The 143,430-nt window shown below is 48.8% G+C and overlaps 1 protein-coding gene across 2 annotated transcripts; it reads right to left on the reverse strand.

Moving 5' to 3' along the window:
* Window positions 1-40,955: 40,955 nt before the first annotated feature.
* On the reverse strand, window positions 40,956-116,100 carry GABRQ (gamma-aminobutyric acid type A receptor subunit theta). 2 transcript variants are annotated; one of them, XM_054214426.1, is made up of 9 exons: window positions 116,021-116,100; window positions 111,898-111,986; window positions 88,969-89,036; window positions 64,460-64,680; window positions 51,193-51,275; window positions 46,771-46,908; window positions 44,981-45,133; window positions 41,984-42,228; window positions 40,956-41,480 (listed from the first exon to the last, which is right to left on the reverse strand). In XM_054214426.1, exons 1-9 carry the CDS (start codon window positions 116,098-116,100, stop codon window positions 41,103-41,105), a joined length of 1,455 nt encoding a protein of 484 aa, XP_054070401.1. In that variant the 3' UTR covers window positions 40,956-41,102. The 2 variants fall into 2 exon arrangements, with proteins under 2 accessions (XP_054070401.1, XP_054070400.1); XM_054214425.1 differs by having other exon boundaries at window positions 41,972-42,228.
* Window positions 116,101-143,430: the final 27,330 nt, after the last annotated feature.

Here is a 143,430-nt window from a genome sequence, read left to right on the forward strand (position 1 = left end):
GGAGTGCCTGTCCTTCCCTTCTCCCAGCCCCCACTGAGGAGCCAACCCTCCCCAAAAACATCTGAAACCATCACACATTTGGCAGCTAGCAATAATTATTTTGGAGTCCCATGGCTGTAACTGAATAGAATCACCATGAGTTCTGTGAGCAGCTTAATTTGGTCATCTTGGATAATCTATTTGTTTTCTTAGTGTCATGTAGCTTAGATTGATTTTGCTATTATTTTCAGCTCCACGGGAAAGAAAATTGGTAAATAACTTTTTTTTATTTTAAAAATTGTGACAATCATTAACTGTCAACAGACCATCAGATAATCAAACTGCCACCAGCAGAGATCACTCTGTAGGAGGGAAAAGACCACAAGCTCCATAGGCACTCTCAGGCCAGGCTCAGGCAGAGCCCGTACTCAGTGAACACAGCAAAAACCAGACAGCTTTCCCACTTCTAGCCACACACAACCATGAAGAGCCAGTTTTCCTCTATGAAAAGAGGCATTACAGACGCATAAGGCTGCAACACATCCTTGCACCTCTGGGAGGGTGCAGGCACACACAAGACATAGTTCTGAGCCTGACCTTCCCTTGCGGAGCTCAAAACCTGCTTGGTCAAATCCTGTACCCAGGCATGCAGCAAACTGTCTGCCAATTTGTAGATCACCTGTTGGTACCACTCTGCATCCCCCCAGTATCACATCCCTGAGGGCTGGCGGGGAAAATTAAAGCCAACCCCAGCGCTGAGCTAAGACACAGCCAAAGCCAACTTTTCAGTTCCCCAAGCCACTGCTTACTTGCCTTTTCTTCTCTGATTTTTCTTGCTCCTTCTCTTCCTCACCACCTACCCAACATCTCAGGCAACTCTATAGCAGCAGCTCCACACCTTGACACCGAGCGCTCCTGCTTCAGCCAGCCCCTAGCTAATAACACAACACAGTACACCCCAAGGCTTACCTAAAAGCTTACATCAAAAAACTACTCTCCAACCTCCACCACCAGCCCAGCCCTCCTCCTAAAGCAGCCCCGTCCTGCTGGGCTTTGCCCTTTTTAGCTCTAACTCAGTACAGCTGTGGCAGGCAGGGCTGACTGAACAGGGCTGGTGAACAGCAGGCTGGTAGGCAGCGCTGTTGTATGTGAACAGCAGTTCTGAGATGAGGCACTCCATAAGCATAGAGGGTGCGCAACCAAATACTACCTCTTTTTCCCTTCCAAACTTAAGATTCCAGAAAGTCAGGGAGAAGTATACCTCCTGTTTAGAAAGCATTATTCACGTAGCAGTACGACAGGGCTTGATGCTCCTCTACAAAGTATCTGCAGGTACCATAAAACAAAGCTCCTACTGCTGCTTGCTCCCAGGATTAAAATCGTTTGGGGACTGGGACATAGTTCTCCTAGCAACAAAGATCCTTCTTCTTACAGTTCCTATTTCGTGAGATGTCAAAGCTGTCTATCTGCCACCTCCCAACCTTAAGAAGCACTCCACCCTCCATTTCACTCCAGCCAATCTGGCCAATTCATGGCTCAGAACAGCACACATCCCTTCACTTACTGTTGCCATCTGTAGCACTGCTGCACCAGGGGCAACACTCTTAGTTTCCCAGAAGATTATATAAGTCTTTAACCAGGCTAAATACTTTAAGTAAACATTTGAAGACATTTTCCCATTCTGGGAATTCTTTAACACAAACAGATGGATTGATAGATGCAGTAGATTAGTTTGGGTACAATATGATCCAACATGATACTCAAGTGATTCAAGCAGGGGAACCACATGCAATGCACTGCTTAAAGAAAAATAATGTGTTTTCTTATCAACAGCATCAAGATGTTCTGATACTAACCCTCTCCTGGCATACACTTCCCATACAACTATACCCTGCTAACATCTTGGCTAACTTGTGGCCAGATGGCCACAAGTCCCTCCATGTTTCTCTAAGTGAGCATCATAGGGCAAATTTTGTTCCCACACACCCTGGGTTACAACGACTCCAGGGGAGACTCTAGTAGAGCATTTCCAGTTGAGGCCAGGGCAAGGCTGATGGCACAACCAGCTTTGTCCAAGGAGAGATTTGGACACCAGGCAGGGAGGAGAAGCAGCAAACACAGGCTTAATTTTATATTCAGTCAGGCCTTCACATCTCCTTCTCATTTAGCTCCATATAATAGGCTACCCTTTTCCTAGATACTTTTTTAGACAACAGCTCCTGAGTTTATCCTGGAAGCTGGAAAGAGAAACTCGGAGGTTTCTGCGTCCAGCAAAGCTGCCTGTGCTACCCTAGCCTGGCTCTGCCTGAAGGCAGCATCTCTCTCCCTAGGCAGGCTTTTGAAGAGCTGTCATACCGTGACGTCTAAAGTCCAGCTCATGTGCCTCATTCTTGTATGCCAGCCTTTCACCCTTCGCACTCAGTTTCACTTCGCTGTCAGAGCAAGAATAGCTGCTGCAGAAACTGCAGCAGTTGCAGCTGCTAGGGCTGGGGGTGGTGTGACCTCCATGCAAAGGGGAATGATGGTATGGTGGCAGCCAGGTGACCACTGATGACTTTGATCTCTTTCTTCCTGGCATAAGGGTCACGTTTTGGCTGAGGGCTGACACTACCACCTCTTTTTACCTCCTTCACAGCCATTTCACCAAGCCTTCCCCTTACTGAGTGGTTCCTGGAGTGTTTTGGGGGAAGGGGTAGGGCATGCTTCACCCAAATGCCTGCATGGCTTTCCCCACCTGGGGCACTATCAGCATCCTCGCTTTTCCCTTGGAACTGCATCTTTTTTGTAGCACTTAGCTCCCTTGGGAAAGCGACTAGTGTACATGATGGTCAGACAGTTTGATAAAGGAAAAATTGCACGTATTGCACCAGAAAGGGAGATGAAAGATATTTTTCAGGCCTCTGGGTGTACTAATAGGCTTTAGTTGCCTGAACCAGCCTCATCTGGGACCCCCACCCATCACCCATGGGTATACTATATATTAAGCTGTACTTAATCTCTGACAGAGTTTCTAGCTTTGTCTTCAACTACTCCTGACAGAACGACTACATGGACAATACCTTCCCTTGCCTGATGGTGACCAACAGGCTCAGAGAGCCTCTTACTGTCACCAGTCTGCCTTGTTCAAGGTGGTGAGTTTGCACCCCGGCTGGTGAGGGTACTGCTGGTACCCTCTGCCCCCGGCTTGGTTTTCCTTTGCTTGGTTTTCCTTTCCTGCCAGATTTCATGGGTAGACAAGACGGTAAAGGAAAGATGGAAGGAGAAAAACATGCCCCTGTCCTCACACTGTCACTGGATAAACAGCAAAGGCTGAGCCAGGATGTGACGGTTGTTTGCAGCAGCCAAATCTAGAAATTAAAGAAATAAGTCACCTGGTGGGTTGGGAATACAATGAACCACACTTTCTACTGGTCTGTGCACAGCCCTTTTACTGACCTCAGAAAGATGGAGAGGATAAGACCACGGAGCTCACGTGCTTGACTGTGAGCATATGATCAGCTCGTGGAAAGCTCCATTTCCAGGGTGCAGCTCAGCTCTGGTGAAAGCCTCTGGCAAACTCCTACTACTTTCAATAGCATGCATGGAGAAATCCAGAAACACCAGGCGCTCTGTTGATGTAACTTGATGGATTTGTCAAACACATTTTTGCAATTTTACCGTGTTTTTATACGGTGCAGAATCATAAGCCTTTTCTGCATTTGGTACAGCTTAAATGCCTTGAATTGCTTATAATGGAAAGCTGACCTTTTGCGTGCTGGTGCTGTACCACATCATGTTGCGTTGGGGATTTTGGAGGCAGCATGTGCCAAGGTTAGGAAGACAGCAGTTTGCCATGGTGGGACTATACTATAGATATGAGTCTTGACTTAGGAAAGTGGGAGGTGAGCTGTAGAGGTGCTGTTGCCGCCTTTGGGAGGATGGGAGCGTGTCCCTGGGATCAGCAGAGCTCCCTTGCATCGAGTTTGCCAGATGGCAAAGGAGAAGTGTTCCCAACCCTTGTCAGATGGCGCAGGGCCCATGCAAAAGGCAGCAGGGAGGAGAGGACACCTGCGTGGTGGGGGGAGACTGTGGCAAGTAGATGGCTGCCTGCATACTGTAGGGGATAAATGTGCCTTGCTCTGCCAGGTGGTGTGGCCTTGGGGTCTGAAGAGAGGGTAAGTGTCCCAGAAGCTATGGGGAAGGAAGTGTCAGATCTTGCTAACTGTTGCGTGGGCAAGGGAAGGGAGAACAGCCATGCTCTGCAATATACAAATGCTCCTGTGAAGTCGGATGCATGCTGGGGCAGGAAGAGATGTATTTGCAGTTCCATAGGTGAGATGCTGACCTCTGGGGTCCATTAGTTAAGGCTTTTCACAGCCCAGCTCTGTCTCTAGCCCTCCCCATCCCTGCTGGTGAGGGTGGCCCTGCACAGATCAGGTCCTCAGGGCTCCATGGTTACTGCTGTACTTGATGACTTCCTTGAAGAAACTCACTTTCTTTAAGCCAATCTTCAGAAGAGTCCCTCTTGGAGCAATTAAAACTTTTTTTCCCTTAAGTAAGGCTTTCGTTGACAGCAGCTGTTCCACTGTCGGTGATGACAAGCAGATAGGAGTGTGGAGCTGAACATGAAGGAGGAGCAGAAGGAAGAGCAATGGAAAGCAGCAGCATTGCAGTGGCTCGTTAGTTTTGGCATCAGCCAAATTGGAAAGGAGGACATGTGGGAAGCAGGGTTAGGCGAAAGTGAACAGCAAAGAAGCTGCTGAACATCTCAGCAAAGACTTTGTACGGTTGCTCAGCACTAGCACCGCTGGTGCTGTTGTGAGGTTATTTCAAGCTGTTATTAGTCCCTGATCCTTGGAAGCCTGGCTGTATCAGCGGAAACAGGGTGGGAGCAGGGTCTCCCGAAACAAGAGTCAGAGCCTCTAACTGCTGCTTTCAGAAGCTGGTGGTGGGTGATGCTGGGGTTCACCATGCCTGTGACTGAGGTCAGAGCCTGACAGAGCTCCTTTACAGGCCACAGGTAAGACCAGCTATGCTGCATTGCATCTCTTGTCTCCACAGATGTGACAAGGATGTATAGGCTGATGGGGCATGGCGTTATTTTCTAAGCCATGCCTACAGTCCTCTTGGACAAAACAGTGCTCTGCCTTCTTGTTAGGGAACAAATGAGGACTCTTCTGAACACATGTGAGGTCCATACTTACCACACAAGCCGACCCTGTGAACTACAGGGAGATATTGCCCGTGTTCACATGGACAGGAACTGTTAACTGGGGACAGGCAGTGGCACTCCAGAAGACATTATGGAGACTCCTTCCCCATCACATACACATCGTCCTTGTTGGTCCCAGCCAGAGACCATCTGTGGCCTTGCTAATGCTCAGTGGAAAGCAGAAGAGGTGGAGGCGGCGTGGGTGCTCCTTGGACAGCAGCATAGGCGTTGCGTGCTGTAGGAGCTCACTCGTGCTCGTTTCCAAGACTAACCCTGGCTCTTGGACTCAGTGCAGCGAGCCTCCAACATCAGGTACATTAACAAGTAGGCTTTAATGGTCCTCAGCAGGCAACCTTGGGCCTGCCATGCTTCCTGCAGCACAGTTGGGAAGATCAAAGCTGTCATGCTTGAGTGCCAACCTGACTGACGGTGACATGGGGAACAAATACGATTAGGCAGGAGGGCTAAGGCTCTGCCCAGGTCCTCCCTGACAGCGGTGGGAAACTGGAGAGCAGACGGTGTTGATCTGATGTCCTGTCCTGGGTCGAGAAGGATGAGGTGCAGGTAGGGGAGGAACTGGTCCCCAGTCTGGTTTCACACAGTGCTATGTGGGAGTAATTCAGCTCCTGGCACTGCAGTTTTCAGCCCTTCCCTTTGCTCTGAGCACGTGGGGATGGTCTCTTCTCCTCCCTCCCAGACCTCCACTCCGTAATCGGAGAGGCTCTGTGGCACCCTGAGCTTGGTTCTTTTCAAACCCTTCACTGGGAGCCCAAGAGGAGGTTAGGGAATTCCCCTGCGGTGATCCCACTTCTGATGCTGACTTTGTAACAGACACTTACCATGAATTAATTATGCATTATTAGCATCCATTATTCATTCCTATTATGTGTACATACATGTGTGGCGCTGAATAAAAAGGGAATTATGCCAAACAATTAAATGGCCCTCCACCAAGAAACAGCCTTGAGAGGAGGGAGTATATCACAAACAGAGGTGGTTTAGTGAGAACTATCATCAAACTGGACGGGGGAAGGAGGAAAACAGACCATGCAGGAGGAAGGCCAGGGCAGAAAGCAAAAAACTGGAAGAGACGTATGAATTACAGCTGGCTGAACAGACTATTTTTCATGCGAGTGACTGAACCTAAAGCAAACAGAGGAAATTTGGGTCAACCGTTTTGGCAAAACAAAAAAAGACCCTTAAGATCATTAAAGTCAAGCCTAAGTGGTTCCTTCAACAGGAAGAGAAGAACTTCCTCTGTTGTCTAGTCTGGTTTTTAATGTTAGGGTAAACAAAATTTGCATCAGTTTTGAAATTTTAAAAAAGGCCATTTCAAAACATTTCAGTTTGATGTCAAAACAAAAATATTTCAATATGTCCTGCATGCTTTTGGCTGAAGCTCTTTGTGGAATTTGACCCAAATTTGCACATAGGTTGGGTCTACCTCAACAAGGAAATTTTTCAGTAATTTGGCATATTTGTTTTGATTATTCATGGCACGGTGGGAGGGGAGAGGAAGGAATCACCCAGTGCTCAGAGGAGAAAAAGCAGATCAACCAGCACGTCTCAGAGATGCAGGTTGTGTGCAAAACACCGGAGCTCCAGCAAAGCCAGAGAAGGGAAGCTCAGGTTTTCAGAATCCATCTCAATTGATGGAGATAATTAAAAGTGCCACATTCCCAATTTCTTCTTCCGGGAATTCTGTTCTTTAATAAACTCATTCTAACAAATTGATCACAGCCTCTCCGGTACTCAGCACATATCAAAGCCATTTTTAAGATTGAAGAGAACACTTTGGGTGAAAAATAGGAACCAGTGCCAGACTTTGTAGAGATCTAAATCTACCTCAGCTGTAATACAATTGAATTAACTTGCTCTCTTCACCTGCCCACTACTTAATACGTTCATGGATGTCTGCTTCTGAGCTCTGGTAAGTGGTGAAACCAGAGTCCAAAAACCTCAGGAGAGGCAAGGACCAGTGGGATTTGCCCATGGTGTTCCCTGTAGGCTGCCCCTGAGCTGGGGCGTCCCCGGCAAGCTCAGATGAGTAACACACTGCAGCCACCTATCCAGTGCAGCTTGGAAGCAACTTGTCGCTGTGCTGTTTTGGGATGACTTCAGGCTGAGCCCAGCAGGACAAATACATTCATGTAAACCTTCTGAATGTTCGGGTTCAGGTAGACGACTGCTTGGTTGGGTCTAATTACTTCTCTTGGTCCTTTCCAGTTCTTTTTTCTATATTCTCAGTGAAGTGTTTGTACTAGCATAATTCTAATGAAATAACTAGACAAAGAGCAACTTTTTCACAGGAGCATCCAACATGCCGAAGACCTTGTTTTCTAAACCGATATAATTAAACCAGCTCCAAAAAGAAAATCAGCAAATGCCTAGGTGAGCTTTAAAACTAGGCTTTTAAGTGCATTTCATTAGACCTATGCAGATGCTGGGAGGAGGCCCTAATTTCCTACTGCAATTTAGTCTGAGCCCACAAGGAAAACATTACAGTTAACTCCATTGCCTCCAAAATAAACACTTAACCCAAACTGAGAGCACCCAGATTGGCATTGTTCACTTGCATCAGCTACCAGTTCAGGCAGCTACCAGGTGAAGGCAGAACCTGAACTACGTGGAGATGGTTTCCTCTCCACAGAGAGCAATGACCCACCCAGTTCTTTCATCTGGCCCATATTCTTGCAACAGTCCAGGTTGTCAGCTGTTTACAGGAAGCAGAAATACAGGGATAGGGCTTATCCCGGACTATTTTCCTGGTGTCCAGTTTAAACAGCACTCAATTTAATGTGGGCTTCTCCTTCTGCTCTGTAAGTAAAGCTGGAGGTGAGAAAATGGTTTGATTTCCTCAAGGAGGCTGGGAAGGAGCAGCTGAGGTTTGCATTATGAGTAACACATCTCAAGGGAGAGAGAGGTCCAAGGCTCAGAATGGCACACTTTGCTGCAGCTACAGCTGGGCTTTGTCATAGTCAGGTCCTGTGGGTAGTTACAAGTGACTTTTCCCCAAGCTGCAGGAGGTTTTTTTGCAGCTGCTGAAATTCCCAGAGTGATGAGGGCTGAATCAGAGATCCCCACCCTCCCCTTTCTATTCCTTGTGCTCTCCCAAACTTGCATCTCTCATATAACCTTTCTACCCAAGAGAGGCTTCGTCTGCACAGAAAAACTGCATCAGTTTTATATAACACAGAGTTGAAGCCAAGACAGACACCTGCACAAACCCTCTTCTTGGCACCCCTTGTGCAAGCTTTCAGTGCCAGAAGCACCTCCTCCTGCTCCTCAGCGACAGCAATGCTAGTCTCAGGGCTTCATAGCCAGCCCCAAGAAAGGGAACGGCTGCTCCATATCTCTCCTTTGCACTCCTACCTCCCTTGGTCAGCAAGACTCAGGCACCGTCTGGCTTCCTTTCCTTTCAGACTCAGGAGAAGGGTGCCAAGGACATCCCCCAGTGTCCTCTGCTAGGTAGCTAAAACAGTGCTGCTGGCCTTGCAAGGGGCTGTGCAAACTCCCATCATGGCCACAACTGTGACAACAACGTTAATAGCCTCGAGAAGGATGCGGAGAGCAAGGCACAAAGCCAAGCGCCGGCACCACCTGCCTTTGGCTGGTGGGAGCTCAGCACTGCAGGCACGTGCAGGCAGACCAGGGGCATGGGAACAGCGTGCATGGAGCAGCCAACGGTGGCTTATCAGCAAGATGCTTCTTGGGGCATCCCACTGAGAGATGAAGCCTTTGTGGAAACAGCAGCAGCATTTTGCAGGCCTGGGACTGCAGAAATGAGCTGTTGGCAGACTGCTCGTGCCCAAAGGGACTTTGCAAAGAGCTGGGTGGGTGGCTGACAGCCCGGGAAAGGAGCCATTCAAAAGCAGAGGGAAATAATTTTTCCAGTTCAGGTGTGGTTTTGATGTTTCATATGCATTTTTTCAGCCTAAATGAGGATGAAAATTTCAAATGGAAAAATAAGTTCTAAAATGAACCAAATAAGCACATTTGAACTCCTGAAATATTGTCCTGGTAATTTTTGTGTTTCACTTCCTTGTTGATCTTTTAAATGCCATGGATTTTGAGCTATGAGTGGATATAAATTTATGGAAAAAAGATTGATCTTTTTGTTTAGAGCACGTTTATATTTTTTTGAAAATGTATAATTTATTGAGACCTTCTCTGTCCCACATCTACTTCTGTCTTTACAGAATTGTTCTTTGATTACTAAAAAAGAAAAGAATTCACGAAGATACCCACAACCCCTCCGTGGCTTCCTACAAGGACTATATAAGGCAAGGCCATGACTACATTCATACACTCGAGGAACTAGAGGACTAGGACTAGTTCCTCCAGACTCCCAGAGGAAACGAAAAAGTTTAGCCTGTGACCTGAGGCTCATCCTCGGTTAGTTCAAAAGCACTTGGTGAACTAAGGCTAAATAGCCTTAGTTCAAGACAGGGCTGGATGAGGCTTTGAGCAACCTGGTCTAGTAGGAGGTATCCCTGCCCATGGCAGGGGGGTTGGAAATAGATGATCTTTAAGGTTCCTTCCAACCTAAACCATTCTATGATTCTAAATTTCAGCTTCATAATAAAAAGTGAAGGAGGGCAGACATCATTTGCTCTGTGGGTTTTACCCAGTGGCAGGGATCAAAGGTAAGAAGAAAGCCACGAGTGGGTTAAAAGCAAAGTTCTGAAATTCAGGAAAGCATGGATTTGGCTTATAATAGCTGAGGAGGAAGCTGGTGGAAGACCAGACAACACATTTCCTACAGGGAACCAGTCTACTTTTACCTTCTTGCCCACCTGAAGCTCCACAAAACGCATTAGGGCAGCACCAAGAAATCATGACACAAACCCCAAACATTCTCAGTGTTGCACAAATACAAAGGAAGAGACTGCCTTGCTCCAAAAGGCTTGCAGCTGCACATCACCCATCTACAGCAGCCACTGCTGTGCTGGGCTGCCCTCTCGGGGACACCGCATCCCCCTGATCCAACCCCAACGTGGTGGCAGTCATCTCCCACTCCTGGTGAGGACACCAGGGGCAGGGCAGGCACCATGAGCAGTGCCACAGCAGTGTTTGGGGAGAAAAGGACTTTTCTGCTTTGCAGAGCAGTCTCCATCTTTAGTATTAGGTGCCTCCAGCAAGCTGGGGAACTGGGAGCTTTTTGCTGTGTATTTATGGAAATGCAATATGGCCATTGCTCTGGAGCCTTTCTTTGCTATTGACCTCATACAGGCTCTCAGCCCTCTGCTTATACTCCCTCCTCTGTGTCCTTGCCACTGCCCTGCTGCCAGTGCCCCCGTGACCACCAGCACCCCTTCCCAGCCTTGGGGCGTGGGGCTCGGCTGTCTGGGGAGGAACGCTTTTCTGAGAATATCCATGAGGTACGGGCAGCTCACGCCTCTGGTGAGGGTGAGCACACAGGACAACCAGCCGTGCCATCTCCCCTCCAACCTTGCTGTACTTTTCATTTTTGTCTGGGGAGGGGGGTCAGGGGGAATTTCGTTTTGCTGTTTTAAACACATGCAGGCTCACCTGCAATGAGAACATTGCTGTGGTCATTAAAAGCAAACAGAACACACTGACTCCCAGCATCAACACCGCCTTAGAGGCACAAGGTGAGAGCTGGCAGCCCTCCAGGGAGTCCATGACTTTTCTGAGGTGGGGAAAACTGGCCTATTTGACCGAGGTGAAGACACTCTCCAGACCAGCCTCCAGATAAGGAGCCCAGCCATCTGCTGGGGAAAGCCCAGCCATCACAGGGGAAAGACCAAACCATCTATCCCCAAGACATAAATAACCAGTGCAAGATCCTCAGCTGGAATAAAAGCACCGTTATTCCCTTGGCTTCACATCACCACTGCTGTTTCATCAGTTTTTCACAAGACAAAGCCACATTACCCTGGTCTAATGATGGTGGCAGCCCTATGTTGAGGTTGTCCTGGATGGCCCCTACCACCAGTACCTAAGGCCAACTGAAAGGGACCCCTCACCAGACCCCAGCACGACTGGCCAGGTGTCCTCAGCACTGCTAACAGCAGAGAGACAGAGCTGGAGCCGGTGGGCTCTTCTGCACCCCCCAGCTTGGCTCGCAACCCTTTTGGCAGAGGATTTGTTATGTCTGAGATACAATGAGGTTGGACTGGGGTGTGGTAAGGCCCCAGATTAGCAGTGTGTTAGCAAAAGAGCACCAGCACCGTGCAAGATCAAGCAAGAAAGGTCAAACCTATTACATCAACTTCCATTTTCACTGAAAATGCATTTACTTTTAGCATTAAAAAAGAGTTTCTCCTGGGGTTAGCATTTTTCTGGCATTTATAGGAAAAGCAGACCACTGCTGTCTTGCTTTTCAGGAATATTTTTGGATTTGTTAAGGCTCCTGGGGTGTCCAAAGCTAAAAATATTATTTGGGTTTTGGTTGTTACTGTTGCCAAAAATAAATCAAAACCAAAGCCCTAAACAGAATCTCATTAGGGGCTGTTTAAAGGTCAATTTAAAGAGTCCCTGCAAGGGCAACCTGGCCTGGAGTTTGGCACAGGTCTGGAGAGGTGCAAGTTCCCCTCCTCTTTGAAGGCACGTTCCCTTCCCTTGCCCTGGTGCCCACCAGAGCCAAGAGCCATTCATCACGGGGACAGAGCAGCAGTGACAGCAAATAACAAAATAACTAAGTCAAAAATCTTGGTCCCCCACAGGGTCTGAAGCTGCTGCACCCCCAGGGCGCGTGTCAGCGCTGGCATTTGGGAATAAGATGAGCACATGGGAGGGAGCTGGGGGAAGGGAGGGAAGAGACGCAACGGTGCAGATGAGCTGCAGAAGCCATGGTGGGACATCACAAGTTCCCCCGAACAATCTGGTGTATGCAAAGAAACTCATTATAATGGATTCCAAGTCCCGAATTTACATCTTTGAAACTATCATCGTGAGTGAAAAGGTTAGACTATTTTTTTGTTTGTTTGTTCGTTTTCTTAAGTGGCAGCTCAGATTAGAGCTGACACCAGAAGGATAAGCACTGAATTCTGGGCTAAATATTTCATTTCCACAGATGCTGGCATCAACTTGGTTACAAAGAAACTTTTTTTGCATTTTTTTTGTTGGTTTGTTTTGTGTTGTTTACAGGCCTTCACGGATTTTTTTTTTTTTTTAAATGCAACCTACTGCTAAATTTTGCGGTGTACAAGGGAAAAGATAATTGAGCTCAAAAAAAATCGACTTGGAACTGGAACGAGGCAAGTTACAAGAAAAAAAAATAGGCTGAAGAAGTAAAACCACATTACCTCTGCCTTTCTGGCAGTTTTCGTGTGCTCAGCTGATCTGCCTCGTGCAAAGATCAAGGAGGGCTTTGCCCTAATTCATGGCAAAGAAGAGATTTTTCTCGAGTATCACCAGAGATGGGGTTCAAATTTAGGTAGAAGAGACTGCAGCCAGGGTCACGGTAGGTCTTTCAGCTTGCTGTTCCCTGTGCCGTAACAGGCATCACTGACGTCAGGGAGCCCACCTGGGACATGCTTAGCTTTAACAGTCCCAAAGAAATGCTCCTCTGTGGCACCGTGCCTCGGACACGCAGGTAGCATATTGCTTCTGGTACAATCAGCAAAGGGCAGCTAAAGAAAGAAATGATGCTGAGGAGCCACAGCTTCCTTTTGTTTTATTTCAGAGAATCACTATAAAACTTCACAAGGGAAATTATGTTTATGCTTCAATGCAGTGAGCAAAAGCATCCCATTTCCCTCCTCTGCCATTCAGGCTAAATTTGGCTCTCCCTGACACTGGTGTCTTTGGAATACATCCACTGAACTTATTCTGGATTTCCACAGCAGCATCTGGGAGCAGAACATGGATCCTTATTTATTCATTAAGGCTATACGGGTTTGAGATTTGCTATTGCAGGAGGAAACTTGCTCAACATTTTTTATGCTCAGTTGTGCAGGATTCAGTGCTACATCCAGGGGAACAGAGCCAATTAGCAGAGACAGGGCTGCAGCCGTCTGCGCATTGCAATCCTCCCGTGCTGCTGCTGAGAGCGCCAGCTTCCAGGAGATCCGACCAGGGTCTTTCCTGGCTGAGGAGCCTTTGACGTCGGCGCTGATGCTGAGGCAAGGGAGACACGGATGGATTAAAATAGCACAGCTATTACCAGCTTCACTCAAAATTCTGGTTCAATTTAAATTCATTTGTCAGGAGAACAAGAAAACTGACTTTTTCTTTGAGCGGCTGTTCTCCCTGCTGGCTCCAGAAGCATCTCAGTGCCAGGAACAGCAGAGTCCAAGGCCTCATGACAGGCACCATTTGGGTCCCGGCGATGGTCCCAAATTCTTTCCAAAAAACCCCAAGTGCTGGTGGCTCAAGTTGCATGTCCCATTGGACAGCAGAGAGATACAAGAGGCCAACCCTGTCCTACTGCCCCAATTACTTTCGAGGTAAGGAACCAGCCCACACAAGGAGAAGTCCCATGGGCCTACTGTGGTCAGAAGACATTCTCTGAGTCAGGAACTGGAGTCCCAGTTTCACCACTTTGGGACAAGTGGCTCACTCTCTTCCACTCTGTTGGAATTAGAAAAAAGCCATTAACAGTACTTTCCACTTTGCAAAAAGTGTCATCTCTGAATGCAATTCTCTCTGCATTTGTGCAGGTTGGGACGTTCTCAGATTGATCTTTAGGAGCTGGTACTTCTTCCCTTACAAGCGCTTTTACATACTCAGTGCTTCAGAGCTTGGGGACATCCAGTAGAACAGCTCAGTTCATTGCTCTAGCCCATGAGAGTGACCCCAGTGTCTCCTCCTCATCCCAGCCTCTGCCCTCCTGCCTCCCCATGTTACATTACTGCAAGGAGACTATTTTGCTCCTTTCCTTTGCTGCTCAAAAAAAATGAGACTAGCATCAGTCCAGGCAGTCTCAATACAAAGAAGCTTCTGAGGAAGTGGTTGGCATTTTTATTGCTCCTTCTGAAGGGAAGATATCTCTACAGCACCCAGCGTGATCCTAGAACTGGGTGGGTTACCTAAGCTCCCTGTGGTTTTTGGAAAGTCCCTTTGCTACCCAAGGCTGCTCTCAAGCAGGGGACTTGGTAATGCTGCTGACATATCTTTCTGTGCTTCCACTTAGGTGTTTGAAGGGGGAAAAAGACAATTCCAGGACTTCTAGGCAAGGAGAGTTCGCTTCTCTATGTCTCTGAGTTTCCCTTCAAGAGGACAGGTTGAAAACCCTCATGCCCTTTAGTTTAGAGCTTGCCTCAGCAAAACTTGTTTTTGCAGCAATTTGACTTGGAACATTACAAAAAAAAATTCTTTCCCTGCCATTCCAGCACATTTCCATTAAATATCTCCCTCCTGCTTTGGAGGCCATAGAAAAGTGAGAGCTGTGTGTAAAGTTATCTCTCCCCCACGCCACGTTGCATGTGGGTCTTGCTCTAGTCCTCCCCACTTGCTCTGCCTGGCTGTTTGCAGCATCACCCCAAACACACCTGCACCCCCAAAGGGAGCCAGTCCTGGGCACAGACAGCTGAGACACGCACCCAAGTGGAAATATGGATGCTGTCTGCAGTTGCTGCATGCCTGTTTGACTGCAGGACATCCAGTGGGGGCTTGGCAGGGCCTGGAAGGAAGACAGTGACAGAACTGCAGGGCAGCTGAAGGATCTGGGGTCCACCAGCCAACCCTGATGCTTGGGTCACACCTTCAGTGCAGCAGAAAGCACAGGAGGTGGCTTGTGGACTTCTCAATGAGGGCAACCTCCTCCCAGGACTTAGATCTCAAACTTTGGCTCTTGTTTCAAGCTAAATTCCCAGCTCTTTGGGAAGCTTATGTAGGAACAGAAGAAAACCTCTCCCTGGCCTCACACAGCCTGCCTCCAAATCTGAAGTAGGATAGGATCTGCTGAGTAACAGCAGCAAGGAATAAGCTAGGACTCAATTCATCTTTGCACTGCTCCCTGGGTGCTCAGGTACCACAAAGGATGGAGAATGCTTCCAAATCTGAAACCAACTACGAGTTGTCAGTGTGCACATGCCAGAGACAGTTTCTACAGCTAGATTTTGGCCATCCTGCCCACCAACAGGAACAGACTCGATGCTGCTCCCGCTGGAGTGGCATGGCCCCTTTCCTTGAGTACCTCAGGCCCCAGGGTGCCAGCTGCTAAACTACAGACAAATACAGAAAGTCTGGTGTCAGTGCCCACCATCTTGCTTCCTGAACATGAAAGTACTTGTTCCCCAACACCCCCAAGCAAGGAAAATAACAGGAATATGATGACACGACTCAGAGGCAACTGCTCCTCCTTTCAGCATGAGGCACATTAACGCCCTGTGCTCAGCAGGGGCTGTCTCCAGCATGTGGGCAGTACGGGGATGTGCTGATAGGCAGAAACCCAGCCAAGTAACGGGTAGAGACACTGCTGGACCTGTTTCTGAATGGGGTCCATCTGTGGCTAACCCATGCCACGCACACACATCACAGCCCACTCAGGGGAGCTTCACGCACACAGCCATCCCCTGCCACAGCCAAAGCTCAGCTCAGGATTTGGGGTGGTGGGCTCCTGTATCCCATGTGTGAGACAAGCTCTGCCTGTGGGGAAACAGGGAGAAGCCTGGGCAATGGAGGAGGAAAAAAACATCATAGAGAACAGCCCGTGGGTTCACAGTACCTCTGCTCTAACAGCTACAGGCCCCGTCAATTGGCCTCCTCCCTCCTCAACTCTGCTCTCCCCCTCACCCCAACCTCCGGATCATAAGATATTTTCCTTTCTCCCTCCTCCCTTCCCGATGGTAATTCTTGCTGAACTCATGAAAAAAAGATGAACATGTTTCACACACAGCTGCCCATCTCCGGAGACCACTGGAGCGAGAGCAGGAGCTGCATCGCTGGGTACGCTGCGGCGGAGCCCCCGGGACCCATCCTCCCCTTCCCTGGGGATGGGGCTGCTCTGACGATGTGCTCGGCTGGGCGTGAGAAGGGCTTATTAGGGATGAAGGACTCCTGGGGGCCCTGTCCATGGCGCAGGCAGTGCAACCCCAGTGCACACCTCACTCTCTGAGGAGGGACCCACCTCCTCTCAGTCCTTTCGGAGCCATCCCTGGTCTCCAGCTGCAGAGGGACACTTCTCAGGCATCCACCCCAGCCCTGCAGCACACAGGCAGCCTGTCCAGGGAAAAGGAATTTAAAATAGGGAGCCTGGGTTTTTATTTAAGTGCTGCAGCTACTTCCTGTTATGGAGCTACCTAGCATGTGAAACGCATGCCCTCCGCTAGAGCCTGTCATGAAGTTTGCAGAGGATCATTATTACCCTCCTCTGAGGAGGGGCTCTCCGGGACGATTTTCCCTCCTGAGCAGCCGATGGAGCAGCCTGTGACTCGCTGCATCCCCGGCTCTCGCTCTGACGGTCCTTGCTGCGCTCTGCAAACCTCTTGCCTGTAACATGATGTTTATCAAGACTTTTGCTAACTCTGCTTCCTGCCATGCTGGAGTCACCTTATTGGATTTCAGATGTGCTCTGGGCCTCAGCTCTCCATCAAAAAGGAGAGGATAACATATCACCACGTCAATGGCTGGCGACGAGCACAAGCAGGTGGCTACCAAGGAGCACTCAGCTATCTAAAAGATGAATTCAGCAGATGGCAGTGATTTTGCCTGGCTCCCTATCACTGCTGACCACAGCTCGCTGTGGAGCAGAGCTGACAATGCAAATTTTGTGTGGGAGTAGCTGCATTTGCCCATAATTGCACTTGACGCTATTCTTTTTGTGACACCAGTGCCTCAATGCTCATGAATCCTGACCCCACCACAGAGCTGCTCCCTGCCAGGTGCTTAAGTGTGGCCCAAAGTAGAGCTGGCATCAGGAACAGAAGTGCACCAGCAGGACTTGTGGATTAGCTCCATCACTAACTGCAGTGACACTGCCTTCAAGACTCCTCCCCAGACACCACCTCGTGCGTGGAGAAGTCTCCACTCTGTGCTCTCTTGCATGTCAGACACCTTAGATTGTTCCCTTTCACTGTTCACTCAGGTAACCCAAGCAGGATTTCCCCCTTCCAGGTACAAGAAGCATCATGCTGATGTGGGGGAGCTACGTTGGTGTGCTAATTGCTTCCCACAACTACCTCATGAATGCAAGCCATGGGCAGCTAGTTGCTCGTATGACAGTATATGAAGAGACCTGTGTGATAGCTCTTCAGCTGCTCTCTCCCAAAACCAGGGACCTCACCCTTGAAAAGCACCCATTGGAGAAGAAAAGGCCCTGGCTGCTCTTTCTGGGGAACAGTGCTTTGCCCCAGCCCGCACACTAGCTGCAAAAACATGCAAACTCTTGACCAACCCATCTCATTCAATTAAGTCCCAGAGCTATTGGACCAGAGCTTAAAAAGTAACCAGAGGAGAGAAAAGCAGGATTATTGCATCCCTTTGGAAAGATGTGTTCCCTATGCAGGGAAAGCCTTTTGTTTCCCTCCCTCCTCAGCTTTGGAGGAATTGCCCACAGAGTTTTGATTTGGTATTTCCAACCTCTCTCCCTGATTTCAAATTCTTGGGCCTGCCACACCTTCTGCACTGGAAACAAAGCCTTAAAATAAATTAGAGGAGAAAGGGAAAAGAAAGCACACTGATCCCCCAATTAGCATGAAGCACTTAAGCAGTCAGATCTTTGCATTTTAATTGAAATCACTCCAAACACAAAAAGCTGAAGTGACAAACCCCACAGCTAATTCTGGCTGATTAACTCACCCCCCCATCCCTACACTTGTGTACGTTTCTGGTTTAATTCCTTGGCCTCTGGACACAGCCCGCTGATAAAGGCAATGCTTTATTTTTACTCTCCTCCACCCAAATCTGTTTGCTTCCCTGAACCCTATTCCAGAGTCACATCTGCACACACAAGCTCTTTCCCCTGGTCTGCACCATGCCGTTGCATTTTGTGGTGTCAGGGACGTACCCCACACTGAAGGCTGGTGGTGTGGGACGAGGAGCAGGTGAAAGCAAGGCAAGACCAACAGAGAGTTCACAACATCTCAGAATAACTCAGATGGGAAGGGAGATCTGCAGGTATCTGGCCTAACCCCCAGCAAAAGCAGGACTGCTTTTGAAGTTAACTTAGGTCCTCAGGTCTGTCCAGGGAAATAATGACTATCTCCAAGTACAGAGATCCCACAGCCTACCTGGGCCTGTGTTTTGATAACTAACTTCCTTCCCCATGGAAATTTTTTTCCTTTTATCTAATAGAATTTCCTCTGTTGCAATTCTACCTCTCATCCTATTACTGTGAAAATTAATTAAGACCAAATTAAATCAGAAAGGAGTATGCAGACACAAGAAGAGCTCTTGATCCTCTGTGAAAAGCAGGGTGCACAACACAGCCTCAGCTTTGAGCACAGTAGACTCAAACAAAGCTGTAAATTCAGACTTCCTGGGTATTTAGCTCCAGATCAAGATGTGTGTAGCTATGTACACCAATAGATACGACTCTCAACAAGCAGCCTCTCCACAGTCTTATCCAAAACGGTCTCCTCTCTTGAGTATTCAGCATACCGTGTTGGATCTTCTGAGATGGCCAGTCTACTCTTCCCACTCCCTACACAACCTAGTGCCACCAGTTACCCCTTTAACCACAGGGACTCTCTATTTGAACCTGATGTACTCTCCTTCCAGCCACAGACACCTAACGTAAAATCAGGATGGTGATCAAAAATGATGGTGTTTGTCGCTGCTTGAATCAACATCACCAAAACAACACTGTGTGTGGAAGGGCATGTAGCAGGGGATTGCGTATATACCAGAACAGTGCAGAAGGAGGAACCCAAGACTAGAACTGCACATACTGTGTCAGACTCCTTGTATTATTGCCCCTGTATTAAGTCCTAAAGATGCCGTGAGATGTCCCATATCAGAGCAGGATCAAGGTGTGGACCTTTGATTGTGATACTGGCAATTCTTTTTTAAGGTCCTGACTGAGAAAGCTGGGACAAAAATAAAGAAAAAGTACTAGAAAAACTGTGTGAGTCTAGGACAGAGCTCTGTAACGCATTTATTAAAGACGACAGTAGAGAAGCAGATAAGGAGCGTTAATCTAATGTGACATTATATAGGAAACTCCCTCTGAAGAGGAATCTGAAGGGCAGAATGACTGGCACCCCACTGCTTCCTGACAAGATGTTGTTCTGGGGTAATCATGGCCCTACTCAGGAGGAGCTGGCTATTGAAGCACCCAGAGGACCGAAGGTTTGCATGACCTCTCTGGTCCACATTATTCCTGTCGCTTCAGCACAGGAGCCAGCATGAAATGTCAAGTTGGTCTTTTGAGCTTAGAAGCAATGAGGTGCTGCAACTGTTGTACCGAGCTCACAGAAGGCTTTTCTTTGCTTATTGTTGCTTTGTAAATTAGTTCTTTTAATCAAAGTGTTCTTTACTTAAGAGCAATTCTTGGAAGCAAAAGTGTGAGTAGATGTGAGGGCTCAGCTCTCCCCTAGCACGCATCCCTCTCAGGTTCTGCAGCGGGTCTGGTGCAGTACAGCTCACCCCAACAAGCAAGGGAGAAGCAGGTTCCTGGTCATCACCATTCCATAGGACAAGGGATGCACAGTGTCACCTCGGCTCTGCCGCTTCCCATTCTGCAAGTGCTCAACCGCACTCTATGCAAGACTATGCAGTCTTGCATAGTCAAACATGCACTTCAAACATATCCCCTTTCTGTAGAAGGGACGGCTCCGACTCTTTATGTTTAGTACATTGTGTTCAAGAATACCGAAGCCCAAAACTGTGGACAAAGCTAAACTTTCATTTCCTCCTGTAAGTAGGGCTCTGCTCACACAAACACACTATTTTTTGTGAGTCAAAGTAAAGAAGCAATTCTCACAGAAGAGTGGGAGATGAAGAGTGTATGGCTTTACACTGAATCAGGCATTTCATACAAAAGGCTTAATCCTTTTTTTTTTAGCCCCATAGGAAGAAAAGAAATGAAGAAACTAAGCACTCTCACAGAACTGGGGCATGAGGAAAAATCCTGATCCCAACATAGACTCAGCAGTTACAGTCACAATGTGGGTGGACTCAGCTCCCTCCTCTGCCCAAAGGGGTTGGAAGCAGCAAGTCCTATATCTCTGGGGTGGGGAAGGCATACCAGGCTCCTTCCCCCCGTCCCATTTTGATGGCTTTCCAGTTTACATGAGTAACAAGATGTCCACTGTCGCAGCAGGTAGAGGCCATGGACTGCATCCCCAGAGCACGTTCTCCAACAGCAGGTAGAGAGTGGGTTTGACCTTGGTGCCTAGGAAAGAATCAGGAAATGGTAACAGGCTGGCTCAATATCCCCTCTGAGAGCCCACTGCCTGCCTTTAAGGCTTTTTTGGCTGTGTGTTCAGGGAAATTCCTCACCTGTGGGAATATCGTGAGATGGCCCCATGCACCATATAGAAAAGGTCCTGACCAAAGGACCTTGCTGACCAAAGAGAAAAGAAAAGCACCTGCACACATACCCCCTCCTCCCCACTAAGTGTAGTGAGGGACTTAGCAGGGTAAATGCCAAGATGCTCAGGAAAAGGCCACATTTACTTCCCAGATTTCTCACTCCACAGACCAGCCAGAGCAGCAAGTCATGCAGACTTCCACCATGCACGCTACAAAGTAACCACATCCAGGAGACAACTCCTCAAGCCTTTCTGCCAAGGTCCCCAAAAAGGGCTATTTCGTCTACGAAGAACTGAGAACCAACCCAGACACTTGGCAACATTGATCCCTCGCCTCCCAATTAGGCAGGAGGACTGGACTCCCCTGCCAGCACGGCTGGGCCAAGGGAATCAGGCATCCTTCAGCGATCGAAGGGAGACCGCTCTGTTTACTCCAGTCCCTCTCAGCCACCTTCCTTCCCTCTTGCTACATGCTGTCGTGGTTTGGGCTGCATTAGCCAACGACAAGATCACAGATGGTCTCCCCCACCTCTCACTCCAAGGAGAGAATGAAGAGAAATAAAGAGAGTCAGCAGTCTTCCAGTACCTAAAGGGGGCTTACAGGAAAGCTGGGGACGGACTCTTTATCAGAGAGTGTAACAATAGGATGAAGGGTAACAGTTTTAAACTGAAAGAGGGGAGATATAGGTTAGATATTAGGAAGAAGTTCTTTGCTGTGAGGGTGGTGAGGCACTGGAACAGGTTGCCCTGAGAAGTTATGGATGTCCCATCCCTGGGGGTGTTCAAGGCCAGGCTGGATGAGGCTTTGAGCAGCCTGGTCTGGTGGGAGGTGTCCCTGCCCAGGGCAGGGGGGTTGGAACTGGATGACCTTTAACATCCCTTCCAACCCAAACCATTCTATGAGTTTAGAAAAAACTAAACTACTTTAATGAAATACTAATAATAAAATAAAAGAGAAAATAATGAAATAGATACAATATATACAAATATAAACAGAACCATACCAAGCTCCCAGGGAGATGTCACCAGCAGGCACTGTGGAAGCTCTAGACTGGACTCAATGATAAATGCAAACTGGACACACTCACCATGATCAAAAGGCAAATGAGCTGCTGGTATCCTCCTCAGACATCAGTCATTGAAGAAAGAGAACCACTGACAAAGCAAACCACTGGAGACCAGCCAACCAGACCCCTTTGCTCCCTCAGCTTTTCTAATGAACATGGCGGATGGGACGGAACACCCCATTGGTCAGTTCAGGTCACCTGACCTGTCCCCCCCTCCCCACAGGTGCGACCCCTCCTTGGGGCAACCACCGGGGTCAGCTGACCCTGGTTGCCACGGCAACGAGTGTGGGCCTGGGCCTCTCAGTGAGCTGAGCTGGCTCTGCTTCACCCCAAAGTGGGACACGTACTTACAAAAATAAATAATTTAATCCGCCTCAAAGGAGAAATACAAACCCCGCGTAGGCAATGGATTTTAACACTAGTTGTGTTTCTAAGGACAGAAAACCAAATCAATTACTGGAGCTAAAAATTCATTCATCTACATTAGGAAGTGCATTTGCTTGCTGTTCCAGGCTCTGACCACCCAGGTGCAGCGCCTGCAGGATTTATTTGTGGCATTTAAGAAAGTCCACTGCCTCCACATTCCCCACCACTTCATGAGCAAGAAGACAACAGATCTTAACAGTTTCAATATCAAGAAACACCGTGTGCAAACCTGAACTCTGAAGTGCTGGACACCATGGAGGACATTTAACACACCTCAGGAAGTCCCTTGCACGTGTCAAGACTTCCTTAGAGATCTTCTGCCACCCCACCCCTTCTAGAGCTCAGGGCCTCTTGCATCCCAGCCTTGGAGGGCAGGGCTTTCATCAGATGTGCTTTGGCTGTCTCAGATTTTAACTTTTTAAAGCAAGGAGTTGCCCTAGGAGTCCTGCTACCAAATGCCACTAGATCTGCAATGACGGAAAGCAGAAAGAGCAGAGCTGCTCCAGGAGTTGCGACAATGGCAATCACAGTACTTAACCAGAGCAGGGCTGGCAATGAGATCAACTGACAGCCCAGTAACTGTGGGACAAACGTGAGGTGAAGACACAAATCCAATACCAATCCCACCAGCAAGCCAGGACAGACCTGAGCACAGACCCTTTAACAGCGAAGCTCATACCCAGACTACATCCCAGCTGAGGCGGTTCAGGCTAATTAAAGCCTGTTAGGGCAGGCAGGGCCCTGACACAGGGTAGAAAACAGCATGACTTAGGTCTGCATCCCTTGCAGGTAGGTGGTTTGCTTCAGCAGGTTTACCTGCTGGTCTCCAGCACCCAGCCTGCTGCAGGAGGGAGGCCCTGCACCTTCTGCGGCTCACTGGGGTAGCACAGCAGCTTCAAATACCTGCCAAGGAAGAGAGAAAAGCCGTTCTTCTTCCTTTTTCTCTTTGGCTTTGAAGTCCCCCATGCCAAGGTCTGATGGAAATGAAAGTGTGCTGGTAAAAGCAGTGTAGAAAAGACAGAGCACAATAATGAGCTCTGTCCCTACATTTTAGTCCCTACAGCTGAAATGGGGAGATGTAGGGCTGAGTTCACAAGAAGCTTCCACATTCCTGAGATAAAAAAGAGAGTAAAGACAAATCTCCACGGGCAAACTTGGCGTGCATGTGAGTCCACCATGGTATTGAAAAATTCACAAGCACATAAACCAAAACAAAGTTATTCAACCTGCCAAGGGACTCTGGCCCCTATGACCTGGTTAGCTGTCACTGGTATCAAGTTCTTCCAGCCCCAGTCTTACTCCTTATTTCTGTCTTTTCTAAGTATAACTGACAACTATGCTTCTCCTTCTTTGCTTCATTCATGCTCTTAGGAACCTTTCTCCTCTCTCATTTTTTTTTTCTGCTCTGTGTTTTGCCTTTGTATAATGCATCCTGTCTTCTCCATTTGCCTTCTGGCTGAAACACTTAACCAGCTGAGGTTTCACTCTCCTAAGATTTCCCCTCCTCCTGGAAAGCTTACAGAAGTGCTGAGGCTGCAAGCTTTGTCCCTCCCAGGAAGATGCATGGAGCAGGTAGGGTTGCTGTCCTGGGACTGTGGCGTACTCTCAGGTTAATTTTTGAAATTAACTTCAGTCTCAGCAGCTGCTGCGGCTGCTAGTACTTCAAGGGAGAAGGAAAATGCTGATGGTAATAGCTGCCTCTATGATTTATGAGCTATATAGGAACATCTAGCAAGCTCCGGAGAGCTGCATATGGAAGGGGATTTTCCTGTGAATGACCTTCTTTAAGAAAAGGTACTGAGCACATGTTTGAGGGGAAATTGCAAAAAGACTCTCAGTGATGAGCAGTTTCATCTTCCTTCTGCCTGTCTACGCGTCAACCCCCTTGCTGTCGTAAAGAATGATGACAAAGTAGTGATCTGAAGACACTTTCAGGGAAAGGATCCTCTTCTGTAAAACATTGTCCGCTCGCCTCTAAGGGCTGTGAAGATCCTGCTTTTCACTATCCCAATACCTCAACAGGACTTTGTCTATGAACTTTGTGTAATGGCAAGTAGGTCAATATGTGTGCAAATACATAGGGTGGTGAGAAGATGGGTGAAACATCCTCTTCTGTTTTATCCTTCTTGACACCCTTCTGTGCACAACCTTTTCATACAATTAGAGTGACCCAGGATGGAGAACAGCTTCTGCCAATGCAGCAATCACGTTGTCATAATAGGTTGTAGGCATTTCTCCCTAAGTTTCACAGCAGATACCTTATCCTGCCTCCAAGGACAGTGCAATGCTTCGCCCACTCCAGCTGGACAGTTCTACCAGTAAATAAAGTCAGCTTATTGGGATGGCAGTCCTATCTCCTCTTTCTGAACCATCACTGGAGGGGAGGCAAGCTCTTTCCTTCATCAGGAATCCTTGTAAATTCCCCATGAAGACCACAAATGCTCCCTGATTCTGCCATGCTCCAGTGGATAGGGTACTGCACCAGGGGATCTGGAAACCTCAACTCCACGTTTCTGGGGTTTTTTTTGTTTATACCATTCTTGGGTGCTCCCTCTTGCTCTGCTTACATACCTCCTGGGGCATTCATGTGCTCCTGTAGTGTGAATCATCATCGCTGGTTCATAACATGAAGCCAGGTGGAAACTTTATCCAACAAAAATGTAAAAATGAGCAGTCATGCACTTCTATGCCATCCTTGCTTCCGCTGCATAAATTATGGTTATTTCTATGTCCAGCAGAGCTGATCAGAAGCACTGTTGTGAGAGAGCCCCAGATAAGAAAGTTAAATTCATCTGTGGGGGTGTGGGTGGTGTGCACATATATGTATGTTGCAGGGGAAAGTAGCTCAGGAGATCTTGGACTGGGTACAGAAATACCGTTAGACACAAATATTCAATAATCATTAATTATTTACCTTTTCACTTCTCAAAAATCTCAATTTGAACTTGAAACCTATTACCTGATAAATAAACATTTAGTGGAAGATTCCTTTTATTTATCTTCTGATAGCAGGCTCCAGCAGTCACACTTACGAGAGCTTGTCTCCGTGATAGAAACTTACTTTTTGTTTTTAAATGCAAACACAGCCCTGGATGTATTCCCGTGAATCGAAGAACATGTTGTTGTTTTTTTGAAGAAGGACTTAGAACTAGGCTCATGATTAATTCACCAAATTAAATTAAACCAGTTGGCAACTCTGATTTAAAGTTGGCTCATTTTCACCCTTCTGACTTCAAAATGGCAGAATGGATTTTGCTCAAACTTTGGGAAAAAAAAAAAAGAGAGCTTGCCTTTGGGAAAAGGAACAGGGACTAGAAATAGAAATATGAAATAGTAACAGTGTTTGTGTATCCTCCTTGGTCATCCAATGTTAAGCAGAAGAACCGACTTGCCAGCGGCTCTGCCTGCAGGTGCACGGCTGGGGAGGGATGTCTGTGTCAGACGATGGTGACGTCCAAGTGCAGAATCGAGATGCCGCAGCGGTTCCTGCTCCAGCAGGAGCGTGACCGGCGGTGCTCAGCAGAGTGCTGACTTTACGCCCCTCTTCTAAAAGGAGGCTCCAGCTGTACCTGCAGCACCTGCCTTTAAACTCAGTATTTTAACAAACTGCGCAGCAGCTCCTGTTGCGATCTTCACAGCTCCCTGAGGAGGGTGCATCTCCGCATAGCAACTGAAAGATGAATCCAGTTGAAAATGTACTCATCATTCACCAATAAACCCACAGAGTGAAAGAATATACAGTGTGAGGATGTGGGTGGGTGAGGATGGATCTAGCCTGTGGGATCGGGTACGTGGTAGATGGGCCATCTCAAAACAGTACCGCTATGAGCTCTGTATCATGCCACCAAAATGCTGGTGTTTTCTGCACGGGGAGAGTTCTTGCCTGAGGGCTTGTACAACAGAGATGTTAGACATGGAGCACGAAGAACACAAACTTATATTTGCCATATCTGGTGATACTGCTCATTAATTCAACAACTTATACTTCCTAATTGGCCTTGCTTGTTTACCTGACAACATCTCCGAAGAGAGTAGCGTGAGTGCTAATGCTGAACTCTTCTGTTGACACATGAGTGTAAGTACAGGGGAAAGGGATGGGTAGATCTTTTTTCCATATAATGGATACAGGCTGAAGTCAGACCCTTCCTTGACACAGTATAGTGAGCTTTAGGGACCTCTTCTAAATCCTGATTTAGGACCTGACCTGTAAATACACAACACGAATGAGAGTGATATTTAACATATCAGAGGTGAATTTTCCTGCACTGGGCTTAGTATGATGTCAAACCACTAACCAAAGCTGGTGCAGACCCTGACATGATGCTTGTCAGCACTATCCATTGACGGGTGGTTTGGCCCCAAGCATGCTAGCTTCCTGGTGGTTTGTAGGAAGCAGGTTTTACGGTTTAGGTTATTTTTGGCCAAGTAGCCAAAGGCCTCAAACCCAGCTGTTTTGGAGGTAATAGGTCCTCAGTTTCATGGAGAAGGAGCCTTCGTCCCTTCAGCAGACATGTCCGGGGATGCTGAGTTACTTTTGCCTTGTGGTCGCAGCAGCCTGCCCAAACAGGCCCTGCAGTGGTGGAAAAGCCCTGTCTTCCTACATAGGCCTTTTGGTGTAAGAAACGGAGTGACAGAGCTGGCTGTTGGAAGGGAATGTGGGCTATCTCGAGGCTGTTCGTGACTGAACAGCTCTGTTTGGGGGAAAAAGTCCATGAGGGGGATTCAAGGTTGAATCCTCTGGCTGATACTGCATTTCCCACGGGCTGGTGAGAACACATGGAACAGTTAATATTTAAACTGTTGACACAGTGCCCGATTTAGACAGCTGCTTCAGCGTCACCCTCATTTGGAGAAGTGTATTGTCTGGGGGAAAGCCTCATGATCTAAACAGCAAGCACAAAATGTCTAGGCTCCCTCAAACCACGTGTTTGAGTTGCAGCTGAGTCGGCTCCGCTCCTTCTTCTCTCCAGGCAGAGTGTGACTTACAAGGGCTTTTCAGCACAGAGTCTATTAGATGAGACTTCATGAGACAACCGGCTGGAAAATATGTGTTGCTCTTATTTTTTCCTTCAAAAAGTCTGCATTTTTTCAAAAACTGTAAAAAAAAAAAGTTAAATCATGGTGATTCAAATGCAATGCTTTTCAGCTGCCTTGAAATAAAATACTTTATTTCATTTAAGTTTTAGTACCCATTTTGCTCTCATTTTTTGTTTTTCTGAATTTTTCTCCTTCTGCCTATGCCTGCCTGAAATTAGTCAATGAAAATGGTGTTGATACAGGTCAAAACATAATTTATTCTTGGACACAAAATGCTCCAAAGATATATCAACAAAAAATGAAACCTTTTTGACACTGAAGATTTCACATGCATTAAAGACATTAGTTTGAAATTTCCAAAACAAATCTTTTTTTCAGAATATCTCTTTTTTTCTCAAATTTAAAATGCTATATATTCACTTTAATGCATGATAGTTAGCAGAGCAATGCACTAAACTCTGCCTTGCTGCTACCTTCCAAATTTTTGGAGGTTGATTTGCAGTGGTATTTCCTGCAAATAAAGTAGGACGGAGTGTATTGAAATTCTGGCATGCTGTTATAAAAACTGATCTTGAGGATTTCTTCTTTCCAACAGCAAGAGAATTTCCAGAATAAACCAACCTGAACATGCTATTTATTATTTTACAAACTTAGCATATTACTTTGGATATTACTATTATGCAACTTAAATGCCCAAGCCATTGAAAAGTCAGAGGAACTGGGATGCTTTAATCACTTTTGAAAATGTGGAACTCTATCGTTATTTGAATATTCAATAAGTTTTCTAGCACCATTATTGATAACAATATCCCTGCTGTTATTAACAAAAAGTCCTTTCAGTGCCCCATAACAGAGGTGGGCAGGTGTTGAATTTAGTGGGGCGTTTCTTGCTGCAAACAGTGTAGACCTGCCCTGTCTGGGTTTCCAGGATATTTGGGTATATACCGCTTACTAAAGATATGGATCAATATAGCAAAATTGATGAAATTCTAATCTAGACAAAATATTCTTCATAAAAGGACAGAGGGTAGTTATCTCGGGCAAGTGTGGCCCCTGAAGATTGTCTATGGATGTGAAGCGGTTATTAGCACCTTGTCCTGAACTACGACTAGAAGAAACCATTAAAGCTTTTTTCCCCTGTTGCAGTATGATATCTTGCCATGGAAACCCAGGGGACAATAGATTAAACAAGAGAGAACAGGAAGGTAAAGTGAGATTAACAGGGCTAAAATCTCACTTTAAATTAAATGAGACAGCAAGATGAGGAGTTCTTCCAGCAGCTAAACATACACATAGTTATCTGTTTAATAAAATGAAGGTAGGAGGAAAAAGAGCATCACAGAAGGTCTCCGGAGTGGCAGGTTAGCAGGAACTGTAGCTCACCATCACAGCTTGAAAATATTTCTGTTGTGCTGCTCTCCTCTGCTCTACTCTCCTGGTATTTAAGCATAAAAGTGGCCGACACTATCCACTTGCCATTTCTCTTTTAAAGCTACTAAATAATTGGCTTTTACTGTTTCTATTAGGGATCAAAGCCTCTTTAGCTTTCATCTATGATTTTGGTGTGGCTAAGACCCTCAAAAGTTTGGACATCTGAGACCGAGGACCAGACGTCTAGCTCACATGTTAGGTTTTGCAAAGCTTCAGCTTTAAGCAAATATGGGGTCAGTGGGAAGGAAGTCCAAGAGGAGCAGGCAGCGATGGTCCCAGGGCCTCCCCACCGCTGTGGCTGTGCCAGGAAAGGGCAACCTCTCAGCTCAGCAGGACTTTGGGGCTTTTAAAGACAAGATCTGTCCTAATGGCTGGTGAAAAGAGCTAAAAGTTGAATCGTCATAGTTGAGGAAAGCAAGGTAATGGTTTTATATTATATATAGGCTTCAGTGAAAAAAAAATCCAAAGGCAAAAAAGAACCCTTCCTCCCCATCACCTGCTAAATATCATACAATCGGTTTGCTGAATGGGCTGTGGCTTTGGTCGGTGTTGGAGAGGGGAACAAGAACTGGATTTCACATGTTGAGTGCTGAATGCAGTTCATGGTACAATTTCTTTTCCTGACTTTTGATCCCAGCACCCACACTGATCCCACTGGCAGTAAGTCCCAGCTGACAAGAGATACGGGTACCTGAATGCCCAGCTGGACCATATCAGACAGTGTACATTTTCCTATTTGCCTGCTTGAACGGCAAGGGAGACAGCATCTCTGTTTCATGAATGCAAGAATGGTCCCATCAGTGGCAAAAGCAAGCTTCCAGCGTCCCTGTACCACTCACTTTCCCTATACTTTTAATCCTTATATGTATGCTTACAGAGCAAAGCCACAGAGATGTGGAGCAGACCACATTGTGAAGAACACGGCCTGGATGGAGCATGGACACCCAGGGCAGCTGTAGTGAGGGTCTTTGCGGGGGGTAACGTCACTTTGCACTATAGAGAAGTGCCCCACAGCCCCTCGCCGTGCTGACACACTGCAGCACCCCAGCCGCCCAAAGCACTCACCCACTCTGAAAGAGCTGTCCAGACAACCTTACTTGCACATCCAAAAAACTTCTAGATGCCCTCAAAAGGCCAAGCCTTTTAAACTTTTTAAAAGAAATTTGGGAGCTCAAGACTCAGCCTATTAGCATGAAATAAATACCTCAATGCCTTACTCATTTCTGAAAATGGTCCTGTCTACTCCACTTTCGGTAAGCATGGCAAAGTCTAAAAGTGCTTGAGTACTTTATTTGCTGGTGGAAATAGGACTCAAGAGCCTTTGACAATATAATCTCTCCTCTGTTCCTCAAGTTAGGGTAAGTTACTCACCTTAAAGTGGAAAACAAGACTGAGGATTTATTCTAATTTTCCCCTCTGCTTGAGGCAGTGTCATAGAGCTTGTGCATATCCCAGCTCTTGGTTCAACCCAGCAGAACACTTGGACATGCAGAAAACTTTGCTTAAGTCTTAGCAAAGTCCTTTGGACACACATTTCAAATGGCATCACTACAGTTATGTTTAAAGTTAAGGACAAGTTTGAGTCCTCTGGATGGTAAGGTTGGTTTGCTTTTCAGAGGCCAATAATACAGATTTGGCCTAAAGACAGTGCCTTGAAAATGGAAACGTGTAAGAACATTCAAACCACCAGAGAAAAAGTTGACTTTCTCCTTTAAAGGTTGTATTTTATAAGTGTTACTTTTGTTCTGGGAAGGAAAAAAAAAGCAAACCCAAAAGCCCAAGAAAGATTCCTAACCAATTAATAATTAACAGTGTTCAAGTACATTTATGTCCACATACAGCATTTGTTAAAAAAGAAATATTTTTTGTGTTTTAACACCTTTTTTCAAAAAAAAAAAAAGAAGAGAAGAAAGTAATGTACACGTTACATTATTTTGGCACTGGTATGGACCATTTTTAAAAACATTTGTTGTTAGTATTTATAATGGTTTGTACAAAATTGTAAACTATTTTCAAGTTTGTTTGTTTTTACTTTTGTTCATCCTCACCTTTCAAAAACTGTCACTGCAGGAACAAAAATACCCCAAACAAAACCCCAAAATAAAATCAAGGCAACTCTCTGTGCCCCTTCCCCCTGCCCTCCTGCCCACTCTCCCTAAAAGAAGACGAAGGAGACAGTTTTTGAAAGCACCCGGCAGTAATTGGTGAGCACGACCTTCCTGGGAGCCCTCCCGCGGCACCGCGTGGGCTCCGGTGCCTCTCCGACTGACACAGGACAGCTCTGAGAGCAGAAAGTGCCACCCACCAATCACACCTTCCCACCTCTAGAGTAGACAAAGATGGCTCTTCAGGTCATTTTATTTTATTTCTTTGTTGTTTTTCCCTTTTTTTTTTCTTTTTCCCCCCCTTGTTTTTTTTTACAAAAATTTCTACATCTAAATCACTTTGCTAGAAACATTATTTTTCTTTCCTTTTTTTTTTTACATTAGTTAAAGCAGAATCTGCTTTTGTGAAAAAAGACAAGGATCAAGGTCTTATTTCATGCAGAAAATGCAAATTAAAGATCATAAAAATGGGTGTTTTGTTCTTTTTGTTGGTTTTTTTTGTTTCTTTTTTTTTTTTTTTGTAACGCTGTACAGGATGCAATGCAGCCACTCAGAGTATGTTAAGATGGTTCACAGCAGTCCCTTTGATAGCACACATTGACATTGCTGTTGATCTCCCTGTCCCGTTGTCATTGTTCAGTTAGTTGTTTGTCTGAATTTCAGGCCACATAAGATGTCCCCACTTAGAGAAAACGTTGCAGCTTCTTCGTCTTTGAGAGGAAGATGGATGGGTGCAGTTTCAGAGGATGGCACATTGGCATAAATGGTCTAGATTTTCCTGGGAAGGTTGCTCCAGCCTTGGAAGCCTAATCTTGTTTGCCTTCATACCTCTTGGCATAACTTCCCTGTAGTGAGCACATCGCAAGTGGGCATTCATCCTTCAAAAACTGGTTTCTCTTCTGAAAGAGGACGCGATTTCATACAAAGACACAATATTATGACATGCCAGGCGATGGAAAGAAAAAATACCGCAGATCAGACAACTGTCCTGCCACCAGGGTCATGTGTACTTGCCAATGAACGGGATGTTACCGGGTAACTCTTGAGGCCCTCCTTTATTCACAGTTTTTCCATTTTCTTCTTCAGCACCTAGCTATTAATCTTTCCAGGTGTTAGAAACTCTTCTCTGTGACAACTGCTGAGCCTTTCTAGGGGGTTGCTCACTACGAATCTTCCCTTTTGGTCTGCCAAGCACATTGGCCCCAACCTAGTGAAGCTGTCAAATACAGACATGGTTATAAGCAGATGCAAAGTCATCAGGCCTGCTCCTGTGCTCAGAGTTGACCAAGGTTTTGCTGGACTGGGGCACTGTGTGGGTTTAATCCCATCGTGTTTCTCTGCTTTACCCATCTCCTTCTATCTTCAGTGCAATTGAAATGGGTGAATGGAAGGTTGGGGTAACCTCACCTCCCTTGCTAACCTCTTCCTTCATCATCGCTTAGCCTTCTCAGGGTCTGAAACTCAAGGATTTCTGCCCAGTCTCTGCCTGTAAGAGGCTCTGGAACACATCTCCTTTCTCTTTGCCTCCAAATTCATAGGGCACAAGGCTGGTGAGATCTCTAACCACAGCCTGGAAGCTGCACTAGCAAAAGATATGTTCCTGTTCAAAACACCCCTGATGAGTTGCCAGATGTCCCTGAGGCAGGTGGCACAGTGGTCCTCAGAACTTCAGGTCCTGTGGGCCACTGTTTCTGGAGAAACAAGGTTAAGCATCATCAGCTATGTCAGCGCCAGCTCTCTCACGAGGTGCGCCTCCTCTTTGGCCTCCCACCTGACATCATGATATTGTGCAACAGCCACCGTTGCAGTGAGGAGTTACCTGCTCGCCTCCTGCACTCACCCCTAAGACCCTCTGGTCTTGTTGGGAATGCCCATTGCCTCGACAAGGCTTGGTGCTGCAGCAGCACAGGATCCATGGCCCTGGGCACAGCCAGGGGATGGTAATGAGAAAGAAGAGACCAAACAATTGCACCATCCGCTCCTACAGGTAAAAATAAAGAGGACCTGCGCAAGGACTGAGTGGGGTCAAGTGAGTCCATCCCACCGCGGGGCAGAGCATCTTGTCAGCGAAGAGGCAGTGCCGGTTTCTTTCTCTGCAGAGAAGAGTTGAGATCAGCCACAGAGAGAAATGCCTCTGCTAACCTGAGGCAGGGCATTCCTGATGCTGAAAAACAGGCCATTGCCCCTTGTCTGAGTCTCCAAGAGGCATAGGCATCACGACAAAGGCAATGACGTTTTCCTTCCTTGTTGGCCTGGCTTCTCTCAGCCTGTTGGTCCCCAAGCCCCCCCCACTGGGTTCAGCAGTGCCAGGGCTATCTGTGCAGCTGGGCAGCGTAAGCCACATGACGGCATATCCAGGGAAGGATACTGTGGTCAAAGACATGTCCAGAGGGTTGCGAAAGTCAGGGAAAAGATCTTTGACCCTCCTGCCTGGACGCTCTGTCCACTGGTCGAGTCACCAAATATGACCTGTACCCAGCATCTGAGTATGGCAAATAACCCTGGCGCTGCCCCACGTCATTCAGCTGGCATAGCACTGAGAGCTGGGAGGCGTTAGCCTTTAAAGAAGGCAAACCAATACTGATCTACTGTTTGAAACACATACTGGAGGAGGAATTATCACCCTCTTAAAAAAAAATAATGTTATTTACTCACCACTGTGCTATCTCATCCTTTCTCGGGGCAAAGTCTACCAGTGTAAATGCAATGATCAGCCTGTGCAAATGACAAAATGTGCATCCCTGTATCATAAATGGGTCTGCCACCTCTCATCTCCCCACTTTGTCATATACATATTTAATACTACTCTGTAAGTGATTTCTGCCTGTGGCACTGGCAAGTTCTGGTTTTGATGGGAGCAGGCAGCCCACAGTATGGAGCTGAGAAACGGAGGTTTGGGATGGTTTGAGTCCGTTGCATCTTGGGTGGGATGACCATCACAGCATAAGGTTCTTGGAGTAAGGGATTGCTTTTTGTTCCAGGGTTTTCTAGTCTACAGCCCAATGGGGTGCAGGAGCTCAGGCTTACACAGCTCCTCCTTGTTTTGTCTCTTCAAAACACCTGTACTTGCTCGCCCACCAGTCTTGCTTGGCTTGCCCATCAGCAGAAATGGCTGAGTCAGGGCCATGTGGCTCCACCATACTGATGCCAGGCATTGAAGGTCAGGCTTGATGAAGCTCTGAGCAACCTGGTCTAGTTAAAGATGTCCCTGCTTACCGCAGGGGGGTTCGACTAGACGACCTTTAAAGGTCCCTTCCAACCCAACACACCCTATGATTCTATGCACTCTAGCTGGAGTGGCAGCTGCGGTGGAGAGAAGACTTACTGCTGAAGAATGGCCTTTCCTAAGAGGATTGAGACTTCCCTCTGGTCTGACTTCCACATAAAGTTTTTTTTTCTTTTAGCCTCACTGCAGTAACACAAATAATACAGCATTCATTGGCCCAGCTACAGAAAGAAGCCACGCTTCTGCCCTATGGAGGCAAGACTGTCATAGAATCATAGAATCGTCAAGGTTGGAAGCGACTGTCCTCTGCTTTTCCAAAGCACTAAACATAAGACAGACGTGCCATTTCTCATATTACTTTTTACCCTTGACACTCCTCCAAGTCCAGACAGAGATGGATTGTAACACAGAGGGTTACCCATGTCTCAGACCCACTACCATCATCATCCTTGGCATTTCCTATCATTCATTTCTGCTAACTGGAAGCTGCATGGGAACCAGGTGTCCCTCAGTCCAAATTCAATCAGTGCCCTACACTTGGGCCCACTCATTTGTACTTCTGACCTTCTGTACTTATGCTGAAGAATTTGTCTCTGCAAGGCCAATGGCCACTAAAACAGATAACTAAGCTTAACACAAGGACCCCGCTTTGCACTCATTTTCAAACCCATCCGTTACGAACAGCCAGAAACCTGCAGGCAAGGTTCTACTGAATTGCAAAGGGTCTCAAGATAAATCTTCTCACATGGAGGGCTTGCTTTGTACCTCTTCTGAGCAGCTGTGCATTTCCTAACACTTGTCACCTTAGACTAAGTCACAGGGCGGAAAGCAGCAGCAACAACAGGTTCTCAAAGAAAGTTCAGGCTCATACTGCCTTTACTCCATCTGCATTACTTCACTTATGCAAGTGATACCTGGTATCATCCCCTTCACTATATCCCAAGATACAGTAAGGTATAGTGCTGGTTGGCTCTCCAGGCAGAGACCACGTGCACAAACACTGAAAATTTACTTACATACCATGACTTCCACCTCTACTGCCCACCTCTTCTTTACTGTTCTTGGAGGTGGAATGGGGAGCCAGCCCTAAGGTCACCATCCTGGCGGGCTGCGCCTCCGTGCAGGCACAGGCACAGGCACAGGCACAGGCACAGGCACAGGCACAGGCACAGGCACAGGTTTGCCCTCTAACCCCTGTGGGAAAAGTCTGGGGAAATGTGTTATAGTATCAGCCTGGAGGACAGTGCTTCTTTATTACACTTGTCACCTTTCAGCTGTTCTTTACTTCTGAATGTACAGAACCATTTTTATTTGGTTTACATCAAGACATTAGAAATCAAACATCTTTTTTTTTTCAAAAAAAAAGAACAAAACAAATGAAAAATAAAACCCAAGCCCCAACACTATATACATCTTCTCCTCCCCAGTCTCCGCTTCCCTCCCTCCCACCCTTCCTCCCTCCCTCCCAGCATCTGTGTTAGGTCCTGCTTCCAACACATAGGTTTCATATCTCTCACCCGACCCATGCCCCCAACCCAATTTCCATGTCTACTGTAAAGACATCCCACCCTGCTTGGTAAGCCCAGTCTCATCTCCAAGAAAGCATTTGGTAACCCGCATGGCGTTTCTTGCCCAGTTGGCTCTGATCTCTGACACCAGGGTAGAGCTCAGCTTGGCATGGTGGTTTCTCCCCTGCGCATCCCAGCCCAGCTCCTGCAACATTGTCCAGGTGCAAATGATTGTCCCTGCCTAAAGGGACTGAGCTCATACTGATGGTAGAGCACTGCCGCCTCCCTCTATTTTCTCCCTTCCTGACCTCACCATCTCTCAGAGACCATGGTCTCTGCCTGCCAGGGACTGCTGCAATGGCTGGGTTTCCTTGAGCGCTGACTGCAGCTGCACCCAGCCTGTCTGACTCAGTGGAGGTCCCTGGTTTTCAGTGCTCTAGTCCCTTCAAACCTATTGTATTGCACATATATTTTCACTACCTCTCTCCTATTTGCTCTGCTTCTGAAGTTACAGCTCTCTCCCACCAACCACCTCTTCCTCATCCCATCTTCTCCATTAGGATTTTGGTAACCACCTTCCCTAAAGCCACTTCCCTAAAGCCTCTGGAGTCTGCAGCTCCAGAGGTTTCTCTTCTGCCTGATAACAGCTCAGAGATTTAAAACCCCTTTGTCCTTCTGACAAAAAAGAAAACAAAACCAACTCCCTCCCCCACCCCTTATCTCCTCCTGCCAGAGCCTCTGGAGCAGATCTGGTCAAACAGACTGGCCGGATCAGTTCTTTGCATGGCTCTGTTTCTGGGAAGTGGATGTCCTGTCCATCGGACAGAGGAAGTGCCAAGCCTTGGCAGGTTCCCTACTTATTTGCAAGACATAAGCTGCTGGCGTGGTGTCAGATGTGCATGCAAGAAAGCTGGATGCCAGTTAAGACCTACAGTCCTGTTTGTTTCATGCACTGTAAACTTATCCTATATACACTATGGGCTGGTTTATGCTTGAGGACATAAAGGTATACCTTTTCCTTTTACCTTAGTAACCAAAGCTTTACTTTCATCCATGGAATAGCGTGGGTTTGCTACTAGGGCTCTTATTTTCTTCTTTTGCTCTTTCTCTCATTCTCTCTTCAATTCTTAATACTCAAGGTGAAGGGAGGGAGAGGAGGGGGACAGGTAGGATTACAGTCCCAAGGTCCTAGTTCCTAAAGGTCCCTGAGTGACAGCACTATACAGTATCAGAAAATGAAGCGATAGAGTTGTGTTGGCCATGTATATCCTGAGAGAGATTTCATTTCTATTTCTCCTCTTTGTTCTTCTCCTCCACCTGCCTGCCTTAGGCTGTTATGCATGGGAAAAGTGCAAAACATTCTCCCCTAGCCCAGCGCCCTCAGGCAGCCTGGAGCGTCCCTCATGCTAGTGTTACAGTCTCTGCTAAAAACCATGACCCAGCAAGCAGCAGTCCTGCCCCAAGCTGGAAACAAACCAAGCCCCGATCAGAATTGCCTCCTGCACCACTGCAGCGGAAGTCAGAAGAAGCTCCACTCTGGAACAGCACTCACTCTTCCCTCCCCCTTTCCCCGCTGCTCCCCCTTCATGAAGAAAAGGTGGTCAGCAGCGGGCACACGAGCTGCAGCATAGAAATCTCCTCCACCTTTCCAAAAACAGGAGCTTTGTACCCACTGCATGAGAGGTTCATGTCTGTCCTCATGGCTGTGATGGCTTGAAACCTCTGAGCCTTGACTATGATTAAAATGCCGTTTTCTCCTTACTATCTCCTTTCTGGATCACTGGACCTCAAAACAAGACATGGGTTTGTTGCCTTTCTTAGGGGTGGACACAGACAGCTATGGAGGGGGAAAATGGAGGTGTCACCTCAGTTCTGGAGGAGGGCGTTTCTAAAGGCATTCAGCGTTCTTCCCTCATCCCTGTACGGGAACACATTTTCTATTACTCATCCGACTCACAGGACACTCAGTTGTTCTCCAGCATTCTGCCCTGTCACCAGAAATTATAAGGCAGTTCCTGAACTGTGAAAAGTCCTGACCGCACACTCTTTGGCAAAGATTATTGTGTAGGACCAAATAGTCCAGATGTCTGGATACACTAAGAGTGACTCTATGAAGTAAAACTCACCTGGTAATACCAGGTCAGAAACATTCAAAGAGAGAAACTAGGATGACTCCTGATAAGAAAGAGAACCCAGCCAACAGAGAACCAAGACAATAGCAAAGGAGGCTGGCTCCCAGTCCCAGCAGGTGCAGAAATCAGCTGAGCAGTGCTTTTTCCCTGGAAAGCTTTTGGATTGTCGCTATGAAATTCTGGGCTCAATCTCTGATTGATGCCTCAAATATTAAATACAGTCCCCCTCCCCTCGTGCCTAATCTCTAGCCACTGGAGGTCTTGGGCTGTATGTGCAGGGCATTGGATGGGGTCAGTCAGGACCCCACTCCATGTGGGACTCAGCACCCAAGCAGCAAAGAACATCGGTGGGTCATGCATCATCTGATCTTTGGCACCAGCTAAGAGAGTTCTCAGGTGCCTAAATCCTGCCACACATTTGTCAGGCTTTTACTACAACTAGCAAATTATTGGAGTTCCTGAGTCAACTCCCTCAGCTTCAGAATTTCTTACCACGTGGCCATTCGTTCTCCCTCCAATCTTAATAGGCTTCTTATAACTGCCTCTTTTTTCCCCTTCTATCGTTCTGACCACCCTTTACATTGCAATCACATATATAAAAGGTAAGTATTTAGAGATTATATTTAATCATCAATCAGCTGGTTAGACTCCCCTTAAAAACTGAACCTGCTGATAGGCAGCCTCCGTCTGGGAACTGCAGTCATCTGACATGCACATATGCACCTACGTTATACTGCTGGTGTCATAAAACACAACTTTATGACTTCTATTAAAACATTTAAAAGCCATTTCCAAATAGCATCCCACTAGAAAGTGTAACTTTCTCCCTTGGCCAAGCTTTAACTTCCTGCATATCGGGTAGATAAAACTACCCGATCCAGCCCTAGCCTGATTGTCCAGCTCCATTCACTCTTGAAACTCTTATTCCTATACAGACCCATCTAGATCATAAACTGCAATAACACTGGGCAAACCCATTTTCTACAGCATCACTCTTGAATGTAGAAACCAGCAAGAGATTGCTCTGCAGGGCAGCTGGGAATCTAAGTCTGATTTAACGATTGTGCTAAAACCTTGGTGAGTCCAGGGAGGCCTGGACTGAATGTGTGCATGCATGAACATGAGAGAGGGAGACAGAGATTGGGGGCGACTGAGAAGGACGGAGGCTCTACTTTTATCCTTAGGATTCTATTAGTAGAAAATGCATAAGACACATTACTGATATAAAAATAACAATACTTATTACTTGTAAGCCCTGACCCTGCTTCATCCAAGTCAAGGCAAAACCTTCCATGACTTAAGTGTTACTAGGCCAGGCCTATGGTGATTCACATTTTCATAGCACTGTACAGACATAAATTAGTGAATGAAAAGATGTGCATTAGATGCTTCTGTCATCTGAAAAACAGGAATTTCCCTGGTCTCAGAGGATCACTCTGCTCTCCCAAGCAATGGGAATCAAGGAAAAAGGAAGAGAATGCTAGCAGGAAAATAAAAGGATGGTTGAATTCAAGACAATGCGTGTGTGTCTGGAGCGTAAAAAGCTCCATCAGGTAAGAACAAGGTTCTCATCATTATTCCAGGAATGGCAGAATGACCCTAAGGTTAAAGTTTTGCACTTGTGAATTTATTATTTTCATGGCTTTTATTAATATTATAAGGGAGATAATAAATCATCAGTGATTGCCAAAGTGGCCAATAATTCAGTGATATTCCTGAAAGTCACTGGCTCCTTTGGAAAAAGTTGACCTTGCTGTCCAAGGCCAAGTTACCCTTCTGTACCTTTATAATGAGTGCCTGTGGATGGAAGCTGCTACAGACTTAGGGGCTTCCACAAGCACTGACAAGCTCAGCGTTCTCATTGCAACCTTCACCCTGCCCAATCTCTGAAGACCATCGTCTTCCAGTGGGATGATGCTCCATGGAACTCTACTGCATCCTTAGTTGCATCTTCTGCAAGAAGGGACACAGGCTGCTCTTCTCTACGCTCTGCATGTATTAACAGACATAAAGCAAGGCCTGATAGAAGCAGTACAGGTCAGAGGGTGCCAGCCCACCATTTGCGTTGGAACTTCTTAGGAAAAGGGATAGTTATCATTTCCTGATTTTTTCATCCTGAAGCACAACGAAGTTAAATGACATTCACCCTTTCCTGCACCTTGCCATAGGCTACGGTCACTCAGTGTGAAGTCCCTTGTCTGGCACAAAGAACAGGTAGAGGTGGGGAAGGGTTGAGTTTTCAGAGACCTGCAACTGCATTTCTCCCCAACCTCAGTAAGAAAGATGCAGGGTGGGAATGATTAGGAACAGCCCCTCCTTTCAGGACTGAATCAGCTCAGTCTACTAGAGATCAGATGCCAGTGGTGGACAGCAGCACTGTCCCGTTGCTGATCCCCAAAGCCCTCTCTTTCCTCAGCCAGTATCTATTTGCACAATCTATGTCCCCAGCTCTGTCTCTCCAATACAAGCTGGGACTCCGATCTCCAACCTCGCCAAGCTGCAATGAGCAAACAAAACCCTGCTATTTCCCCCCAGAACACTGCCGGTTAAATGTCATCTGTTGTTCTCTTTCTACAAAAGACATTACAAAACCCCCCTCCCCGGCTCCCCTCCCCAGAAAACATGCTTGCACACACACATCCGTACCTGCATACACGCGCACATACACACACGCAGATGCGCTGCACGCACACGCACACACTCATACAGGAAAAACAGCTTGCAAACTCCTGAAGGTGGAAAAAGGCAACTTGCAAATGTGCCTTTGTTTTTGATAAGCTCCCTCCTCCCCCCCCTCCCACAACCCCACATTGCCCCTTCCCTCCCAAATAATTGCCTCGTCCTCCCCCCTTCCCAGCTCTTCCAAAATAAATATTCTTTTTATTTGTTGGTTTAAAAGATTCTTTTAGGCTTGTAAGCAAGAGAGAGGGAGAGAGAAAAAGAAAAGAGAAATCTCATAGCATGAGAATGAAACCTCATCATCTCATGAATCCATGAAAGAATAAACATGAAGGGGTTAAGAGCAGTGACAGAAGAAAGATTAAAAAAAGGAATAATACTGAGAAGAGAAAGATGAAATTCAGTAGTGAAATGGAAGTGAGGATAGCGCATTAGTGAGCACAGCCAAAGATAACCTATCCTCCCCACCAGTTTTTGATTCAATTTCTTTAAATCTCCCTCCCCCCCCATTTTTTAAACTTTTCCTGGGTTTTTTTTTGTTGTTTTTTTTTTTTTGTCTTTTTTTTTCTGTCATTTTTTCTTTTTTTTTCCTTTCTTTTTTGGTTTTTGGTGTTTTTTGGTTTTTTGTCTTTTTTTTTTTTTTTTTTTTTTTTTTTTACAATGGTTTAAGTCCTTCAGCAGGAAACCAAAATTGAGACAAACACATCCCTCCCTGAAACCAAACCCCCTCCCTTAGACCCTTCTCTCCCTTACCCCCCCAACACTCCGTGGTTCTACATGTGCTGAAAAGAGAAGAGTAAGCTTAGAATAAATCTAATGAACCAAAGGAATAAATGATAATGATAGTAAAGAGTAAAACCCAAACCCAAAAGACCACAACACTCCTGTGTTGTCATTGTCTGAGTGTCTGTCCCTATCTCTCTCGGAGGCTGCAGGCATCAATTTACATAGTACAACCAGTAAACAAGGTTGAAGAATCCAAAGGTGATTGGAAAAATGATTCGTGACCACTTGTCAATGGTGCTGACGTCTGTCAGGTCTGGGATTTTGAGCTTCAGCTTAGATGACCGCCGGCGGAGACGGCAGTTGGCACGGTTGCGGGCCGCGGCATGGTGGGTCAGCGGGACGTGGCGGTCCAGGGTTGGGTGGTGACCAAATCCATCCCGAGAGGCCAGCTGCTTGCGGAACTGGATTCCTGAGCCTTCAAAGGACATGACAGAGTTTCGAGAGTCGCCAACACTGCTCATCATGTCTGTGGCCAGCAGCTCGTTGTTCATCTCCAGAGTGCTGAGGAGGATGTTACCATAAGGGTCAACCTAGAACACGGAAGACAGAGAGAAAGGTAGCAGGGATGTCCTGTGCACGACACACACAGGGGCACACCATCAGGTGTAATTTTGAACTGCTTTCTGTGTAACACCACCACTGATTGGGTCATTTGTGAGCTCTGAACCTGGACTTCTGCATTTTAAAATGTTATCCACTGATGCTGGAATTGAAGGACTAGCCACATGTGCTTGCAGCAAACTTTTGAGCAGGGTAGTGTGATTCTGCCAACACAGTAGGACTAAAAGTCACAGGGGTACTTTTGGGTACACCTGCCCCATGCAAGAGGATGGTCCTGATGAGACTGGCTTGAGGATGATGACAAAATGATCAAGGAGAAAAGATTCCCAGTAATCACCAGACAGGGGAACTGGAGTTCATCTCTCATGATGAGGAGAAAGGCTGCTCCACAGCTCACCCAGGACTGAATGAACAGTGGAGAGTCTGAATTCTCCTGCCACAATGAAAGAAGGGGACAAACCTGCTCTCTCACCCTCTTCTCCTCATAACGGTGGCGCTCATTGTTGGCCTTGCTGATCCGTTCACTCTGTTTCTTTTGCTGCCGGGGGCCTCGTCCGAAGAATATGTAGTTGACAAAAGCATACTCTAGGAGTGCCAGGAACACGAAGACGAAGCAGCCCATGAGATAAACATCGATAGCCTTGACGTAAGGGATCTTGGGGAGAGTCTCCCGGAGATGGGTGTTGATGGTAGTCATTGTAAGTACCGTGGTGACCCCTGTAAGGAGAGGGTAGGTGCTCTGTTACCGAGGTGGGATGGTTTCCTGAAATGCCACTCTCAGCTTCCCCATCCCTTCTCCCAGCTGGACAACCTCAAGAGGGATGGGAGCAGTGCAACTGGGAAGAAAATTGTCATTATTCTAAGCCCAGCTGCCCAGTACAAATCACTGCAGAAAATAAACCAGCTGCCAACACTGGGAGAAAATGTCAAAGCTGAGTATCATCAGGATGATGGGGATCAACATCCTGTGGACCTTGGATCTTTAAGTCCTCCCTGATCATCCGTGTTTCCCTCAGTGTGGTAGGAAGCATTCAGTTTTGCTCTCAGTTTCTCAACCTCTTCTCCCTTTTTTCCACGTCATGAACTCATCAGGCTACCCTGGGCACTACTTAATGCCTTAGTATCCTTGACATGAATTTGTAATCTGCTGTGTCTTTCCAGTGTCATGAATAGGAGAAAGAGTGAAGAGATTCCCTCTTCATGGTGCTCGCTCTTTTTGCCTGCCTCATAGGCTTCTGTCTACATCCTTGACCCCACCAATTCCCACCTTCCTCTCACCAGCTTTACCACTCACTACTTCAGTTATAATCTCCACACACCCCTCCCATGGTTCTCACACTCTCCTTTTTAGGCCTACTCATATTTCCTGCATCTTAAATAAATATTTCTTGGCCTCATTGAACACTTTTTTCCCCATCTACTCAGTGTCCAAGAGCCTGGTGCACCATGATTACTCTGACAGCTTCAGTCCTCTTCTGTGGTTTCTTCTCAGCCTCTTCCCTTCTCTGGACTGTCAGAGTGGCCTCAGATCTGTCTCTTTGACAGTCTTCTGCCAGCTTCAAAGAGATGGCAATGAGCCTTCATGCTTCTTTTGTGGGCAGTAACTTTTCCTCTTCAACCTATTCGTTTTTTTCCCCACTTCTCTAGCTCAGCTGTGCTGCTTTTCTTACTACCTTGCTGATCTCCTTTTCTTCTAGCATCCCTCCTCCTCATCTTTCTGTTGGGAGCTCTCTTAGTCTCCACGACCCCAATTTGCTCTTCTGGTTTCAGCCCTGCCTCTACTGTGATGGCTCTCAAACCTCTCTGGGCATCCTGGACACAGCCCTTTTCACCCTCATCATGTCTTTAGTGTCGTTCCTCATAAAAGATTTAAAGAACTAATTGTCTTCAGTTCACAGAAGAGTAAACAGAAGGGGGATATATTTATATACATACAATATATTATATTGTCTATAGTCAGACAGTAGTCTAAAAATCCAGAAATCTGGGGCAAAGAAAGGGGGAATAGAACGTTCTCCATGTCTCCATTAAGAACTGGACAAATTGCAATGGAGACTTAGGACAGAGGCAAAGAAGAGCTTTTTGACTGTATGAGCAGGTAAATCTGGAGATAAAGGTCCCAGAAGAGGCTGTGGATTCTCCTTCCTTGAAGCTTTTTAAGGACAAGTTAGGTAGAGAGCTGTCAGGAACTGTTTAGGGAGAGCTATTCCAGTTCTGATCTACAATGTTTTTCTTCTGTCTTCTCCTTTGAATCCAGATGTCAGCAGATATTCAACAGCTGTGCATCTCATGTCCACCCTTCTGCTTGTACTTTCCCTGTGCCAGAAATGTCTGCCATGGGCTCTTTTTCTTCTCTCACTGATTGTACTCTTGTCAATGCAACTTACCTTTTTAATTTACCATGTTCTTCTTGTTCCCTCCCTGTGTCCCTGCTCCAGAATCTCCAAGCAAGCACAGCCAAATCATCTATTTTATATCTTTGTACAAACCATCCCTCCTCTGAATCTTCTCAAACTCTGTCTTCTCCTAGAGCTAATTTAAACCCCCAAGGTTTTCTGTAAGACCCAGCCTCTACCTATGCTTCATTGCCTCTCTGAGACTTTTCCCACTCACAGATGAAATCCTTCTCCTTCCTTGGCTCTCCAATTTCCTCTGAACTTTCTGTCATGTTGCACAGCCCCATTCTCATATGCCAGCCATCCCCCCTTTCTCCTGTTCCTTCTTCAAAATCCTCATCTGCAGTCCACCCCCACTTCCCTTCTGTTGCTTAAAAGCATTTTTTTCCTCTTACAGGAAAACATTCCTATTTAGGGGAGCATGTGCCTAAGAAGAACTTGGACTTTAACTACTGTTCCACATTTGCATTGGTTATGAAGGTGTTCAGCTACAAAAAGTGTCTGTACGGGGCCTAAACTATCATGAAAATGTGTAATGGCACTTCCTTTTTTTTTTTTCATCTTTTAGCCGTTCATTCACCATTCTTACTACCCTTTGGCCACCCATCCTCAGCATTTATCATCCAACTAACTGGTCCTGGCACACCTGTTGGCTAAGAGGTGCCCAGACTTCTCTTCTTAAGAAAAGAAGTACAAACCAGAGTGAAGGAACTGGCGGGCTCATGGCATGTCAGTCTCATGTCTGAGATTCTGTGACCATTTATGCTTTTGTTACAGAGCTTAAACTTGCACCCACAGAAATTTATGGTAGAACTTTTACTGATTCAAATAATACATAGTCAAGCTTGGGAAGTACTGATACTTCTGAACAAAAAAAGTAGCTCTTCTGTCTGAAAATTTGAAGTTTGTTCTCAGAAAAAACATTCTTCCTTTGGAATGACAAGTTTGACAGACCTATGCGGCTCGCTTAGCTGATACCTCATAAAGAAAACGGTATTTTCTTTCTTACAGCTGTCCTAGCTGATCCCCCTCAAAAAGCCACCTTCTTCAACATATAACGAGAAGGTACATACCCAGTGCCACTCGTGCAGCAGAAGCATCGTAATTGATCCAGAAGGAGACCCAGGACAGGATGGTGATGAGAATAGATGGCATGTAAGTCTGCAGGATGAAGTAACCAATGTTCCTCTTAATCCGGAAACTCAAGGATAAGCGCAGATATGAACCTGTCAATGAGATATTAAAGGGAGATGTTGTTTGAGAGGAGGGCAAAGATGTATTTATGGTAAGAGCTTAGATTAGGAATTGGAATTTTATTTGGAAAGTGTTCTCAAGAGGCAGGGATAATGAGAAATCTCTCTTTTATTCTTCTTTTGGTTTTTCAGACTCATCAGTTTTCGGAAGGGGGCTCTTCAGTGTCTGCTCACTTGGCGCAGGATATTAAGAAGAAAGGAAACTCTACATAAGTTACGTTATTATATCAGACATCACGGGAGAATGTCTTTTCACTGCTGAAATTGCTATTGTGGTACGTGCCAGTTTGATACAGGCTTACACAGGAGACTTTAACACTATATCTGGATGCAGTGAGATGATTTTCCAATGTTTCATGTGCTAGCTTTTCCTCCAAACAGCAATGAAGATCTGAATCGTATTTTTCCCATGCTGTTCTAAAAATGGGTTATGGTCAGACTGGGCAAATTCATATGCAAATAGACTACTGTTAGTTAATCTAATTTTTTTTTTTTTCCCCCAAGTTGTTGCAACTTCCTCCTAGTCTTTTAGCAAACCTAACGGGGATAGTGACGACAGTAAGTATTTTACAGTCCTTCCACTGGAGCAGGGTCATTTCGACAGGAACAAAGCAGGGCCTCTCTGATTGCTGTGAAACAGTCCAAGTCATTCCTCCTTCCCACCTCTGTCCCTTAGGCAACACAACAGCCTGAAATATGGGTGTAATCGTGGGCTGGCGGCTAAAGTAACAGGAGAACAACAGTCTTTAATGATCAAGGAGGTATACTGGGAAAAAGGAGGTTATGTTCTCTCACCATTACGTGCCATTTGCATAGCTTGAACACAGTATTCCACCAGTCTTTTTTTTGAAGGTCTTTCTTACCTATTTAGACTGCAAACTTCTTTTGGAGGAATACCGCCTCTTGTTGTGGGTCTCTAGATTACCATTGCAATGGGACCCTGCTCCCAGCGCGCCCCCGAGGCACTATTGTAACAACATCACCATCTGCCACTGCCACTCATAGACTCTAGCTGTGATTTCATGGCATTTCAAAAATTGTCCTATTTAACAGGTGTGTGGCATGCTGTTTCGGCAGTGAACTCCATGCCAGATCAAAGTGAAGACAGAAACCAAAATCCAAACCCCTACAATTTTCCAACTGGCAGTATCTGAATCTTCCAAAATATTCCCTCCAGATCTCTTTGTTGCCATGTACAGGTGGGTTTGCATCATTTCGTAGACCACTTTCTTTTCAACTCATCCATTCTTCTACTCACTATTGCACCTACATTATCTTCGAGAGCCCATTGCAAACCACATCAAAATAAGGTCGGGCTGAGAACCTTCTAAAGAGGTTCTGTTTTGAGCTCAGTTGGTGTTTTGACTAAGAAATGAGAAAAACTGCAGCAAAAAAACCAAGATCCCAGTAGGTCTCTGAAGACAAGTAGCCAAATAAAAAACTGAACTTGGTGGGCATAGAAGACGTCTCTTTTCCAAAGGAACAGTCCCCTAAGTTGAAGCCTAGATCCTAAGTTAGTGTCTCAGCAACTGGATCAAAGGAACAACCACATTGATGTTGATCAGCAGAAGGTTTGCAGATTCCTATGCATCCCTTCAGCAGAGACTCACCGGTGGTGAAGACCACTTCCCTGCTGACCAGCCTCTGCTCAATAATGGTGAACTGGGGCAGTTCTAGCACCTCCATCCCCGTGACAGCAGAATCATTTCCTTGCCAGAAGAAGACAATGTCATCAACCGTGTAACCATCTGCAGAGATGAAGAAGCACAGAGAGAGAACTAAGCTGACAAGCTGGAGCAGATGACACCCCCATTTTCGCTAAGGTGGTATGGAAGAGGATCCAAAGGAAAGCCCACACCATCAGATAGCAAGCATAGCCCCTCCCTGCTGACGTGCTTTTCTTTTCTTCAGCTGAGCTTGGCAGTACAGTCCCCAGGAGAAGGCGAAAAAAATGGTCAGAACTCCCAATTCTGTCTAGAATTCAGCAGAAAAAGGTGAGAAGCAGCCCATCAGACCTTGACTCGCACTACATGATCTCCATGGCTGACATGACAGGGACTTGTGCATCAGAAGCCTCTGTCAAATGCACCAAACACGGCATTTCGCTTTTCAAAAACTGCCTCCTTTAACCAGAAGGGGGAGACCACACAATACATTCTGATGGGGAACAGGTAAACAGAGCATCCAAGTATTAAAAATTCCCAGAGAGAAAAAGATTTACAACAGCAGCTGAAAAGAAATTTGAACATCAGAACATCTCCCTCTTCTTAGTACTCTCAGTCAAAATTTGGAGCCGGGAAGTGGATGGAGTCTCTGAGATGGGGCTTTTACCAAGTGCTGGCTGAAAAGAGCAGTAATGGGAAAAGAGAGGAAGGGGGGTCAGGCTGGTAACAAATTCTCATGCCTTGCATTTCTGGGTAATGGATTTATTACCTCAGCCAAGGGTACAGCCTCTTACTTCAACCCCAAACCATACACGCCAGACAGGGCTGCACGGGCTGGAGGCGCTGAGGAGCCCAAAGCCACAGTCCCGGGAGACTCCCCAGATGCTCTGGACTCATGGGGAATGAGGCTCAGGGGACAAAATCATGCAGCTCATCATGTGTGATGTTCATAGCCCTGCCCGTTGCCCCTGTGGGCAAGGATTCATCTCCGCTTGAAAATTAATGCCACTTGTGGCAAGCTGGGTTTTGAAGCACTGTGGCTCTTGCTGCACAAGGGGTGGCCTCTTATTCTAAGCAAAGTGCAGAGCTGCATGGGATCACCTCTGCGCGCAAAGGAACAGTAAGATACGTACAGGTTTTGGCACGGCATGGTGCAAGGCTTCCTTTAGAGCATGAACTTCACCTATGCCCACAGACAGCTTTTACTCACAACCTGCTCTGCAGCACAACAGCCTGCCTTATCCACAAGCCCTGGCAGCAGAGAGGCAGTTGGCTAGCGATACCCAGCAAGGCAAACACCCGCTAGGGAGGGCTGCCACCAAACCCAGCACCAGTGTATTAGTGGGATCAGGGGAGTGAAGAGCTGTTGAACGTACCGTGGAGGAAAGGTTCTCCTACTTAGCCTTAGGGACCAAGGGTTACCCCAGATCCGAGGTGAACCTTCGAGGATGGTGTCATCCTGCAGCTCCTGAGTGGTCAAAGAGCTGAGCAATGTGGTCTCATCTCATAGCTGACCCTGCTTGGAGCTGGGGGCTGGACTAGAGACACCCTGAGGTCTCTTCCCAAACTGAATTATTTGATGACTGCGTAGTCTCCAAGCCCACATCCTGCATTCTCAGTCATTTCTGCGCTTATTCATGGGTGCTAAAAAATAATAACAATCTTCCAAATGGCATGCCAGATCTGCTTCTGATGTAACTCAGCTAAGCCACCGCTCCACCTCCTCCCGCCATGGCATGCTCCCGCTCCCAAGGCAGTAAGTGGTAAAGCACCCACAAGCCCACGGAGACTCAGGACCCTTATGTTATCATCTCATCTTCTGCAGACGCTGGGGTGTCACAGGCTATTGCACTGTACCCCAGCTTTGTGCAGAGGAACTAGTGTTTGCATCTGGCTGCAGCATCTCTCCCAGAGCACTGAGACCAAGTGTGGAAAGCAGCAAGAAACAGCCAAGCCCCCCACTCCTCCCGGTGGTTGATTCCAGCGGCTCAAACGCTCTCGCAGCTAAAAACATCGTGTATGATTTTACATTTGAATTCATCTGGCTCAGGCTTTGAGACTCTGTTGGTTACTCTGAATTTTCCTAGGAGGTTACCGAGCCCTTTCCATCCAGCGCTCCCCCTCTGCAGAGGTGCACCCAGCCTGTAAACAAGTCACCTCGCCACCTCCTTTGCAGTAAACAAACCAGATTGAGCTATTGAGGTTTCTCGCTGCAAAACATCTGCTCTAGCCCTTGAACCACTTTTTAGCGTCTTTTCTCAACCTCTTCCGATTTCTCAACTTCCTCTCTACATTTTGGCAACCAAATATAGACAGAGCCCCTTTCCCCGTCTCACCAGCGACATGTTCAGAGGCCAATCGATTCCCTGCTCTGACTCACGGCTCCCCTGGTTTATATAACCAAGGCTCACTCCAGCCCTTTATGAGAGAGCCCCGCTACGAAACCTCCAGCAGCGATGCTCGGGGCTGCCAGCCCTTCTTCCTTTCCCCCTGGTCGATACCCGTGCGGGTACCAGTCCCTCAGTCTGGCAGCCTGGCCCGCGCTCCCGCACCCAGGCACAGACCTCCGCATTTAGCTGTATTCAAATGCATTCTGGATGTATTCAAATTGGGAGGTATTCAAATGTGCAGCGAGCGAGCCACGCAGACTGCTATCTTCATCATCCACAAATTTAACAGCAGTGACTTCAAATTTACTTCCTGATCAGCAATGAAAATGTCAAATTACAGTAACTAATTTTAGGAGATCTCGCAGTTAACTAGCTCTATTCCATTTATTCTATGACCTGCTGGTATTGGGTACCAATTTTTTGTATTTTTTTTTTTATTTATTATGGCATTATGCAATATGAAATCAAACATGTTTTTCAGGAAGCCATTTTTTAAAGTGATTCTAAAGGGAAAGGTTGTTCTGTCTAAAAATAAATGCTTCGCTTTGATTTCTAGCTTTAAAAAGAAAACCAAATTTCCATTTTACTTCTAAAAAGTAAAAGAACTTTCACAAAGACAAGTCATTTCAACCTGAAATATCATAAAGTATTGATACGACGTCTTAAAACGTCAGATTAACAGCCTGTTTGCTGCCTGCCTCCTCAGGTTTTTGTTGAATCCTGGCACACAGGTAGGCAGGGGTATATGTGGTGAGGGCTATTTTTGGGACAGAGGGATGGGATCAACAGGCACCACCAACCCTGGCTTATCTCCTGAAGGTAAGTAAGTGCCCCGAGATGCTGCGGGGAAGGAGACCCAGCTGCCCGCTGCAGCTTTACAAACCCAGAACACCTGCACCACGAAACGGCTATTTTGGTGGGTTTGTTTCTGTATTTTTTATATATATATAATTTGTTTTTTAAGCCAGCCGTAAAAGGACTGTTATTTCAGAGTTGCGTGGACTTGGAAGCAAACAAAATGGAACCCTACGGATTTCCAATGTGCAAGTGTGTAAAAGACAAAAGCTCTGAGGAAGGAAACGATTGAATCTCTTCATCTCTGCGCGGATCTTAGAAATATCGTAAGGAAACGTAGCTTCGGCTAACAAATTGTCTTGACATGTCCCATTAAGAACAAAATCGCAACATGGGGAGCTGCGGGTAATTCTCTGCCTTCTGTTTTCTTGGTCGTACTGTAAACTATTCTCAAAATGCTAAGGAGTGCCAGAAATGACATGTCATTAGTGCCTCCGGCAGGACCTAATTTACATCCCATTACCCGCCACGCCAAGTGCTGCGATGGCTGCGCATCCCGAGCAACCCGAGGGGCGAGCGGGAAGGGGGCTCCTGGGCGCAGGCAGGGCTGGTAAGGCAGCACGGCGCCTTCCAACGATGGATGCTGTGGGACCTCTTTTATGAAAAAAGCAATTCTCTGATAATCACCGCTGAAGCTGCATCATCATTACTGTAAGATCTGCTGCTCTGGACCGCTCCTGCGGGGATACTGCGGTGCATTTTTATGAGGGAGAGCCGGCCCTCCTCCGCCAGCGCGGTCAGGAGAGGCTTTCCATGGGAGTCAAGGGAAGATCCAGGTGGGGAAGGATTGAAGGAGCACTCGGGTCCCACCTCGCATGTAGAGCGAGGGCAGGCTCCCAGGGCTTTTCTTAGGGATAAAGGAGGCTTCCACCACCCCCCTGAGGAGAGAGCGGTTCTGATGCCCAGCCTGCTGCTACGGCTCTGTTTTCCCGGGCATTTCACCCACAAGGTCCCCTCGGGATGTAGTTTGGATGAGGCAGCCTGGTCCTGCCCCAGGGGACATCCTTTGGTAGGACTGGCCTGTAACACCCCTGGGAGGCATCCCGCGAGCGGGGAGCTGTGGCTGGGGCAGGTGGCATCGGGTGGCACCGCGTGGCGGAGGGCGGGCGCGAGGCATACGCACAGCTCTCGATCTCCAGCGTGCAGTTCTGCTGGTCCAGGGGGTACCTCCGCAGGTCCATCATGCATGCGGCCGTGGTGGTGATCCTGAAAGGGGAAGGGAGAAAAAAAATATATCAGTTGTGTGGTTTTTGTTACCAAAAAAAAAAAAAAAAAAGGAGAAATGAAAGGCAGATGTGAAAGTCAGGCAGCATTTGGGGCCGCTGTTTCCCTGGAAACCAGGGAGATCCGTGGTGGGAGGTGTGCGGGGCTGGGGGCTGGATGCTCACCCTCAACTGCACAGCTTAAACCCTTCGTGACTCACGTCAGCCAGGCAGTATCTCTATTAACGTGGTGGGGAGGGATTTGTGTTCCTCCTCTGTCTCTCCCTTGAGAGAGACAAAGAAACCGCGAGCAGGCAGAGCTACGGGCAGGGGGAGAAGAGGAGAGGCATGTCAGTTTGTAAGGTGGAGACAGCCGACACGTGTCCGTAAAACAGAAGATGCATTGATTAAATTGCCCAGCAACGATCTATGGAGAAGAATAGCTGCCCAGATTATCACCCCTCTTTCCTCCTGAGTTGCCCCAATGGCCCTACCTGCAGCCCCCCACCCACACGCTCTTCATCACACCCACTTGGGCACTGCCAAATTGAAGCCCCCAGACCCCATCGACGGGGCCCTTCTGCTCCTGCGGGCACAGCCCTGCTAATGAGCTGCTCTTGCACAACCCATTGATGAACCGAGTAATGAAGATTCATGAAAGACACATGGGGGTATGTGTGTGTGCATCCCCCCCGAAAAATAAACATGGGGAGAGGATGAGGGTCGGTGTTGCTTTGGGGGTGTCAGGGCAGGAGGTGGGGACAAAGCGGCACGGTGCCTGCAATAGGGTTCACGTGAGGGTGCGAGGAGGGTTTATGTGTGTTACATGTTGTACGTGAAGGAGCATCGCTCTCTGGGATGGGGAATTTTGGGGTGGGATAGACAAGGGAAGGGGGCATGAAGCAGGGACAGCAAATCGCCAGCTAACTCACCAGCCTGGCAACGCCACCCTGGAGTTAACAGGCTGTCCTTATTTCTCAAATATATTGCTCCCCTCACCCTTTAATGCAGTTTTCTTCCTGTCCAATGTATGTGTGCAGAGTGCTAAAGAGAGGGGGGGAGAGACTGGTGCATTTCCCCCCTCTTTTTTTCAATTAACCATCTGGAAGGCATTAATCAAGCTACACATTTTTTACTATGTAGGCATAACCAGTGAACTGTTAACGAGAAAGCTTTATCTTCTGAGCCCCGTGGCCTGGGAGAGAGAAAAGAGAGGAAAAAAAGAAAAACAAGAAAGCAGAGAGGATGAGATGGCGAACCCGCAAAAAAAAAAAAAAAAAAAAAAAAAAAGAAGGTGGGGGAAAAAAAAAAAAAAAGAAAAACCATCAATGATAGAAAAAGAGACCAGAAAGGGGGAGATCGGGCGAAGCTGGACAGCAAATTGGAAAGCGGGGGAGGGGGGGAGAAGGTGGGGCAAGCAGATTGGAAGCGGGGGGCAAGCAGCCGCGGGGGAGGGCTGCCCCGGCGGGGGTATCGGGGCGGGGGCTGCAGCGGGGCGGGCGAGCGGCCCCGCAGAGCTGCTGGCTCTTTAAGAAATCTCGTGTGCTAAATTTATCTCTCTGCTGTCTGTGAAGACTGTTTGTAGGAGATGAAGCCTTGAGGAGAGCCTTTGCCACTGCCTGCCGTGCTATAAATAGATCCGAAGAGACGGAGGGAATTTATATATATCCTCACTGGGTCTAGATACAACATTGCAACTGCCCTCTCTCGGAGCAGGGGGCCCAAGCGAGCTCTTAACCCTTTTATCTGTAACGCGGTTGGGGTGGAGGAGAAAGCTCAGAGGTGGTGGTGGTGGGGGGAAGGATAACAGGACAGGAGCCGCTTCAAAATTACCACCATGGCTTTGGGATTGCGCGTATTGCTTTTACCGCCTCCCGGTTTGGCAAGTCTAGGAGGGCTGCTGGAAAAGCAACGCCTCTCCCGCCCCGCTGCAGGCTGGCTGGGCACGGGAGACCACGGTGGAGGAGCAGATCCCAAGCACACCTGGGGGGAGCTGCCCCTTGCCAGGAAAGCCCGGAGTGGCAGGTGCAGAGTCCATCCTAGCCAGGCACTGAGACCAAAGAGTCACGAACGGGTATGACTCATCCCCCTATGCCGCACACGGCGTATACTGTATATATTATACTGCACCCGTGGGAAATAGCGGTTACAAATGCGTTTTCCTGTTTTCCCTAAAGTGTGAGATGCAAAAATGTATTAAATGAAAATTTTCCACCCCATTTGTGGGACCCTGCGGGCCAAAACCTTTCCATAGCGTCCATCCCGAAATCGCAGCCTGGCTGGCTAACTTGGCCACACAAAGGACATCCAGGGGAAGCCTTTTCTGCTTCAAGAGGGACCTTCTCGCCTCTCGACAGGATTTGCTTATCACCTGCAGTGCTGGTTGGAAATGCAGAGCACGACACAGTGAGCTATGGCTACCACGCTCCATGCGCCAAATCCTCCTCACGCTTAACAGCCAGCATAAATCCAGAGCCACTCCAGTGATTTTTGCAAGATCACACCAATTTATAGCAGCAGAGATTTACATCAGGGCAGAATTTAGCCCTGTTGATTCAAAAATTAGAGAACCTCGGGACAGGTGGGACACAGAAAGGAGGAAAACAAGATTAAGAGGGTATCTGTCCACAAAAGCCAGATGATTTCTCTTCCCTTCCAATTAAAGGGCAGGTGTATCCACACTGTAGAATTCAGCGTCCTCCAGAGGTATCCCAGTTGGCTGCAGGTCCCAAACTCCTGGTGATCTGCCCACGTGACGCTGCTCGGGCAGGTGAGAATTGGGACCATGTAGGGTGAAGGTTTTGTTCTGTTTTCAGAGCAGAGGTAGCACAGCCGCAGGTGTCTCTCCTGGGCTGTAGCCACCTGCTCCTCTGGAGCATTTCAGCTGCGGTGCCGTACCCACAGTGAGGTGCTCCTGGTAAGCCCAGGGACACCAGCACCACAGGAGCACCTGGATGTGGGGCTCCTGCAGCATGACAAGATGCAAGGGGCAGCTGGCCTGGGGCACCAGATTCACCTCAGATCCTGCCTCTGGGCTTCCTGAACCCTCATAAACCAGCCCTACGCGGGATAAAGAAACTGGTACCCCAGAGAGGAAGGAGGTATTTAATTCTTTAGACTTCAGATCTCAAAAAGCATCCTGGACACCAGCCTCCCTTTGCTATACCCCTGCTTGAAGTCCGTGGGTGACCCACAGCACCACAACCTGGTCACTGCTTTATACAGCACCTGCCACTGTTGGTGAAATGTCCATCTGTGGCCTCTGTGACTGACTGAACATTTACTTGGCTCCCAGAGAGGCCAACAAGAGGTTTCTCTAGCTCCTTTGGTGGCTGTGTACTACTGGGGAGGTGGGACTCAAAAAGGGATGAGAGGCTCCATGCACCTCTCGCGGCCAAAGGGGAATGGGAGCAAAACTCAGGCACCCCAGAAACCTTGTGGGGTCACAGAACATGCCATCTCTAGTCCAGAAGTCCATAGGACCAAGCTCTGCCTCATGCTTTGATGGATATAAACGTATTGCTTTGATACGCTCTGAGCTGTTGTGTGAAGGGATGTATTTGTTTGGCATATAGAAGACAGCATGGGGAGGACCAGATGGAGAGATCGATGGGGGGAACTGATTCTAAGGAGCTCTTGGATGTCTCAACAGGGTTAATAGGCAATAAAGGTGGAAGGAAATTGAGAGGTGGAAAAATGAGGAGAGGATCAAAGAGGGATGACTGCACGTGCAGTGATGGGGGAGGCAGGAGTGAGGATGAGAGACAGGAGAGCGGATAGGGCAGGACAGGAGGCCATTGGGGTAAGGGAACAGAGGAGAGGGATCAGGGGAAGCAAGGGGTAAAGCAGCCTGGGGAAGGAGAACTGGAGAAGAACGAGAGGTTAAAAGACAGAAAGCAGAGGAGGAATGGGTACTCACTCTGTGAGAAAGGAGATGAGGAGACAGAGAACAAACCATTGCTCTGTAAACAGCTCTAGACACGGCGCACTGCCTCCAGGAGATGCGACCAAAGTGAAAGGGAGCAGGGAGCGCGGGGGCCGGAGGGAACGCCGGGGAAGGATGCCACCTTCCCCGTGGCGTTAGCAAGAGGCGCTGGCGCCCGGCCAGGCTGCGTCTTCTCCCTCCCCCTCCTCCTCTCCCGCTCCTCTACCCACCTCCCTCCCCCCTTTTTAAATTCAAAAATTTGTGTGGTGTGAAATTTCATCTGCTTTGACGGCGATTCACAGAGACGCTGCCCATCGGAGGAGAGAGGCTCGCCTGCGCTCTGCACGATGCACTCAATGAAGCGGTCCCGCTCCCTCCAGCCGCCAATCCCGGCCACCACCACCACCACCCTCCATCTCCAGCTCACATTCCCCTTTCCTCCCTCAATCTCTGCCCACTCTGTGGGCCTCTGGGACAGCCCCCCTCACATGTCACAACCTTTACACCTCCTTCCCCTCAAAAAACACATTCATGCCCTTGCCCTAATCGTTTCTCCCGAGGTCTGTAGGCAGTCGTGCTATCAAGCAGCCAAGTCCTCGCTGCCCTGCCACTGCACAGCGGCAGGTGGACACAGTTCATGGTGGGGGGATACAGGGCTGTGGAGAAACCACCGTAGATCTCAAAAAAAAAAAAAGAAGAAAAAAAAGGAAAAAATGGACATGCATTCATGAGATGTTGAGAAACTCTGGCAGGCTGTGGGCTGATGGAGATTCCCCTTCTCTGCCAGCACCCAGTGGGTCTAAGCAGAAGCCAAAGTAGCATGGATACCTCCCTCTGGAGAGCATCCTTCAACCCCAAGAGAAGTAGAGACCATCTCTAGCAAAGCAGCCACGAAGCTTTAAGTCACACAGGGTGAGTGCTAGGTCTGTTTGTTACAATGAGGAAAGCTCTGACCACCCGAAGCTTGTATTGACAAAGCAGATGCTGGCACAGAACCTCAGCCTGCTGTCCCTCCGCTGCTGCCTGCTCTGCCAGCTGAACCCGGCAGCAGCAGAGGACTGTCCCGCCACAGCTGCAGCTCAAAAGGGGATGCTCAAGTTTCTGCAAACCATCGGTCCTCCACAAATATTTCAGTTCTCTGACATGAACACCAACAGCCGTTTCATTCGCTCTCTGATCCTCCTCATCACTGTTTACTTATTAATGGCTTTTTCTGTCTTATTTAGAATGATTATATAAGTTCACAGACACGGAGCAGCACAGAGCTCCGACCTGCTATTAAAACCTGCTGCGGTTGAGTGTCTTCTTTCCATCTCCTCCTCATCCTGTTGCTGGCCGCCTCCAAGGTAGCTGCGCTTTCAGCTCCTGCCCTGGTCAGATCACTCCCTTCCAAACTTCACCTCTGAAGGCCCTCAGCCACCTGTTCATCCTCTAGATCATCTCCAGTGCATCGGGAGAACCAAATTGACCAGCTACAAGTGGAAGGGGCAAAAGATTACTTCCCCAAAATACCATCTGAATTCAAAAGGAGCAGGTCCAGACTCTCTGAGGAGGACTGGGTGGGAGAGAAGGGAAGACTATTACCTTCAAGGGGTTCCTAAAGCAAGTGGGGTTCCTTTCTCCTTAAGCTCATCCTTACAAAATAAACTACTGCACTGCCTACATCATAATTGCGTCTATACCAACAAACCAAACATGCCTGGTGCTGGTTTCTGGGGCCAGTGTCAATTGGTGTGGAACAGCCTGTGTCTACACTTTAATTCTTACCCTGCAGAAAAAGGGTCTGGCTGCATGCAAATTGCCTATTGACAATGGTCACCGGCCTCGGCCGTGCTCTAATTGGGAAATGCTCAAGAGACTGTTCGTGGACACAGACCAAACCCAGGAAACAAACTGAGTACGTGGGCTGCTGATATCCAGTGCCCAGGAATGTTCCCTGATACTTTTGGCTTCAAAATGACGCAGCCTAAAATTCAGTATGGGTGAGCCTAGGAGGAGTATAGCACAAATACCCCCAACCATTGCCTCCCTAATTGAGGGGGAGACAGAGCCAACAGTTCAGGAGCTCACCCGGTTTTGCAGGTATGGATTAAGTGTCATTATGCAGAGACTAACACAAACACTCTCACAGAAAAAGATAAACGTTTAAGTTGCTGGTTGCAACTTCTTGGATTTCAGATCTCCCGAGAAGCTGAAGATGCTCCTGTCCCCCCCGGGATACGGACTCCCAAAGCTCACAGCGGTTTGCAGCAATAGCGAGAACGGATGGAAGGAGCTTGGGTTTTGCAGGACTTGTGCAGGCTCGCCCCAAGGGGCAAGTTAGATTCGTAAGGGAATTCTGATGCCTAAGAGGAGAGAGAGAGAGGCAAAATTGCTGTTTTGCTGAATGTGGGGAAAAAAAAACAAAATTGAATTTTTACTCCGTACATTCTCAGTGTCAGTCATAAAAACATGCTGGCAAATGTCACCTTCTGCCTGGCAGTAAGCACAAACTTCGAAGGGCCTGGAGGGATTTATACACCCGTGGTGAATTTTGCCATTCTTTTAACATGGTCTGATCTTTGCAAACTCCTGGAGGTCATGTTAGAACCAAGAGCAAGGCAAGGATATGGAATATTTTCCCCGTGTGTCTGTTTGCCTAAAACTGACTCCATAAGCCTTGGCACAATCCTACTAAGGTCACTCTGTTTCCAAAAGCATCTGTGCTTGCATAGGCATCCTTTGATAAATAACAGTGTGCACTGCTCTCAGATGGGCGAGAAAAAAAAAAGCTCTTCTAAACTAGTACTCAGGGTACCAGTCATCTAAATCAACCGTTTTTCCACCCTGAGTGAGTACAAAGCAGAGCTGCCTTGGCGGCAAGGTTTTGCTTTTCTGCCTCTTTATTCTATTCCAAATGCGCTGTGCGTCTGGCAAGTCGTCAACTGGATTAGGGGACAAGAGAGACCCAAGTGGAATGTGTTTAAAAAGAAGTTCTTTTGTTACGGTGGCTTCAGACAACAGTGACCTGCACTTAACGGAGCAGGAGGTCTCTTCCTGCAACAGCATCAGGCTGGGATGAGGTTGAATTAATAAAGCAGTAACCCATGATGTAAACCTGTGGGATTTGGCAAAGAGTAGACAGGGTCCAGGGATGCGCTCAGGCTGGTGGCTGCGATAGAATAAGCAGGAAGACTAAGAGATGCTACCAGGATGAGCAGGGGGTTCGGGGCACACAAGATGTTCAGTGATCTGTGAGGAGACAGGGGGAATCAGCTGTTTGTGGATGCTCCCCGACCGCTATTTTTGCTAATAGCCAGGTCAGACATAAGCAATGTAGCACAGGCAGCAATTCCATCCCTGATGATGCTTGACTCTGTTCTTCCAACATTAAGGATGGAGAAACAGCTCTGGCTTGCTGCTTTATGCTGTCTTGATGAGATCCAATTTCTTCCACAGCTTCCAAGATTATTCTGAAATTCAACATTATTGAACTTCCTTCCAGTGTTTCCAGCTAAGTCCCTCATCCTGACCCTAGGAGACAAAAACGCAGAAGGGGATCTGTCCTCAACCTCAACTGGGGAGCTGAGCTCCTAATTAAATTCTCATTTCCCCTTGCCCACCTAACAAACTCTTCTCCCGCCCCCACATCTTTGTGCTAAGGAGCTGGCCCAAGGCAGAGCTCCGTGGTGGGAGCAGTACAAGGCTGCAGGACTAGCTCCAAGGGGCTGGATGGACTCTTTGCACCCAAGCTGCCAAAGGAGAGATTTCTGCTGCCTTTGCCTAATCTGCTGAGGGAGCAAGCAGAGCTACTAGAGACAGGGTAGAGCCTGAATCATCTCTCACATTTCCAGAGAAACCCCTCTCAGGGAGGGAAGAGGAAGCACAAATCGCAGATTTCTTCCCTTCTGGCCTGTGAGATGGGAGAAGAAAATTGCTCAGTGGTCTCAGTACAGAAAAAACTCCTGGGTCTTAACCCATCAGGCCACCTTCTCTGCTGAAGATCAAATGGCATCCATGGAGAGAACAAGGACATGACTGCAAACAGCAGGCTTCAAGTGAGACAGGAGCAGGAGAAACCTTTCTACCAGCTGGAGAACCCAATAACACCAGGCTGGGCCCTGGGGAATGTAACACAGACAGGGCTGTGTCCTGGATCAAGAGGCAGGTTGGAGATGGGAGCCATGAAGAAGTCCCCAAGGTGAGCTCCAGCAGAGCCCCGCCGTGGGGAGCAGCAGGGCAGACCTGGAGGCACCGGCACAGCAGGGTGGCATGGGGGGGGTCTGACAGCGTTCCTGGGGTTGGATGAGAGAGCTGGGGGGGATGCTTGACACGCATCTGTTAACCTGCGCTGCTTCCCTACGTAAGGTGAGCTTAGAAGCGCTGCTCTAACTGCTGCCTTGCCCAGGAACAAGGTCTGGTCCACAAGCGGGTCAGCAGTAACCTGCTGCAGCGCGAGGGCTGACGTCCCCCAGGAGCAGCTACCGTGCAGGGAGCGGCTGAGCGATGGAACTTACCCCCGTGACAAGCAGGAACTAAGCGCTGCCAAAGCAGATACGCCCAGCCTATCTCAATTTAAAACTGCACATTTTGAGTTGTTTGAAGTATGACAATTCTCTCCCCCTCGCTTTAAGCACTGAACAGGTATTCACACTGCTGAGGATAGCAGGGGTCTGCTTCCCCAAGAGAGCACTCCAAGGGCAGTGTCCCTCTATGCCTTGGGACCTTTGCATGCATCCAAACTGCCTCATCTCTAAAACACACCTCATTGCAGTGACTATTATGGAGAGGAATAAAAAAACCAAGGCAAAACACACGCACATGCTCCCCACCACCACTACCACCTTCGCAGGAGGAGATCCCTCATTCTCTCTGCACAGGATTTAGTCTCCATCATCAAATTCCTCTGCAGTTTTTTTGGTTGCTCAGTTTACATCGCCTGGGCTCCTCGCCAGCCCGGCACTGCATCCTGCTTGCTGTCCACCCGGCTTCGCGCCTGCTTCATCCCAGCATCCCAGCCCGCCCGCTCCCCCTGCAAGCTCAGGGATGCAGCCTGGGCTCCTCAAAGCACCTGGTTTGCTGGTATCCACTTTCGTCCCTAATTAGAACGAAACCAAATGGCTTCAACATTTCCCTGACGGCTGTTTTAAAGCTGGTTTCAAATATGATTTCGAATTACCATATGAGAATTTCAGCATTGTTACAGTTGTTTCTATTTTTAGGTCTCTGAAAACAGATAGGAAAATACTGGTGACATCAGCATTTGACAAGTGTCAACTTGTTTCACTACCAGATGGATGCTACATGGTCTGGAAGAGGAAATAAAAATCTCAGACTGTAATGTATAGCTCGTATGTGTGATAATGTAAAGCTTATTAGGCAGGAGTGGACTAGACAGTCTCTGGAGATCCAGACAAAGCCCTTGATGGTTCTCTACGTTACTCTCAAATATCAACAGCGGTAGTAAAGCAGCTTGAAATAGTGAGGGAAATATTGACATAAGTGAAAAATTCTCTACGTAAAATTAGGAGTGAAACATCAACATTCTCTGAAATGCTTTTTCTTAAATGAAAAATTTCTCCCTAATTTTTTGTTTAAAATTTGATGAAAACCAATGCAATTTCTGACAAAAAGCCATTAGGAGGGAGAATATATTGAATTCAGCCAGTGCTATTCAGCTCTTCCTCACAGATTGCTTTGTCTTTGTGGGTAGCTTCTTTAAGCCTCCCTTCATGTTGCAGACTTTCCACACCATTTTAAGCACTTTCCCTGCTGCGTGCCACAGGTGACCAGCTCTCCTGTGCTTCACAGGCACTTTTAATTCCTGCAAGGTGTCTGGTGGGGGGTGGGCCCCGGCGAGTTCGGGCACCATCACGCTAAGTTACACCACCTAAAAACCCTGGCAGCTCTGCCGGTTTGCGTCCTCCCACCGCAGTGTTTGCGGAGATAAGAGTGCCCTCTGGGCTGGATCCGGGCTCCAGGCTCCCACATTTGGCCTCCTGGGATTTTTACCGTCTGCGAAGGCGTTGGGGAAGGAGGGTAGGCAGCACCAGTCCCCACTCCAGCCCCGCAGCAGCCCGGCATCACCCCCCCCGGCACAGCCCGCTGCTGTTTATGCATTCCTTTTGTTGGAGACCTGGCAACCAGCTTTTAATCCGAGCCCAGTGTGAATTAATTTTGGAGTAAGCTTTTGTATCGAACGCTTTCCTAAGATGTAGCTATATTACATCTGCTGCCCTCCCTTCATCCACTAATTTGCTAATTCTACCAAAAACAAGCACATGCTTTTCTGACACACAACTTTCACAATGGAGCGGAGCGGAGGAATAAAGGGCTCCATTTACTCGTGCAAACAAGTTATCTGAAGCCTGAGCTGGTTCTCACTGAAGTCAGAAACGAAATACCCATCGACGCCCGTGCGAGCTAACTTGGACCACTGGGGTCTGATCCAGCACTTGGGTCTGATCCTGTCGGTCCCTTGAACACTGCTGAAGGCAGGGGCCTGCCGGGGTGTCATCCTCCCCGGTCTCTGACATCAGAGACTGCTGGAAAGAAAAATGACTGTTGTGCCACAAATAGCATGATTGAGTCACTTTGCTACAGGATCAGCTCAAAGGAGGGGGAAGTGACTGGCGAGAAGGTAGCGGGAGAAGAGCTGTGGTATCTCGCTCGGGGAAAAACAAACAAGCAAACAAAGGAAAAGAAACAGAAATTGCCTCTTTTGCCCTTCTTCCTTTAGGGCAACTCCATTTTATGAATCCTTCCGAAAAAAATGCAGGAAAAGACAAGAACAGGCTTGAAAACACAGGGGGACCTGCACTTTTCTTCCTGTTTGCAGGACAAGCGTGGGTGCATTTTTACGGAGATAAAGGGAGCACAGGTGAATATTCAATGGCTGTTTTCTTACCTGCTTACACCTGCTGTGCACATGGCTATGTATTTTTGAATAGGATCACAGTTATTTGCACCTGCAAAACTGCACCTAGCACTTCTGTTGTCAGCAAAATCGCAGGTGCGGGAGTCAGTACAGAAAGCAGCCCTAAAGAAAATATTGCCCGTACCACTATGAGTAAAGCTAGAGCGACTTCGAGACTCAGGGCACCTGGCTTGTCCCCCCCCAAACCCCAGCGCTTTCAGGGTAGGAAAAGCCAGCCGTCCTGACCCGAGGTACCGTTTGGGAAAAAGGACCTGCAGTTGCTGCGTGCTTTGTTTTTTGCAACTGCCGTTTTCTCCAGGGGCAAGAGAGCAGCTTCCAGGAAAACCAGCCAAAAGTTAAAACAACCCAGGCAACTCTTACTATGGCCCTGGAAATAACAGGGGCAAACGGCTGCCATTTCCTTTCTTTTGGCCCGCATCCAATTTTCCTCGTCTCACCCGTTTACACAGGTCATGCGAGGGAGCCGAGCTCCCATCCCTGCCGGAGGGGAAGGGAAGGGACAGGGCAGGAGGTGCTCGTGTGATGTTCCAGCCCGAGCGCAAACCCTCCAAGGACTTCCACTGCCCGTCACCTGTGCTGCAGGGTTCACACTGCTCATTATTTGAGTTGACTAAATGGCAGCTGATAAAAATACCGCTTCTTTTGCTGTGCAGGTGTGCGCAAAGATTTCCCACCAGCCTGGGGGAGGCTCAGGTGAGGTGGCCCAGCAGCAAAGAGCAGCCTGAGCTTAACAGCACCCTTTGCCCCCTCCCACCCGACAGGCTGAATTTATGCTCCTACCTATCCCAAGTCAAACCATCTTCTTGCCCAGCCTTCGCTCTTGTTTTAACACACTGAGGAAACTTGGGGTAGTCAGCCGTGGGAAAGCTGCAATCTTTCTGGTGGGCCAGTAAAGCTGGCTCAGGGCTCCCTGGCGATATCAGCCAAACAACACCACCGGCCCGAGGCAGAGAGATGGATGTACCTGTCCTGGGATGGGAGAGGCAAAGCTGGGACAGAGTCACACAGTTGGGTTTGTTGCACATTTTGCTGTCTCTGGGCCTGGAGCAAGAGACATCCGCTAATTGGAAGGGAAAAGTAGCACATACATCACCCCACGTACCACAGCCTGTCCCGCAGCACCAGCAGCGACTGCTGCTCTCGTGGCTTCCCAGGGCTCTGCCATCAGGAAAGCACAGCCACCTTGCTGCCCTGGCAGGACGATGCCCTGGGCAGCCTCCTACTCTGCTATGCCTACAGCCAGCCCTACCCTGCCCAATACAGCCCTGCTACTTAAAGAGAAGATAAAAAAAAAAATAAAATCATAAAAAGTCAGACCTTGCTACAAAACACGAAGCAGCAGAGGAGCTGAGAGCTGATACTGTAAATGGGAAGGGTGGGTGTACCCTCTTTGAAGGAGAAAGGTCTTTCCTCCCCCTTTGCTGCACTGGGACGTAAGCCCAGAGCTGCTATCGCAATCATTTGTGAATGTGGAGGCAGGTCTAAAAAGCCAGCTGTGAATTTTCGTAGTCGAAAAGGGAAAAAAAAAAAACCCAAAACCTAGGAGAAAAGCTCAAAGCAGACAAATACAGGGTTGGGAAAAATCATTGCCTAGATTTCAGCTACAGCATCCAAAACTTGCACTCTTACCTATAGCTGCAAACTCCTCTCTTAGCCCTCTGCCTCCTCCATTTAACTTTCTTACCTACCCTGGCATCTCCGCATATCCAGATAATACAGTAAGGCCAACCTTTACCGCCTCCACTGCAGACAAGCACAGCACTTTCAAAGGCTGTGGACTTGCCTATGTTAATTTATTCCAGACACCACAAAAAGCCTCCTCACTGAGGACCATTCCCCTACTAGATATCAACTTTCAAGCCTCAATCTTCAGAATTGCTCCGGTAAAGAGACATTTTTTTTTAACTGTACAGAAACATGTCTCCTATCTCATACTCAAAAATGACTAAAGTGATTTGACTCAAATGCTACAGAAATTCAGCCTTAGATACAAGAGTAACGAAGTCTCATCTCCATAGGCCAAACTTGCAGAAAATTATAAGCAACTGAAAATGAGTGTTTCAAATAGAAGCGTTATGCAACGTGAATGACAGTGACCTGAAAAGCTCAGAGCAGACTATTCCCATCTCCAGCATTTGTCTGTAGCAGCACAGGAAACTTTGGAGGCCTGAAGGAAACAACCATTTCCAGCTTGGGAAAAGAACAGATACTTCAAACTGTACAACACTGGAGTGTCTTTTGGGCTTTTAGGTCCTTGCCTTGCCAGAATGTCTTTGGAAATGGAGGAAGTTTACATGGTGAGATGTCATTCTCAATCACAGCCAACAAAGATTCCCCTTAGACTTACCTCAGGCCATACAGGACAGTCCCATCAGGGTGGAGCCGAATCATGCGATTCTTCACCGTCACCCCATGCAGAAAAGACTTCTTGTCATTCAGAAAATAGGTGTCAGGCAGCCACAACTGGTCAGCCACCCGGTTGTCCAGGGTCAAGTTGAGAGGAAGGTCGTTATATGCCAGGCGTTTGTCCCTCCAGCTCTGCTGGAAGTACATGGTGATGGTGTAGTCCTGGGAGAGAAACATGAAAACATCAGCCTGGTTCCAGGATAGGCATGTAACAGTCCCTTCACTACTACCACTGCTGGGACCTTGGGTGGGTCTCCAAATTCCTTGGCACCCAAATGTTTGTGTCCACATATCCACCAGCTGGGTGGACTGTGCTTTGTTCTGGGAAAAGGGAAACAACCTGAGCTTTGTAGGGGACAAAATGACATTACATGACACCGATCAACCCAAATTTCATCCCACTTGCGTTGTCCCAGCCTGCTTAGAGTTTGGCCAAAAACCGAGTATTAGTTAGGACTACAATAGCACTAAAGGATGTCAACCAACAGCGGGCTACACTGTGCCAAAGACTTGAAGGACTGATCTCCCATTTAAGTCATGGAAAGGTGTCTGGACACAATGCAGTCACGTTCAGCCACCGCTTGTTACCATACAGTTGGTAAAAGCCAATCGTATTTTGAGCAAAAACTCAGGATATTCCCAAGGGCACGTGGAGAATCTCACCTCGAGGCCAAGGTTTCAAAGTCAAGCCAGGCCAGCCGTGACAAGCTATTAGCACTTGCCTCGTTACATGAGCTAAGTTGGGAGTTCATTGCGATTCTCAGGAAGGGACATATGTGAAGGAAATCTGTCACCAGCGGAGCATGATCCACTGGTAAAGGGCAGTTCCTTAACCATCCCCAGCTAGCACAATGCCATACGCATCTCCTGCTCGACAGTAAAATGTTGACACTTAAAACTGCTGCTAAGACAACAATTTTATAAAGAGCCAGGAGAGCTGTTTGGTGGCCCACAGCTGTAGCCCTGCAGAAACCATACGAGCTGCTGGACAGTAGCAGCACATCCAGAGGAGATCCAGAGGCCCCAGATCAGCTTGTTCAGAGACACAGTATTGTGGCGCCATACTAGAAGAACAATTATTTCTTCTCACGTCAAATGAGCAGTACAGGAAGGGGTTTTGTACACGCCAATGACAGAAAATATTCCCACGACAGGTCTTAAATAGGCTAGGAGCCAAGATTTTTGGGGGCAAACCAGCTAGCATTAAAATAGCAGGTTGTTGATTAGGAAGCAGGCACAAGTCTTCCTGAGAGCAGCCTTACAGAATTCAGTGATTTTTTCACCAGTCCTTAAATTAAAAGCATTTTTGCAAATGCATGCGAGTGACCTAGAACAGGTGGGGCCAGAGACAGTTGTCGCTTCCCAAGCAGGTGCCTACAGTGCCACAGGAATCCTCCCGACCACAGATTTGCGTGATGGGCGTTTCTGCTCTGCAAATTCCAGCTGTCTTCAAGGGGCTGGTGAGGACCTTGCTCGTGCACCAACATCTGGGCTGCGCACAGAGGCCTCCTGCCTGCCTGTCTTCTCCCACTGACTTCTCCTGAAGCCAGGTTTGATTAGCACCTCTGAAAACAAGCTCAAATAATCCCACATTATGGGTATGTCAGCTTTCGGGGATCTAACTGTGATTCAGAAATCTAGACCCATATGCATACCCGAAAGGTCACAGAGTAAATCTGTGGTGTAGACTGGATACAAAAGCTATATCTGTCACTTTCTGTGTTATATTGAAAAGAACAAAAACACAGTGACAGCTTTCTGGCCAAGAAACTGTTTTGCTTTGCTTTTTAAAGGACTGCTAAACTCCTGCCTCAGAAGCCTCACTGTCCATCTCTCAGAGGCATAGACATTTTCATTTTGGTCAAGACCTTGCAGAGGAAAATGTTCTCCCCAGTACCCCTCCCAGGGTGTCTGGACCTGCATTGCAGTGAAAGCAGAGAGGAGCAGAGCACCGGAGTTCCCGGAGCCTCTTACCCTCCTTGGTAACAGACTCTTCCCCTGCCTGTGGGAAACTCAGCTACAGAGGCATCATTTCCATCCTCCCCCTTTGAGAACTCTACCTGCACATCCCGACAAGCTGCTTCACTGACCTGCATTTTCCTAATCCTTGACAGAGCCCTGCAACACCTCACCCCTAACCAGGCTGCCCCGCTGTCATTGCAGGCTCCTGCCAGCCTTCGAGCAGCAGCAGACAAGAGGTGGCACTCACCTCCATAAGTCAAAAAGGGCAAGCTGCTTACAAAGTGAACAGTCGTTAGCACCTAAGAGATACACCTTCTAAACACATCTTCTGTATTTCCAGGATTGATGAGAACAAACTCAGAAGGGTGCAGAAATAGAAACCTACACCCTAGCCATCAGGCTGATGATGTTCTTGAGGAGCACAGACTTTCCTGGGGAAGAACAACCAGCCCAGCCCTGGGCTGAGCTCTGCTTTCCAATCTTCCTGGGCTTCTTGGCACAAGAGATTTCTTTGGGCAGCGTCATGGAGGTCTGGAGCACTTGATAATCGTGGTTCATCTAGTGCCTGCTCCACTTCTCATTCTCCTGCTCTTCCTACCCCATCTCATTGTTGAACAGTGGACAGGATTTCTGGGCAGAAGGAAAAGAGCAGGACAAGTGTCCACACTGCGAAGGTCAGTCCTCCCTGGGACAGGGGGCCAGAGCAGGCACTGATATGTCCCACTACAGCAAGTGAGAGGGACCAGTACTCAGGAGAGAAAGCAGTGAGCTTGTCTTCCCCTTTATACCCCATGGTCTGGTCAGGCAATTGTGAAGCACCCGCGTGACACCCTGGCATCACCACCTGGCCAGGCTCCAGAGCTGATGCGTTCTTAATCATAGCCTTCCTTTCAGAGGCAGATAAAATAATGACCAAGGGTGACATCGTTCTGCAGAAGCAGAATGGCCAGATGGAGCCAATGCATGCAGTGGTTCAGAAGTTCAGGAATCAGAAGTAATGAGCCTGATTTTCCTCCAAGCCTTGAGTGGCAATCCCTTTGTTGTAGGGTTTTATCTGTCATTGGTTTCACAAGCCTACTGGTGCCACAGGCACCACAAGCTGGGTTTCCCAGCATCACCAGCAGGTAGAAAGTTGGCCCATTTACCAGGCTCAATGAAGAGCTTCAAAACCAAACACACCTGGAGACCGTACACCCCTCCAGCTCTTCCCTCCAGCTCACCACTGAAGCACTTTGTGGGACAAGACAGCTGAATTTCCCTGACGCCTGTGCCCGGGATAAACCAGGGGGCACATGTACCCAGTAAACAGCTTTCTCCATCGCTGCTGCTGGAGGGGAAAGCGGGTGGTGCAGGCAACTATGACTTTCTACTTGCCTCTAAACTATCAGCCTCGACCCTCTCCACACTGCAGCTCCAGTAGCAACAAAAATGCTTCCAAATTTCTTGTTCCAGATTCCTCTGGGTCTTTCTGGAAGACCATAAAATGCTCAGGCAGGGCCAGAATCTGGCCAAGGTCAGTCACTGCCATGGGCAAGGATGGGAGAGCTTTGGAGGGAGCTCCCAGCTCACCCTGCCAGGTACGCCTACTGCACTGGGGAGAAAAGGCAGGACCCACGCTGGAGGGAGCACGCTTGTGCCAGGCCACCCTGTGCAACCTCCTGCTTCCTCTGGTGGCTACTGGGAGAGTAGAGGCAAGCATGGAGGAGGGGAGATACATCATCAGAAGCCCCGTGCATGTTGTGCTGCAAAGACCTTTGGAAATCGTTCAGTGTGAACCTAGATTTTAGTTTTGAAAAAACCCAGGCTGGGACAAGGGAAAGGGGGCTTCTGAAGGGTGGACGTGACCAGCAGTCACGCGCTTCCACCTGGTCTCTGTTTTCCACCCCCAGGGAAAGCAAGTTTTCCAAAGATACCTGCAAACCTTCTCTAGCTAGGCTTTGCTACTCTAACTTAACTGGCCATGTCAGCCTGTACCTACCCCGACCCATTGTGGGAAGCTAAAATGCTGTCACCAGCAGTGCTGGCAAGGGGACAGCCTGTTTCAGACCCAGATCAGCCCTGCTGAGCCTCACTGACCGACAAATCACACGCCCCTTATGCCAAAAGAGCTTGTGTGTTTCAAAACAAGCTGTTCCTCTCTCCTCCATCTCTGTTAGCCCAGTGGTAGCCACATCCCTTGGTCTGTCCCAGAAGTCCGGTACCCAGCAGCTCACAGTCTGCGCATCTCCAACGCTGCTTCCAGCCTTTTTATTTACCGCAGCACTCCTGCGCTGCCCTCCCTGCCTTGCAAGGCAGCCCTCATGGCCCAGCTGCGTGCGGGGCCGCGCTCAGCACAACAGCTGCCCTTCAGCCCCTGACGAAGCCGAGGTGGCACCTGAGCCTGCTGGAAAGCTGCTCAGCATAACCCTCCCCATGGGACCTCCCCTCCACATGCCTCCAACGAGCAGCTTCTTGGGAGCTATCAGCCCCCCTCGGCTCCCCCGCTCCCTCCCGGGTTTGGCAAAGGCTTTCCTCTCTTTTTCTCTCCTCCTCCTTGCTGCGTGTGACACACACAAAACAAAGGTGAGAGCAACGTGTGGAGCTGGCAGGCACCAGTGTCGCAGAGGTGCCTCCTTGCAAGGAGGGAGGACAGCTTACTTAGAGGGCCACAAAAGGCCCAGAGAAGGAAGAGGAGCTTACCTGGGGGCCTCACATGCTGAAATGACAGTGCGTCCTACCAGCTGCTGAGGACAGAGGGCTGGAGCACCTCTGCTGTGAGGACAGGCTGAGAGAGTTGGGGTTGTTCAGCCTGGAGAAGAGAAGGCTCCGGGGAGACCTTAGAGCCCCTGACAGTACCTAAAGGGGGCTACAGGAGAGATGGGGAGGGGCTCTTTATCAGGGAGTGTAATGATAGGATGAGGAGTAACGGTTTTAAACTGAAAGAGGGGAGATTTAGATTAGATATCAGGAAGAAATTCTTTACTGTGAGGGTGGTGAGACACTGGAACAGGTTGCCCAGGGAGGTTGTGGCTGCCCCATCCCTGGAGGTGTTCAAGACCAGGCTGGATGAGGCTTTGAGCAGCCTGGTCTGGTGGGAGGTGTCCTTGCCCAGGGCAGGGGGTTGGAACCGGATGATCTTTAAGGTCCCTTCCAACCCAAACCCCATCTCCAGGTAAGAGAAGGAGACTGATAATTACAGCCTTTCCTGAAACTCAGCAGACACCCCAAACCAAAGACGATGTAAGAGGACTGAACAGTGAAAGGCTGAAATGTTGACATGAGAGAGACATGGACGGAGGAAGGTATTTCCTGCAGAAGCCCAGAGGCAAACAGATTCAGTGAAGCATGCACAGGGATTCCCCAGTTTCTCAGAGGACAGGGTAGGTAAGTCTTAGGGAACAGCAGCTGGGGCACAGCAAGAAGGGAAATAAGCTGGCATCATTAGTACAAATTCAAGAATGAATTTCTGCTGGCTCATATTCCAGACACCTTTATTAGCATCTACCACATGAGCCCCTTCATCTTACAGAGCCCCTTTGGGAGTGCAATGCTCCCCTATGCTTAGAAAGCAAACGTGGACTCACCTTGGACCCTTCCCTACTTGTGCTGGCTCTGCGCAGTCTGGGGGCAGAAATGAGCCCACTGTCACGGGAGACCAACGCTGCCTCTTGGAGCAGAAGTGTCCCTGGAGGAGGATGCCAGATCTGACCCTGAGGGGAACAAACCCTCTCATGCAGAGGAAGGCAAAGTTTAAGGAGGCTGAGTCAGTGAGAGGACATGTGGGTCCAGAAATGGGGAGTAATACAGGAGAGTGGGTCGCTCCTGGCACTGTGAGCACAGGTTGGTTGCCACTGAAGCACTGACAAACCAGAGGGCAGGAGAAAGCTGGAGCCCCTGGGGGTGGCACATACTACCTGAAGCCATCACAACCCAGGTGAGGACCTGGGCATGCGACCAGTCACTTTTGAGCCAGCCACGTGCATTGAACAGTGTGCAGGGAGGCGCCCAGACCACCAAGGGACACAACACTTCAGGGTGGGAATCTGAACTTCCTTCTCTACAGAGGAAAGAACAGCAAGGAGTGGAGCAGGACCAGTTAACAACTGGGGACCAGTTGTCACCTCAGTAACAAGGGCAGCACTCTGCAGAGAGCAGCTTCAGCCTGTAACTGGAAAGCCACCTAAGGCACTCCTCCTTTGCACGCAACAACACACCGTTAGAGTCCACAGACTCAAGGATGCTCCTTTAGAGGACAGCATCGTGTGTCCCTTTGTGCTCACTGCACCGAGAGAAGGGCTCCAAAATTAAAAGGAGCCCTTCTCCTGCGCGGTCTCATGTCAGCATGCAGAACACCACACAGCATACGTCCCAAGCGGTATTCTTACAAGTGCGCTTGTGCTGATTTTGAAAACACAGTTGTACTGTGTCAGACCAAAAGTCTTTCTACATTAGTATCCTGTCTTCAGTAATAGTAAAGAGAATAGCAGTGAGGAATAGAAGCAAAACAGGGTCTCTGTTGTGATACTTAATTCTCCAGCTATTTGAGGCTTAAAGATCTCCTGAGCCAGAGCTGGTACCGTCTTAATTGAAGACACTCAATTTCTCTTCTGAGAGTTTGTGTTATCTCCTAGAATATTCAGCCTTTGGTGTCTGCAACCTCATGGTAGTGGGTTTAGCTCTTCACTGCATTTACATCACTTTAAAACAAGTACAAATCAGCGTTAATCTTTTCTGATTCCCGGTAGTGCTTGCATTAGGTCAGTAAATAATCACAACCCTATGCTTACAGGGTCTTACCCCTTTTAGATAGTTACGGGTTACTGAGCAGAACACAAATAACTACTGATAGAGGCAGGAAGCAGCAAGGCGGGGGGAAACTCTTGCATGGGTTAAACACAGAATAGGGCTGTGTGATGACAGTATCTGACGTTCTGCAATGGGCTGTTGCACAAGAACAGACGGAAGGCAAGGTAATGGAAATAACTTTCCACAGACCCTGTGGAATTTGCTGTTACAAAAGCATGAAGTCAGGAGCATAACAGTATTTTGGAAGGTCTAGGCATCAACGTGGAAAATACAGTCCAAGTCATAAAAAGAAGGGACTAACAGGAAAGAATAGCCCAAGGATGCAGAGCCTCCCGCTGCCAGGCAGAAGCTCCCTCTTCCTACAGAAAGTCGCCAGAAGCATCCCTCCTGGGCAGGCTGCTTCATAAACCCTCAGCACAGCTCCTGGGAGGCACGGATCGTTGGCAGGTTGGGTCAGATAATTTTCCTTTGTGCTGTGACCTAGAGCGCCCCCAGTATTAAACTTGTCCAGAGGCAGAACTGTGCATGCTCGTTGGGAGCTACACTAGACTCAGAAGCCAGGATTGGAAATGGAAGGAATAACGTATGTGAAAGGGTCAGATCTTTGCTCAGAATACAGTATTTCTGGCAACATGGATGTCTCCTCTGCCTAGTCCACTTTTGTGGGTAACAAACGACTCAGATACCTCTTGGAGGGGCTTTGAAGACAAAGGTGACTATTCCAGGATGTTAGTGGAAGTTGTGTTTCACCGGGCACTTGTAAGGTACTGGAAGCAGTAACTTCTCTGCGGGGGAGAGTGCACGCTGCTCTTTGGCTGCTGCATGACTTTGGGCATGAGGGATAAAGGAGGATTTGCAACTTGCCTCTAGCACTAGCTGTGCCACTTGACTTTCTTCCCCCCTCATTTCCCCTCCACCCTGACTTTGATAAAGCACCTCCTTTTGGCGAAGTGACCAAATAAAGGTCCTTCCCCACATAAGCAAATGACATATGGTCTCCTTGTCCAAGATCACAAAAGAACATTAGGAAAGCCAAGATGCTCCAGAAAGAGGGAGAAAAATGGAACATCTGACTTAGTAAAAACCAAGCTGCCACTGCCAGAGACTAATGAACAGTTTGTTGGCTTCAACTTCTTTGATGATTAAACACCATCTCCTGTTCCCGTCATTCTTGGGAAAGAAATTAAAGGACAAAGTAGTCCTCAAGTGTGTTTAATTTTAAGGAGGGGGTAGGGGAAATAAGAGGAATTATTTTTAAGGGGAGGAGACAGGATGTGCCTGCAATCAGTTGCAAAGAACTGGAGCAGCGTAAAATGTGCAGGAGAAGGACAGAGCAAGACAGCCACCGTTCTTCCTTAGCAAGCTTGTTTAAGAAAACTGCTTTGTCCTCATAAGGGATTGTCTGTTTCCACACAGATAAATCAATGGGTCCCAGACCTTAACGAGCACCGGTTAATCTGACATAAGTAAATACCTGATAGCAGTTTTCCAGCTCTAAGACAACACAGAGTCGATTCAGACTCTCACCTTTGCTTATAGCAAGAGGCAGCAGCTCTTGTACTTACTGTACTTTCATGGAGAGTATTCTGCCAAAACACTGCTTTTAAATTCTCTTTTGGTGCAAGCCAGCGCCCAGTTTACAAGTCTGAAGTTTTGCATGACAACTGTCATATGTAAAGTGACAACTATTTTAGATACTGCCCTTATTCCCACATTTCATCTTAGCAGGTGAGAATGCCACGACCTTTTTCCACCTCCCGTATTTTTTGAAGAACCACATGTCAGCACTGACTTGGGGCTCAGGAAGGGCACCTTCCACCTGCAATCTCTCTGCCAGTAATGCAAGGGGGTAGGAACGTGTTGGCTTCTAGGATGTGCTCTATGCCCTTCTGTGCTGCAGGTCCTTGTGCTCTTGAACTCGTTTTCTTAGGACCTGAGAAATACTTTGCATGGAGATGTTCCCCTCACTAATCTGATCTACTTTTGTAGTAATTTGCATGCGTTTAATTGCTGAATGCATGTCCAGAAACTGGGACAGATATCAGCTACATCCTCAACAACTAGGGGTGTGCAAGTGAAGCGTCACTTTGTTGCCCTATTTCTCTCCTGCCATGCCCTATCCCTGTAGCACCTGCATTGGTGCTGGTCCTGCAGGTATAAGGTAGAGGACATACCTAGCTGAGTCCTAAGCCAAAAGGGCATCGATCTGCCCATGACAAGGCGTTCAGGCTTCAGAGCCTGTATATCGATGCCCTTTGTGAGCAGGAGGCAGCACCATATGTCATCTGCTTAACAGCCCCAGTCATGCTGGAAGCAGAGGTCAAGAGGAGAAAACCAGAACCGATGGGCTCAGGGAGGAGTATCACCTGCTCTAAGAGCACATGCGAAACAGCAACCTTATTCTGTGTTACAGGCAGCACTCCCAAAATCACAACCTGCAGCATGACATCTTCCTCAGGCAAGCTCTTAGAAAACAATGCCAGGCAGTTTCTATTCTTAAGCCATAAAATCTGTGAGCTACTGCATACCATTTCTGCCAGTCTGGTCTCCTCACTTGGTTCCCTGTGAACTAATAACTGGGCACAACCCAGAGCCCACTCTACCCCCAAAAGCGGGATTGTTTGACCTTCCCATTTCTCCATCGCCAGCTAGCTCTCACTCCAAACCTCATCATAACTTGAGAAATAGTCTTTCCCCGAGATTAACCAATTAATTAGAAATGGTCAAACTCATTTTTGGTTCCTATACCTTCCCATGCCAAACCAGCGCAGAAGGGCATACTTTGTCCAGACAGCCAACTAAGGCCAGAGAAGCAAGGCCATGCATTAAGTTCAGAAAAAGGTGATACATGAATTTGACCAGTTTTCAGACAGAAAGTCAAAGGGATGGTGCTTACACAATCCTCTCACTGATAGATGGACTGGGAACAGGTAAGGACTCATTGTAGTATCAGGAGAGCTGAAAACAGGTAAGATACATAAACAAGGAGAAAGCTCAGGCAGCAAGTCCCCAGCTGAGTAATTTCTTCCAAGAAAATGACAAGTTAGAGGGGTGACTGGCTTGAGATAGTGCAGGGAGGGCAGCAAGCTGACCCTCCCTCTATGAGAAGTACAGTGTGTGTTTTCCCCAGTGAAGTCTGTTCCAGGAATGACATGGGTCCCAGGCAGTGCAGGTAACATGGGTTCTTCCCCCTCCCGCAGATCCTTAAAGGGTTATTGCTTACATCTGGAGACCAAGTCATATGAGGAGAGGCTGAGGGAGCTGGGCATGTTTAGCTTGGAGAAGAGGAGGCTGAGGGGAGACCTCATTGCCCTCCACAACTGCCTGAAAGGAGGTTGTGGAGAGGTGGGTGTTGGCCTCTTCTCCCAGGTGAATAATGGCAGGACCAGAGGAAATGGTCTGAAGTTGCGGCAGGGGAGGTTTAGATTAGATATTAGGAAGAATGACTTTACTGAAAGAGTGGTCAGGCACTGGAACAGCCTGCCCAGGGAGGGGGTTGAGTCACCATCCCTAGAGGTGTTTAAGAAACATGTAGATGTGGCACTTCAGGGCATGCTCTAATGACAGAGATTGTAGGGCGTATTTTGTGTGTGTGTATGGTTGGACTTGATCTCAAAGGTCCTTTCCAACCACGAAGATTCTGTGATTCTGTGATCTGTGTTCTGCTAGTGCATCAGATATCTCCAAATGACTTCATCAGACCATCCCAAATCCCTTCTCTCTCTCACCATATTTACGTAAGGCAAAAATCTTAACTTAGCCCCTTTTGTTGATTATCTTAACCTCTCTCTAGGTATGCACAAGGTCACCCATTAACACAGTGCGAGACAAACAAGCATTAATGCACTATCTCCATGGACGTCTCAGAGAAGTGTTATGATCATGCATCGCGTAGCTGGGAAAGGGAGTCCGAGGGCATGCTTATATTCAAACAAACTTTCTGGTTTGAAGTGCTTGGTAATTTAAAACCGATTATGCTGCCATAGGCTTCTGATGACCCATGACAGGAAAACATGGTGCTTTCAGACAGGCCATCTTTGCCTTCCACTGCTTGCCTGCACTGATCTGATATGCTACACAACTGCCTTCCGCGCACCTACAAGCCAGGGGACAGTGCTGGTGCCTGTTTCCCACTTCTCCTCCCCTCTCCCACCTAACTTCTCCCAACTCTTCTTTTCATACTTTCCCAGCACTACCCTTACTGCCTTACAGCATGTGTTGCCAGTGCCCTCCTGCATACACATATGGGCATATCTAATATACAGCCATTAAAGCTCAAAAATGTTTTTAATAATCACTCTGTATTTAATTAAACATGCAACAACTAGCCTATTAGAGTAAATTAAATTTGAGTGAGACATTCGAAGAGTGACTGGTGAAGATATCAGTTTCCAAAGCCTTCAGAAGGACAGGGGAAGAAAACTGGATTAAGCCAATGGAAAGGTGATGCCAGAAAGCCAGCAATGCTCCCTAAACTTTTTCAAAGGGGCTTCACAGCCTCTGCATGTGTCCTCAGACAATTTTCACCTTGTAGTGACTTTTTTTACCTCTTGCTTGCTGAGAGATGCTCACTTCAAGTGGCTAAAACTCAATAAGCTTTCTAGCAGAAGCAACCTGGTAACAGAAAAACATAATTTCTCCATAACGTTCCCAGAACTCTTCACTTCATCTTTTTTTATATTTAAATGAAACATCCTCTTCACTTTGCCAAGAGTTTTAATGGACACCAATCCAGTAAGACTCTACCCCAAGCAGGAAAGGTTCTGCAGCCCTCCACATAGACACTGGCTAGTAGAGATCACGGAGAATAAAAGCTAGAGGAATGCAGAATTAAAGCAGTTAATAAAGCAGCTTAGTAGCCCAATGGAATTAGGTACTCTAGAAAACACCTCTGGGTATTGATTTCAGTTCTCTCAATGTTATTTCTGTAGGAGTCTTTGGGCACTTTCACCTGTGCCTCATTTTCTCTTATCTGTAAAAACAAGCCACTGATGCTAACTTGCCTCCGTGCTGCAGTTTGGGATCCCCACATCTCTAGGCGAGTGTGTAATGAACAGAAATGACTTTTCCTCCCTGTGGAAAATAATTAAATAGAGCTTGTAATTCCCTGTGGCAGACAAGACCACCAATGCAGTTTGGGGCCCCATAGGTAGGGAATTATGTTATGAATGAAGCAATATTACTACTTTACATGACAGAATAAAATGCTGTATATACAGCTTTGAGCACTGAAACCGTAAGACTCTGCAACAGTATCAAGGCACACAGCGCTTTAAAGACACTGTTTTACCTTAGAGAAGGAAGGTTTGATGTTCCAGGTTCCAAAAACTGCCACAAAGATGGCATTTCCCAGGAGGTAGCCAGAGGCAAACAAATCTTTTAAGTGATGTAAGACAACTAACAAGTCCTGGGTGGAACAATCGCCTCAACTAGGCTGGCACAGATTGGCTTGGACAAAAGGTTAGAATGGTGTTTATTTTCTGCAGAAAGCAAAGTTTGAGCATGTAGGAAGGATAACTGGGAGTAAGCCAATAAGATGATGAAATGCAGAAGAGCAGAACATATTTCTGGCAGGAGTTAGGTCAAGGGTGATCTCCTAAGGGTAGACGATGGCAGCCCTCTGGTTTGAAAAACGAGGCCTACTTTTCAACAAGCCCCCTAAAAATGGATGCAAACTATGGCACTTGAAAACCCCAAGACTCCTGCACACAGAGACATGGTTCTGTATCTGGGGTGACTGCTTCTACATATGAATATTCTTCATAGCCGTATCTGTGGCCCCTAAGTTGGCAAACTCAATACGATTGAGTTATCGTTAGAGAAAAGGGCTAGCAATCAAGTGTCTCAACTGTGGGGCACACAGAGCACTGTATAGTCATGCTGAAACAACCCTAAAGTACAGGAGTATCAACTGATCTGTTCTAGGAAACAATTTCTACTGTCAAGGGTACTGACCAGACAGTGTATCATCATGGATTTAGTCTACCTCTGCCTCCGTCCATGGGTTAGTCTGCCCTTGGATATGCCAGGGTAAAGCCAAGGGAACCAGTCCAGGCTGACACCAGCAGCAGTGCACGCAGTATGGCCCACACTGTCATTCTTCCTCTTTAACAATCCAAGTCTTGGCCGCAGGATCATAAACCTGATGGACGGGTGCAGTGTAGTTAACTGACAATGGCATTCGAAATGCAGCTGTAGGAAACGCTCCTGATTCTGCTGAACAAGTCGAGCTTATTACAGGACGCACGAAGAAAAAAAAAAAAAGGGAGGTTTCAGCAGGCTGTGGAGGTCCACAAGCAAGCAGACTTTGACTTCACGGCCAACTGGATGGCGGAGAACAAGCTGCAGTCTCTGTCCATGCTGAGTGAGTGCTCTCTGCAGTACCAGGACCAACAGTCCCGGAGCCAAGGAGCTCTATTTGCAGAGCTGGCTGAAAGTTATTGGCAGGGAGCCCGTATGAGCTCGGTAAATAAAGTATCCAGATAATAAAAATACCCAAAGGCACTGTTTAATTTTTCTGAGGGTTCTGATACAGCCAGTAATATTGAGAGGGAACAGAAATCTTGCAGACAGGAACGGGAGCACAGTGCAAAGCCATCTTTCCAGAAGAGTAGAACGCAAGGCACCTGGTAGGTCTGATGGCTCACAGGCTGTACAGCTAAATACCTGACTCTCATTTGCAGCGTAAACAGCTTAAAAGGAAAAGGGTTTGTGTTCAGGAACTAGACTCAGACAAGAGCTTGTGTATTGTAAAACCTCAAGTCCCCTTGAACTTTAGCTGCAAACTCTTGATGGGTAAATGGGTCAATACTTTGTGTATCCATGACCTAGGAATGCATCAGAGGGGATGGACAGGGAGATAGAAGGCACAGGCTGCCTTCCTCTGCAGTCACACTGAAGTTAGAGGAGATATTGTGGTATAAGGTTGCTGCAGCAAAAGAGAGAGATGACGTCCAACCTGTAAGCGGTGGGTATGGTTGGGGTTTGCTTCTCTCTTCACCAGAGCCTCAGATGGGAGCTCAGTGCCCCATGCAAAGAGGGGACAAAGGATGTATAAGAGGACATACTCCATATTGGTCACCACCTGCACCCCAGGTAGTAGGTGGCCAGCTGTGCACGCCTTGCAAGCAGCGAAGGGGCCAGTGGGTTTTGCCTTTTACTCCCTCCTCTGCCATTCTTCTGGCTAGAGATAGCCTGAGGCTTCGCATGTGTCAGGGCAGCAGGGTCTGCCCACATTTCATCCCACATAAATGCACACTCTCCTTCCCCAAAATGATCCCTTTCGTCTGACTAGAGGACCTTTCTGGATCTCCAAACAGTTCAGCAGATCCTCTTCCTTTTACCATCCCTTTTCCTTGAATGTTCATTTTTCTCTGTAGCCTAGCAACTCAGCACAGACTCAGAATATTAACAACTCTTGTCCCCACACATGATCTTCTCCAGAGGCCTGAAAAATGCGATAGCAGAAAGGCTGAGAGGGGTAGGAGCAAGCACGAGAGATGTAGGGAGCATGCAGAGAGCCTCTACCAGCATTCAGAAACAGCAAAGCTATTCAGCTGTCGTATCTGCCACCTTCACTTAACATGTACATAACATATAGAGCTATATATAGCCCCATTTATTTACATATTCAAATAGCAACACGACACGCACGCACTTGTATTTGGATCTAGGTTCTAAATTGAGGTGCTGGCACTCTTGCGCACATACACTCTCTATTGCTTAGATGCTTTAAATGTATATATGACAGGATGTCAGAAGGTCAGATTCTCAAGATCTAATTTGGTTTTCAATCAAACCAGATGAAGCTTTCACTTGTGGGAAGGTACTTTAGCATTCTGCAGTAATCCTCTCCAATGCTGCAGCATTGCTATTGAAACAGGTGGCAGTTTGGAACATTGCTCTTAAATACAGACAGCTTTTTAATATATATAAAAAAATATATATATAAAGGCTGTGGGAGTTCTGCCTGTGTAAAAACCTGAATAAAAACTTAAGCAAGAGAAAAAAAAAAAGAGACATTTTTATCCTGGGCAAAGTTTTCGGCAGTAGCAATTCTAACTACTACAGGAATGCTGGGGTGCGAGCTGAAGTGGTTCATACCACCACACAACACTGACATGTTCGGATCTAAAGATATCTTGGCTGATAGAGGAACAGATGGAGTACCGCAATACATAGCACTGTTCAGCTGAAAGCATGCTGCAAACTCTATAGCCATGGACTCCCATCCTCTCCAACATGACATCTCTCCTGCCGTGGGGTGGAGTCGCCTACGAAACGCAGGGTGAACTTAGCCTCTTCGGTGAGAGAACAGAAATGTTCTCGTTTGGGAAATCGCCTAGTGAGCAAAACACGTGAACTCTGCTCCTCAGTACTGGAGCAGGGTTGACTCAGCGCTCCTGAGGCTTGAACTTGTGATGCTGGAGGACTTGCGGAGCTGCTCCTTAGGGATAACAGCATCATGGAAAGGTGCACAGGGGGGAATAATTTGCAACAAGCATTGCATTGCCACCACATTTTATTTGTACTGCAAAACTCAAAGTCTAGGCTAGGAATCAGCCAGTCTACCCAGCAGCTTTTCCATAACCAAGGATTTCTAGTTATGCAAAGAGCTTTCTGCAAACTCTCCCATTAAGATGTCACGTGAGCCCTACGAGATCCCTAGGAAGAAGTCAGCATGGTAGAATAGAAAGGCTTAGGGACAGAGAGTCATTCTCTAGTCCAGCAGTTCACAGTCTTTCTTCAACTGAGAGCTTGTTTGAGCAAGGTCTCCACAGTTCACCATCTACTGATCCATGTGCATGGCAAAACCATGCAATTCAGCCAACAAAAATATTTCATTCAAGGACATCATTCATGTTCAAAACATCAGAGCCCTTCAGCACAAGCAGGGGAGATGCCTTTATAGGGGAAGCAATAAAGGGGCCCCTCACATGAGGGCATCTCCAGGCGGTACAGTGGCAGGGACCTGGCAGGACTGCTGCTTTACGAGGCTGCTCTCGGCAATGTATGCACTGAGTCCTTGAGACCTCTGTCTGGGAAGGAACTGCTGGTGCTTTCTGCAGATCCTAGCTTTCAGCTGGCCACAGCGTTTGCAGAGTCTGTACGGTGATCTTTGGGTTGTTACTTAGCAACTTGACTCTAAGATGTAGTGAATTTGCTGGGCTGTCTCTGCAGTCAAGCAACACCAGGACCAAGGGCACAGGGAGAATTTTGTCATGGGAATGGGATAATCTGTGAAATGTTATGGAAGACACATAAGATTTTCCCCTTCTACAAGTTGCCAAAAATGCAGTAAATATTGACATATGAGTCACACTGACCTATTTTCTAGTTTCTAAGTCAGGACAATCTCTTTGCAAGCAGTTTCAGAACCAAGGAATGGGAGGGGAGTACTTCAGGCCCCTTAACAAGTTTGCTTTATTCTTAACTATTTTGTACAAACTCTTGTGGAAGGTCAATCCCTGTCTTTTGGGCAGAAAGAGAACCACCTGAGCATCCACTCCCCCATACCATCACACTGCAGAGCTCCCCTAAGGCCAGACGCTTTACTTGTCCTCATGCACTACCTTAGTCCAAGAGATCTTTCAGCACAATCAGTGGGATTTCTGTCAAAGAAAAGCCTAACTTGGTGTGAGCAGATATCCACATCTGATTGTTGACTCTTTAGACTGTATCAGTGCTGGTGAAAGTCACCCTGAGCTTCAGCAGTCACAGGATGTCACCACTGCAAGGACAGACAAAGTAACCTCAAATCTAGCAATGTCAGATAAGATGGGTCCCTGACATCTGCTTAGTTGCAAAGATGTTTCTAGTTCAGTATATTTCTACTCTTACCATCTATCAAGGTGAGCCGCAGAGCAGGCAGTTGTACCTACTGCCTCCAAAAGAGACCAGCTCAAAGCTGCTATGTCTGGAGTGGTTTGGAGGTTGTTTTCCACCCTGCTGCAACCATCTTTTATTTCTCCAAACATCCCTCTGGCAGAAGGAAAAAAAAAAAAAAAAAGCATCAAGATGTTGTTGCTTTCCTTCAGCTAGCCAAGTGGTCGTGTGTTTGTGCACGAGCTACTTCCTCTTGCTGGAGAAGTAGAGATGTGAGAAGGCCACCAAGGTGACTATACACAACTGATGGCAGTGTGCACAGGACGCTGCACACAACTATTGTGCAGGACTGCCCTTTGCACCCCCTGGTAACTCTCCCCTTCAGGAAAATGCTGTTTCACTTATAGAGAAGTGCCACTCTTTGACTTCCCAAGCAAACAGCCATCCAACGCTCTGCAGCCCTGCACACCAGGACGCGAAGCGACAATAGCTGCATGACCTAAGTTGTACTGAAGCAATCGTTGGCAGAGGAAGGCACAGACACTTGCCAGGTCTGGAGAAACCTTCCATCTCAGCTGCATGTTTGCAATACCTTCGTTTAAATCACAGCACACAGAAGCCCTAACATGTGGAAAAAGCACATAGCCCCTGCCTGCCCACGCCAGCACAGAGCCTGGGGATACCTCACCCTAAGTCAGAGCTGTACCATTTTTACCATGCCACACTGGTAGGATCTGGCCCTTCTCCAGCACCGAGGCCCCACAGCACCCTCTGCTACCCGCAACACTGCCATCCCAGGAGCCTACAGCCATCCAACAGGACTACAGCCCCTGCAATACCATTAGAGCACGCCACTATTAGCTCAGCACCAAAGCTGCCTCTTCGTTTTACCATATTTTTGCCGTCTTCAATATTCAGCAGCCTTAAATACCAAGATGTAGTGTGCACACAAACTCTCAGTTTAGATACCACAGTGTCACAGGGCTGGAGATACCCTAGGCTACAGGAAAACATTTACAGCACTGGAGTGCCATGTCATACTTGTATCTCTCAACATATAACTCCAGAAACCTCTGACTGTACGATTTAAATGCTTTAACCTTTGATTTTTTTAAAACGTTCGGGCATCCAGGGACGTAGAATAGACTGGGAAATATCTGTGTGTCATTTCTCTGTTGAAAAGAGACGGAAACAAAACAGAATAGAATAAGAAAAACGCTGGTATATTTGAAAAGAATATATGGAAGTATAAGGTACAGTATAATAGTAGAAACCTCTTAAAAATAATGTTTTTTAAAGCTCAAAACGTCTATACCAATGGAAAAACTTTTTCAGGAGCATATTGCAGCAAAGTTGTTCCTGTCCATTATTGGAGGCACCCAGAGGGTCTGCTGAGGGCCTTGAAAGGCTACTGCCAGAACTACATCAGCCCCAAAGAAACCAGGGTTTTGCACACACGATTTGACTGTCAGAACACTTCGAGAATGGATTGTACGTAATGCATCCAGATCCACAATCCCACCTGGATATACATTTTCCTGCCTCTCCCTTCCCCTTTCCTGAAAGTGCCCAAAGTTCAAGAGCTCTGACCAGAAGGTACAGCCTGAGAAGCTGCTGCGTTGTGGACCACAGAAAGCCTCTGTATGGAGCCTAGTCTTCCACACCGCCTTCCGTCATCAACTACACCCACTGCACAGCAGAGTCAAGCCCATGTGTTACTGTGAATGGGTTACACTGAAATTGAGATTCAACTAGTCAGTGCACATGCATATTCCAGCGAACACAGAGCTGCAAAGCCTGATCAGGGCAGATTCCACTACAAAGGCTACTTCAAGCACGCCTAATAGATGGAAAATTTGACATAGTGAGAAGAGTGATGCCCCACCGATGATGGCATAACAGGTTGTAAAATGAACTGTCCTGGTCAAGAACACCACTTTCTTTTGTGTTAAATGCCAGCTTAAAACCCTTGCAGCTCATCACTGTCTTGGGACATGCTTTACATCTCTTATCAACAGGGGAAACTTCTTTGCCAAACAAGATAGTTTGTTTTTCAAGAAAGTTTCAGGAAGTTGGGAGATAGCAGACATGATGCTTCCCTCCATAACCCCCAAGATGCCGTACAGAATGCCAGCGCAAGTGCAGTCACTCCGACAAGACAGCAGGGTGGCCACAGGTGATACAGGAGGAGGGAGCGGGAGGTAATGAAGCGAAGCGTCAAGGTCAGCTTTGCCAAGCATCCTGCACCAACCTCTAACCTACCTGCACTGCAGACTGTCCCCCAGCAAAAGGTATCGCCAATGCCATGGGCATCATTCCTTTAACATGTATATTCCCGCAAACATTTCTATTTGGAAGCCTTGCTTCTTACACTAGCCCTCTACAGCAATCCTCTTGTAACTTTTCAACTTGTCACCAGGTTTATAAAACTTTAAAGCTAGTGCTATAACAAACTGAAACGATGTTATTGCAGATGTAGGAGAGCATCTTGGGATGAATAAATTATAGGAGCCACAAAGAAATCACAACTATAACGGCTGGATGCTCCGAGCTGTCTACGGTGTGCAGACACACAGGAGGGAGCAGGTTTAGGACTGCACAGATCATAGGGCAGGAAAATTGAAGCGTTATGAAGGGTAACCATCTCTTATTTCAAATGCATACAAAACCTCTGGTTGTTTTCCTTATTGAAATAGTTCATTAATGCTTGAAGGGAGTCTGAACTGCCTAGTACTAGAAAAATATGTCCCAAAAGATTACCTAGACAGAGAGAAGGCTACAGTTGGAAGTATTAGCCTCTAGTCCCACCATGCAGCAAGTACAATATACCCCAAACAGGCCAGTCCTCAGCTGTCTGTTGAAAACATGCAGGAGTGGGGAAAACTTCCAGCTTCTTCTGAAGCCATTGATGCCAGATACCATCAGAACTGGATCCACCAAAGCAGGTTAGACCATTGAACTGATCGTGACTTTGGGCAGTACTCAGGCTGTGTACCACAAGGACAGAAACCTGCAGGCTCCTTCAGCTGCAGAGAGACTTGAGCTCCAGGCTGCCTGTGCTCTTCATTCTCCTGAGCCAGAAGTACTTGAGGAACGACTGAGGGAGCTGGGGTTGTTTAGCCTGGAGAAGAGGAGGCTGAGGGGAGACCTTATCACCCTCTACAACTACCTGAAAGGAGGTTGTAGAGAGATGGGGGCTGACCTCTTCTCCCTGGTGACAAGTGATAGGACAAGAGGAAATGGTTTCAAGTTATGTCAGGGGAGGTTTAGACTGGATATTAGGAAACATTTTTTCACTGAAAGGGTTATTAAACATTGGAATAGGCTGCCCAGGGAGGCGGTGGATTCACCATCCCTGGAGGTGTTTAAAAAAAGGGTAGATGTGGTACTTAGGGACATGGTTTAGAAGTGTTTTTTGTCAGGGTAGGTTAATGGTTGGACTTGATTATCTTAAAGGTCCCTTCCAACCTCAGCAATTCTATGATTCTATGATTCTACTGCCAGACTCCCCAGTAACTCGGGTACCATACAAAGAGGTCTGAACACAGCACTGTCCAAGTACCATCAACAAGCATCTATAAATACCTGCGTGTTGTTCTACGCTTACTGAAAGTCAACCACTTGTTGCAAAATGGCATTCACCAGAGAACTTATCCATCCCATTTCCTTTAAGGAGAACTAGGAGAGATACCATCCTTACATTCTTTGCTACATAACGCTTCCATTCTGAGCTACATAACATCATTATGAAGAAGTTCCTCCTTTCAGCCTGCCTTTAAATCCCCAACTTGCAAATTCGGACAGGATATGAAAAGACTCCAGCTAGGCCTTTCATCTTCATGGATCAGCACTTCCCAGAGGGTCTGCCAGTCAAATGTGCCCTCCCCAATACCTATTTGGCCTGGCCCCTGGCATCCTTTCCTATGCATTTCAATTGATGTCACTGATCTTGGCTCAGCAAATAATCCTTCTAATCACTGACAAGAACAGAGGCTGCAGCTCAGCGTTGCTTAGCAGGGCTAAGAGAAGTACACAGTAATAAAGCATTACTCTAGCAAGTGAGCTTGAAAATACGGCTGACCACACACAGGCAGCAGCTGCGACGAACAAGAAGGTGCCATTTTTTTAGAATAAGGACTTCAGTTTTGGTCCCTCATCATCGGGAGATCATTACAAAGCCAGCACTGTACCCATGAACGTCCTGCACCCTGACATGGCTCCATCTTCTGAGCTGTAAAATGGCACAGTATCTGGGCGTGACCCTCAAGGAGATGGAGGGGCACCAACTTTGTTTAGCAAGGCACCAGGAAACACATAGCACGTACAGGCAGCTGCAAAGCATTTTGTATATCAGAGTCTCTGGGAACTTCCAGCGTAAAGACATAACTGTGCTGCCTTTGCAGAGAGCCCTGTATCCTCCAGGACTGAAATGTCACCACATCATCATTTTGGGAATACAGTTCCCATGGGAGCGAAGGCAAGGAGTGCTCCTTAGATCATGGGTGGAGTTGTATTCCTCCACAGCACCACATCCAGCTGGACTCCTGTGGAAAACAACTTTTTGAATCATGCAATGGCTAGTCACTGACAGCACTTGTTCCCCGCCACCACGCAGCTAGCAGACGCCAAGAGTCCCAGGGAAAGACATGGGAGAGCTGGGGGCTCTCCTCAGCCTGCCCAGCCCCAGGGCCATTGTTCCCAAAAGGATGTCTGAGGATTAATTAATTATCCTACAAGGGGCAGTAAGTAATAACACTCCTTGTGGAACAATAGAAGCTATTTGGTTGCCATGGCAACGCAGCTTCACTTGTGTGCCTTTAATTTATTCATTGCACAGTTCCTTTCCCAATCACACATGATGCCAAAAAATGACTTGTTTTTCTTGTTATCCATGTCCAGAGCAGGGGTAAGACACAGCCCTTTCCCCAGGGCATCTGTCACACAGAAGAATGATGCACATAAAATCCCTTTAGCCTGGAAACTTACATCACATGAGAACTCTTCTGCTCCCTAAATGTTTGTGCTTTAAGATGATTCTGATTTTTAAACCCTTTCTGAAGCTGCCTCACCATGGTTCTTAGAGATCTTGAGTAGGTTCTCACATATAGTCACTTTGTCCCCCATTTCCCCCCCTGCCCTGCCCCAATATATGTAAGGAGGATGAGCAGGAGATTAGGCTTGTCAAGTTGAACAGAGAGCCAGGAGCAATAATCAAAAGCCCAGAAGCGCCTTCACAGTATCAACAGGAGTGTGGCATGGACAGTGCCCGGTGCCCAGCCTGATTACAGCCATGCCACAACCACCAAAGAACTCGATGTCCATCCATAGTGCTGCCCAAATCCTGCAAGATCCAGAGCAGCACGTGGGTGAAGGTCCATGCCAGGAAACCTGATCTCCGCAGAGATACTTTTGTTGCTGTTTCTCCACATCCCCGAGCACACACATTTTGCAGTGCTGAGGGACATGGTTTAGTGGTGGTTTTGGCAGTGTTAGGTTAATGGTTGGACTCGACAATCTTAAGGGTCCCTTCCAACCTCGACTATTCTATGCTTTGTCTCAGCCATCCTGCGGCAGAAGGAAGCAGGATTTCACTGGACAGGGGGGGAACATCACATTCACATGGCAAGGGTTGAAAAAAGTTGCTAAGAGAACAGCTACTAGCCTAGGACACAGCATGCCTGGCCACAGCTGCTCACAACAGGCGTATGACAAAGCACTTGATCAGCCTTTATAGCCCATGGACATGTCTCCAGCAGGAGGTTCATCCTGAACCAGCCTCTGCAGTGCTCACCTATCGTCTCAGGTCTACAGAGGAGGACCAGGGCAGTTGTTACAGGTAAGGTGAGAACAAAATCCCCCACTTGCTCCCAGTTATGTTTGTGCAAGGTGGGGTCTTAAGCTACAGGCCCAGACCCCAAATTGTTCATGCTGGCACTAACGAGGAGGGTGACAGCTGGTTCAGCGCATAGGAAAATTCAGGTCCAAGTTGAGACCGGGGGAGGAGATGACTCAAAGTTGAGCTCTGCCCTGACAGGCAAGATAGATGGAACTAGGTTAAGCCATCTGGTTCTTCTAAGTGGAGCCTAACCTCCAGCACAGCTACCCAATGCAATGGGGACATAGGTCAGTACCTGAATTTCTGACTGTACACACTGTCCAGTGTCACCGTTTCTAGACTGAGGTGTAACATGATGCTGATAATTGAGGTAATGGTGGGATGATAGTAGAGTCTGCAAAAGAAACTGTTCCGTATGAGAACCTGAAGGTTCACAGTTGGCACTTCACCCTGGGTCATATCAACGTATACATTCAGAATCTTCAAGCAGTTTGCAAGCCAAAACGACAAGTGAGATCATCTCGCCTCCCCTCCTCCCCGCACCATGCAACAGCAGAATAGCTGGTGGGCCAGAGAAACAGGGCAGGAGAGTCCAGAAACAGATAAATAGGACAGGAGCATTGGGAGACTAAGGTTTTAATTGACTTGAACAGCAAGAGCTCTAAACTGGCCTAGGATTCTCCTGCATAGGTCAGGAACTGAGGAACAGGACAGCTGCTGCCAGGAGGTCCCCATCAGCCTTTCACTCCACCCAGCCTCTTGGAAATGAGAAGAGTTTGGAGGAAAAGCCTCTGAGCAGGAGGGAGGAAGGCAAGGTCAGGCAATGATCAGCATGATCCATGTCTTCTGCTACGTGCTAAGGGTTTCTGAAAGACAGATAGGACAAGTCTGGGTGTGTGCCCAAACCATGACCAAAAGAATTAACAAATTTCACTTCAAACCATTGCTATCTGAGCAGGTAAATTTTTTCTTCTCAGTGGTATGAAAAGCTCCAGTCTACCAATGCCACCCAAAACCAGATCTCCATTAGATGCCTCCCTTTCCAGTACGGATCTCCAAAAAAATGCCAAAATACCACCAGCAAGCATGAGAAGCCCCTAACTGTTTTTCAACTTGTCAGGCACAGGCTGACAGTAAAGCCACCACTGTCATAGTGTCAACCGAAAAATACAATTCGCATCTACTCTTTTAAGGCATAAGCATTATGGCTTGGCGAGGTGGCTGTGCAACTGGCACAGAAGAATACAGTGTGAGAATCTACTCTGGATAAGATGCCACTAGCTCCAGAGATGCCAGCAGAGATCCTCCATCCACACGTTGAGAGGTAACACCAGGGATACTTCAATGTGCCGGTATAGATACTCACTAACCCTACTAGAATTTACCCCACATTAGGAAGTGAACTACAGTCTTTCAGCACATCCAACCACACCACAAGTACCACCAGCAGGGGTAGATGTGTACCTCAGAGGTCCTACATGCCAGTCCTCTCTTGCAAGTGTTGTTTCAAGTGAGTTCAGGATTCTTTCAGCCTGGAGCTGGGCTGAGGGTGTGGGGACAACTGTCAGGCAGTCACAGTGACACAGGCCACTCGGTGGGTGGAAAGAGCAAGGCTCAGAATGAAACCAGTACGCTGAGAAAGAAATTTGGAGAAAAAACCCTCATTTCCTGCAGCTAAGTGTTTGATTTTCTCTTTCATTGCATGGAGAAATCGTCCTTGAATTCATTATGCTATAGTGAGGAAGATTTCTGTCTTAAATTGGAGTTCCCATCACCCCTCAAAACTCTGTGTCCGAAGTAGAAGAAAAGAAAAATACTTCTTCAGTACCAGACAAATGTTACACTTCCTCCAACAACTTCCCAGCGGCACAGAAGATCTGTAGTAGGAGGTGAAGGAAGCAGAGGTGTGACTATCCTGCTTTTCAGAAGTGCACCCTGAAATCTCAGGTAGCTCCAAGAACCCATTGTCTTGGTAGCACATTCCAACCGGAAAATGGAATAACAGTTTATTAGGATTTTTTTTTTTTCCTTTCCACACTTACCATGTTGACTTCAGAGATCTGGTCAATGCTGGAGATATGGATGCTCATTCCCACTGTGACAGGGTTACCTGAAACACAAATGGACTGCGTTAGGACTGTATTCAAGTGCTCCTCCCTTATCTGCTATTAAGAATTGCATAGAAATGCATGGATATGATTTGAAGCAGCCTCACGTTCCCCAAGTATCAAGGATTTCCAAGGCACATGTGCTCAGATGATTAGAGAAGAGTAGATTTCTCTAACTCCCAGTCTTACAGACTCACCCCTAGAAGGAGTGCAGCCTAAGCTTGATTCTTTAATTCCTGGAAGTTAATTACCCCCTAGTTATACAATTATCTCTAGTTATTCCAAATAGTGCCTTCAGAGACCATCAGTAGGCTCCCAGTGGGCTTGCATAAGGTGTTACTGATTGACCATACAAAGAACATAGCAATCAAGCCCATGCAACACATGGGCAGGAAAGATACTCCAGCTCACTCCTCCATCGCTCTGTCTGCTCTGAGTGCTCAGTCTGAAAACCCCAAGTGAATTTTAATACCCAAGGTACGAGCCAAATACAGGGACCAGATCTATGAAGTGAGAAAGCAGCATTTGTATAGTGTTTTTTCAGAGCAGCGCTTGGATTGGAGAACAGATTCCACATTTTACCACGGGCATCAGGGCACATGTCACCCCGCATCCTCTTGCCTGCAGCCACAGAGCTGTGGTAGACGTCTGTGCACAGGTTTGCTGGGAAATTCAGGCATTCCCTTACTCAGCGATCAAGCTACCCTCGCACCGCAGTAAGGGCCACTGACTGTGGCGTGCAAGATGAGCTTGTGAGAAAACACCGCACAAGGGCAGGCACTGCCGGACCTCTCTTGCCCAAGAGCTTTACTACCACTTCCCACAAACCTGTAGAGTCAGAACAGACACCAGGCATTTCAGCCACTTCTTCCAGATGTGGAGGCGTCCCAACTAGACCCAGACTCACACTCGGTTCCACATCACCCCTTCTGATTAGCAGGTCCCCCAGCCAGGCAACAGGACATCCCTTTCCGTGGTATTTAAGCCGCATAAAACAATCTGCAGAGATACACATTCGCTACCAAAGCCAGCAAAAACCCTCCTGTGGCTTGAGATGGATTTTCTGCATTCTACCCTTCTCCTGTCATCCCCACAGCCCCAAAGCCAGAGCACAAACCCAATCCCACCACAAGCAAAGCTCCTCGTCTCGCACACGCAAGGTGGAAAACGTTTCCTTCAATGCAGTACTAGAAAGGGAATGGCAAGCAGTCATGCCACTCAAGGTATTAACTCTTCCATGGACTCATTAGTAGATCTAAGTGCTGAAATATTTACAGATAATCATGAAATGGCTTAGCAAGTAATTAGGAGATCGGGGGAGAGGGGAGAACCACACAACTGGAAATGAAGTGATTTTTTAATTATGTGTTACCAGAAGAAGGGAAGTAGTGTCATTAGGGCTGCCTTGTGATTGGGTGTACTGTTAACCGAGACCCTCTGCTGCAAATTAAGCAGCATTATCCTTTAATGGAATATGAACAACACTGAAAACATCAGAATCAACAACTGTAATTAGGCCCTGCTATGCAAATCTCCTTAAAGAGGCAGTGCTCTTCTCCAGCACTCCCGGCTTGCTGTCGGGGTGCCGGAGGCAGGGGTGCTCAGGAGACCTTGCAGAGCCTCTGAAAATCCCTACACAGGCACACTCCCAGCCACATCTTTGCTGTGCTGCTACATTCATCTTTCACAAGGGAACCAGGTGGGAAAATAACCAAGAGTTACTCTGGGGAGAGTCGATTCTCCTGCATCCTCCCTTGCGCCAGAGGCACAGGAAAGCTTTTAAAGGAGTCTCACTTTGGTGATTTCTCTTTTTTTTTTTTTTTCCCCCTGAAATCAGGGGCTTGTGATAGAAGCTATAGCAGGAGGATGAAGTCACCACTGACCCGAGGGTCTTACAGACTAACTGGTTACAGGAGGAAAGACAGGCCCATGCGCAGGGCTGCAGCAGAGCTGGGGAGAAGCCAGCTCCTGACTCCCGAGACATTCTACCATGCAGTGCCGTTTCCTCCAAGGGTTGCCTTACTGCCTGCTTTGCTTCCAGCCTGCCACCATCGGTACTTGTGCCACTGTGGTTGTGTGTCTCCTCCTTCCTCAGTGCAAAAAGTGGTTCTTTGCCCACCTGCCGTGTAGGAGACCCACTGAAACCACCAGGATGGGTGGTTGTAGCAAGGGAGCACTGACAGCGCTGATATACAAATATTTGTCAAATACAGAGTCTATCCAATCTAATCTATCTGTCTAGACATTTGTGCTGTGTTCATCACCATGGTATCTGAGCGCCTGAGGTCATGCAGTGACTCAGTGTCAGAGCCGTGGATAAGATCCAAACCTCCCGACTCCCAACTCCAAGACAAATGCTGGAGCGGAGATCAGGCTGCTCCCTGTCAGCCCGGGCTCGGCTGCACCCAGCGCGCAGTCAGCAATGTTCCTCTTGGCCACTCTGGGCACCGCCAAGACCTCTGCACCCCATCATTCACGACAAGTGGGAGGCTCCACTGCCCACTTGCAACCCCTGGGGTGCGCGCCCATCAACACACAGGCAGAAGCGTGTGATTGTTGTACAAACACCCTAAAGATGAAGGTATGCAAAGTCCTGCCTTTACTGGACCTACGCTTAGCTTGATCACAGGGAAGCCATTTCATCTTCTCCATCCCCGTTGGGGGACTGGCTCTCAGTCTCCCCAGGACAGGGATATGCGAGAGCATAGACACAGCCAACAGAAAAATCATGCCCTACCTCTTACCGCAGCCCAATGAAAAACTAGAGCGGCTGGTGTCCAACATTCAGGCTGTAAGTAGTACACAAAATAAACAAAGGACATCAATTCTGCCAATGTTAATAGCTTCAGGCAAGAGGGATACAAAAGTAGGGTATTTAAAATATGGGATAACGTCATCTGTGAATTTGTCCAAAAAGGCAGAACTCTGCAGTTGTGGATCTGAGTCAAGGCAAAAGAAGCAAACCTGATATTAAAGGTCCATACTTCTATCCATGCCTTGCCAATGGGTGCAAAAAATTAGACCCCTTAAAGAAAAATCTTATGCCTAGAAAAGATTTGTGGGCAAGATCACAAGTGAGGGAGTGTGAGAAATCCTGCCACTTTCACCAGTGAACGGCACCCTCACATGTCCCCGTTTCTCACCACCACGGGAGAAATCACAAACATTTTGTCCTGAAAGTAGTTGGATGCCTGTGACAAACATACTCGGGAAGTTGGAAGGGAAGCAGACAAAAGAGTTATAATAAAACCTGTCCTTTTTCTGCAAGTGATACTTGTCAAATATAAAAACAGTCAAGGTAGAGAACAAGTTGTGCTAATCTGCAATATTTTCCCAGCAACCAGTTATTACTTTCACATTTTATTTTATAATGCTTAAAAGCCCCAGAACCTAGAGTCATGTTGCTGCAGAAGTAATTCCTATGGCATGACTGCGGAGGAAAAGTCGTGTTTTCGAGCCCGTGTCTGCCTGCACTACAGCCAGAGGTGATGGCAGCTGGATCAGGACATCTTTTCTAGATCTCAGCCTGGTACTTCAGCTGCAGAGAGCAAAGACGACAGCCCAAAATTCAGTGCAATGGGTCTCCAGGCAGTGGATGCTTACTTGGGCAGCTGCCCTGCACTAAGGTCCAAGCTGCCCTCTCTTCACTCCTACGCAAGGAAGTTAGACTAGAGCAAGCCTGGGTTTCTGTGCCATCGCATCTCCGACCGCAATACAGACACAGCCAAAAAGACTCAAAACCAGCAGGCAGATAAACAGAGCTTACTTTATATTATCATCTACTTGAAGCCACACCATTTTCATGAACTACAGCCAATGCTTTGAGGAGTCTGGTTCGTGCATTTCTGACCACGTGAACTTGGCAATGCTGGCAGAGCCAAGGCTTGCGGTTGCTAAGGGACTGGCATCAGCCTCAAACCTACTGTTTAGCCTAAACTACAGGAACAAAGGCACTAACAGGCATCTTGGGAGGTTGCACAGCCCTTATCTTTCATGGAAGCAGACTGGAGTTTCTTTAAGGCACCAGTGTCAGAAATTCCACAGCTCCCTTGGATAATCTCTTCCTGCATTTCGCTGCACTGAAGGTTTTTCCTAAGCATCCGAACTAAACCTTCTTTGCAGCGTAAATGTAGTTTTGTCTCATCATTTCCCCCAGTGATAGTGAAAGAATAAATCAATCATCCTTCCTTAATAACAGCTTTTATGTACTGAGAAACCACGACATCCCTCTCCCTCCCCGCCAGTACTGCCTCGCCTAGATCAAACGCACCTGATGTCTTCAACCTGTCCGCAGAGGTCATGTTCTCCAAAGCTCTGACAATTACAGTGCTGCTCTCCTCTGGCCCCTTGCCAGTTTGTCTACATCTCTATTTTAAGGCATGGTATCCAGAAACCAGCCACCGAAGCAAAGATGACATGTCACCAGTACAGAGAAAAGAAAAAAAAAAAAAAGCAACCTCCCGGGTCCAGGGTTCTCACAAAACCACAGAAGCCCCCCCAAACCCACTGCACCCATCCTGGGAGCTGCTCACTGTGTGTTGGGGGTTAGAGGTGTCAAAGGGGCAGCCTAGCTCTTGCCATTAGAGCGCGTCACGCGTGCAGGAAGAGGGAGTACAGCACTGTCTCTTTTGGACAAGAGGGAAGATTATTCAAGACAGCTTTGTGCATGAGCCCCAGCATTCCCTGCTTGCGACCTGCCTGTGGCATCACCAGTCTCTGAGATCCCTGCAGCGGCAGGAAAGCTGCTTTAAGGTCTTCTGCTGAGTAAACAAAGCCAACCAGAGAAAATTAGATGTTTCAGCCGCTAAACCTACCTATAGAGCAGGTCTGTCCCTTACCCTGCAATGGTAAATACCCATGGGCATAAGACTCCGTCCATGCAAAACCCTCCTCCTCACCCCCAGCTCTCCAGCAGCCAGAGGACAGGGGTGGCACTGGAGCCCAGAAAGAGAGTGTCCCAGACAAGGTTGCCCTGAGCTGGCCGGCAGAACTGTTTCAGCAAACGCAGGGCAACACAGCCAGGCATGAAGAGGGCAAGGTTTGCTGATATATGTGCCTACAGGACTGCAGTGCCTTACTTGCATTTTCAACGACACCCCCCCACCCCCCCCCCCAAAAACAGGATCAGCAGTTAGGATATTCTCAGGCTTGCCAAAGGCACGACCAGCACACAGACTGTAATTTCACTCGCGGGACTTTTTCCTTCAGTCTTATCCTCGCTTTCCTGAACAAGGGAGATCTGTTCGGTATCTACTTGGCTCTTTCTGCAGAAAATGGTTTGCCCAAGCCACTGCCTCTGCTTTGTTCACAGCACTGAACCTCAGGGCACCCTGGCTTTATGTTTACAACTTTAAAACCACAACCCACGTCACTGCTACGTGCAGCGATGAGTTGGTTATACAAGGGTTGACAGGCACGGTTAGTTAGGAGGCAAGAGATCCCAGGTAGTCAGAGGTGCAGAAGGCAGCACATTCAGCACAAGGCTCACCACTAGCTGAGGAGCTGCTGCATGGATGCGACCATACAATCTCTTAAGAAATCCTACTCCCAAAACAGAAACCCTTGAATAATTTTCAGCTGATGAACTAGTTAATCCCGGGCCATAGTTTTTTTAAACCCACCCAAAAGATAACTCAGGGGCCAGACTATTGTCAGGACACTCAAATTCACTGTGGAGGAGTCTATACCTACCCCCCAGGACAGGGAGAACGGAAACGCTCTTGGGTTTTCACCATGTAGAAGGATTGTAAGAGGAGTTCACAAATTGCTATCTGCATAATAGCTGTGCTCACAGATCAAGCCCGAGGCTCTGCTGCAGCAATTAATAGGGGAATATCTAAAAGATGCCATCCCAGAAGGCTACACAAGCCAAAACACAAAGAAGTTTCCCAACCCTAATTTTCCTGTTCCTTTCCTTTTTTTTTTTAGCTTAGGTACAGCATCAAGCGCAAACTCAGTAAGTGTTAACATCGCTTCAGGAGCGAGAAAAGTTAACCATGTATCATGAAAGCAGAAGTGTTTTGGGAACCACTTTCAACTAGCGTCTCTGATTTGTGGTGACATCTAGAAGGGCTGAGCTCAGCAGGGCCTCTTAAGAACCTGTTTAAACTTTTCCAACAAAATCTAGGTTTAAATACCCAGTAAACACTCTCCAACCTTTTTTCCACTTGTTTTTTCACTCTTATTTCCATGACCTCTCCCGCACCCAATGCTATGCCCTAAGCTTGGCAGGCGCAGCACAACAATCAGGAACAAACACATTCAGAGGCTGATATCAAAGCTTTTCCCCTACCCTTAGCAGGTCACTCCATGACATCTGTTGGATTTAAAAGAACAAAGCATACCATGACATTATGCTTTTGGCCACTGTCGTACATTACCAGAAAGAGAGATGGTCTCACAGCAAGTCAGCAAATATGACATTGCCTTCTTGCCTGTGGGGAAACAGGGAGTATGAGGGACTTTCTACTGCTGAGAAAGCTCCTCCACATGCAGCAAGCATCGTATTTTGGAGCTAAAAGGCAGGGCCCTGGTCTCCGGAATATCTGGGGCTGTCAATGCCTGCTACTTCCCCACGGATTCATTGTTCTGCCGGGGCAGGAGGGGTATCTACCACCACCGATTCTCATGGAGATTGCAGGTAGCCTCTAAGTAGGTCTGGCAGAAAACAGTTTCTGCCGCTGGTCGTTTCCTGCATTTTGCCACATTTCTTCAGGGATCGCTTGGCACTTTTTAAGCCGCTGAGCCTGCGCACAGAACAAGATTGTGCTTAACCTTGCTAGGCTTGCCACCCATCCGCGTCAGACCAGACACAGCAATACCCTGTGCAAGGAGGCTAATGAGGATTTCCAGCCTGTGCCATTCCGGTCTCTTGGTAGCCTGGCTTTTCACTTCACCCAGTCAGATGACCGAGTTTGCACTCTTCATTTAAGATGGGGGAAATACTAGGGATTTCCCAAGAGAAATGAAAAGTTGGAGCAAGCTCTCACCAAGATGGTGATATCAAGGACCGCACACAGAACAATCAAGGGAGGGTACAACCATAGCATACCTCTTAAGCAGAGCTTTGGAATACCCAAACACTGAACAAATAAAGAGCTTCTGTAAGAGACAGGCTTTCCTCCAAGCAAGAATAAGGCCAATTCTTGAGCAAGGAACGAAGAGACACAGCACTTGCAGAGCAGGCAGAACTGACCACTCAAGAACTGCTATCCTGTGATGCTCTTTGCGAACACACAGGTTAACCTTGATAAAGGCAGCCACATTTCCAGCATGTTGTCAAAAGAAGTTGTCCCTGTAGATCTGAAGAGATAAAGAGGATTTTCTCACGCAAGCTGTGCCTGCTTGTGAGCCAGTGCTGAGGGATCCTTTTGGAGGAACAATGCTTTCCCGACGCAGATGCAGCACTCATTCTGTGACTGTTCTAGGGAAAGCAGAGAGCTAAGGAGCACAATCTGTGAGGCACAATGGGTTACCTAAGCTATCTCATGGGTATTTTTAATGGATTAGTAGGTATTAGAGTGGGATATTGCAAATATCCCATGGAAATTTGGAAGTGAGAGAGAACAATCAACTGGCTGCAAAAACAGTGTAAAGGTTGTCCCAGAGGTATTGAAGGATTATAGAGGAAGCTAAATCAAGGTTGATTTTAAAAGATGTTGGTAGACAGCTACCCAAGCTGAATAAAAACAAGGTCTCAAATGTACAGGCTTAAAAACGGAACAAAGGGTAGACACCAACCCTTACAGCTTCTGTACTCCGGGTGGACTCATCTCAGCAGAGCACCTGTACACACACACAGGGCTTTCAGCATTAAGAAAAATCACTGACTACTCAGAATAACATTTGTTCTTGGGAGAGGCCTAGGTCAATATTCAGGAGGCAAATTTTTAAAGCTGTTTCATCCTCAGCAATGAAGACAGTCTTCCAAAGCCTTCCATGTGCGTATCTCTCGCCTGGGTGATGCACACTTGGTAATGTTACAACAAAGTGAGAGGAAAATAAGTTCACAGGTTTGTCAAACTGCATATTTTACCTCATTTACAGACATACACGACTGCATCACCTTACCAAACTTGATCATTAACAACCTGGCAACACCAGCAGGTCCCAAGCAGTCAACTCTTTTCAAGAGTAACATTACCAGGAACACCCGTTCCCAACTACCACCCATTCCTTGAAGCAGGCAACACCCAGCTCGGACAGCAGCCGGTTCACTTTGCAGGGCTGCCACAACCACCAGCTTCTGTCGGAGCAGGGTGGTTGCAGAAAGCAGATCCAGATCTGACCATTGGGAGATGCAGGCAACGCACCTCCTGGTGCGCTGTGCTGCTAGAGTAAGGACTGATCACCTGCCCTCCTCTTCCAGGGACATTCCTGCTCCAAAGCATCCACACAGACCAGCTCTCTGGTTTTGAAATCTGCGGGGCACACACTTTGTGTTTTCTTTTACATCCCTCCCTGCAGGGGAGAGCACTTCTACAAAACATTGCATTTCCCTGTGCTTACACTGAGTTAACCCTGGGAAAAGCAGATGCGCTGCGCACCCCAGATCACTTCAGCTCCTACCCTGCACCAAGAGTAGTAGCAGGAGGGCAACAGGGCTTCCCAAGCAAGCACGCGTTGTAGACTAACAGCAGATCAACACAAGCCAGGCATTTTTTTTTTCCCCCCAGCAGCAATTTGAAGCATCAGACCCACACTGATCAGCCACCCCCACATTTCTCCACCTGAGAAGTCTTCCCTCCTACCTCTGTCAGGATCCTGGCAGGCAAGTGCATGTCCCCTGTGGGCCCTGGCAGTGCAGCAGTGGGGCGCAGCTCTGGTCGCCTGGGAAGCTGTGGGCGTCTTGGGAGGAGTCCAGCCCTTTTGATTTCACTCAGGCCCTCAGAGCTTATGTTTGCTCCGTCTCCTCCCAGCCACCATTTCCCCAGCTCGGGCAGGCTCAGAAGCCTTTGGCACCCTGCTGTTCCTCGTTGCCTAGCCCACTGCCTGTTACCCTGCTTTTTAAGGCACAAAGGCGGCAGGTCTTCAGAAAGGGTAGCACACAGACATTAAGTATTTTGAACCCCACAGGTAAATGTGCAAAAGGGAGCAGGGTATTTAATCATGTCCCTACAGCTTTCCGCCAAAGCACACTCACCACAAGCCTCAGTGCAGGCAGCTGCCCCGTCCTGCCTGCTCTCCACTTCCCCAGGTTAGTCTCAGAGCAGACCCACTCCCAGGACTCCCTCACAGCCTGGAAAACACTCTTTATAGCCCAAAACGCTGGATTCCTGCACAAGCACCAGTGCTACAAGGTCCACAAATGCACATACATTTTTAAGCATGATTACAGCTGAACCCCTACTTCTGGGACCCCCACAGCACCATGACACTCCTTGCAGGAGCCCAGGAGGCAGGAGCGCAGCAAACTACCCGGGAAAACTGCAGCATCCTCCTCCCACCCACAGCCAAACAGCTCCCAGTGCCAGGGGTGGTGCTATATGTGGGACATCCCATCTCACCCCATCCCAGCGCTCACAGGAGACTGACACAGGATCCAACCACCCAGCTCCCTCCCTCCCTCCACAGGAGCCTTCCACTCCCCTTAGGTGGGGCTACCAGGGTGTCAGGCAGGTGAGCCCATTTAGAAATTTTTCCTGTGTACCAGCTGGCAGCTGTGGAAATTTCTCCCATGTTGCCCATCAGGTTGTCTCACGTCACATCTCCCCACCCAGAGCACAAAGGTCCTGACCCACCTTTTCAGTGCTGGGCTTTTCTGGCACATTACCAATAAACGTCTGCTACATGGAGGAACCTTTCTCTTATATGCACTGGAAGGATCATCCCCCAGCCAACTGCAGACCTGGCCTGTACTTGAGGATGTGACCTGTCTGGGAAAACACTCTCACACATTACCAAATCCTGAGCCATCTAATCCCCTTAGCTGAAAATGAGCCGAACAAAATTAATTTAAATGGGTTAACACAAGCTTCTCTGTTCATATCAAATCCATTACTCCGTCTTGGAAGTATTTGTAACAACAACAAAATATCTGGACTTGTCATTTTTATCAAAGTGACAACAAGAAGGTGTTTTCCTTTTTCTCCCCCTGTTTTCAATTTTTAATGAGTTAGTCACACCTCCTCACCACTGTTTACAGACTCTTGTCTTTAAAGGATACCACAGAACCTAACTCCTGGATTGAATCCAGTTGGACATGCGTGGCATGCGGGGAAAAAAGAAAAAGAAACAAGATGTCCAGCTCAGGACATGGTAAACTTGCACAAGTATTGAAATCAGGGATGGGACATCCAGGAGCAGCAGGGGACAGTCCTGCTGTGGCCCCCTTGCCGTATTTCCATGAGATGATTTTTTTGATGGTGCTGGACGTGGTCCTTCATCCCCCAACACAGCGCAAAATCAGTGGCTGAGGTCTCCAAGGGAGAGAAGGTCACTCCTTTCTTGTTACTTCTGTCAGGTCCTTTGCGGAGATACAGCCCTTTCCTGGTGCCCATCTTATCTTTCCCAACAGACACTGTTACTAGGGCTTTTGTTAATGCTGACTTCAGATGCATCCCACCACCACCTCCCTGCACTGAACACCCAGACCTTTCCTTACCCTACGAAGGGCTCGGAGGCAGAGCTTTGGGGTCACAAGGTGCCCAAGGCTTATGCTCGGTGACAGTCAGGACAATTTACAGTGCAAGTATTGAAAAAAAGGAGTGAGTCAGGCCTGAAAAATATCATGACATTCACATTAAAATCATGAGTCTGAGTTAGAAATCATGAGAAGCAAAGCAAACACACAAACAAGCCTCCCCCTTTCCAAATGTTATATATGGGATTATATGTTTTCATCTCCCAGTTTTTGAGCCTCCTGGATGTGCCTTGTTCAGGTTGTTATGTTTTTTCTCCACAGTCTTAAGACAGAGAAAATCTTACAAAAATCAGCGATGACTGAGAATTGCAAGGGTTTTGTAGGGAGAAGAATTTAAGTTTGCAAGTTGGTCACTTTTGAAAGATTGACCCCTGCGCTGGTGTTTCCATCATTTCAGTAATGATCAGTTTGCAGAAGTGTCCTGGAAATTCAGCAGGACAAAAGTTACCAGGTTACCTTTTACCCCAGGATCCCTTATTAAGAGATAGAACTAACTGCCATTTGTTCACCAAAATAATTGCTTTCACTCAGGATGCATGGATGAGCGAATCTTGCAGAGCTTTTACATATATATTCATCTCCAGCAATTCATCAACATAATAATCACGCATTATTAACTTGAGTACTCATCAAATTTTTTTCTCTAGCTTCAAATACTAGCAAGGAGCTAGTGTGCAATAGGGAAGAAAAACATGTAGAGGAACTTGTGATGAATGTTCTATTTTTGCTATGAAAGAAGGATAAGAAGAAAAATTCAGCTCATAGCCTAACCTCTCAGCTCACTTCCAAAAATTTCTTACCAAGCTGAGACCCTTCCCCAGAGGCCAGAAGACTGGGCTTTCCCGCAAACCTTCTCCCCAGCTGGAGTTTCCCTCTTCAGGAGACAATGTCCCAGCAGTGAGCTCCCATCCATAACCTGGGTGGCCTCCTTTCCTGGTGTGACAGCCTCTGCTGTTACACCCGGAGCTTTGCCACCTGCAGTGGGGACCCCCCTTTTTTACACATTCCCTGCTGAACTTCCCAGGGCAGCCCCCAAACCTGGCCTTTCCCGTGGCACAAGCTTCCCCCAACCTGGAAAAGTGATCTGCTGTGGTCTCACTAATGCAAAGCTCCTTAAAGAAAGCAGCCTGCAGGTGGATTGTCTCGCTGTGGCCAATGTGTAAGATAAGAGCAAGAAGAACACCAGGAAGCTGCCTGGTAGCTGAGGAGGTGTGTTTGGAAAGATCTCCTGATCAGAAAACCCGTCGTGGTTCTGCAACACAGCTGCCGCTAAGCCCTGTGGAAGAGGAAGGTCGGTGCTCTTTGCAGGGGTTGGTCTGTGTAGTAGATAAAAGCCTACCATGGCTTTTAGTGGCTGAAATGACCCTGTGTGCTCAGACAGTGGAGTCTCTCACTGGGAGAGGGATGTCCCTTCTTGCCGACAGCCCATGGTGAGACTTATTACAGAAGCACAAGAAGAGTGAAGGTTGGAAGGTGCAATAGCCAGGACACCCTTCCTGCTTTTTCCACTATATGACATGATCATACACAGTGAATATATTATCTGCCACGTATAATTTTTTAAAATATTCAGCCAATGATCAAATTTTCAAAATTTCAGTTTTTCTGAAAAAGACGGTGGGAAATGCTTTCCTGCTCCATCCACCAGAAGGGGAACTATTTGTGAAAAAAATTAATACCCGTTGCATGTGAGAGCCTTCCCTACGGCTATATCCCTTCCATTTCTCTGCAGCAAGAAGTGGACCCACCTGCCTGCTCCCTTTGGGGATTTCACAGGCTACCGCAGTCGGAGGAAAGGTCATGGTTTGGTGACCAAGCAGCGGACCAGAGCGCTGAAGGTGCTCAAGTCCATTCCCATGAATAAAGAACAAGAGTCAGAAGCAGAACTTCCCAGTGCTGTTCCTTGTGCTGCCACAGGTTTTCTGTGTCATCCCCAACAAGCAGCCCCCTCTTGGTGTTCCCTTGATGTCAAATGGACCTAGCGGTGGCCCATCATCCCACAGGTAGTGGGGAAGATTTGTTCGTCAATGTTTGTACAGCAAAGAAGCCTTGCTGCTATCTGTCACACAGCGCCCGTAATACTACCTGAAAACAAATTATATTCGTGCATAATCAAAATCACATCCAGCTCAGCCCTGATTCAAGAATCCTTTTTGGCTGGTGATGATGTCCAGAGCAGAGAGAGCACAGCTTGATTTCCAGAGCCCAGGCTGAGCTGGCAGAGCTGGCAGGTAGAAATATCTTGTTTTGACTGGTAAACTGAGCAAATTTGACATGGAAACCACTGAGGGAGAATAAATATGGAACAACAAGATGTAATTTTTACAGAGGCTCTTTTTCAACGAGAGCTGTACTAGGAGCCATCCTAGACTTGAAGTAAGAGGTCCTGAGGTCTAGGCAGGGAAATTCAAGCCATGGTAGGTTTGGCTGAGGCTCACCCCTGTCACAAGCACAGACATCTCTAAGTGCACAATTACTTAATGGTACTATTCCTGTAGGACTGCAAAGAGCAGGAGAAGCAGGAAGGGGACGGGGGGAAAGATCAGAGAAGAAAAAGAGTTTTTAGCTCTGTCACAGAACCAAGGATAAGTGCCAAAACCAGAAGAATAGCCTATAGGAACTCATGATCAGTGTTCTCCAAACCAGCCTGAAATTCATAGCCTGCTCAAAGCAAACGGTGGTGCTTCTCTGACCGGGAAGAGCTGTGTTTCTTCCTATTTAACAGGAACAGGATCAATGACTGGATCTTCAGAACACCTGTTTATTTGACAGATCTGTTCATGCTACAGGGCTCCACTGTACAACATTTCTCTTTCACACGTATGTGATGTGAATTCCTTTAATGGGCTTCATGCCATCATTAAGCACATCATTGTCTTGTCCGTGTTTCTAGTCATGTTTTAACAAGTGCATGATATTTCACATGAAATATCAAGATATAAATAGACACTTAACAAACCCCACCAAGGGCTATCCGCAAGAACGGATCTGAGAGACTTCCGCACCAAATGCTGTCACTACTGCTAAAGAACCGCATTACATCAGTTCAGCCTGACACTTTAGTAGCCTCCGACTTCTTTTTTCTTTGAACCAGACATAGGTGAGAAAAGTGACATGCACACACAGTCTGTTTTTCATGTAGCAGTAAAACTACAGCATATCCCTCGCCTTTTATATTTCGTGCTATGTGGGTTAAAAACATTTCTCTGCCTAACTGGGATATCGGGAGTCTTAGGAAATGAACAATGCAGATATGTAAAGCTGCTCTGATGAACAGCTCTAGGGCTGTGAGAATATATTTTGAGTAATCAAAAGGACTTGTACTAATGGGTTTTTGCACTCTTTTTACATTTTGCTTTCAGTGGCAGTCCCTCGAAGGCAAGTTTACCGTCAGGAATAGTCTCAGAAACGGTGAGCGTTATGTAGATGTTAATCAAGGAGAAAGATGGGTCCAGGTGAGATGGAAAACATCCACCAGACTGTCTATAAACAGCAATCTGCTTTTAATCAGTTAATTAATTAAGAACTATTCAAATTATTCTGCTAATCAATAACTTGAATGTATTGTATTTGGTCATAAAAAGTCTATGACTAAGAAAAGAGGCAAAATTCATGGAATAAATGCTTTGTTAAAATGATGATGACGTCTTTCTTTTAGAGAGACATCTCAGAGCCCCTCGTTAGCCACGGTGGGCTACCATGGACCAGCTCCAGCCGTGCTGGAAGGCGGCTGTGTCAGGGTGGAACGGAGCGGCAGGGAAAGGCTCCAGCAGCCAAGGGTGAAAAGGAAGGAGGAGGGCACCGGATGCAATTCTCCTACGTGGGATTTGGCACAGACACGAGAATCAACATCTCCTCCAGTTTCTGTGGAAGTATAGAGGCTTAATGAATGACAGCAAGCCTTCACCGGATACTATATCCAGAAAACTGTGCCTGGTACCACCAAGCACAGCTCTAGGGCAGGCACACAGATTGCTCAGAAGCCCGAGTCCAGTTTGACTCTGGGCTGAGATTTGGGGGAATTCATCTTCATGCTGCCTTCATCACACCACCCAAAACTCCCTCCTCCTCTCTCTGTCAGACCTTCCTGTCTCTGAGGGAGGATAATAAGGATCTTGTGGGGCCACGGATGAATGCACAAATATCCTCAACATGCAGCGAGAAGTTCGCAAGCTCCATCACACTGGAGGAAGGGTCTAGTCTGATACTCTAAAATATTATTGCACTCAAAAAAATGCAAGCGAAAACAAAATGGATGAAAGTTATGTGGAAGGATGCCCACTGCTGAATGGATGTTATGGAGCCAGTTCTTAATTAAACAGTCCCCAGGATCCTTGTTCATTCCTTTTCCTTGTTCAATAGAGGATGGATTTGCTCTGAGGATGACGCAGGATTATATACCAGCGGATAGTGCTGACAGTGGGGTCCCTGCCTGATCTGCTGAAGAAGCTGATAGCCATGCGGTGAGTGAGGGGGAGGCATCCAGGAAAGAAAAGAAGATGTTTGTGTAGCCGAGTCCTGTTCTCCACGACTGGAAGTACCACAAGGGGTTCCCACGTGCTCCTTCCTGTGCAAGTCACCTAAACCTCACAGGTTTTCGTGAACTCTGCCTGTCTCTCTCTTGGGGCACTGGGGCTGAGCACTCACAGCTGTGGCTGAAATCAATAGGAGCTGTGCTTTGAACATGCTGTGTGCTGACTACAATGCTGCTAAGTATTCTGGAAAATCAGGTGTTTTGGCTGGGCACCCCACAGCAGGGGTTACTTTTGACTCCTGGGAGGGGAGGTGTGAACACGTTCGTGCTGTACTGGTGTGCTTGACAACAGCTATAAAAACCAGCTAATTCTGTGTCATTAACAATTCTGAATACAGAGCAGTCAAGAAAGCGTGGGTCCAAGATGGTCTTTGCCTGCTCAGTCCCAGGCTTTTTATCAGACGTGCGTCTCACTCCAGTCTGCCTCAACCTGTCCTAATCACCTGCCTTGGCCACCTCAGCTAGTCCCCACTGCCATGCTCCCAGCCTGTCCCCCTCTCGAATGAAGGGAACAAGAAAGATCAGCCCCACGTGTAAATGTCACCTCTGGTGTGCTCCGTGCAGGTGTTCAGGAGGAAGCGACTGTTAGACCTTGCCTCCTGATGCACCTGCAGAAGGGAACCAAATACAGCTCCAGGGAGCAACCCCAATTCTGGCTTTTCTGAAGTCCTGAGTGTCTGACTTTACAGCCTCAAAGTCCTTTTTACAGCATGTATTTCCTATAAAAAGAGCAAAGTGAAAAAAATAGAAATTCCATCATGTGGCAATGTGTTAACATCCACATATGTCCCAAGAAGGACTGGATCCTTTCATTTCCTGCCACTTCAGTTAATGAAGTAAGACACAACAGCAGGAGGTTGTCATCTTCCTTCTGGATTAGCCCTAGAGAAGATGTGACCCATGGTCTGGAGCCAGAAGTCATGTAAATGGGGGAGGAAGTGGGTGCTGCACATCTGCAACCAATTTTACTGACCAAGAACATCCTTTTCTTCAAACTCTTTCACAGGAAGGAAAGTGGGATTGCTGGCAGGCATGGTGGCATATCCACCTTCCCTTTGGCCCTGGGTGACACTGGGTTTTGCAGACTTCTCCAGACAGCTCCTGCCTCTCCTTCTTCAGTTTACTCCTTTCCTCCCCTCTGATCCATGTTCCCCCCTCTGTTTTCAAATCCAGAGCTGCTCCTCAGCCCTGCCTACGTGTAGGGAAGGAAGGATGATATTTCCCGCTGTAATAAGGCTCTGTGAAGCGCAGCATTTCAGGTTAACCCTGTGTCCAGCTTTGGGCAATTTCTCCTGCGGTCAGTGAAGGAGATGGCCCTGGCGGGAGGAATGCTCTCCTGCTAAGTCTCAATTCCCTGCCCCACAGCATGCAAAACAGTTGGCTCAAGGCATCTCAAAAGTGTAGGGAAAATTGAATCTGGCTGCTCTGAGATTAAAACATTTTTGCCACAGACAGGGAGGAGAAGAGAGCAGGAGAGCTGGGGACTAAGCCCTAGAAATGTAGATTTGCAGCTCCTAGTGGCCCCAGGGCAGGTAGCCCAGGACCAGCGCCTGCCCCCCTGCAGGGCTGTCCCCTTCCCAGCCCCACGCCCTGGCCCTGCCGCAGCAGCACCACCACCCTGGGATGCTGCACCGGCACCGGAGGTGGTGGGACCACAGCACTAGTGACAGCCAGGTCGCTGGTGGCCCTGGGCCCCCACCTACCACACACGCACCTGGGCCAGCCCTGCTGGAGGTGCTGCCAACTTCACCTCCCAACAATTTAGGAGAGGGAAAAAGCCCAGCACGTACCCGCCTCAGCTCGTTCTCAGAAATATCTGAATTATTTTGCCTAAAATTTCCCCCTTCCCCTTCGAAAAGTCAAAGCAAGCTAGCTGCACGGAAAAAAACAGAACCACTGTGGCCGAACCTTATACGCAGTAGAAAACAGGGACATTTTCGGGAAGCCTTAACAACGTGCGATACCGCCAGCCTCGACTACGTAAGAAACCAAATTGCCGTTCCTTCCGGTTCAGGATCACCAAGACCAGCTGTTTCCCAGCCACACAGGGCTGGTGGGCCAGGGCTCGGGCCCCCCTCTGCCTCCTGCCGCATTCGTGCCAGCCAAGGCGGCCGCTCAGCCTGCCAGCCCTGCCAGTTTCGGAGCCCTGAACTACTGACGACGCTTCACTGCAACACTTTATGCATCAGCAATCATTTATTTTTACAATCCTGGGTTTCAAGTGATGCTGTTACGCAGGGGAGGGCTGAGGATTTAATCCCCAGGCCCACTGAATTTGGAGTGGCCTTTGAAGAAGAAACGTGGGGGAAAGAGCAGGACGTGGGGGCAGGCTGGGTCCCCAGGAGGGTGCAGGTGTCATGGAGCAGAGGGGGGCTGAGGGCAGGAGAGGCAGGGGAGAGAAAGGAGAGAGGCCAAGATATTGCAGCTAAGGAGGGGTTTGGGTGTCAAAGGAGAGGGGCGAGACTAGGCGAGGGTGACGAGAGCTGGGAAGCCAGCTCCATGCCGCAGGGCAGATGAGGAACAGGACACAGGCTTGTTTCAATTCAAGACCCCCAAAGAACCAATTCTCCCTAGGAAAATTTGAACTAAAAAATGGGGCAGGGAAAGCTGTTGGATCCACAGGCATGGAAACATAGGATTTACTATGTAATCCCGAGGGCTTCCTGGTCATTCCTTTTTCACCAGGCATTCTCAGACACTGTGCACACCACCCAGGAGAAACACTAGGAACCCCGCACTCCAGGTGGGGACAAGGAGCAGAGAATGCCCTCGCCTTGCTTTCGGCTAACAAGACCTGTAAATGATGCTGGGAAACCATAAAATGTCCCCGTTCCATCCGCTCCTGGGAAGCGGAGCCATCCACCTGAAACTCGCAAAGTTTTGGGTTGGAAATGTTGCACCAACAGAGAGCAGCTGAGTCACTGAGCTCAAGTGGGATCCTCCTGCCATTCCTTCATTGCCTTCTCTACCCTGGGGCAATACAGTCTTCCTTTGCTTTTTTTTTTTTTTTTTTCTTTCTTTTTTTTTTCTCCTATGGAACTAATGCTTCTGAAAGTAAGTGCCTAAGAGCACTTACACGAGCAGGGTGCTGCTCTGAAAGCTCCCGTGGCACTGCAATGCTTCCCAGAGCTCATCTGCAGCGTTCCCTGCTCATCCAGTCCTAAATCGTGAGCATCCTGCTTGCCTTACTGTGACCTGGCTAGCAACAAGCCCACCGAACAGTGCCCCCCATACTATCCATCCCCCAGGCCAGTGCCGGCTGGATGACACCCACCTGCGATTTGATCTCCCTGTGAGATACGCTGCCCTGCTCCCCCAGAGCTGAGTGGGCTCCCCAGCACACCCTGCCAAAAGACCTCGCTCTGCACCACTGCTGATCTTGCAGTACCAGGACAGACATCTCCCTCTTCAGCAGACCAAGAGCCCTGGCTGGATCTTCCTCCTACTCTGCAGATCCCTCCTCCAAGATCCCCACCACAATCCTGGCCAAACCCCTTAGACCTGCTTTGCAATGGCCTCCCGTCCTTTCAGTCCCAGGCCACCTCCTTGCTCAGCCCATGAAAACTTTGGGCTTTGTGGTCCCTACATGTCCCACCCTTCCACTGTCCCACATCTCTCCAACCTGGTGTGCTACTCTAGGGCTTGGGGGATTGTGTCTGAGAAGTAAGAAGGGATCGTCCAGGGCTCCCCAGGCCGGAAGGGTTATCACTTGTGCCCCAAGGACTGATGTTCCTGCTGGCGTTGAAACACCAGCACCTCCACCCCACCTCGCCTTGTGCCTGACCCCCTTGGACTGCCCCACTGTCCTGGGTTGGCTTTCTAGAGGAGTTGCTCCCAGATTTTTCCATCACCCCCACATGGGTCCAACTTTCCCCCTTTCTCCCGTGTGTCTCTCCATCCAGCCCAGCTCCCCAGATGAGCAAGACACACTCATTGCCACAGCACCACCCCTGAGAGCCGACCTGCTCATCCGCCTAATGGGTTTCCAAGGGGGTGGGGGAGAGGGGAGGAGAGCGAGTGGCTGATGCTTCTCAGCCACTCAGCTCGGCCTAGAGCTAACGAGGCATCTCAAAATTAAAAAGTGAACTGCAATCCCCAGCAGGCCTGTCCTCCTTTTGGCATTAGTCGGAGTTCTCTTTCTCTCTCTCCCTAAAAAAAAAATAAAAAAGAGGACTGGGGAGCCGTGAGTTGCATTTGGAGCCGTTGAAGCACCACGTCCCGGGGACAGTGGGGGTGCTGGGACGAAGCGGGCAGCCTGGGGCTGCTGTGCCATGTAAGCACTGGCTCTCTTAGAAGGGCTGACATCTGCAAGATCTGCCTCGCCATAGCAAATGGTACACAGGAACAGGCTCTTCCAGACCCTCTGCACCCAAAGGTCCCCAGCTCCCTCCTGCTCTGCCGGCAGAAACCAAATGGTGGTGGGTGCGTGGAGGAGGAGTCCCAGGCTGTGGAGGTGGCACCCTGCCCGCAGGGCTGAGCCGGGGGGCGGGGGGGGACAGTGCAGGGGTGATTGCCACCAGGCACCGATGTGGGGGAAGGATGGCAAGAAGGAAATAACGCTCCTGTTGGAGGAAGAGATGGGGAAAGCGAGCAGGGAAAAAGCAGAGAAGGGAGGAAGGGAGGGCAGCCTGCTTTATCGCTTTTGTGGGCTGCATTTCTCACATGGCAATCTGCTTGGTAAAGACCTTTCTCTGCCTCCCCGTCTGGGGTGCCCATCACCGTCTGCTCTGATTTTCCTGCCCTCAATGCCCTCATCCTTGAGCGGCAGAGGGACAAGTGTTCTGGCTTGTAGAGGTGCTCTCTGGAGCAGCTCAGCCTGGCTCACAAGAAGTTGGGTGGTAGCTGCTTTGTTCCAGTCCTGTCCACTCCTCCTGCCTCTCCAGCCAGACCCCTTGGTCACTGCTGGGCCAGCCCCGAGACAGCCCCATGCTGTTCCTCCAGGGCAAACGGCTCTAAGAGGGACCTGTCACCCCTCCAAGATGCTGTCTCGGCTATTTGCGGCTCACCCTAACTGGTCTTCCCAGGGCAAGAGCACAAGTGGGCGAAGAGCGCTCGCCTCCCCCAGCAGAGATGGCTTATACCCATCTTGCCCAGCTGGAAGGCAGCTGAGGGGTGGCAGGATGGTCCAAGCGGAGCACGAGGTGGGATGCGGGGCAGTGTGCTGGAGAACAGCCCAGTCCTCAGGGTGCTGGGACTGGGGTTCAGTCCAGTCCCCCGCGTCCCTGAGAGATGGCAGGTCTGCGTGCACAGCGCTTCCAGGGCTTTGCCCAAAGTCTGCCTTTTCCAGCTGCACACAATTTATTAGGGGGAACTTTGCCGTCTCCACAACAGGGCTGTGGATGAATTGGAAGCCACAAAGGGTTAGACACATCCCACTGAATTTTTCCCAGGAATGGATTTGGCCCAAAATCTCAGAGAACTGGTGAGCTCTGGGGACAGTAACGGTTCAAGGAAACTTCCACCCGTTTGCCCTGGGTTTGTAATGCTAATGATCTCCAGCTTTCAGACCCACCTCTCAGCCCGCCCTTCCCTCATCTGTTAATGCTGCAGGGGAAATTTTGTCCAGATAAGGTTACCCTCAAGGGGAGGGTGCCAGACTTGCCGAGAGTTGGGGCATCCCTGCACGCTGAGCACCACTGGTGCCACCTGGGACGTCACACTCACGAGCAGAGAAAAGGACAAGAAAGGGTCAAAGGCAACAGTGAGACGAGTGCAGGAAAGAGGGTTACCACCATCTGTCTATTTCCCTGCTTGAGTGAAGGAAAATGCAGTTTGTACTTTGGGAATTCAGAGTAAAATCAAATGAAATGCAACGGTTGCCCAAACCCATCCATTTTACAGTCAGGAGGGACGCAGTGCCTGCCGAGCCCAGCCTGTGCTCCGCACAGACCTGGCAGGATCAGCAGCATCGCCTGCACCGAGCCCTGCGCCGCCTTGCCCAGGCTGAAGGAAAGGGGTGATCCGTGTCCTGGGGGGGCGGCTGGCTGCCCCAGGGACCTGGCATCAGAGTACACGGGCTGTGAAATGGACCTGGGCTGCTGGACCTCCAGCCCCACGGCTCCCCGCTGCACCCCTCTGCTCTGTGCCTCTGCGGAGCCAGATCGCCTACTGTTTTACTCGATCATAATCATCTCAGTGGCTTACAAGATGGTTTTCTTGCAGTTTTTATGTCGTATCTGCAGTTCTTCCCCTCATAAAATGTGACTGCACCAATTCCTGTGGTTGGGACTGGTCAGCTAATAGGGACACTTCACGTTTCCCAGATAGAACCTTTAAATCAAATCCATGTTCAACGGAGAGAAGGGAGAGGGGGAACCTCTGTTTCCTTGCAGAGCGCTGCAAGCCTCCCCACAGCGTTCCCCACTGCACTGGACTGACCTGTGCACTACGGAGGGATGAGCATCTCCCCCACTCCACAGTCTTCCAAGAGGAAGCGTGGTGCTTCCACTCAGTGCTGCTGCCTGAAAGCCCCTGCTCCACGCCGGAGGAGAGGACTATGGTGAGGGCGGTGGGGACAGCAAGCACGGGCAGGGAAGGCAATCTCTGACAAAGATAAAGGGGCGGTGAGTAAATGGGGGCAGGTTTGGGTGGGGTGCAAGGAAACCAGAGGTTTCAGGGAGAGATGAGTTCATTCATGGGGTCATGGGAAACTGGAATACACTGAGGTGACTTCAAAACCTGAAGAAATCAGTGGGAATATTCACCCACCCCCACTTTCAAGGAACTCTGCGTCAGGCCCTTTGGGAGAAAACATGGTGATACCCTTGTATCACCGTGGACTTGGCCCTGACTTCTCTCTCCCTCGAGAGCAAAAGCATGAATGTGCTTCCCAGCAGTCATCTGGAGAAGGACAACTCGATGTGGTTCCTGTGCTCCTGCAGGCTGAAGATCCCCCAACTCCACACATCTCCTCATGAGAAGGAAATAGCATTGCCCAGAAAAGACTGAAAACAGCCAAGCTTGGCAGGCTGAAGCCAGAAGTCCTCCAAAACCCCTCCTTGTGTGGTCAGCTGTGGTTCTCCATTGCCTGCTCCCCTCCAACAAAGGGCCTCAACTGTACCCTGGAGTACGATGGTACCCACAGATTACTTCATGTTTCATCTTCACCAGGACAACAAAGAGAAGGCTCTTCCCCTTCTCACAAGAGAGGAATTGCAGATCCTCACTTCTCCTACTGAGTAAGTATCGAGGCCACCAGCTCCCCAGGGAATATTTTATCCCATTTTGCTGCTGAGGGGGCAGCTTGGCAGACCAGCTGACATGGACTGAATGGACAACCCAACCATCTGCAGGGAAAACAGCTAAAAAACCTGGCATTGGGCACAGAAATGGAGGAGGGTGACCTGTTATCTGCAATGGAGGAAAGTTTGAAGTAGAGGAAAAGCAGAGTGTCCCCGTCCCAGCAAAACGTTCCCAGAAACATCCCACCATGGACAACCCCTCAGCTGTCTGCAGAAATTGGTTATGGCAGGAGGAGAGGAGCTGGTGGGAGGAGGGGGGAACCAGGAGGCGAGAAAGAAACATGAGGGAGAAGGCAAGGAGGAGATGGGGCTAGCAAACAGCATGGCGGGGAGAAATCAAGTGTGAGCATTTCGCGAGGTCAGTGTGTGTTGCGAGCAGCCGAGCTGGCAGCACAGACACGCGACAGCCCCCGTGCTCTGCTCCCCGCGACCGGCCATCACCATACCTCCAAAGTCAGGCCTGAGGCGGACGTCATAGCCCTTCAGCAGTTTGTCCACAATCTCTTTCACCACAGAAATATTCCCAGTGGATGGGCTGAAAGACAAAAGAAGAGAGTCCTCGTCATCCCAGGTGCCACCATCCCTGCAGGAGGGGGTCCTGTCTGGGCAGCACTGCCAGAGCATTCCTTGTGCCCCATGGCACCAAGGCGCCCGTGTGTGCTACAGACACCCAGCCGTGGGCACAGCCTCCCCGTTTCCTTTCTCATTCCTCTTTTCTGTCCCTGGTGCAGCTCTTGCCCCTGGCCTGCACACGAGCCCCTCAGGGATGCCAGGTGTCCTGGGCCATCCTTGGGGATGGCACAGGAGTCTCAGCAGGTATTTTGGCTCCTCTTCTGCGGCTCACCCCAACTCCTGGGTACTCCAAACTCCTTCCCCCCGTGCTCCCTCCTGGTGCTTGCCTGCACCCCAGTGGTCCCACTGGGCTGGTGCCCCCCTCAACGCGGGCACCATTCACCACGGTCACCCTCTCCCTGGCCACCAACTGGCACACTTGGGGTGCCTCGCTGTGCCCTGCCCGTAGGTGGGTGAGCACACACGCGCACACACAGAGGCAGAAATGATCCTTTCTGTTCCAGCAAGGCGTGCACGGGGCGGCTGCAGCCTCCCCCTTCCCCTGCCACGCCGGGCACTTGGTCCCACTCCCGCACCGCACAGCACAGACTTGTCACACGCTGAGGTCCCCACTGCAGGGCTCCCCCCTCCAGCAGGTGCCCTGCACTGTCACACATCCCAGTGCAAGCCCTGCCTCTCAGTGACCCAGGTATTTCTTCATATTATTGAAGTAAAGGATAAAAACCTGCTCCTTTTCTCCTATGGCCTCAACATACGGCTGATCTTTGGCACGTAAAAATTCATCTTCTGTCACACGGCATCACGGTGACTTCTTAGCAACGCAAATTAAGAGACAGAGATAGAGAAGGAGAGTCCATCTTTTGCTCTCTGTGCCAGGGCAGCGATCCTTTCCCCCCCAGCCCTCTGATTTGCAGGAAGGGGGGACAGCCGTCCTCGCTAACACTGATCCAGCTCCTCCAGCCATTTCAGCAAGAAGGAAGCTCCCTCTAATAACAGCCCGAGAGCTAAAGCAAAACTGAAGGTGGGAAACCAGAAAGCAGAGGATGCTAAAAATATTGAACCTATTCAGGGCTGCGGGGTATATAGGTTTTCTGCCTGAAAACCCAGCCTCTGTGCCACCCTCGTCCCCTGCTTTGCATGAGAATGGAGACCCTGCCGGTGACAACTGCTGCTCTTTGCAGTCACCCACCACAACAGCATGTCTCCCTGTCAACACCGCCTCCCACATCCATCCAAGTCAGGCTGGAAAGCTGCAGCATAGCACTGCCTCTGCCAGCCAGCCCGGTGCCTCGCCGGACACTGGGGTTTGCGCTGACACGTCCGTGTGTCTGCACATACACAGACAGACAGACACACAGACACACATGCTCTCCTGACTGTACGGAGGATGTACGGACTTTCCTGCCTGTGCACACGGACACGCAGACACACGAAAGCGCTGGAGCTCAAGGGTACAGCTGTGAAATGTGCACAAATGTGGGTGTGCATGTGTGCGACCACATCCGAGTCTGCGTGGGGGTGACTGTGGGTGCAGACCTTGCCCCATCAGGTTATGACGAGACCCTGGGCTGTGGACACGTTTGATGCAGGAGCACAGAAACAGGCATTTGTGGGTGCCTGAGACTGGGTTCCCAGGTGCCCAGACTCTCTGTATCGGTGTGGGTGGAGGCATGTGGGACCACTGGGGAGTCTGGGCATGCGTTAAGGCTCTGGATGCACAGTCTGTGTATGTGCAGAGATTTCTCAACCGAAGAGGGATGTGCAAATAGGAGACAGAACACTTCCCAGGCCCAGCTTTGGTGCATGGACAAACCGCTCAGCGCTTGTACTGGGCGGGGGGAGTGTCTGAGCTGCATTCCTGAGCATGCAGCTTACAGGGGTACAGCTCTTCGTTGCATTGCTTTATTCACTGTAAAAAGGCCAGAGAGGTGTGCACAGGTGGACATTTTCAGAACACCATGTCTAGGCTTGCAAGGTCCGCCTGAACCTGTGGATATCTATGCAGGTATGTGAGGTTTTGCAATGGTCTTGTCTATTTATGCTCACTGTGGATTAACAGTGTGCACCAACATTTGGTCATCTCTAGACAGTCATTCCTAGGTACACAGATTTCCATATTTATAGGTTTCCATGTTCATAATATAGACACTATGCATTCCTCAAGGAATTTAGACACTTCTGTTTAGCTTCATGCAGGACAAACTCAGGAAGCAGTGTTACCTTCTTAATTTAGGCAAGGGAATTGAGGCAGAGACAGCAACCAACGTGCCAGGGGCCCTGCAGAAAGGGGCACAGTGGGAAGCGGGATTTAGGGGCTCTTTCCTCCTCCTCAGCTACAAGGTGGCCCAGTGAGGGCATAAACTGGCATCCTGATTAAGGCCAAGCTCTCTCTGTGCTCCTTTTGATCCAAAAAGCCACATCCCTCCCGCTTGAACAGGCAAGTTGTGCATTCGCCCAGCTGTGGCCGAGCAGCTGCGTGTAAGTGCTATTCCTGGCAAATGTGGGTCTGCATCCGCTTAGGGAGCACGTACAGCCAGCCTGTGAACTGAATTTTTGAATACCGTGTCCCTGACCCTCCGTGCTTTGCATATACGCTACACTTGCAGCCAAACAGCTACATACATGCGCACCGTGCTGCTGGCTGGGATGTGTGGGAGTAGCTGAAGGCATGGGCACATGGGAGAGTGTTTTGTCTCCAAGATGCGCACAGATACACATGCAGACTATGGGAAAATATCAGTCCAGATACAAACACACATGCAAGGACACGTCTGCGCAAAGGCTTTTGATACGGGCATTGCTCTTTACATGTTTGCTTGGACACTAAGCGTGCCCGCGTCTGTGTCCACGCACAGTGGAAGCGTGCATGAATGGTGTGGGTGAGGTGGGCACGAGTCTGCGCGTGTGCATGTTTATAACTATGGGAACATCAATCTTTGTATATACGGATCCGCAAGGCTGTGGCGGGGACCTGCATGTGTGCGTCGGGGACGCGCTGCTCAGCGTGCACGGCGGAGCAAGGGAATGCCACAGCTCCCAGCTCCCTCCCCAGCAGACTTCAGCACAGAGGTACAAACCCACCTGTGTGAGGAGGGAGGGCGAGGAGGAGCAGGCAGCGCTACTCCCGTGTGTGAAGGCAGCGGATAAACGCCCGCCATGGGAGCAAACAGGTGTGCTCTGTGCACCTTGTCCAGGCTGGACGGATGCCTGGATTGCTTGGATCACTCAAGGCGTCTACCAGGAACAGCTGCAGCTCGCGTATGCGGGGTATCAGTGCAAACATTGACATGGCTACGCGCAGAGCAGGTAAAGCGTGCTGCGCTCTGTAGGTGTGTTGCGATACACGTGTGTGCACCCGAATGGGCACGGATGGATGCGCACATGCAGGGATGCATCTGAGTGGATCACAGAGGATTATGTTGCATGCCATAAATCTGCGTGGAGGCACAGGCGTAGGCATCGCCTCCCGTACACGGCAGAGCCAGGGCTTTGGTAGGGGCACAGGGCGCTCGGATGCGAGTGTGGCTGCGTGTGTGCCGTGTGCGTGTGCAGGCACAGGCATGGCCAAGGCAGCCCTGTGCCGGCTGCGTATGCAGACAGCTCGGTGCCGTGCACTCCATTGGCTCCTGCCGTCACCATGTTCCCCAGCAAAACGCTTCATTTTGCCATTTTTCCTCCAGATCGTGTACCAGGGAGGTGGGGGGGGTGGGGGTGGTTGTGGGAGGGGGGGCGACGACACACACACACGACGCGCTGCAAGTGGGCTGCGAGGTGGGCTCCGTCTGCAGCCTGCTCCACATCTCATGTATGAGCATCCCTCCTCCCCCTAAAATGACACGGGCTGGGAAATAACAACAGCAGGCAGCAGGGGAAGCAATTTGGGGAAAGAACCCCCACCCCTTTCCCACATACAGATCGATGGAGAAAACCCCAAACAAAACAAACAAATCCTGTATCAACCCCCCTGTCCCCGCAGCCTGGGATCGCAATCCTTACCTTTGCGCACAGCAGGCGAGACAAAGAGCTGCTAAAGCAGAGACAATTCCACTCAATCTGTCTGCCTGAAATGTCCACATTTCCACAAAGACGAAGGAGGAAAAAAAAATCTTTGGAGGGGAGGGGAAAGAAGGATGGATCTTCTGAAATCCCCCTCCAAAAAAAGGGGGGGAGGGAAAAAAGAAACCAACCCCCCCCAGTTAATGATTTCCTAGAGAAAAAGAATGATGACAAAAACTAAAAAATGTGGGGGAAAAATATCCCCCCCCCTCCTTCAGTGCCAGTCAAAGAATTCGTTTCTTCTTCCTTTCAGCATCCTCTCAACAAGAGACATCCTCTGGCAATGGAGAAAATCCCAAGAGAAAGAAAAATAAAATGCCCCAAAATGGGCTCAGCACAATGTGAAATCGAATCTCACAGGTACGCGGAAGATGGAGAAGAAGAAAAAAAATTAAAAAAAAAAGAAAAAGAAAAAGAAAAAAAAAAGAACTCAGTGTCCCCTGAGCACTCCACTTGGATTATTTTTCCTCCTGCTCTTTTGCCATCCGGTTCTGCAGATGTTGCATGGCTCCTGCTACCCACCTTCAGAGAAGAGGAGGAGGAGAAAGAGAGCGAGCGTGTGTGTGTGTGTGTGTGTGAGAGTGTGTGTGTGTGTGTGTCTGGGGGGGGGGAGGTGTGAGTTATCTAGCAATATGATTTTATTCTGGATTTTACCTACTTGCTGTCCTCTCCCTCGTTATTTTCCGAGAGGGAAGGGGAAGCAACCCAACCCCACTCTGCTGTTTTGGGGGTTTTTTTATTTATTTTAGGGAAATCTCAGGCTCATCACTTGGAATGTTTGGGGCTTTTCTGAAAGGGTTAAAAAAAAAAAAGGAAAAACAAATGCAGCCCAGTAAATAAATAAATACATATATGCATGTGTAGAAAATAAATAAATCCCTGTCTGCGGAAGGCGCTGCTCTCCGAGGGAGGACTGGATGTCTCCCTAGTGCTGTTGCCGCAGCTCCTGTGGAGTTTTGCTGCTCATTGCAAAGTCACAAGAGGAGGGGAGGAGAGAGGGAGTTTGTGGATGGGGAGGGGGACTCTCCGGGCAAATTGGGATCCTGACGTCATGGCTGACAACATTAACCCCTGCTGGCTTGCAGTGGGGATTTTTTTTTTTTTGATTTTTTTTTTTTGATTTTTTTCCCAGGGAGGTGGGAGCAGGGGAGGGGATGGGAAAGGTGATGGCATTTTGGCAAGCGGGGGGGTTGCGCCTGGGCAAGAGTGGCTCAGCTGCAAGCGGTGATGGGTGCTGTGGTTGTCTGAAATAGTCTGATCAGCAAAGGCTGAGCTTCTTCCTTCAGCCACAGAGATAAAAAAGAAGGTGATGTGCTGAGACTCTCTCTATGCCACGGGGCAGGGTGGCCCGGTGGCCTTCTCCTGGGGGAGATCTGAAGCCTCTGGTGGGACTGGAGACTTCCGCAGGCTAGGGAAGCCCAGCTCAGCAGGGATGCTCAACTTTCCCTGGAGGGTGCTGTATTATGGGTACGATACAGTTTGTGGGGAAAAGGGAGCCTGAACTTCCAGAAATGCTGCTGAGGATCTTCTGGTGCTGTGGCTTTGCCTGCTGAAATGGTAACAGCCATTGAAATATTCACAGTCACAATCTCCTGTGCATCAGACTCTGAGTTTTATCCTAGAAAAATAATATAATTAAGGAGTTTTACACCTCTACATCAGGCACGCAGTAAGGTATTTCCATGAAGGATTTTTTCCTAGGAAAAAGAAAAGACCCGGAAGCACTTTGAATGCAGAGCAGAAGCTGTGGCCCGAGGAGGAAAGGTCTGAGCTCTCACACCAGGACCGTCCTGGACGCTGTCTTCTCTGTACCTCCCTGGCAGCCCCGAGCAGACCCTCCCAGCAGGTAAGTCTCCTCTCCTCTGGTGCTGGCTGACACCTATGTGTGGATGGTCTCCAAAGCTGTCTGGGCCAAGAGGGCAGAGCAGGGGTGTCACTGCAGCTGGGCAGGATGAGGACCAAAATGCCTCTGAAGGGGCACAGGGCAATGCACAGCGGCTGCCAGGCAGTACCCTCGTCCTGCCTTTCTCTGCGGGGAGATCTGCCCCAGCTGGGTAAATCCTTGGCTCTGGGGTTCAAAATGCTCACTTCCCTCGTGCTTGGCATGGCTCTTCGTGGTTTCCTCATCAGAGACACGCCACAGATCAGGTATTCTGCATCCCCTTCTCCCACAAAGGGGGCTGGAGGATGACCATTTTGAAGAGCTTCCCCATTACAAGCCGGACTGAGCTATCGTGATGCAGAGACATCAAAACAAGGAAAAGCTGGGTTGTGTGATGCACTGTCCTAGTGTTGCAGCTTGGGCCATCTCCCCCGTAGCTCCTGTCACAGCAGGGAGGTCCTGGGGGCAGCCAGTATGTGAGGCTTGTGGGGAAGAGGAGCACTGCAGGAAGGTTTTGCATCTACAACAAGGCTGTGCTAGAAAGGGAGAGGGGAAAAAGTCTTCTCTGCTGCTGAGGGTGGTGGAAAATGATCTCTGGTTGGTTTAGAGCCTGGACCACCCCTGCTCCTCCAGACTTCTGTGAGTTAAGCTCAGAGCAGTGATCTGCCACTGTGTTTTCTCACAGGCCGAAGCATCTAAGTGGCACTTGTCACGCACCAGTGAATGTGTGTGGAGTCAGGGTCTGGGATGCAGCACGCTACCCACGGGCTTTCACCACAGACCTCTCGCTGTGGCCTCCCAGTTAGACGCAGGGACTCGACCATGACATCCAGCTATGGCTGGTGCTATTTAGCTGCATTGTAGCCCCAAGCAACTGCTGCCTGTCTGCCAAAGCGCTGCGCTGGCTGCTGTGCCAAGGATGTGTGCCCTCAGGATGTCCCCTAGCTTCCATATGCCCTGATGTCATGGGCACGACACGCTTCGTCAACTCCCCTAGAAGCTTGTGGCTCCCTGATTCCTGTGGCTGGGGGCTTCACCTTTGCTAAAGGGTTGTGGGGAGGTGGGCCAAAGTAATAGGGTTTCCCCGTGTGCCTGTTGAAGATGAGGAACCAGCCCGGCAGATGTGGGCTGTGCTGGGTCAGGCTCAGCCCCACCTTGAAAAGCAGCCAGTCCCACCATTTCCACAGGGCAGTTCGTCTCCTCTGTGCGGTGACTTGTGCCTCACCCGGTGTGGCTGGCTCCACAGTGCAGGGCGCAGCCAGCCGTGGCATGGATATGCCGAGGTCCTGCAAGATCTCTCCATGTGCATGTGTACCACCAGGAGCCCTGAGCCCAGGATGAGCTGCCCTGGCTTCTCTTGGGTTGTACAGGTACGGTATTTACCGCTGCTGCTGCTGCTAGCACACAGGTCTCCTGGCAGCAGTGTGTTTCTGAAGCACTTATTCTGAATTAAGCTGCTGGGTACCAGTGAGGAGCTCCTGGGGAGACGAGAAGCACTTGCCTCTGCCAAAGCTCTGGGCACCAGAGGCCCCATTTAGCCCCTCCTGGGCCCTTCCGCTCCTGCCTTTTCTGTCCCCTTAGCACTGCTCTCTCCCACCAGCTGTGAGTGCGTGTTACTGGCAAAAAGGTAAGTGGAAAGCAAATGTCAGAGGCATACATGAAGAGGAAAAATTATGCTCACAAATGGTGACATTTGTGCTTGCAAGTTCACCCAGTCGGGAGCAGAAACCGTGTCACATGAATTATCTGACCACTCAGCCACAACGGGGAAACTTTGCAAAGCCGATGGCTTAGCAGTGAATGCATTCAAAGAAGCTGTTGTGTGCTCTTGAATAATCTACCTGAAGCCATGTTCATGAATAAAGGACTGCTTCGGAATTAGTCACCCATCTCTGCTGAGTCTCATTAAAGCTGATGCACATTGATATGTGATGATGCTCGCTGAGGTGTTTGTTTCTTGCTCTCCGGGAGATGGCTGTCCTTGAGGCCCTCCCAGAATCCCAGATGCTGGGTCTCCCTCCCCTGCTGGGGCCTATCCGCTTTCCAGTGAGAGCCCAGCAACGGGTTTTTCTGAAGTTCATATACTGAGTCCAAAAAAAAGCTGTGAGAGGCTGCTGGAGATGACATGCTGTGGCTGTAATCACCCTGAAGAGGCCATGGAGGATTGTGTTTGTGGCCATTTGCTGGCCTCCACTAACAAATAATTCATTTTCACTCCTCTCTTACTTGTTGCTCTGCTGCAAGCTCCGTACCCTGACCGCCCTTCTTATCCTGTGGCCACCGCTGACTCCAAGTTGCAGTCAGTGTGACGGTGTTGTGCCAAAAGCCTCTACAGATCATGGCTTATGTCTACAGGCAGTGCAATTTCCTGTTTTAACTTTCCCCCCACACACACCTTTTTTTTCTTTTTCTTTTTTATTTTTTTCTCCACGATGTCTTACGGTTGAGCACTTGCTTTGTCTTCATCTGTGTGCTACCTCTGTCTTTGGGTTCACGGCATGGGAGAGAAGGACCGGTGCTGTCCTGAGGGTTTTGCACGAGCCAAGCAGTGAGGCAGTGAATCAGATTGTCTCTACCTTTTAGCAAACACAGGGAAGGAGTGGGAGGCTGAGCTTTGCCAGCACCAAGGCATGCTTTAGACCTCCTCTCCAAGCATGCAGATGCACTTAGCAAATGGATTCTGGGTAGACATTTCAGTAGAAAGCATCCAACATTAGGAAATACCATCATCAGAACTAGCACTAGGGAGCATCCAAAATACAGGTCCACCAGTACCATTTAGCTGTGTCACCTCTTGCCGCAAGGAGATGTCATGTGTCCCTCACAGCAGGGGGGAGCGAGGAGCTCTTTCCCTTGCCATCACTATTATCACATAAGTGCTGCTTTTCCCAAGGGCTTGCCATCAAGGTGGAAAATCTTTCCGGTCCCTTCTCCCCACTGGCAGGATGGCTGGCTCTTCTGTCAAGCCAACAACTCCCAGTAAAAGATGGTTGTTCTTCTAAAGGAGAAAAAGGACAAGAGAAGAGAAAGCAAAACAAACCAGGCACTAAACCAGAAGTTTCAAGTCCTGCAGGAAGGGATAAAATATTCCGTCTCAGAGCTGGCTCTCCTGTGTCAAAGGTGGAAAACACCCTGAAAGTAAATGAAGCGTATCTCATGAGGTGGAAAAAGAGAAGGGCAGAGGCAAGAGAAGCTTTCCCACCCAGTGTAGCACGCAGCCTCTGTCTCCTGCTGCAGCTGCGGCCAGGACTGAACTCACCAAGCCAGGGAGCCTTTGCAGATCCAGCAGGAAAGGTTTTCTCGAAAGCTATCCTGCAGGACAAATGCTCCATCAGCAATTACAGGGCCACCTAATCACCCTCAGGCATTGACAAGAGAAGACCACAAGTTGCTGCCCCCATGCACTGATGGGGCTGACAGCTACCAGCAACTGCTTGGATACCTGGGTCTGGCGTTTCGGCAGCTCTGTGTCCTCTAACTCACAAATCACTCCTAATGCATTAGTCCAGGAGCCCCTCTGCTTGGATACACCATATGCTAGATGTTACATATTCCTGAGGAAATATCCCAAAGACATAGTTTATATACAGGGTTCCCCATTTTTGCTGAGTTAAATATCCTTCATCACTTTGCAAGATAGTGCAGGCTTCTCCAGGGTAAGTGGAAATGTTGACCGTTTTTAGGAACCATAGATGGGTCGACTGGTAAACAGAGCTTTGCATGCAGTCATGTATCTCCTCTGTGCTCAAACCTCTTTTGCTAGAGGATGGTAAGTGTGGAGGGAAGGGTGAAAGGATTGTCCATGGAGATGGGTTTGTGCACCAGCTCCCATTCCAGCCTGTCTTTTAGCTTATGAGGCTGCAGACACAGTCTACTTCAGGCTTTCCTTCACTTGAAAAACGGTATGGCCAAGTGAAGGTCCTTTGATTATGAGAGTGCAGAAGTGCTCTGGTAACTGTGATTGTTGAGAAGGTTTAGCTCCCACATCTACAACGAAAGAACAGCCCTATGTGTGCCAGTCTCCCCATGCTGCAGCCTCCTGCCATGCACAGACAACCTGCAGGGTGACGGTGACACCATGCTGAGTCTGTGTCACAGGGACAATCTCCTCCAGCCATATCTGAAGGCTGGTGATGGGGGAGGCAGGTGAGTCGGGTCCACAGGGCAGTCTTATGGCTGACATGCAGCCGTAGCAGAGCTGTGGTACCCCGGGAGGCGTGAATTCATTCCTGCATGCGTGTTGAGGGATGGAGAGCCTTAGTCATCTCGTGAATGCATGTACGGCTGTATGTCCCCTGGCTACTGACTGCCGCGGAGATTGGGGGCAGCTCCTGGGCGGTGTCAGCCTGCCTGGCCCTGCTTACTGCGGTGGCGTGTCATGGACTTATCCTGTTTGCACGTCTCACCTCGGGGCTGCAAACACAATCTCCTGATCCGTGGCAAAGGCCTGCTCAGGTTTGAGATTTGCACATAAAAGGCCCCAAGTTTGTTTTCTCTTCGCATTTCCACAATGGTGGTTAGGAGCAGCAGCAATGCCCTTTGGGACTGGCATTTCTGTTCATATTATGACTGGCAGCGTGAAGGGCCCAAGGCAAGGAAAAGGCCCTTCAGCCCCTGCAGACAGTTAAGAAGTGCCAAAAAATGCCTCCCTGCTCATTATCGTTAACGATGGAGATCTGCTCTGACACAGACTGTGTATGTTAGGCCCATGTCTCACATGAGGCATCCCCATTTCAGAGGGTATAGCACCCCTTGCTCCTAGCAATGCTCCTTCCCATTTACACCAGCACAGAAGTCAAAGCTCCTGGTCTGAGTCATGGAGATCCAACAAAAAGTGCTGGAAGCAGCAGTGAAGTGGATTGCAAGGATCTAGGTAAAAACACCACTCGAGCACTGCATGGAGGTGTGGATGGTTTCAGCTCCTCTTTCTCCCTCTGTTCCCACAGCTCTCGTGCTCTGAGGAGGACCGGGGCTCAACACCATCACTCAGGAGGAGCTGTGAAACCCAGTTGCTGGTCCCCACTGGCTGTGGGGACAATGTGTTCCCAGAGCAGGTGCCACCTGGAGCTGTCTCCTCCCAAAGCCCTGCAGCATCCACCACCTGCACTGAGAGGCCACAGCAAGTGTGATAAAAGAGATCATTCCTGCACACCATGGGGCACCTGCGCTCAGTTTCCCCATTAACCTCAGGAAGGTCAAGCCCAAGTCTCCTGTGTCCCACACAAGTAGGAGAGAGTGAGTCCTTGACCGTATTATTTTATCCCATGACAAAGCTCGTGGTGGTGTCCTTCACATAAGCATAAAACTGCATTCAAAGTTTCCAAGGTTGAATGCACCTACTTCTTTGTTCATCATAAAGTCCTGTTTTTATTTTTCAGGTGGGAAATGGAGGCAGATACTAGCTTAATTACCTGCCTACAACGCACAATTTCAGTCCTTTAAAACTCCTGCTTCCTATTTAACTATTAGAGTATTCTCTTTGTAGAAGATTTAAAAAACTCTGGACCTCTGTAAGATGACATTTGAGATTAACAGGAAGAAAAAGACAGTAAGAAAGAGAAGTTTTCCCTGAGTTGATGGTTTAAATTGAGAGCCAGGAGGTTGTCTGTCCCTCTGTGAGGGACCAAGAACCCAGGAAAGCACAGCCAGAGCAATGCCACGTTGCAAGGGCTTCTCAGACCCAAACATGATGGACTTGTGCAGTTGAAAAGACAAAGGTTAGTTCTTTGGGTCTTTCAGTCACTGGGATATTTCAGCTCACTGATGATTTCAGAGAGTTTTTTAATACATAGTTCAGGTTCAGAATGAAAAGTTGATGCTTCTGGTGATCAGATGCACAAATGCTTCAGTAAGGGAAGAGAGGCAGGTGCCACGTCTGTGTCCTGGGGAAGGCTCCGATTTTGTTCTGAGCTACAGAGACGGGGCATGAGTGATTATTTTCATGGGAAATCCAAAACCGGGTGGAAAAACTCCCTTGGTGCCAGGTAGCACCAATCCCAATGACCTCTTCCAAAGGGGTTCACACCACAGTTGCACTCCCCATGAGGGAAGGCGCTTACGTTCCTGTGGCCCGGTGCCTGTAGAGCCTTTAGCACAGTACAGTCCTGTAGGCAGGTCCATGGAAACTACGACAGCAGAAAGTCCTGCCGCGCAGCACTGTCAGCCTGCAGCTTTCCGGCGTCACACCATGCCGGGAAGCCACTCTGCTCAGCTGCTTCCCCGGAGCAGACCAGGACCCCTTTACTTATGCGCTGGATCGAGAGGTTGTGCAACTGGTAGTGCAAATGCCCCATTCCCAGTAGAGAGGTCTCTGACTTCTCAAATTTGGTCTCTCCTAGTTTTGACTGGACACCTAAGCCAACTAGCAGGCTTGTTTCTGTGATGGAGACAGTATACTGACGCCGGTTTTTAGTGTGGAAATGCAGGAGGACACATCTGAAACGTGCTTGCTGAAGGCATATGCTGCTTTGGGAAAGGCATCCTTCCTCTAGGACTCCTCCTGCCTGGGACAGGGTATTTGCAATATGTTCTCACTGACAACATGATGTGTGCTCCTCATTAGCTCGGAATTCTATGTGAGATAATATTCATGTGTACTTTCCCATGGAGTTTAACCACTGCAGTGGTTGCAAGGGGCTTTGGCTGACAGCTCTAAAACCGGTAGCTGAGAGCTGAGTGACTTTTACGACCTGAAAAGGGTGATAATTGTGCCAAAATTTGCTCTCAGGAGTGTTATATGGCTGTCATGAAATGCAATTTGTACATTACAGGATGGAAGACAGCGAGACATGTGTCTTGCTCCTGAAATAGGTCTGACAGTCCATCAGCCTGCTGACAACAAGTAAGCTCAGGTCATGCCTCCACTTCTGAAGTCATCTTAGCTTTCACTCTGTGGATGTGGAAACATAACTCCTGTGTAAGTATGCGGAGTACCAAATTAAAGCCTGCAGACTGCCAGTCCTGCGCAGGCTGAAGGTGGGGCACTTGTTAAACACGTCCCTGTGGGAGACAAGGATCATGCCGGTGTTTCCTACGGCTCCCAAGTGTCTGACTTCCAGCCGCTTGTGGGGCTGTGCCCAGAGGGAGCTGCTGCCTTCAAAAAAACCCCCAGTGTGGGACTACCCAGGTGCCAACCTGGCAGAAGGGAATGTAAAGGGGGGAGCTGTGTATTAAGTACGTCTCCACCTTGGAAGAGAAAGCAGCTGAGACGGGCTCTATGTTCCCTCTTACTCTGGTCAGACACTGCCTAGATCCGAACCAGTGTAACAGAAAACACGGCGCTGGTCCCGCAGGGTGGCACAAGTCTCGCTGCCCATCCCTCGTGACTGCAGCATGGGAGGTAGATGTCAAGCATGAGCAAGCCACACAGAGAGGACAAGGAAACCATGGCTGCTCCCAACAGGAGTTACAGGTGTCTCTTTTCTCCCTTCACCACCCCACTCTGTCCCAGCTTTCCTGCTCCGGGCAGAGCAGCACCCCAGCAAAGCCAGCAGCCGACAGTGACTGCTGGAGACCCCTCACCCTCTCAGTCTGCGAAGTCCCTCTTCGAAGGAACAGGAGGAAAATCCCCTGTATATACAGTTTATTTCGGAGCTTGGGAGTGAAATCCATGCGATGCTGTGTTGCCTGGCAACAGGCTGGGAGTGATGGAGCACAGGGCAAGTCTTCTCCAGGGCTGTGCCGGAGAGGAGCATCTCCAGCCACGGTGCCTGCACGTGTGTGCACACAGCAGAGGGAAGGGGAGCGTGCTCCAGCAGAGAGGGACATGTCTTGGAGCACAGGCACAAACACAAAAACGTGAGAAGAACCAAGAGGGAAACAAAAGTTTATCTGAGGGTAGGGGAAAAGAGAGAAGTCAGAGAGGGAAGAGGAGCCCAGGGAAGTTGCCTGGACACTCACTGAGCAGCAAGGGCTCTTGGCTGTCACCTCCCTGGGACAGCTGCGATGTCTCTTCAGATGTGTCCTAGCTTTGACCCAAAGAACTGCAGGAAAAAGCAGTTTTCTTCTGAGCATCAGTAGTGTTTCTTCACCTCTAAGGGATTCACATCCTGCTGCCCTCAAAGCCCCCGGAGACTTCAGACAAGTTGCAAAGCTGATTGCACTGATTTGGGGTAAGGGACTTTTTTTTTTCTGAGCAAGGAGCACCGACACAAGGTTACATCGGGAATAACAAACACCGCCTTTCAGACAAATCCCAGAAGGGATCCCACCCCTGGTTCAGCTGTCCCAAAGCGACCACGCTCAAGGCTGAGGGGTGAGGCTTGGCCAGCACAGAGGGCGTGAGTCTGATCTTCATTTCCTTCACTTTTAACCGCTTGGAAATAAAAAAGGAAAGAAGGAAGGAAGGGAGAGAGGGAGGGAAGAGGGAAGGAGGGAGAAACAGGGTAAACAGACAAGGAAAACAATTGGTTTCCATCCATGTGAAGTGCTTTTGGTCTGGTTAATCCTTCTCAAAGCCACAGTTCTCCCTGCAGCTCTGTCCTCCCATTTGCATCCACAACTTTTGGGGATCCCTTTCCCCACATCAACAGGCAGACAGGAGAGGATGCCCTGCCCAGAGCTGAGCTATGGCCCAGGTGAGGGATGGCAGGGAGGGGTACAGCCAGCCCCCGGGAAGATCCCCAGGGAAGGCCACCATGCCAACTGAAGTGACACTCAGTCCTCCCTCGTAGGGAAATCCCAGCCTGTTGGTGGGTCACTCATTCACCACTGGGGATCCCTTCCCAGGGGACGTCTGCAATCCCCCTTACCTGGAGCGCAGCACCATGAGTCCTGGCTGCAGATCTCTGCCCCGGACATCCCAAAGAAATTATTTGGAGTGCTGTTTTGTCTCATGCATATGGCTTCCCCACCTCCCTCTTCTTGCATTTCAGCTGGGTTTCAGTACAGAATCAGACAGGAACCTGACAGCTCAGCCCTGCACATCAGTCCCCTGATGCCACACAAGACTGCCCCTGTACAGAACACAATGCAAAAGGGACGTCAGCCTTCCCTTTGGCCACCCCCTGGCTTTCTCTTTTGCTTTTTTAGAGTAACCACACTATCTCGCAGTGTCCTCAGGAGGAGGCATTCATGCATGTCGCCTCTGGGACACATAAAACAAGGTATCTTGTTCGCGCTCATACAGTGAGGGAGTAGAAGGGTTGTGATAGACTGTGGTTTCCCCGTGCTCGGCTCTAGAGTCTTAATAATTGAGATAAACCTTTTAGCTCCGTTCTTTCCATCCTAATGCTTTTCCACCCAGCCTGACTGAAAACAGCGTTGTAACAGGACTTTGACCTGGCAGGAAATCCCAAATCCAGTAGTTGATTTATCCGAATTTGGAATGATGAGTGAAAATACTTTTTCCAAGTGCAGCTGTTTCTGAGATGTTCAGGATAAAGTTTTGTTCTAGCTGTACTTTTCTCGTCTTTTCTAATATGAGGCAAAACTGAATTTAAACTGATAAAGACTGCAACACTTATCAGAACAGAGTCTATTACAATCTTCTATCATGAGTATTAAGGAAAAAATCAATCTCTCTCCGCAGAACATTTCCATTTTGTACCATAAATGTTTTCTGAGCAAATTAATCTATTGCTTTCTCTTTAAAAATTAAGGATGAGCACAGCACCCGAGAGCGTAAGGCGGGGGGAGCGTTCCCTGGGGCTGGCGCTCGAAGGGTAAAGCATCTGCGAGACCAGGACGTGGACTGGTCACACTGAGTTTGTGTTGTTAACCATGTCTGTCCTTGCAATAGCCTGAGCTTCGTAAAGAAAATAACTTTTTTTTAAGAGCAATACCCAGAAAACTTGCCAGAGAGGAGGGTTACAGCGTGTTCCCTGTGCAGGCTGGAGAGGAGCTATGAATCCTTCCTTGGCCGTCCTCATGCTGGGCTGCTGTCCCTCTCACTCCACTGCCTTTTTCTCAGGCAGAAAAGTCTTTTCTCAGGAAGAGCTACCTATAATTGAAGCAAGAGCTGAAACATCTGATTTTCCACCAGCCAACACCTCCTGCTGCAGCTAGCACCAGCCTAAAGTGAGTGCAAAGACATAACACTTTAGTAGCATGTTACATTTGCTTTATGCTGGTGCCAGCTGCTGCAGAAGGTAGAAGAAAGAGAGTTGAAGCTAGCACAAGAGCTTTTGGAAAGCTATTGACATAAATTTAGGCCACCCCTCATGTGTACTGTGAACCAAGGCATGGATAGAGGGGTGCAAGCTTTCTCAACGCATGCCCATTTTTTCTTCAGCAAGGTGCTTCAAATTGCTTCCGTTCAGGCTCCAAACTGATGTTTTCTGTGCTCATGAAATCCATTGAGGGGAAAAGTTTCCATCTAAAGAAAGTCCATAGGGAAAATTAACTTTTCCAAGCAAACAGCAGGGAGGCAAGAGAACAAAGCAACTGGAAAGGGAAGTATAAAGCATTCCTGCAACGCTGCTCGGTACAAACCTCCTCCGGGAGGGAAAGGCAGTTTTCTTTATGAATGGGAAATAGCAATGGCCATAGCACTCAGCCTTCTTATGGGATGTGCAGGCAGGAGCTTGCATGGAGAAGCAGCACCCAGGTGAGCAGAACCTCTGGTCTGTGCTGCCCTGGGACCCAGCGAACCCTGGCTGCTGGCTGGGTCATTGGTGGGTGCCAACACCGGGGTCTCGCTGGCCTCTGCCACGCTGCCACAGGCTGCCATTTGACCCTGTTCCAGTTCCTGGAAACTTCATCTTTCTCTTTGCTTTCTTTGGAGTTTGTGTCTCTCATTTGCAAACCAAAAGGCTATATAGGAGGGGACCCGAGGCTAGGCTAAAAGACAGGCATGCATGGTGTGGTTGCACATTTGGCTGGTCATGATTTTCCAAAGCCAGCAGCTAGCCATATTGGGCTCGCAGATATCAGTGATGCATCTTGGTTTGTTTCTTTAATTGAATAAAAGTAAATCCCACTGCTGCCTTCCCTGGGGGCCCTAGCGGATATGTCCTGCAAAGCCTAAATAACCCAACGCTCAAGCTAAATCCAGACCTTCACATCTTCTTGGGTCCTCTTTGAAGGAGGACACAGCACAACACTCACACTGAAGCGAGTGACCTGTATTTCTGTTAACCCCTTCCTCCAGTTGCTGTTACCCAGAGCAGGGGCCACTTTTCTTCCACAATTGGAGAGGACAAAGCACTTTGTAGACATAACCATAATGGACAGCCTCCAGGATCAAGCCCAGGAGCAAAGACAGAGCTGGATGCCTGTGTCCCAGGGAATCTGCACCTTTGGCTGTCTCAGCTTACAACATTCCAGGAGAAGCAGCAGCTTCCCAGCCTGCTTCCCAGCCCACCACCCCAGCTTCTGGCTGTGAAGTTGTTTTCCAGACCGCCAACATAACAATTCTTCCAGCAACTGCTGCCCAGTTCTGCAGAGAAAATTGAACCAACAAGTTGGTGGTGCCCAGAGATTTAATCACAGAAACACTGGTTGAAAGGGAGCTCTGGAGACCACCTGGTCCAACCTTCCCTCCCACTGCAAGCCACCCACACCTTGTAACCAGCAGGCAAAGCAAGGGACACTCTTGATCCGAGAGGATTCTTGTTTTCCCAGTCTCAGGTAAGGGCGGGTTGTCATGCCATTGCTTTCTCTTCTGGCACAAGACCCATACCCCTTCCCCTTCCCCACATTGCCATGCTGACACTTTTCCCCCCCAGGGACAGAAGGGAGGACAGCTTGGTGTGAGCTTGGGACCAGGCAGCAGATCCGCTGCTCCCTTCTCCTTGGAGTCGACCAATACCTGGGGGGAGGCTGTTACCTCCTGGTGGTGGCACTCACATTTTCACCCACAACGCTTCCGCGAGCATCTTCACCCTGTGGGAAAGCAGCAAAGCTCATCAAACTTTCTCTTCTTTGTTTCCTGACTAGCCCTGCAGGACACCTCCCCGGGAAGCCGGTGTTATAAACATGCTTTAAAAGAAACCCTGCTGGCACAGGGCTGGGCAGCCTGGCTCTGGGGGTGCCTCTGCTCCCCGCTCCCCCCGAGGAGGAGAGGAGAGAGAAGAAATAAGCAGGCAGGGGCCCCGCAGCCTGGCCCGATCCACGGACTCCCTCCAGCCCTGCCCGCTCCCCTGCAGCAGCAGCGAGGGCAGGAAGGCGGCCGGGCATTGCGGGCAGTGGAAGAGCCGTTTGCTTTATGATATCGAACTCGCAGTGGAAGCGCAGGGGTCAGGAGAAGGCTGTTTTTCATGCCAAGATGTCCCGATTAAGTCAACCACCGATGATGACATCTTAAAGGGGCTGATGAGGGGTAAATCATGTCCCGGCACTGGAAGCCCTGGGGAAAAATTACCGAAAAATGCCCTGGTTAGGGGTCAGCATCAGCCGGGCACATGCACGTCCCTCCATTGCCAGCCCGCGGCCCCCAGGAAAGTGGAGCGTTCCCTCACAACACAGGGGATGACAGCCTCTGTTGACATGGCAACGCAGGATGCGGCAGCGGGGACGGCCGGGCAGGAGTTTGCAATCGGCAGAATGGGGAAATGTTTGATAGCTTAAAAAAATACCAGCCGCACGCACTCTTGCTCCCTCCCTCTCTCCCTCACTCACTCCACCTTGCGCTGCCAAGTTGAATAACGATGTTATTGTGGTGGGAGAAAAACAGCATAATCCGTGTCCCGACTGTCAGAGAGAGGGGAGAGAGAGGGTTTAACGACTTTCCTTCTTGATATCTCCCCATTTTCATCCAAATTTCTCTCCCTGGGAAGGCAAAGCTGAGCGGTGGACAGGGACCTGGGGTGCAAGCAGGAGACTCAGGTATTTTTTGTGCCATGACATCCCACGAATCTCATCACCACTCTGGACTGCTTTACCTTCTCCATCACACGATGGAAAGGGTGACTCTGAATTACATTTTTTTAAAAATGGTTCAAGATCCTGGGCCTTTCAAGCATTAGGTGATACTTGCTCACTATTAGAAATCATGCAGTGTTTCCTAAGGAGCAGAGAAGAGCGAAGAGGTAGCGAGGTTAAAAAAACAGGTCTGTCTGTATGGCCAGGACCTTCACTGCTCCCACACAGGATGTTGGAGAAGACACCAGGACTCCCCATGCAAATGGCAATGGCAGCAGTCCCTAATCCCACCCTGGAGGTGACCTCCCAACCCGAAGGGGTTTGTCCATGCACCCGCAGCAGACAGGCGTGTGTTACCCTCATGCATGTAATTTGGGACAGCGCGACACACCACAAGTTCCACACAGTTTTGGCTAATGCCAGGCTAAATATTCTGCTGCTTTTTGCCCAGGTATGTCAAGGGGATGTTTCAATCTGTTTCTGGTTTCTCCCTGGCCAGGACTGCAGATTGGTCCAGGTTGCGCTTCAGGTCTCTTGCAAGGGTTCGCTGGGGTTTCCCTCCAGCCTCTGAGCAGCATCCAGCTCTGCAACGGGTCTGTGAGACTTTTACTTTACCCCAGCGCTTTGTGTGGTGCTCCTTCCCAAACCAGAGGCTACAGCATAAAGCAAGAGATGATGAGAAGAAAAGTCACCTGTGACTCCTAAAAAGGCCTAACCATCAGGACACCCACCCCTGAAGAGTTTTGCCTTATGAAATTTCAGCTGCATCAGGGCCCTGAGTGCACCACCAGGCCCCAGTTGCCCCAACCAGATCCACCTGGGATGTCCACCAGCACCCACCCACCCATTGGGCAATGAAGCCTTTTAAGATCAGGCCCACAGTAGTACTTGTTGCTTTGGGCTGTGCTGTGGTTGTCTCTGGGTCTGTTTCTTAGAGGACCATTGTATGTATTTTGCAGCCCTGTCTGTGTCTGGCTTCCCTGGATCTGATCTCTTGCCTTGTGTAAGAGGCTGCCCTACCATGTTCTGGTATGGTGGGGCTGCACCCCAGTTCTTTGGCTCCTGGTTTTCTCCTGCTTGTGGAGCAGCCCTGCTCTTGCTGCTTCTCCAGCACTCAGTAGGAGCAGCTCTCTGAAGATCCTTCTGTGGCTCATACCCAAGGAGGAAGGCAGATAGCAGATGTGCTTCTGGAAAGAAGGTACCAGTTCACTCTCCTACACTGCAATTTCTCTTGCAATGCTTCCCAGTGGGGCAGAGCCTTCCACTCGGCAGAGCAGGACCTGGTTCCTGCTCCTGAGCAGCTCTCAAGGTAATAAGTGAAGACATTTCCCTTGACAAGAGGGGGACAAGAAAAGAGGAATTTCCCAAGGTCATCCAGGAGGTCTATGTCAGAGATCAGTGTTTTGTCACCAAAATTAAACTTGAACTTAAGGTAGGGTTTTAGGCTGTAATATTTTGCATTCAGGCTTGGTCAGGCATAATCCCAAATAGGTGGATAGAGTCACGTCCCTTTTTCACAAGTGGAAAAGGGCAGAAGGAATGGTGAGTGAGAAGCATGCAGCCCAGGTCCCACAGCCCCTGGGCTGCCTTGCTTGCACCTTCTGCACATGCAGGAGCACCACAGCTTTGCCAGACTGATTAGTGTCCAGGTGTCTGCTTCTGCGTGGACCGACAGGACCCTAGCATGGCTGTGGGGTTGAGGGGGTGTCTCGGTGCCAGCAGCAGATGGAGATGTGTTGGCTCTCACCAGGGACTGAGCTTTTGAACCCCTTCCCCAGTGCTCTGCTGGCACAGCAGCCTTTCCCCCCTGTGTCTTGCAGACAGGCTGAGAACAAACCCCAGCGGATTTCCTTGAGGACAGGTCGTGTGGTTTTGTGCCAGTGCTCAGCCCTGGTGCAGAGCATCCAGCGACAGCGGAGGAAGGAATCCCGCTTCTCTGGAGGGGGATGGGGCTGTTGTTTTCCTATACCTCTACCACATATACAGGGGAGAGAAATCCACTCCAGCAGCTCGTCACTGCGCCAGGACCAATAGCGGGTGGCAGAGGGAATCCCTTTGCAGGGGGAAGCACTGCTGAGCCCAGCCAGCTCCTGACAGGGATCCTCTACAGAGCCCCAGTGAGCAGCATTCTACCTCCCCCCTCATCCTCCCCGGAGGAGCCTTTAGAGTTTCCACTCTTCTGTGTTCTTTTGTCTCTCCCAGCACAGCCACCTCCCTCTCCTGCATTTCTTCTGCCTCACTCCACACCGCTCTGCAGCTTTCTCTGCTCAAAATAATTTCTGCTCAGGGAATTCCTCTCCCTCCCTCCCCGCTTTCCTGCAGTATTTCTCCCTGGCCTTTGCCCTAGGAGATGTAGCTGAGCATTAGCCCAAACATCATCTCTCACTGGTGATCTCTAGCAGGCTAGATGACTTTAAAGCCCTCCTGCAAAAACATCTTGTTGCAAAACCAGGGCATTAGAGAGGAAGGCTTTGCTCTCCAGGTGGGGTGTTTGCTGAGGAATTATTCTAAGCTCTGATTATCTTAGCAAAGTGCTGTGTTCACCCAGGGCACTCCCAAGCTGAGCTGGAACAAAATCTGAGCCTAGGAGGAGCAGCAGCAGCCTTGGCACTGCTGCCAGCATCCATCTCCTCTCCAGCCACAGGGAGGTGCCAGCCTCCAGCAGCAAACCGTGCCCACCCGTGATACTGTAGGGAGCCCCTGTATCCACCCCACAGACTGCAGTAAAATCGTCTGTAATTAATCACCCGCGGATCACAGTCAGCGTATTTGCTGATTGGTAGGTGCTGTGTTTCTGTGGGAGACCTCACAGGTTGGCCTTGGTTGCAGAGCCGTGGGGCAGGGTGCTCTGGACCTTGGTGGGGGACCCAATGTCAGCAGTGCAACCAGGTGCCCTCAGAGGCATGGGTCTAAGGCACCCAGACCCTGGGGTTTTTTTAGTCCCTGCTCTAATTAGGTGCTATTTCTTGCTTCTGCCTTTTATTTTACCTTTCTCCCTTCTGCAGTGAGTTGCTGAGTTTTGTGGTTCCTCTGCGAAGCGTTGAGGGGACCTGAGCAATTACTGCCCCGCTGCAAATGTGTTGTGTTTTGCTTATTGAGCTGGACCTAATACTTGGCGAGCCCTAAAGGCAGAATGGTTGCCAGGGTGCTGTGCGTGCTGTTGCGCACGTGTGTGTGTGTTTGTGTGCACTGCAGCTGCGGATCAGAAATTTGGTGAGGTAAGAAAAGGAAGCTGTATGTATAACCTTTCTTTTTAAATACTATAACAGCCTAACACAGGCTTGTGTTGGGGGTAGAGTAGCTATTTTTAGCAAAATGCTTCAGGTGAGTCGAAACTTCCCCCTTTGTTGCCTGTGTCTTCAAAGCACTTCTTTCAGCCTGAAGAAACAAGGCTAATAAGCCTCCCTTGCTTTTCATTTCTCCTGGCAGTGAGTCTACAGTCCCTTAGATGCTGCTGCGAATTTGGGCACGGTGTTCCAGCTGCAGCCTGGACTGCTCTGTGTCACAGTGTTAGGTAATAAAATGAAGCGATATAAAATTATCATGGATATAAGAAAGCTGGCAAGCTCTGTATGTGGTCTTCCCTTGAAAATGGTCTGGGACGTATTAGCTGCTACTCTTCGGGGTTTCTACGGACAATGACCTGGATTAGCTTAATGTGTTGCAAAGGAAGGTGATGCTAAAGCTGTAGCTGCCATGAAGATGTGGGCCGTGGCAGGACAGTTAGGAGGGTGGTAGCCTTATGCCTTTCACTGTGGTATGCCCTCACCCAGCAAGGGTAATGCACAGAGGGGGCTGAGGGTGCCGTGCACCCAGGGGGTGCTCCCAGATGAGGAGGAAAACTGGGTTGGTAGAGGGCCATGCTTTTAAATGCATTGGGTAATACTGAGGATTGTTTGGCTTTTCTCTAAAACATGCTTCCCCCCAGGTGACTGGCAAAGCCAGCTCCCTAGGGACAGCAGTCCTGTCTAACCCAGTTTTATACCATGCACTTAATGCAATGAATCTCCTCATTTTTCTCAAAGATCTTCACTTACAACAAGATCCCTTGGCACTTTTTTTTTTTAAAAAAAAAAAAAGCCTTGCTGACATGTCTTTATTGGGCTGCTCTTAAACCTGGCAGAGATAAGCAGCGCAGATAAGAGCTGTTATGCAGCTTGCATTCAGTTAGTAAATATTAATGCTGGCTTTTTTTAGGGTGAGTGGTGTATTCTGACCTCGTTGGCAGTTAGCTAGTCCGGTATAAGAAATGGCTTATAGTGCTTCAACTTTTGATAAGGTTTGAGCTCTTGGAGTTTAAGGCCAGCAGTGGTGATTTGGTAAGTTCTTCTATCTAGGGTGTCCTGAAGTTTCAGCTGGTTAACGGTCCTCAGCTGATGAACCCAGTAACTTTAGCTGGATGAAGGCAGAATAAGTGTTTGGCAAGGCCAGCTTGTTTAGAACGGCTGTATTTTGATTTGCAGACCTCTTGTAAACAGAAGCTCCCATGCAACCAGATAGATGAGGAATGCAGTTGCAGGGAATGCAATACTTAATCACCTTTACCATTAAAAATGTTTGGTTTGTGAATTTTTTTCTTGGCTAATTTCAAACTCTGATGGCCACTTCTGGTAGAAGTAAGTCTTGTTTCTCGCCTTCTTCCCCCTTCCTCCCCCCATGGCTAAACTAACTCAGCACACTGCTGAATTTAAAGGGCTTTGTGTTTGAAGCTTCACTTTTAATGATGGTGAGCACCTGCAGACTCCTAACACGGGTGCAAGGTGTGGGAGTTGCTTAGCTGGGAGAGCAGGTCTCTAACTCATGGGAGTGTTTATTTGGCATTTAAGCTCTCCCCGATGGTGGCTGATAAGGATGGCCTGTGCTGGATTCAAGTCCAAGGGCTTACAAGTGATCCTGTGGAAGACCTAGGGTGAATGCCAAGTAGTCTGTGCTCGGTGTGACGGTATATTACAAATGCAGGTTATCCTCACTCCAAGACTCTCTGATGCACAGAGGGGAGAGGAAATCTGTGGCTGAAGCTCTAACTGAAAGGCAGGTGCCTCTCAAGGCTGCCACAGAAAGCAGGTCCTGATCGGTAGCAACCCTCTGTCCTGTCTGCCGTGTCTCGGCTTGATGCTGCCAGGGAGGTGTCGAAGGTTTCTCGGGCCCTTTTTACAACACACCTCCTTCATTAAGTTCTGCATCTTGCAGAAACCAGTGTTACTCGGACCCAATAAAAAACTTCATTGAACAGCAACAACAAAAAAAACCTGGGCATCGTGTGGTGACATTTTCCACAGAAATACGTACAATGAAGGCAATTTATGCACCTCTATCATACCTGGTAATGTATACACACATTTAACACAGGAGAAATTGCCTGCTCCAGAGGGATTGAGGGCTGTTTGGCAAAGTAAGCACTCTGCTGTCAAATGAAGAGATCAGCCATGCTTCCTGGAGTCAGCAAGCCTCCGTTATATTTAACCCAGCAGTTTTCACACTGGGAGAGTAAGTACACTCTTTATATCTCATTTCTGTGCTGGGTGCCATGTTGCACCGCAATTGTGACAGAGGTGATACGTTCCCCATTAACACCTTTACAGGCTGCTTAGCACATCTGAGGCTCCTGGAGGGTGGGGGAGAGGAGGGGGAGGCAAAAGCAACTGCAGAGCTTGGAGCCTCTGGTCCTGGTTTATAACCAAGCTCTCTTCCCTTCTCTGGCTGCCTTTCTGACCCTGACCTCCTTTCAGCCCTGCAGGTAGTGGAGCAAGTGAAGAGTTGAGCTCTTGGGTGTTAGGGGTGGGTGAACAGACTAAGCAAATGGAGGAAGAGGTGCAAAATCCCCATCTAAGAAGTCTGGGACAGCTCTGGAGGCTGAAGAGGTGCTGTCCTGCCCCTTGCAGGGCTTGGCTTTGACCAGGGTGGTCACCACTTTCTCTCAAGCCACCTAGTTCAGACTGGGAATGATTTTGGTAGGCCAAGACTGACCCAAAGGAAACTGAGCAGTAAGCTCTGTGGTTGCTCTCATGTCCTCACTCTCCCCCAGCCTTTGGTAACTGCTGCTCCCCTGATGTGGTACCTTGTGCTTAGCAGGGTTGGGGATGGTTCTGCTCCTCTAGGGAACATCTGGGCTCTGCTTGGGGGCTGCTTTGCTTTCCCAAGAGCAGAAAGACATGAGGGATGTGATGCCCCAGCCTGGAAGAGGGGGTTTTCCAGGCGTGGGGCTGAGTGCTGGAGCAGGGAAGGGAGAGCAGTTAAGGCACAGGGATGCTGAATCCCCTTCTCACCCCAGAAGTGAGTTGTCCCTTTGGGCAGGGCTGAGGCGCGCTGCTGTCACAGCACAGGCAAAGGGCACCTCAAATGTCATGCTGCTCATTATTTCTCTGTACCCTGGGGGAAGGTGTAGCACCCAGAATCTTCAATTAAGATTAATCAACACCCCTTCTCCTCTCCTCATGGAGAGCTGTGAGTGGAAGCTGACAGGGGAGCAGGAGCAGAGCTGGAGTGTGCAGAGCCTCTGCTGGTGGTGGTGGCGGCGGGGCCTGGAGCACTGTGGGACGGGGGCTTTGCAGCCCACGCCGACATCCATGGGGGGGGAAGGCCTGGCTGTTGCAAGATGAGTGCTGAGCTATTAACTCTGCTTTCCATCCCCAGGGGAGCGCAGAGCAGCCCATGCAGCTACCGCCTGCCCTGCGGAGGGTGAGGGCTTCCCTGTCCCTCCTGTCTGTCCCATGGCGTGAACAGCTCTGTTTACAGGTGTACATGGAGAGCGCAAAATGCTTTACAGGAGCAGGCTTACAGCACCAGTCTATTTTAAAAAATAGGGGAAAATGAGGCGTGCTATTACAGCGACATAGAATCACAGAATTGTCTAGGTTGGAAGGGACCTTCAATATCAGCGCGTCCAACCATCAACCTAAGCCTGACAAAAACCATCGCTAAACCACGTCGCTAGTCTGACAGTCAAAACCTTGCAGGCTTTCCCCAGCCTAAGCAGGGTTAGGAGGCTACCTGGAGCAAAGTTGGGAGAGTACAAGGGGATTAAACGTGTCACCTGTGTAGCAAAGGCAGTACGTATGCCTACTGAGGCCTAGGAAGGGATGCAGATGTGGAAAAGACGCAAGACAGCAGGGTCTGGGAATGGCTGTAGATAGGCAGCTGGCCAGATGCACGCTGCAAAGAACAGCATGTGTCCTGGCTGATAGAGAACCGCCGTCTGAGAAATGGGATTTGGGGCATGGGGTGGAAATGGGGGGGAATGCTGGCAGTTTCATTTCAAGTTAATGAAAATATGATTAACAGTTGTAATTAACTGATGAAATGGTGGCGAGTTCTCTGCCCCCTCCTGATGATTTATGAGGTGCAGAGACTGCCTGTGTCCATGGTTTCTGCTTATGGCAGCACTCTGCAGCATCTCAAACTTTTTGTCTCTAACTCAGGCCCGGAGGGGGGTTTCCGTGGCTCTTGCTGCTGAGGCTGGTGTGTGGAGCTCCTCTGCCTCCCAGGCTTGCTGACCCTGACCCCAACCCTGCCTGGCTGGGGGATTTAATAGCAGGGAAGGGAGTGCTGGGGCAGGAATTGAGAGGGGATGTTGATCTGTGACAGAGAAGCTGCTCAACAGCAAGGCCGAGAGACGAGGCCTCGACTCCACAGCTCATGGAGGGCTTGAGGGCTGAGCTGGTCAGGCACCTGGAAGAGATGGCATTCCCTGACCTCAGGGGCTGCCTACGGATCTTACCCGTGCCCTAGAACTGTAACACATGCTGAGCCTCAGAGACCAGAGGGGCCTGGGGCGTGCTCACAGGTTGGAGCTGGTGTCCCAAGTTCACACTGTGGGCTGGTTGGGCTTTTGTAGGTGATTGCCGCCTCAGCAGGTCTTCCAGTCTCTCTTCCTCATTCCCTCATTGCTAAGGTCAGATTGCCTGAGGGGGAGGTGGCCACAGAGCATGTGGGTGCCATCTCAGGAGTCACAAAGTGCTCACCTGATGCTGCCCCATGGGCTGAATTAGTGCCCCTTTCCTTTTGGTGGCACACTCATGGGAAGGGCATTACTGCAAAGTACCCAGTGATCCTTCCTGCCTCTGTTTTGTCCAGGCAATGGTTAACAGACTGTATAAAACAGGAATAAAATCACCTGTGGAGCTGAACTTGTCAATTTAAAAATCAAGATACACTTGTACAACTATGTGAGAACAATGCTACGGGAAAGCACTGCGTGCATGAACTCCTAATATGAGTAGGGCAACTGCATGGGTGATAGGGAAACAACTTTGTTTTATTCCCATATGAGGGCAGCATTCGGCCCTACAATGAAGACAGATGGCACTTCTGGTGCGTGTGCCCAAGGCGGATCAGAAACTGGTGCTCTGTCCCGTCTGAATAGCTATTGCTTTCTCTGGAGCAATTGTTAAGGATGTGCTTTTTGCTGTAGAAGGGAAGAACAGGGCAGGTGAGCTATATTTTGTTTGTCTGATTGCATATGTATGATCTAAAAAAAGTGACTATCCATTTCTCTAAGGATACCTGATGAGCATTAAAAATACAATTGCAAGAATAATCAGGTCAGACTTCAAACAAATGCAGAGGAGCAGATCTGTTGAAGAAACAGATACCCTGTTATGTCACGCTTTGTCTGAACAGTTCTTCAAGGCTGATCTTCCTCTTGGAGATCAAACCAAGGCTTTTCAACCCCACTTGCCCCCAAGCTGTGAGTAGCCAAGGAGTGCTAATGGGAAAGGAAAGGAAAACCTATGGGTTTATGGGGGCTCTCCAGATCTTACAGCAGTGCATGGCAGGTGAAGGCTTTCTGAGAAGCCTTGTGCCTCTGTGGCTTATGGTGGGTGCAGACACAGGGTTAGGATCACAGTGGGTTGGTGGAGGGGATTATCCTGAAGGCAATGAGCTGACCTGTCTTCCAACGGGCCTTGCTGCCTGCTTGGCAGGGGGAGTGTGAAGGAGAGGCATGAGCCTGTTGCAGTGAGCCCATGGGATGCCTGCAGTAGCATAAACCGGCAAATGCTCAGTGCTAAGTTGTTGTCTGGGCACGGTTGGGAGCTGCGGGGATGAAGCTTGTTTGTGCTGAAGCTCTTTCTTTCAGCAGAGCCAGGGTTAGAGGTGCTGCCCGCTCTCTGTGGGATGCTAACACAGGTGTGGGGAGACTGAATTTCCCTGTCCATCAAAAACAAAGCCAATGATTTCCCAGATGTCCAGCTGGGACAGTTGTGTGGGCAGGGAACTTCTGCAGATCTGCAGTTGCTGGGAAGGGGTTTAGCCCTGTGGCTTCGCTCCTTCCCTTGCAGGGTAGGTTTACAGGCTGGGGTCTGCCCTGCCTGGGGCAGTAGACCTTGTAGCTCAAACCCTAACTCTACCGAAAGGCAGCAACTTGAAGGAGGAACTATTCATAGCTGAGCTTGTTTAAAAAAAGAAAAAAAGGCCAGATACACAAAAAAGCCATCTTGGAGTCACTTTATCTGCAGAGGGACACTTTCACGCATCACTGGGATGCAAATGCTTGAATAAACTTCAGTTTAAAATGTAAGTTCATCTGGGAAAGCAGAGGTCTCCTGTGGACATGTCCACTTACCAGAAATGCACTGGTTGACCTGAATGGCTGTGGCACATGTCTGCAGGTGACACTATTATTGCTTTACAGCTTTTTCTTAGCATGTGAGCAAGTGAGCCTAGCGAAGGCACTCTGGGAAGTGTGTGTTAAGGGCTGCCAGAAGCGCTGTGTAAAAGCTGGGGGGAAGAAGCCTCTCTGAGAAGACAGGTCTGTGTCCATGCAACTAGAGAACTTGGATTTTGCTGGAGTCCAGAGAGTGGGCCTTGAATCAGTCTCCTTCCTTAGGAACCAGGTGCTGGTATTGCACAGAAATTCCCAGGGAGCTCCCTGCCTGCTGATTGATCACTTCTCTGCAGGAATAACTATGCATAAATAAAACACGCTGTATCTTTTTATACCCGGACCCCTGCTTCTTCTGCTCTGCGGTGCTCATCTGGCAATCTGCTGCCACCAGCGGCGGTGCAGAGGTTTCTGCCTCACGGGTGCTTTGGTCTGAAGCCTGGATGAGTGTTTTGTGGCCGGGCTGATGCGCGGACGAGCGTCCGCCCCTGCAAGGACGATGGGTGGGGGAGGCCGGAGGTGTCTCTGCCGGCTGCTGCTCTGAGAGCCCCCGTTCCCGTTTAACGAGGGGGGGACGCCGACGCTGCCTGTGTGGCCCCGTGGCAGGGGCTGTGCGGGTGTCCCCGGAGCCCTGCAGCGGCGGCGCTTGGCTGGCAGAGGGCAGCAGAACCCGCCGAACCGGCGGCGGAGCCCGGGCTCTGCCCCGCTGCCGGCCCGGTGACGCTTTTCTTTTTTTTTTTTTTTTTTTTTTTTTTGGGTCTACGAGGGTGGTGGCGACCGAGCAAAGCCGTGGCGATGGGCACCGTCTGTTGCGGTTAGCCCGGCCTGTTCGCTGGCCTCCTGCAGGCTCTTTCCTTGGGCAATCCCGCAGGAAGGTGCTGCTGCTGGCAGCGATGCCTCTCGCCCCATCGCTGTGCCGCCTGCAGCGGGCCTTCTGCTGGCGCGTAGGCACAGAGAGCGGCAGGGTCTCAGCTGGAGCGAATGCATTTCTGCCCCGTGTTAGGAATCAGCCTCATAGCACTGTCACCCACCCCCAGCAGGACTCGTAGCTTCTTCCAGTACCTACAGGGGGGTCTACAGGAAAGATGGGGCAGGACTCTTTATTAGGGAGTATAGCGATAGCATGAGGGGTAACGGTTTCAAACTGAAAGAAGGTAGACTTAGACTGGATATTAGGACGAAATTATTTACCCTGAGAGGGATGAGAAACTGGAACAGGTTGCCCAGAGAAGTTGTGGCTGCCCCATGCCTGGAGGAGTTCAAGGCCAGGTTGGTTGGGGCTTTGAGCAACCAGGTCTAGCAGAAGGTGTCCCTGGCTATGGCAGGGGGGTTGGAACTAGATGATCTTTAAGATCCCTTCCAACTCTAGCCATTCTACAATTCTATGACTGTGGCCTGGCTGGCCCTTCAAGCATATCTATTGCTGCCATGGCTCCTGATACAGCTGTGATTTAGGGAGCTTTCCTTGCGCTACAAGTCATTCCCCCTTTCAGCTTTGTCTGAGAACTGGGAGGGAAACAGCTGGGTTTGGCAAAACAAGCTTAACAGCCTGTGGTCTGTCCATGCCGTGATGCCCAGGAGGAGGGCTGCTGCACCCTTGCAGGCAGCACTGTAGCTTGCTGGCCACAGGCTGTCCCAGGACCAAGGCACAGTCCTGCCCCAGGCGTAGGGGTGCGAGTGTGACCGGCAAGGGCTGTGGGTAGAGCCTGAGAAAATAAAGAGGGAGTGCAGGGGGGAAAACCTCAGTGCTGTGGTGAAGGGAAGCCCTTAGAAACGTGGTGCAAACCCCTGGGCTCCCCATGGTGTGCTGCTCCCTCACCACAAGCTAGGCAGGGCCCTGGGACGCTGCCTCTCGGCCCCAGGGCGGCACAGGGGGCTGGCCTGGGGCTTGGCTCTGGATGGAGCTTTTTCTCTCCAGAGTAGTTGACTCCGGCCTCACATTGATTTCCATTTGAGTCAGACACTTCTTAAAAGCCCCAGAGGGAGCTTGCACAGCATCTGTATCTCTGCAGTTTCCAGAGCGAGCGTCTTGCCAAGTATCTCGGTGTGTCAATAGCTGAGGGAATCCCTCAGTAACCTCCTTTTTATGGATGCCTCTTTCTAGGCCTACTGCAACAGGGCATTCTGGTGCTAGTCACTGCCAAAGGACAACAGTCCCTTTTGGAAAGCGGTCCTGATCTGCACAACCTGGTGCTGCCCCACATGTGGCTTTCCTTCTATCAGCGCTTTAGGAGAACCTGCAGCTGTTCTCACGCAGGCTATAATCTCCCCAAACCTGGGTAACTTTCACAGGTGTTTAATGCCACCATAAAACACCTCCCGCAGACTGTGGTGGTGGCTTTTTTTGGCCCTGTCTTCAGGGCCAGGCCCAGGTCTGGGTCGGTTCCTTGCAGCACAGGAGTCGGTGCACAGCACTGCCCGGCTCTGCAGCCTCTCGGCTTTGTCTGGGAAGGGGCGAAGGCAGCTTTCCTGTTTCTCTTAATTGTCTCATCACAGGGCTTGGTTTTGCAAACTAGTTGACATTATCAGCCCAGGTTAAAAAAAAAAAAGTACCTTTAGCAGCAAGTCCTAAACCTTTTTTTTTTTTTTTTTTAAGAGGAATTTCTTAGCACAAGAGTTGAAGCTGGTTCAAATGGGTAGTTTCTTCATGAGAAATAGCTTTCTCTTTCTTTGAATTTTCTCAACCGTTTTCACCTGACAAAGCTTTTTTTGTTCTGGTTTAATTTTTTATTTTCTAATGGGAAGGCTTACTAGGCCTTTCCACCTTCCTCAAAGCGATGGAAACCCCTCTCTGCTTTTCTAGTTGGTAAAATGGGAGTGAAGAAAGGGACTAAGTTGGTAGCTACTTGCTCAAATATTCTGACTTTTTTGTCACACAGGTGAAGATAGAAGGATGAAAAGGAGAAAAGAACTGAAAGAGATTGTTCTGTCTCCTCTGAAAAATTCATCTTTCTTATTGCTGTTCTGGCTGGTAGGGAGCTTAAAGTGGAAATGTAAGACCTGGAAGAAAAAATGCAGTTTTTTCAAAAGTTTCATTTTACATTTTTAAAGCCAAAGTTGACGTTT

This window comes from Rissa tridactyla, chromosome 9, assembly GCF_028500815.1.
Source record: "Rissa tridactyla isolate bRisTri1 chromosome 9, bRisTri1.patW.cur.20221130, whole genome shotgun sequence".
NCBI lineage: Eukaryota > Metazoa > Chordata > Aves > Charadriiformes > Laridae > Rissa > Rissa tridactyla.

What these genes read in the sequence shown, in the direction of transcription:
- GABRQ (XM_054214425.1), bottom strand. Translation starts at nt 116,100, where the DNA reads ATGTGGACATTTCAGGCAGACAGATTGAGTGGAATTGTCTCTGCTTTA. An exon ending in CTCGCCTGCTGTGCGCAAAG is followed by an intron (nt 111,987 to 116,020) that starts GTAAGGATTGCG and finishes TTTGTCTTTCAG; the next exon opens with CCCATCCACTGGGAATATTT. An exon ending in CCTCAGGCCTGACTTTGGAG is followed by an intron (nt 89,037 to 111,897) that starts GTATGGTGATGG and finishes TTTGTGTTTCAG; the next exon opens with GTAACCCTGTCACAGTGGGA.